General features: G+C 48.4%; 2 protein-coding genes and 1 long non-coding RNA gene across 13 annotated transcripts; 1 reads left to right on the forward strand and 2 right to left on the reverse strand.

The window, feature by feature from the left end:
- Positions 1-35,216: 35,216 nt before the first annotated feature.
- Positions 35,217-46,585, reverse strand: ANKRD16 (ankyrin repeat domain 16). Of its 3 annotated transcripts, none has more exons than XR_006204504.1 (8): positions 45,949-46,585; positions 43,789-44,009; positions 41,900-41,942; positions 38,897-39,005; positions 38,299-38,460; positions 37,180-37,258; positions 35,965-36,191; positions 35,513-35,604 (listed from the first exon to the last, which is right to left on the reverse strand). XR_006204504.1 is itself a non-coding variant. In XM_042944775.1 (8 exons), exons 1-7 carry the CDS (start codon positions 46,266-46,268, stop codon positions 36,034-36,036), a joined length of 1,092 nt encoding a protein of 363 aa, XP_042800709.1. In that variant the 5' UTR covers positions 46,269-46,585; the 3' UTR covers positions 35,517-35,604; positions 36,002-36,033. The 3 variants fall into 3 exon arrangements, 2 of the variants coding, with proteins under 2 accessions (XP_042800708.1, XP_042800709.1); XM_042944775.1 differs by having other exon boundaries at positions 35,517-35,604; positions 36,002-36,191; XM_042944774.1 differs by lacking the exon at positions 35,965-36,191 and having other exon boundaries at positions 35,217-35,604.
- A 334-nt stretch (positions 46,586-46,919) lies between these two features.
- On the forward strand, positions 46,920-96,668 carry FBH1 (F-box DNA helicase 1). 9 transcript variants are annotated; one of them, XM_042944765.1, is made up of 23 exons: positions 52,055-52,384; positions 53,188-53,277; positions 58,681-58,836; positions 60,992-61,593; positions 64,150-64,280; positions 64,386-64,521; positions 65,796-65,986; positions 68,369-68,461; positions 68,805-68,899; positions 70,644-70,812; positions 71,529-71,751; positions 72,529-72,616; positions 72,701-72,787; positions 73,488-73,624; positions 75,554-75,653; positions 75,745-75,866; positions 77,878-77,953; positions 78,541-78,738; positions 79,215-79,340; positions 80,855-80,961; positions 94,053-94,184; positions 94,679-94,873; positions 95,696-96,668. In XM_042944765.1, the coding sequence occupies exons 1-22, from the start codon at positions 52,327-52,329 to the stop codon at positions 94,847-94,849; spliced, it is 3,288 nt and encodes a 1,095-aa protein (XP_042800699.1). In that variant the 5' UTR covers positions 52,055-52,326; the 3' UTR covers positions 94,850-94,873; positions 95,696-96,668. The 9 variants fall into 9 exon arrangements, with proteins under 9 accessions (XP_042800704.1, XP_042800701.1, XP_042800705.1 ...); XM_042944764.1 differs by lacking the exon at positions 95,696-96,668 and having other exon boundaries at positions 94,679-95,018; XM_042944767.1 differs by lacking the exons at positions 52,055-52,384; positions 53,188-53,277; positions 95,696-96,668 and adding an exon at positions 46,921-47,082 and having other exon boundaries at positions 94,679-95,018.
- LOC122223830 lies at positions 87,975-92,468 on the reverse strand. The gene is made up of 2 exons (XR_006204507.1): positions 92,064-92,468; positions 87,975-89,284 (listed from the first exon to the last, which is right to left on the reverse strand). It is a non-coding gene; the product is annotated as an uncharacterized LOC122223830 (long non-coding RNA).
- Positions 96,669-106,511: the final 9,843 nt, after the last annotated feature.

Genomic DNA, 106,511 nt, shown 5'->3' on the forward strand with positions numbered 1-106,511 from the left:
CTCCAGCTTTGGGTATGGAGACAGGTGTAAGGAGAGGCTTGTGTTCTCAACCAGAGTACACCCTATAGGGGCAGTGTAGATAAGCGATTTCCCTAAAGCCTTGGATAGCCTGTGTTTTCAGCCTGGGATAAGTCTGCATACTCAGACGAAAGAGTTGGCGTTTCCTTCTAGATTTACTCCCAAGCACCGCTGGATAAGAGCTATTCAAAGAGAATCTTGGTGGACAGAACTTCCTTCATACTTAAATCATTCAGATTCCGGAAATAATGTAACAGTATTGTACAATGTTTCTTCGCCCCAGAAAAAGTTTTAAGTGTTCTACCAGACAGTGCACCTTTGGGGGGGGGGGGGGGTGCTGGACAGTTTAAATTTATGTACCTTAATTGGATTTGTATCCATTAGCGACCAAATGAATTTCTGTAAGTAGACAAAAACCAAGTGCAGAGTTGACTACTGAACCCATTATGTGCCAGTGGGTGTAACTGACTCTTGTAGCTAAGCATGTTTTAAGAAGGTCCTGCTGTTTCTCTCCAAGTATGTGCACGTGTATATGCACATGCTTATAAACAACAGAAATTTACTTCTCAGAGTTCTGTAGGCTACCAAGTAAAAGATCAAGGTGTGTCTGAGGGCCTGCTTCCTGGTTCTATTTGTCTTTTCGCTTTGTCCTCACACGGTGGGAGAAGATGGGAGGGGGAAGGGATCTCTCTGGCTGCTTTTACAACATTACCTACATTTTTTAACTGACATGAAATATTGACCCATTTTTAAAAACTAGCAATAACGAGTCCAGGCTGGTTCAATCAGTAAAGCATGTGACTCTTGATCTAGGAGTAATGAGTTTAAGCCCCGTGTTGGGCTTAGAGAATACTTTAAAAAAAAAAATCTTTGGGGCACCTGACTAGCTCAGTCACTGGAGCATGCAACTCTTGATCTCAGGGTGGTGAGTTTGGGCCCCACACTGGGCGTGGAACCTACTTAAAAAAAAAAATTATAAAAAGTAAAAAATAAAAATAACAATAAAGAGCCTTTTTCATGTATTGCTGTATTGCCATCAACCTCTGAATGTTGAAGAGGCTTTTGAGCATATCTGCTGAATTATGTTACCATGTTTTAAGTAAAGGGTAATTCATCAATATTCAGGTGAAGTTAATGAGAAACTCCAAAGCGTTGGATAAGGGATCTGAATTTTAGGCTAATGAGGCTCTTCAATCTGATCCCCTACACTGAAGTTTAGTTTGTGGAAGGACACACACACACAAAAAAACCCAAAAACAAAAACTAAAAAACAACAAAACAGACAAAAAACCAAAAACAACTGGATTAATCCCGAATTCCGTGCCCACTCTAGGATCTTCAACCTCGTCTATTCCAGTTGCCAAGGAACTTGGTAGACAACAAATACTGTTTACGGTGAAGTGGCTTGAAAGCCACTAAATGGTTCAGTGTATTCCTAAAAGAGTGAAACTTAGGTTTGGGGGAAGTGGGTGACTTGTGGAGAGCAGTGGAAAATACCATCCCTCGTAAAGGTATTTAAGTCTTTGTACAAAGCAAGAGTTCAGTGTGATTGTGATTTAGAGCCGGGTGCTTGGGAATCGTTGCTGATCTGTTTGCACTAAGCCCCCGCCCGCGCTTTACAGAGGGAGAGACTGAGTCCAAGGAAGATAGCAGAACGAACCCCAGTCCCGGACATCTTTCTGTCCTGAACCCCCTGTACCAGTTTCTCAACCAGTTTCCCTTCTGTCTGTGGTAACCATTATCTTCCTGAAATGTGAATCGGATCCTGTTCATGCTTCTGCCTACCTTTTGCGTCTAGAATAAAATGCAAACCCCTTGCTATGGCCTAAAAGGTGTTGTGCAATCTAACCTCCGTATATCTCTCCAACTTCATCTTGTGTGCTTCTTGTTCACTACACTCCAAACACACTAGTCTTTCAGTTCCTAGAATCTGGTCAAGCTTTTAACCACCCGAGGGCCTCTGCGCTCTTGTGGGTCCCATAACTACCAAGCCGCACTTCCCCTCCTACATACACGTCTCCACAGCTGGTTCTTTCTGCTTCCTTAAGTTTCTGCATGAAAATCTTCCCTGACCACCTTGTCTAAAGTAGCTTTCTCCTCAAATTTCATTCTCTAAAAGCACCCTGCTTGTTGCTTTCGTTGATTTCTATCAAATTGCTAATTACATCCTTTACTTGTTCCTTGTCTGCCTGCTAATCAGAATGTAAAGTCCATAATGATGCCATCATGCCTGACAGATGATGAGTAAATATTTGATGAATGAATGAGACACCTGGAACTTAATCCCTAGATCAACAAGGACTAAATGTGACGAAATAGTACCAGTTCCTTTTGATAACTTTTGACAAGGGCAGCTTTTCTTATTGCAGAAGATACTAAAATTAATACTTTACAGGCTCTTAAAGCTAGAGATCTATACAATATAAATCTGTTTAAAATCTGGATAGCTAATGCTGAAGATAAAACATAATAGGATATCTGGGGGAAATTTTTAATTAGATCCCCCAAATAAGTATTTCCTAGTTTATGCTGCATTCATTTGCCCACACCCACAAACTGCAATCTGCTCCCAATCTCCAGTTTAGTAGTGACTGGCTCCACCCTGGGTCCAAACCAGAATTCTAGATCTCATCCTTGCTTCTGTCTTCTTTCTCTCCTTCCACATCTATTCCGATTTTGTTTTGCTGTGTAAGGAACCACCCCAAAGCTTAGTGGCTTTAAAAAACAAACAAACAAACAAACAAAAAACTAGTGACTTAACAAGGTATTACTATCTCTTAACGGTTCCGGGGGTTGAATGGGTTCAGATGTGTGGGAATTGCTTGGGTCTATGATGCAGTTGTAAACCAGGGGGTTTACATCATCTGAAAACTCGACTAGACTGGACATCCAACATGGCGCACTCCTGTGGCTCACAGCTGATGATGGCTGTCAGCCGGGTGCTGAGCTGGGGCTGTCGACAACAGCAGCTATGTATGTGTGTCCCCTCCACTCGGTTTGCACGTCTCGAAGTATGGTAGTTGTCTTCCAAGGGTATACATCCCAAGAAACAAGAAATGGAAGGCCTGGGCCCAGGAACTGGCGCAGCATCTCTTCTACACACACTCTCACCCTCTCTCTCTCTCAAAAATAAATAAAAACTGAAACAAAACAAAAAAAGGAGCTATAAAACCCACCTGTCAGTGAGAAAACTTGCCAATGTGTGTGTACCCATCTTCAATCTGCCACAATACCCCCCATTACGTTCTGGCCATTCCGCCTCATAAAAATCCCAGTCCCTTCTCTCCAACCTCATTGCTGCTACACTGGTACAGCCCACCGTCAAGTTATCTCCTTAGATAAGTGCAAAAGCTTTCTTAATTGGACACCTGGCCTTCAGTACAGGTGTCTCAAGCTTGTTCTCTATAGTCTAACCTAAGTGAACTTCATCAAAATCTAAAGTGACTGGGGGTGGCACCTGGGTGGCTCCGTCGGTTGAGCATCTGACTTCGGCTCTCGTGCTTCACGAGTTCAAGCCCCATGTTGGGCTCTGTGCTGACAGCTCCAGAACCTGGAGCCTGCTTCGAATTCTGTGTGTGTCTCTCTCTCTGCCCCTCCTTTGCCCCTCCCCCACTCACCCTCTGTCTCTCTTTCAAAAATAAACATGAAAAATTTTTCTAAAAAATCCAAAGTGACCAAGCTGATCATGTCTTTAAAATCTTTCCAAGGCCTCCACTGCTCTTGGAATAAAAAGTCCAAACACTGGTCATTTCCAAAGATGAGCTTAAATGATCTGGCCCTCAATTACCTAACCAACCAAACCTCTCTCCACAACGCTCCTCTGCCCCTAACCGTTGCTTCCAATTCACTGCTGTATTAGTCGGCGTTCCGTCAGAAAAACAGCAACCACTCTAGGTATTTTATTTGCTTGTTTGTTTGTTTTTAAGTTTATTTATTTATTTTGAGGGAGAAAGTGTGTGAGAGGGGCAGAGAGAAAGAATCCTAAGCAGGTTCCACACCATCAGTGCGGAGCCCAAGGTGGGGGTCCAACTCACAAACCCCGAGATCGTGACCCGAGCCCAAACCAAGAGTCAGATGCCTGACCGACTGAGCCACCCAGGCACCCACACTCTAGGTATTTTAAATAGAGGCGATACAATATAGGGAATTGGTTTCAAAACGAAATGGCTGGAGAGGCAAAAAGGAGAAAGTTACCCAGAAGTTAGAAACAGCCTGAAAGTCTGGAGCAAGAGGGAAAATGGTATTACCCAGCCCTCAAGTCCACTGTGCTCTCAGGCTGACAGACCGCCATCACCGCCTCTGCCAGAGCCTCTACTGCCGCTGGAGCCCAGGAGTCCCCACCCACAGGCCGCTACTGGGGCCATGGCCGGAGGTGCTACCAACAGCATGGCTGCTCCTGCCCCCAGTCTTCCACCAGCATTTTCCCCTGGCAGAACTCACCGGAAGCCTGTTGGCAGAGGGCTCTGGGAAGTGTCATTTGCTGACTCAGCTCCTGCAATACAGAGAAAAGCAGGAATGGAGCTGAGGGCCAATAGACAGATGACTGGCTGAGCTGCTCCAAACATTTTCTGTTTCATGAACTCATCATGTTCCTTTCCATCGAGACATGCTTTTCCCTTTGTCCGAGACATTCTTCCCCTACTCTTCTACTTGAACCTGCCTGCTCTCTTCTGCTCGTAAGAATTCTCACTGCAGGGGCGCCTGGGTGGCTCAGTAGGTTGAGTGTCTGACTTTTGATTTTAGCTCAGGTCATGATTTCATGGTTCGGGGGATCGAGCCCGTGTGGGGCTCTGCAGAGCCTGCTTGGAATCTCTCTCTCCCTCTGCCTCTCCCCTGCTTGTGCTCTCTCTCTCTCTCTGTGTCTTTCTCTCTGTCTCTCTCTCTCAAAAAAAAAAAAAATAATAATAATAATAAACTTAAAAAAAAAAAAAAAGGAAGCTCTGTGTATGGAAAAGGAATGAATTCACAATGTTCCCAAGACTTGGATAAAGAACGATAAGACTTCCAGGAAGAAACTAAGTATCAGAGACCCTTTCAGTGGCTTACCTTACATCATAACTTTTACTGAATTTCTGTGTATAGAGAAACGAAATCAGTACCAAGACTGGTGATGAGCCTAACAACACAACATAATATGCAAAATAGAAATCATTAGCAAGTGTAATTCGTGGCAGCTCTCTGGAATGCAGAGGAGTTGGGTTGGTGGAACAGGGTGGGGTTTCAGGTGTAGTGGCCAAGCAGGTGAGTCAGGTGTCCCAATTTCCAAAAAACTTCCTAAGAGTAGTGCAAGCATGTTCTAGATCCCCTTTGCCCTTCAAAAAGCTTCAACTTACTGTGGCCTCTAACTGCAGAGAAGTTGTGGGAAAACAGCCTGGCTGTCAAGGAAAAACAACGACGACTGACTGAAATCGTGATTTATTTGTTCCCTCCTAGACGAGAATGCTCTGTAAGCTGCCCAAGCCTTAACGTTTCTTAAGTCACTTTAAAATCATTCACTGGAATGCTTTTTGTATTAGCTTAAATAAACTTTGGTTTCGAGTAACAAAAACCACGTCAGGGTATCTCCAGTATAGAGGGGGGATTTATCAGAAGGATGCAGGGCAAAAGTATAGTCAGTGTGGAAGGAACTGGAAGTCAGGAATCAGAAAACTGTCTCTGCACTCAGCTCCTCTCTGTACGACTTCACTATTTTCTCTCTTTGCAGGTGGACACTGTCTGCTTTCCTTGGACGTGGATGGTGGATGACGGCTGTCAGCCCCATTCAGCTGAGTTACGCCACGTCTATTCAGACGCTCACAATAGAGCAGGGCTCCTCAGCCCCATGCTCGCATTGTCGGCCAGATCATTCTTTGTGGTGGGGCCAGTTCTGTGCACTGTAGAACATTCGGCAGCATCCCTGGCCTCTCCACACTAGAGGCCAATAATACCCAACCTCTCCCTGGCCCCCGCTGTGACAATCAAAACGTCTGCAGACAATCCCAAGGTCCCTGGGACGGGGGCGCAAAAATCACCTAGGGTGAAACTGTTGGACTAGACTATCCAGGTTTTCTTAACACAATATCAAATTTCCAGAGACAGAATCCAACTGGCCCAGCTTGAGGTGTTGTGTCCAACTTGACCCAATCAACTAAAGACATAGAGTCACATGGCAGAGATGTGGCTACCAGGAGTCCACGACCATGGGGACGGTGGCCAGTTCCCAGAAAACAGGGATGAACACATGCTCTAGTAGGTGTGCCGTATGTTTCCTTAACCCTAGAAGTGAGGTGCTCTACCCTGACTTTATGGACTATATTCATTGGTGATTTAGGAGAAAATTTTCTGAGATATATTTGTAATATCTCCATCCCTTTAAAATTTTAACCCCAAATCTTCCATTATAAGGCTTTTGAAATAAAAACATCTGATTTTTTTTTGGTTCTCTTCAATTATTTATTGTGTCTCCTCTGTGCCAAGCACTGGGCTAGGCCTTGGTGAGCTAAGTAGATCGGGTCCTGTTTGCACATTTTAACTCCAGATTGATTTATGAGTTGTGATAGTATAATTCTACTTTGGCACGGCCATTTTACCCTTGGTATCTAATTACTGTTTCTAATTTTGAAGTTTTTAAATCAATTCTCTTCATTATTTTTAATTTTTTTTAATATTTGAGTTTTTTTTTAAGTTTATTTTTTTTGGGGGGAGGGGGGAGAAAGTACAAGCAGGGAAAGGGCAAAGAGAAGGGGACAGAGGATCCAAAGCGGGCTCTGCATTGACAGCGGAGAGCCCGATGTGGGGCTCGAACTCACGAACTGCGAGATCATGACCTGAGCCGAAGTTGGATGCTTAACCAACTGAGCCACCCAGGCAGGCATCCCTCAATTCTCTTCTTTATGCCAGTGTGGGGCTATCTGCCTGTCAGAATCGAGGGTTAGTCTTGGACTTCTTACCAGCAATTTGTGAACACATGCCCGTGGTTTACTAGAATAGCCACAGTTTTGACCACTGAAACTCAGTTGTCCATGGCCCCCAAAATAAATAACAAAGTATTAGGAAGAACATCTTGTCTTTTCTCAGACAGCAGAAAAACAAGTTCTTGCATTAGCTGGCAAAGAAGAATTCACTAAGCATTGAAGGTTATATAGAATGACTCTGGTCGGTTAAAAATAAGGAAATAAGGTAGATTTATAGCTTTTCTTCTCTGCCCGTCTCCCAAAACAGGGTGCTGCTTTTCCAGTGCTGCTTAACCTGTATCAGCATCTCCCAGCACCTTCTGCAACACACCGAAGACTCGAGGTGTTTTTCAAGGGAAGAATCCCAGGGTCATATAAGTTTGAGAAATGCTGACCATTATGTCCTCCTTTGGGAGTGTCACGATTAAGGTGGTAAGGTCTCTGGGAGGGTTTCACTGGCATAGCCCTCGTGGAGAGAAACCTGGCAGTATTTACTGCCTCTAACATATGCAAATCCTATGTCCCAGCTCTCTATTCCTGGGTATGCATCAAAAAGAAATTTCCTGGCATGTAAGAAGCAGCTGAAGTATTCATGAAATTCTAGTACACGGTAGCAGTGAGTTGGAGGTAACCCCCAGCAGCAATCGGAAGGATTACATCGCAATGCAGCAAAGTGGAGGAGGCTGAAAATAGTGGAGACGGGGGAATGAGATTTCTAATCTATACCACTGTCATACACTTTTACAATGTCAGACACCGTGCAGATAGACTTACGACATGAGTGGAAGCTGAGTTGCCATGGCATTCGTTAGAGGATAGGGGTGGGGTGGGGGCACAATAATAAGAGATGAAACTCGAGATAATTGAGTGCAGATTGAGCACAGGCCTTTACCTTCGTTCCCTCCCCAAGGTCTGCTAAAATGGCATTAACAGAATAAAAAAGGTATAAACCTTTGAGCTCAAAGAGGGCAGAAAAGAAGAAAGCAGATGGTCAAATCTATGACCTGACAGGCCAAAGAAAGCTGAGACGTCAGGGCCTATATAGAGAGGCAAGGCATCAAGAAGCAACTCATTCAAGCCAGGGGACTCCAGAAAAGTCCAGGAGTTAGGAGGACAGGTGCCTCCAAGTCCAGGCCGGGAAGCACAGAACTGGTTGAGAGTGCATACAAGGAGCAGTGGTTTCCTGGATCCCCTTCTACTGCCAACCCCCCTTCCCCCACCAAGAGGCAGGTGGTTGACCGTGGACAGGTTGAGTCAGAAAAGCCCTGATTCTGGCTCGCCAGGAAGAGAAGCATGCCACCTGCAAACAAATGGGATTCTGGTGTGGGGTGCTGATGGTGGGGAAGCAGGGGCTGATGGGAACTCTCCGGGCCTTCGTCTCAATTGTGCTGTGGACCTACAATTGCTCTAAAAAATAAAGTATATTACTGGGGCGCCTGGGTGGCTCAGTCGGTTAAGGGTCCAACTCTGGATTGGAGCTCGGGTCGTGATCTTGCAGTTCATGGGTTCAAGCCACAAACTGCACTGACAGAGAGAGAGGGGGACAGGGAGGATCCCAAGCAGGCTCCATGCTGTCAGCACAAAGCCCGATGCGGGGTTTGAACTCACGAACCGAGATTATGACCTGAGTCCAAATCAAGAGTCAGACGCTCAACCGACTGAGTCACCCAGGTGCCCCCAAAATAAAGTATATTTAAAAAAAAAAAAACAACCAAAAGGGGGCAACTGGCTGGACCAGTGAGCAGAACGTGTGACTTTTGATCTCAAGGTTTGGAGTTCAAGACCCATGTTGGCTATAGAAATTACTTTAAACTTTTTTTTTTGTTTTAAATGCTCTGGGATAGAATCTCATTTTAAGAAAATAAAATAGGAGTGTCGGGGTGTCTGGGTGGCTCAGTCGGTTAAACGTTTGACTTTGGTTCAGGTCGTGATCTCATGGTTTGTGAGTCTGAGCCCCACATCAGCTCTGTGCTGACAGCTCAGAGCCTGGAGCCTGCTTCGGATTCTGTGTGTGTGTGTGTGTGTGTGTGTGTGTGTGTATGTGTCTCCCTCTGACCCTCCCCTGCTTATGCTCTGTCTCTCTCTCTCAAAAATAAATAAACATTAAAAATTTAAAAAAAAAGAGAGAGAAAAGAGAGCATTTTCACTTTGAAAAACTCAGAGGAATCCAAAGGGCACCTAGCAGATAAGAACACTGAGGTGCAGGGAGTCTCCCCTCGTCCGTACCGGCTCCCTGCTCCCGGTGACCGACGTGGGCATCAGGCAGGGGCAGGTCTGGACCTGACAGCTCTGGTTCTCTAAGACCACAGGCATGTCCCTGGCTGCTTGGGTGAACGTCTGGCAACAACTGGACCTCTCGTCTTCGGTGGAAACAGAAACCTGTCTGCGTCCGTCTGCAAACCTAGGCCGTAGCCACTTTATTCTCGCCATCTCCTCGCTCACATGAGCTTTGTCATAAGGTTGTCAGTCTCGGGGCGCCTGGGTGGCTCAGTCGGTTAAGCATCCGACTCTTGGGCTCAGGTCACGATCCTGCGGTTCGCGAGATCGAGCCCCGCGTCGGGCCCTGCGCTGATGGCACGGAGCCTGCTTGGGATGCTCTCTCTCCCACTCTCTCTGTTCCTCCCCTGCTCGTGCTCTCTCTCTATTAAAAATAAGTAAATAAGATTAGGGGCATTCACTTTCGAATGTCCCCTGTCTATGAAGAGAGCTTTTCTACTATTCTTCCCCATGCACGTGAACTTGTCTGCCTGGCCCGCCCTGGTGTCCCAGCGCTATCCGCTGGCGGGCCGCTCAGGGTTCTGTTGCCTCACCGGGGATTTTGCTGACTCCGATGCCCAAAAAAATCCTCAAGGTGTAGAGTGGCAGTGCCCTGGGATGTGGGTTTGAGGGGCACGCCTGTCACCTATGAGCCTTTCTAGGAAACAGCCCAAGAATTAGCACCTTGGTCCAACAGCTTTATTTGCACACCGGGGTCACTCAGCACTTCCTCTCCCGTGGGGGGTACCTGAGTGTGCAAGGACCTTCCCTCCCGTCACGTGACGCGTGAGGCTGGCCTGCCCGGAGTCTGTGGCTGGGTCTGGTGGGCAGGAGAGGAATCCCGTGACGCAGACTCGTGACCCTAGAGCCCACAATTCTAGAGCGTTAGGAGACGGACGCTGCAGATCTCACCTTTAAACAGACAATATATAAGAAAAGCCAATATCACGTATCTGTTTTACTCGATGTTTGATTTCAACATAACACACCCGGTAAAAGAAGAAAAAGTCAAATGCTACTTAGGAGTTTACTGTGGAAAACAGCACGTGTTCCTTCCATGCAGACCTCCGATCTCACTTTCTCGTGCATCCTTACAGAAATATTACACACACACACACAAAACACACATGTAATGCAAATGGCAACACGCTCATTCCTCTCCTTTTTTCACTTAACAATGTATTTTACGGATTATTTCTTTTCTGCATGTATAGATCCACTTCACTCTTTCTTTTTTTAAATGTTTATTTTGAGAGAGAGAGTGCATGTGCATCACACAAATGGGGGAGGGGCAGCGACGGGGGGGGGGGGGGGGGGGGAGGAGGGAGTGAATCCCAAGCAGGCTCCACGCTGTCAGTGCAGAACCCAACGTAGGGCTCGATCTCATGAACCGTGAGATCATGACCTGAGCCGAAATCAAGAGTTGGATGCTTAACCGACTGAGCCACCCAGGCACCCCTTTGGCAAAGCACTGCATTCACAGCGGGACAAAGGGTTACCCCCAACGAACATGTAGTCAGTTGAATGGTGCCCCCCCAAAGCCCCATGTCCTTACTTACCCCTGGAACCTGTCAATGTGACCTTATTTGCAAAGAGGTCTTTGCGGGTATAAGCAAGTTAAGGATTTTGAGATCGGATCATCTTGGATATATATCCAACGACCAGTGTCCTTGTAAGAGAACCACTGAGGGACAACTGGGACAGACACACGGGGAGGAGCCACGTGACCATGGAGGCAGCCACCGGGGCCCCAAGCCAACGAATGCTGGAGCCCCCAGAAGCTGCAAGTGGCAGGGGAGGACCCTCCCCTAGAGCCTCTGCAGGGAGTGTGGCACCATCGACACCTGGATTTCAGACCTCTGCCCTCCAGAATAAATTTGCGGCACCTGGGCCGCTCAGTCAGTTAAGTGTCTGACTCGTGGTTTCAGCTCAGGTCATGATCTCACAGTTCGTGGGTTTGAGCCCCACATCGAGCTCTGCGCTGACGGCACGGAGTCTGCTTGGGATTCTCTCTCTCCTCTCTCTTTCTCTCTCTGCCCCTCCCCTGTGCGCTTTCTCTCTCAAAATAAATAAATAAACATTAAAAAAAAAAGAGCTGTGAGGGAATAAATTTGTAGTTTGTGGCCGTTCGTTGAGCCAGCCCTGGGAAACTAACACACAGTGCCTACCTAGGTATCAGGAATCCTACTCACTCCGGGTCCTGGTTTTCTTCATCCCTAAAAACGAGAAGGCTGGGCCACAGGATCTAAAGTTTCTTTGTGGTCCAAACAGTTTCTGGCCTCGTTAGGTTCCCTGCGTAAGGGCCCCCTCGTTCAAGGCCAGGCTGGGATCACATCAGCTCCCACAACGTGGCTTTCTTCTCCTCTGTCTTCGGAGTGTTTCTGGTCCTTGTGGTCCCCTAATGCTTTTCCATGCATGCTGGTGTGAAACAACATGACTCTTCTAGCCACAAGGAGCAATCTTCCCTCCGAAAGGTCGGGACTCTTGTAAGAAAATGCGATTCAAAGTAGCTTAGGGAAAAGGGGAAATAGGTGAATGTTATGAGTCATCGCTTAGTTCCCGTTCAAGAATGAATGACCCACCACCCAAAATGCTGGGGGTCCCACCGGCTGCAGCTTGAGGGCTGTGTCAGCTGCAGGGCCACCTTGCCCAAGGCCGTGCCCTTCCCAGGCCTGCATCCAGGGACCGGTCCTCCAGGGGCACCACGACCTGCCCTCTCTCCCGCCCCGACCGTGACTCAGAAGGACCGCTCCAGCTTTCCAGACCTCCAGGGGACTGAGGCTTCTCTTGCACCCAGTGCTGCTTCCCCACCCTGCCTTCCACAGGTGCCAGCACCAAGATACTCCCGGAGAAGCCACCAGCCCACGGAGCCCCCTCTGCGCCCCAGTCTGGGGCAGAGGACTCACTGGCTCATGTAACCAAGCCAGTAATGGAGAAGCCTCCCAGAGACCCAGGAATCTACTGGATCTGGGGTTCTACCAGAGGCTCTGGCTCCCCGCTGGCCTCGTAGGGACCCCAGGCAGAGGAACCCTCACACCAGAGAGAAGCCAGACTTCGTCACGTCTCTGCCCTCTGAGGGCAGGTGCAGGAAAAGACTCTGATCGGCCTAGTGTGTGCCAGGCCCCCAGCTCCAGACCACGGAGGAGCCAGCATTAGAAACCGCTGGCAGTGGGGCCCCTGGGTGGCTCAGTCGGGTAGGCGTCCGACTCTGGATCTTGGCTCAGGTCACGATCTCACAGTCTGTGGGATCCAGCCCTGCGCCCGGCTGCATGCTGACAGCGTGGAGCCTGCCTGGGATTCGTTCTCTCACTCTTTCTCTGCCTCTCCCTCTCTCTCTTTCTCTCAAATAAATAATTAACACTTAAAAAAAGGAAAAAGCTGGAAGTCCCCACTTAAACCATTTGCTTAGAGTGGGCAAAGCATGGGGTGCCTAGGTGGCTCAGTTGGTTAAGCGTCCGACTTCAGCTCAAGTCATGATCTCGTGGTTTGTGAGTTCGAGCCCCGCGTCGGGCTCTGTGTTGACAGCTTGGAGCCTGGAGCCTGTTTTGGAATCTGTGACTCCCCTTCTCTCTCTGTCCCCTCCCGAACTCATGCTCTGTCTGTCTCTCAAAAAATAAATAAATGTCAAAAAAAATTTTTTAGAGTGGGCAAAGCGTGCAGCCAGATAACAGCTAACATATGAAGCAAGAGAGGGCTGAGCAGGTGGCCCACTGAACGCTGGCCATGGGGTACCCTCTCCCTGCCTCTTGTCACTTTCTACCAGCTGACCCCTCCCCTCTGTGTCCAGGGGCCGGACCAGCAGCCCGACGTAGCTATGGCCGGCTGTGACTTTGGTGGCCCAAGGAACCCCCTGGCTGCCTGATAGTGTTGACCGTTTGTTTCTTGATGTGGTTTAAAGTGCCTTGAGGTGTAAGCTGTATTCCTCGCAGGGCCCGCCTCTGTACATTGGCCCCCTCGTCCTGCTTGAATTGGAAAGGAAGGGGGTGGAGTTGCCCAGCAAGGATTTTGCTAATCCCCACTTAGATACACTTTTCAACTCTTTCTAGACCTCCAGGACAGCGCTAATCCTCCAGTAGAGCAAGTTTTGAGGTTAATAAGAAAAATGTAGGGGTGCTTGGTGGCTCACTCAGTTAGGTGTCCGACTTCGGCTCGGGTCATGATCTCACGAGTAGTGAGTTCGAGCCCCACGTCGGGCTCTGTGCTGATAGCTCAGAGCCTGGACCCTGCTTCGGTCTCTCTCTCCACTCCTCCCCTGCTTGGACTCTGTCTCTCCCTCTGTCTCAAAAATAAATAAACATTAAAAAAAAGTTTTTTAAATAAGAAAAATATAACATTAAGAGAATCAAAGCAACTTAAAAAAACCCTAACCCCTAACAAAGTAGATAGAGGTGCCCAGCTCTGTCTGATGCCACTCCCGTGTCCCACAGAGGCCAGGGCAGAACCCCACAAGTTCAGCTGAAAGAGTAGACACCTTCAGGACTCAGCACGCCCCCTGCCCTCCCCGGTGCACAGCTCCCCTGCCCTCCCACTGCCCTTGTACCCTCTTGAGGACTGACTGCACCTGGATGGGCCCGGACCTGACCCAGGAAGGCAGTCAGATTCCCCCTCTGGCCAGTTTGGAGTCTCCACCCAAAGGTGCTGCGTCCCTTAGGTGCTCAGCGGGGAAGCAGTATGGAGCCAGGAAGAAATGGCTACGTTTCACCATGAAAGTGCAGAGGCGGGGGCGGGGGGGTGCGGGTTGAGGTTTCAGAGAGAGGAGGGACCTAAAGTCATTTCCTGGGCTTTTGTGCAGAAGACATCAGATAAAAGGAAGAGTCCAAATGGACCCGGTCCCCACCCACTAGTCTGCTGTCCTTCTTGTCCTTTTATTTAGCGTGGATGTGACCGGTGGCAGCGGGCCAGGCGAAACCTCTCCCAGAGCAGTCACATTCTGATAGCCATCAGGCCTTCTCACAAACAGATTACACAGGCTTCAGCTGGGTGTGCACTTTCCACAGCATCTGGAAGCCAGAGGGGACCTGCCTTCATTCTAGGAGCAGCTCTCTCTGTGTGAAGACCAGAACAGTGTAAGAATCTTCGGGTTTGGGATCTGTAAGTGGGGAAGGCTGGGCTCTGCTCTCAGGTCCCTGACACCCCTCACACCTGCCCCCCCCCCCGGGCCTGGTCCACCCTGGGCACTAAGCAATCGTGTGTGGGTGGCAGATGAATGGATGAACGAACTTCAAAGGATGAAGGATTCCCCAGGAAGACGGGGACCTCCTCCAGGTAGGTGAGTGAGGGCAACCACAGGAGACTCCCAGGAAAGGGAGTTAACTTAGGAATTATTCACACCTCAAAGGAGACTGACCATTTCTCTCAGGAGGGATTTGGGACAAGCATGTATGTGCAGGACAGGTAACTGGTAAATTGCCATAGAACATGATGTGAGGGGGCGCCTGGGGTACTCAGTCGGTTGAGCATCTGACCTCGGCTCAGGTCATGATCTCGCGGTTCATGGGTTCGAGCCCCACGTCGGGATCTGTACTGACAGCTCAGAGCCCGAACCCTGCTTCGGATTCTGTGTCTCCTTCTCTCTCTGCCCCTCCCCCGCTCATGCTCTGCCTCTCTTTCAAAAATAAATAAACATTAAAAAAAAGAAGAAGAATGTGGGATGTGGGAAGGAAACAGACTCTATTTGTCAGGATTCTCCACAGAACAGAATGAACAGGATATCTAGAGATACATAGAAGAGAAGATTTATTACAGGAAGTGGCTCACACAGTTATGGCGGCCCCATGAGAAGCCCCATGACCTGTCTTCTGCAGGTTGGAGGCCGGCAAAGGCAGGGGTGTCATTTGGTCTGGTTCTGAGGCCCAGGAAGCAGGGGCACAGATGTCCGAGAGCAGAGGAGATAGATACCCAGCTCAAGCAGGGAGCAAATTCATCCCTCTGCCTTGTTCTTCTACTCAGGCCCTCAGTGGACGGGACGATGCACTGGGGAGGGCCATTGATTAGATGTTCTTCTCGTCCAGAGCCACCTGCACATACCCCCGGGAATAATGTTGGATCAGTATCTGGGGGCCCCTAAGCCCAGTCGAGTTGATGCACATCACGCAGACTAACTGGATTTTAGATCCTCTGTTATCTAGTGTGACCGCCTTCTGGACAGACAGGGCCGCTAGAGATTTGCCTTCAGCGCAAGCGAGCAATTTGCTAAGGTCATTTCGTCAATTAGTGGGAAAGCCTATTGTTCTGGAAATATTGAGCGGCTGCAGTGGGAACGCGGTAGAGCGGTGCACACGGCAGCTGAGGCCCCTGCCTCCTGGGGTCCAGCCCAGCATGAAAGACGGGCGCTGAGCAAGCAATGGAAAATGAGATGCACATCACACAGGAGGAGGGCAGGGCGTCCGGACGCATGGCAGGGGTTGCTGGGCGCATCCGTGCTGACAGCGGCCAGACTGCTTTCCGCAAGGCCCACCCTGCAGGGACCCGGTCTCTCCATGACAGTCCCATGAGGTGGGCTTTACCATCACCCCCACGTTAGAAACAAAGAGACTGGAGGCTTGAGAGGTTAAAGCCTTACCACCGAGTACCTACCTCATCAGTAAACAGCAAAGCTGGGATTCAAACAAAGTTCTATTTGACACTCAAATCTGGGCTCTTTTGGCTTTTCTGTGGCAAATGATAGAAACCGAACTCAAACTATCTTAAACAAGGAAGAGAGGGGCGCCTGGGTGGCTCAGTGGTTAGATGTCCGATTTTGGCTCAGGTCATGATCTCATGGTTCATGGGTTTGAGCCCCGTGTCGGGCTCTGTGCTGACAGCTCAGAGCCAGGAGCCTGCTTCAGATTCTGTGTCTTCCTCTCTCTCTGTCCCTCTCCTGCCCACACTCTGTCTCTCTCTCAAAAATAAAGCATTTTTAAAAATTAAAAAAAAAAAAAAACAAAGAAGAGAATGTTTTGTGTCACATAATTTAAAAGTGTCGGCTTTCAGCATGGCTGATCCAGAGGCTGAAATAATGTCACTGGCTGGGGTCGGGGGAAGGGAGGGAGAAATCTGTCCTTTTCTCCAGATACTGGACAGGCTTCATGGCCCCCACAGTTCATGACCAGGCCAGTCACCCCAGAGGAAAGAGCTTCTTCTGTGGTAACCTGGACAGGGCTTTGGATTCCTAGCCTGCCTATCAGTAAACACATCAGGCAAAAAGGGGTGGGGTCCTCTGATTACCCAGGCCTGGCTTGTGACTGTCCTTGGGTGGGCAGTGGCCCTACCTGGGAGTCAGTTCCTACTGGAAGGAGAGTTTCTGTTGCCTGAAAAAAGGGAAGGGATGCTGATCAGGCAAACACCTGCGCCCAGCACAGCTTTGAGCCACTGTACTCTACATCGAGCTGCCTTTCCACTATGGTGGAAAAGCCCAAGTGCCCCGTCTCTGGGGCACACAGAAGAGGATAAACTGAACACTAAGGATGAGTCATGTTTGTGTCATAGGACCACCTAATGACTAGTTCATTCCGCAAATCATGTAGCGCACGCTAATAAAGTCGCTCTGGGCCAGGCACTGTTCTAGGCCCAGGGACTAGAGGTGTTTTGTTTTTGTATTTGAAGGCACAGGCCCTCCTCTTAAGGATCCCTCCGTCCAGTACAGGGGGCAAACACGTAAGGGACAGGAGTGTGTTAAGAGCAATAATAAAAACAGATGAAACTCCGGGCACTTAGCGGGCTTCATCAGCAGAGCGTGCAACTCTTGAGATTGTGAGTTCGAGCCCCACGTTGGGTATAGGGATGGCTTAAAAATAAAATCTTGAAAACAAAACAAAACAGATGAACTCATCCAGGATGTGTGAAGAATGCTTACAGCTCGATAGCAAAAAGAGTTAAACTCAGTCAAAAAATGGGCAAACAACATGAACAGACACTCCTCCGGAGATATGCAAATGGCCAACAAGCCCATGAAAAGATGCTCAACATCATTAGTCATGAGGGAATGCAAGGTAGAATCAGGAGATGCCACTTCATACCCACTAGGATGGCTATCATGTTAAAAACAAACAAACGAACAAAAACCAACCAAAACCAAGCGTTAGTGAGGATGTGGAGAAGTTGGAACACGTGTACATCACCTGTAGGAATGTAACATGGTGTGGCCACTGTGGAGAACAGCTGGACGGTTGCTCAAAAAAGCGAAACAGAATTACCCTATGACCCAGCAACTCCGCTCCTGGATATATAACCCAGCATTGCAGGCAGGGACTCAAACAGATATTTGTACAGCGATGTTTAGAGCAGCATTACCCCCCATAGCCAACTGGAAACAACCCAAATGTCCATCAATAGATGAATGGATACACGAAGTGTGGTGCGTACACACCATGAAATATGCAGCACGGAAGGAAGGAAGTTCCGATATGTGCTCTGGAACTTTACACTAAGCAAAAGACGTCATACGTCAAAGGTCACAAATTGTGTGGTGGTTTCACTTATACGAAACATCAAGAACACGTAAATCCACGGGGACAGAAAGCAGATGAGTGGCCGCCAGGGGCTGCTGGGAGAGGAGAGAGGGAGCAAGTGCTCCCGGGGGTTTTATTCTGGGACGACGAACGGGTTTGGCAACTAGAGAGACGTGGTGGCTGTACAATAACGTGAATGCACTAAATGCCATGGAATTGTTCGCTTTATTATTTTTATTTTTAATTTTTAAATATTATTTTATTTTATCTTATTATTATTATTAATTTACATCCAAATTAGTTAGCATATACTGCAACAATGATTTCAGGAGTAGATTCTTTAATGCCCCTTACCCATTTAGCCCATCCCCCCTCCCACACCCCTTCCAGTAACCCTCTGTTTATTCTCCATATTTATGAGTCTCTTTTTTTTTAACTTGTTTTATTTTTTTAAATTTACATCCAAATTAGTTAGCATATAGTGCAACAGTGATTTCAGGAGTAGATTCCTTAGTGCCCCCTACCCATTCAGCCCAGCCCCCCTCCCACGACCCCTCCAGTAACCCTCAGTTTGTTCTCCATATTTACAAGTCTCTTCTGTTTTGTCCCCCTCCCTGTTTTTATATTATTTTTGTTTCCCTTCCCTTATGTTCATCTGTTTTGTCTCTTAAAGTCCTCATAGGAGTGAAGTCATATGATTTTTGTCTTTCTCTGACTGACTTAGCATAATACCCTCCATTTCCATCCGTGTAGTTGCAAATGGCAAGATTTCATTCTTTTTGGTTGCCCAGTAATACTCCATTGAATATATATACCACATCTTCTTTATCCATTCATCCATCGATAGACATTTGGGCTCTTTCCATACTTTGGCTATTGTCAATAGCGCTGCTATAAACATTGGGGTGCATGTGTCCCTTTGAAACAGCACACCCGTATCCCTTGGATAAATGCCTAGTAGTGCAATTGCTGGGTCGTAGGGTAGTTCTATTTTTAATTTTTTGAGGAACCTCCACACTTTTTTTCCAGAGTGGCTGTACCAGCTTGCATTCCCATAATTTTTAAATATTTTTTATGTTTATTTATTTTTGAGAGACAGAAAGAGAGACAGAGCATGAGCGGGGGAGGGGCAGAGAGAGAGGGAGACACAGCTTCTGAAGCAGGCTCCAGAATCTGAGCTGTCAGCACAGAGCCCGACTCGGGGATCGAACTCACGAACCATGAGATCATGACCTGAGCTGAACTCAGATGCTTAACTGACTGAGCCACCCAGGCGCCCTGGAATTGTTCACTTTAAAATGTTAATTTTGTGATGTGAACGTCTCCTGGAAAAAAAAAAACAAAAAGCCCTGTGAAGTTGTACGTAAGCTCCGTAAAGCGTGTGCCGAGGCTGTCCGGAGGAGGAGGGGTGACCAAGGGCATGGAGGAGTCAGGACAGCCTTGCCGGGGGGACAGACTTTCTCCAGGGATCGGTTTCCTCCATAAGCACAGCTGCACACAGGGGCCCAAAGTTCCCGTCTCCTCTTACTTTACAAGGAGGCCGGTGTATCTCACTGTAAAGTTGGGTCTTCATTTCAGGATCAGACCTGGAGTCTCGGCTCTGTTTGCTACAGCTGCTCTTAGTGTTTGTTACTCTCATTCGGAGGCCGGGACAAAGGGCGATTATCAAAGGACTGCATGTTCCCTGCCTGATCAGGGCGGCCCGCACAGCGTCCCCGGAGGCCAGCAACAATGCTGTCCTTGTGGTGTGGACGGAGCGGTCACAAAGCACATTTTCCTTTGGGGGTGAATTGCTGGCCTGCAAGGCAGGGAGCTCTCTTTCCATTTCATAGAACACCTCCTTGTGGGCCCGAGAGGCTGTGGGCAACAGTGTCCCCTCAGGTCTGCGCCCGCAGAGTGGGGACACGGGCACGGGGCCACTGGTCACTCCGGGCCTCACGTTTAGGTTTACCGAGTGTCCAGGCCCCTACATGGGCCTTGTCCCAAGCTTCCCTGGAAATCCCTGGTGACTGACAGAGAATCCGACAGAACCTAATGGAATGTGCAGATCCCGGAATTACTGGCACGCATTCCCTGGAAGGTTTTGCTCCACTGCGGCCGCCTTCGTGGGACATAACGCAGCCCTGATTCAGCCACTGTCCTCAGAGCCCCTCGCCCCCCCTTTATTTCTGGGATTTCCTCCCTGGGTTTGGGGACCCCCTCTTGTGATGCCCCACCCAGACCTCTCCTTTTACGTGCACCAGACCACTCCCGGCTTCTCTAACACCATCCCACCTGCTTGGTGCTCCATTCGTTCAAAGTCCTCCCACGCAGGGGCGCCTGGGTGGCTCGGTCGGTTAAGCGTCCGACTTCGGCTCAGGTCACGATCTCATGGTCCGTGAGTTCGAGCCCCGCGTCGGGCTCTGTGCTGACGGCTCAGAGCCTGGAGCCTGTTTCAGATTCTGTCTCCCTCTCTCTCTGACCCTCCCCCGTTCATGCTCTGTCTCTCTCTGTCTCAAAAATAAATAAACGTTAACAAAAAAACCCACAAGGTCCTCCCACGCAAACTCAAGCTATTTTGAGGCTCTGTGTTGGCCGGGCGCTCGCTGGGTGTCTGTCACGTGCTGGTTCATTTAATTCTTGTAGTCACCACATCAAGCAGCTATTACTCAGTCCGTTGTACAGATAAGGAGATGGGCCCCAAGAAGACCGGGACTTGGCCAAGGTAAACAGCTAGTCAGCGGTGGGATAGGATTCAAACTCTCAATTTCAGGTTCTATAAACTAACCCCTGCCAATAGACTGGTTATTGGAGACATTATCCCTCCTAAGTGGCAGAATGTCTCAGCAGACTAAAAATAAGCAGTTTTCATGGTAGTTCTCGTATGTTTGTAGATAGGTGGTATTTGGATATATATATTTTTTGGGGGGGTGTCTTTCTATAACCCCCAAACCGCTACACCTGACTGCCTAGACTACGTTTACCAGAGCCGCTACTGAAAAGCGTCACTTAATACCAATTCAGCCGTGGCATTCACACTTGGCATCAACATTCAGGTGATTCTGAGTGAGCACAGGGGCACAGAAATTACCTCCTTCACCATCTCCTTAACTTCTACACCGGAGAACCGAATCAAGAGCAGGACTCAGCCGAGGTCATGGGCGAGCTGGAACGTTCTGTCTCCTGTGAATCTCCCAGACTCCACCCCACACCCCTGAGCTGCCCCTTTTGTGTTGTTTCCTCCACTAGACCCTGACATATTGAGCTCAGGGGCTACATGTCAGTGCTCTTTTTGTGGTGGAGAGGGGGACGAAAAGAAAGAGAGGGAAGGAGGGAGGAAGGAAGGAAGTAATAGAAGTTTCCAGGTTTACAATTCAGCACAAAAGGACGAGCCAATTGGAAGATGGGCTGGGGACTTGAATAGACATTTCTCCAAGCAGGACGTACAAATGGCCAACAAGCACGTGAGAAGACGCTCAACATCGGTAGTCGTCAGGGAAAAATGCAAACCAAAGCCATGAGAGGTCCCTTCACACCTGCTGGGGTGGCCGGAATTGCGGGCAGACCGTACCAAGGGTTGGCAAAGACGTGGGGAGATCGGAACCACACGCACCGCTGGTGGGAGTGTAAAATGGAACCCCCATTTTAGGAGACACTCTGACAGCTCCTCAAACAAACTTAGACATTTGACTTACTTGTACACAGGGCTGTCCTAAGTCCCAGAAACTCCACTCCCAAGGTGAAAACCCAGAGGTCCGTCGGCTGACGCTTGAAAAAACGAACTGTGGTCTCTGCGTACGATGGAGTGTGATTTGGCCACAAAAAGGAACGAAATTCTGACACGTGCTGCGATGGGTGAACCTTGAAAAAATCGTGACAAATGAAAGAAGCCCGAAGGCCACAGGTTATGGGGATTCCTGGTATAGGATTCCACAGGGGCTGTTGTGGGAGAGGGGACGAGGGGGCGTGGCGGCCAGAAGGTGTGGGATTTCCTTTTCAGTGATGAAGAGGTTCCCAAACTAACTGTGCTGGTGGCTGAGCATTTCCGGTTATATTCTAAATTTCTTTTTTTTTTTTTTTTAACGTTTATTCATTTTTAAGAGAGAGAGACAGAGCACAAGCAGGGGAGGAGCAGAGAGAGAGGGAGACACAGAATCGGAAGCAGGCTCCAGGCTCCGAGCTGTCAGCATAGAGCCTGACTTGGGGCTTGAACCCACAGACATCGAGATCGTGACCTGAGCTGAAGTCGGACGCTTAACCAACTGAGCCCCCCAAGTGACCCCATCCATGTATATTATAAAAGCCACTGAACTGTGCACTTTAACAGGTCAAACAGTATGGCATATGAATTATACAGAAGTTGTCTTCTCTCCCTGAAGTTTCCAGAAGGCACTGTGCCCCTGTCCACAATTCCTCTTTATTCATATTAATTGCTTCAATTTTTAACAATCCGATATAGATTCTTAAATACCTCAGGGTGCCTGGGTGGCTCAGTCCGTTAAGCATCTGACTCTTGATCTCAGCTCAGGTTATGATCTCACAGTTGTGAGTTTGAGTCTTTCATCTGGTTCTCTGCTGTCAGTGTAGAGTCTGCTTGGGATCTCTCTCTCCCTCTTTCTCCGCCCCTCCCCTGCTCTCTCTTTCTCTCTCTCAAAAATAAACATTTTTTAAAAAAAGAAGTATTTCTTAAAAAAATTTTTTTTAACGTTTATTCATTTTTGAAAGACAGAGAGAGACAGAGAACAAACAGGGGTGGGGCAGAGAGAGAGGGGGGCACAGACTCTGAAACAGGCTCCAGGCTCTGAGCTGTCAGCACAGAGTCCGACACGGGGCTCGAACTCATGAACCACAAGATCATGACCTGAGCTGAAGTCAGACGCTCAACTGACTGAGCCACCCAGGTGCCCCTGAAAGAAGTATTTCTTAAATGCCTCATAAGGTTTTAATAAATACTAAAATAGTATTTAATATCCACTTTTGAGGTTTCTAAATACACAAACCATTTAATTTCTTAACATAAGGCACACACTTTCTCACAAAAGAATAAAGTGTTTATTATCTACAAGGAACTTAACATTTCAACCTTGTTCTCATAATAACCCAGGTCCCCTGTTCTATCATTATTTTTAGTGTCAAAAGAGGAGGGATGTGTCTGTAGCATCTAAATCTGACGTTATCTTGCAGGGGGGCAGTGGCCCGGAGCATCCGCAGGGAAAAACAGTCTGCTTCCTGCCTGGCCCCGAAGACATTGAGAGCACAGTGAGGTAGAATTACCAGTTAGCTCAACATTATTCCAAACCAACATGAACCGAATCAGACCCGGGAGGGGGGTAAAGGCTTCTACCCTTGAGAAAAGCATCTGACAAAAGTGAGAGGCTTTTGGTTTGGGGGGGAAGATAGGTACGATTTGTACAAAGTTCACATTTAACTGTAGCTTATCAAGCAAGTGGCGAGTCTCAAAAATGCCATTTTGCCATGTTGCTTTCTTGTCATTCCCTTACAAAACCAGCCACCTCCATTTGCTAGGACATGACAGGACCTAGGCCTTAGCAGGAGGGGTTCTGAGAAAAGTTCTTGGTTAAATGAACAATGATCAAAACGTGTGTGCAGATGGGCACGGGCAGGGAAATCCTTGAAAAAGTGAAAGCAGTGGTAACGAGAGCAGGATCGTATCGAATCCTCCAGAACTGCCTTTCAGGATGATTGTAATGTTGTTCAAGAAAACGTGGGTTCAGATAGTCTCCTGCAATTCTACCTGCTCGGTGGAATCCTACGTAGCAGTTAAAAAGGATAAAGCATCTCTGTAAAGTACTAACGTGGAAGGATGTCCGAGATACTGTAATGAGAGAAAACAAGATGAATTCCAAAAATAAAGTGTTAACGTACAACCACATTTTCTTGTGGTATTCTCTGCCCATGTGTATTTAATTGCATACCTAAAAAAAATCTAGAAAGCTGTCCCCTAAGCCATTAACTTAGGTTGTTTCTGGGAAGAAGGCTAATAGGGAACTTTCACTTTCTGTGTTCATGTTTTCATATTATTTGCATGTATCATTTGCATGTATTTGCTTATGTTATTTACATGTATATATTTCTGTCTTAATAAACATTTCAGACCTAGTTTTAGGCATTTCTTCCTTTTTATGTTTTCCTCTACTTGATCAGATATTAATTTTGGGGTTAGCAATTTAAAAAAGTGTAAATCATCCTTTTAGCTATCCTTTGGGGTTTTTTTAAAAAAAATAATTTCATTTAAAAAAAATCTAATTTTTGGAACTTGGGTTCAAGTCGAGGCTTGCACACACCGGATTACAAACCAGTCATCTTTTTAGCTTTTTCTCTTGATGGAAAGAGCAGCTCTTCTGTCAAACGGCTCCTCCTTCCTCCCTGGGCGAAAATGTGAAATCACCCAGCTGTTTCCAATGGCGTAATGATTTCCTTCCCGTAACCTGCCTTCTCTGCCTTCTGTCTTCCCTGTTTATTGGGAGGGAAGCTGTGTATTGTCTGGCTGTATCAGGTCGTCAGGAAGAAAAGTGACCAACAGGGACAGTGGGAGAGGGGCTCGATTTGGTTAGTGGTCTTTATTGACAGTCACCACGTGGGGACACCTGGCTGGCTGTCGGTGGAGTGTGCGACTCTTGATCTTGGGGTGGTGACTTCAAGTTCCATGGTGGGCATGGAGCCTACGTAAAATGAAAATTAGAAAAAAAAAGTTATCATGGGAATAGCTCTCATATGTTTTAAAAAATTTTTTTTTAAGTTTATTGATTTATTCTGAGAGAGAGAAAAAGAGAGAGAGGACAGAGGCAGGGACAGAGAGAATGCCAAGCAGGCTCTGAACTGACAGCATGGAGCCTGATGTGGGACTCGAACTCACGAACCGGGAGATCATGACCTGAGCCGAGATCAAGAGTCCGACGCTTAACCGATGGAGCCACCCGACTGCTCTGTCAGCTCTCATATGTTTGAAAAAAAAATAGCCAACTGTAGTGAGTCTTCAGTTGTTCTAGGAATCCCTCAGTTTTGAGGCCTGGGAGTTGACTCATGAACTCCCACCGACCCGGTCTCATTCCCGTGGGTCAACCCAAAGGGCACCACTCACTTCGGGGTCCCTGCTCCTCCATCTTGGAAGACAGAGCAAACAATGCGATGGTGCTTTTCCTCTCGAATACTTCCTTTCAAATATTTGCTCTAAATACACTCTAAATCATAAACCTCATCTTACTTTGGCCAAAGGTATTTTTTGAGCCACTCTATAGAACTAGGGATTTCATTGATAACACAGCCTTGAACATATTACTTGCCAATCTGCCAGGGGGGACAATCTGTATTGTAATTTGCCCCGTGAAAATGTCCCAACTACAGCAGGGTGTCTTGTTATGTGCTGAAAATAACTTGTAAGGGAGAACTCGTTTTGAGACGTCTTGTGGCTTGACCATTTTGAAGGACGTGTGATTTGCCTACAAGGCACACCACCTCATCTCTGGCTGAGAGAAAAGGGGAAGTTATTGTGTATCCCTGAGACCCGGGAGAAAGTTTTATTTTGGCCCCTGTCTGGTTCTGGGACACTGGCGGATGCGCACGGCCACCGCAGTGAACCAGCCGTGGCTGTCGCCGCAGGTCACAGAGCCGGGATGTCTGCGGAGTTCACGTCGGTCGGTGGCTCCTCAGTTCCGAGCTGTCGCTTGGAAAAATACAGCAAAGGTAAATCACCCCGTGCAACACAGGTGCCGCCCACAGGAGACTCCCTTACGTGATCTCAGGCCCTGATGCTGGGTCACTGGGGGCCCAGCGTCCTGAGTAGGATCCTTTGATATGGCAAAATGAAAGCGAGTTCAAAACCAAAAAGCAAGGCAGGGTGGGGGGGAACTTGTGGTCGAGCCGTTTCATGGTCTGCTGTCATCAGCAACCCACTTTCGCTGGGGACGGACATGTGAACGGTCCAAGCGTGTAAGCTGTTACCACTGGGTGTGCCGTACATGCTGGAAAAAATGAGTGAGGCCTGTGGAGGGGGAATTCAGCCACACCAGGAAGTTGGGCACCGTGCTGTGGCCCGGGAGAAAAAGTCAGCGCATTTCCCAGGCTCTTCTGCCAGATTATACGCAGGCAGCATGAATGTCTGGAGCGGGTGCCTGGGGATGCAGTCCGCTCACCGGGCCCTCTGGAAACAAGTACGAAATGCAGCCTGACCCCGTCCACGTGGCAGTGTCTGGGTGGCACATGTGGGCACCAGTGAACGCTTCAGCCTGGTTACTCAGGAGGCTGGGCGCCCCTGGGGTGTGTGAGTGAGCTCAGCCAAGTGATTCGACCCGGCTGAGCCTCGACTGGACTGGATGGTTTCTTAAAGTCAAAAATCGGAGAGGTGAGAAACTTCAATACTACCGTTCTGTGCTGGGAGATCGGCGCCACGCCGCAAGCCACGGAGGTACTTCCAACAAGCTGCAGACAAAGCAGTGGCACCGGCGCTTCCTTCAGCCCCTTCTGGGTGCCAGCGTCGTGCCTGCATGGCAGAGCCGCAGGGTAGGTGCCGTGGCCTTTTCCAAACGGCAGAATTGAGGAACTGGGTGTGGGGTCTCCCGGATAGAGGAAGGCAGGGCTGGGGTGGGCTCTCTCGTGCTCCCATTCGTGCTTGGCTTGGCAGCGAGCTTGGGCACACAGGAAGAGGATGTGCCCCGGCCCCCCTCGTGTCCGGGTGGAGCCCGCTGTCTGGGTTGGCCACTGTCCATGTGGGCCACTAGCAAGCCTGCCCACGGAAGAGCCATGGACTTGTCATGCCGCCCCCTCCTGGTTGGCGAGACCACAAACGAAGGGCTCCGGGAGGTGGCACCACTGCCTGGTGGACGGACAACCGCCCAGGGGAGCCACCTGCCGTGGACATCCACGTCAGACGTCCCATAAATGAGAAATGTGAAGCCTCTGAGATTTCGAGGTTGGTTGTTTCAGCCACGGGTGGGCTATTGGGCTCCGAAATCAGCTCACTTCGATCGTTTTCTGTGTTCAGCCAACCAATCAAAGTTCAACAAAGCAAGTTAAAGGGCACGTGGCTTTTGCCAAGGCCAAGTTGGTACGTGAATTAGCATTTCATTTAGGGTTGCCAGACCTAGCAAATGAAAATACAGATGTCCAATTAAATTTGCTTTTAATGTTTTTTAATGTTCATTTATTTTTGAGAGGGGGAGACAGAGTGTGAGCAGGGGAGGGGCAGAGAGAGAGAGGGAGGCGCAGCATCCGAAGCAGGCTCCGGGCTCCGAGGTGTCGGCACAGAGCCCGACGCGGGGCTCGACCCCACGAACCGAGAAATCGTGACCTGAGTTGAAGTCGGATGCTTCACCGACTGAGCCACCCAGGCGCCCCTGGATGCCCAGTTACATTTGAATTTCAGATCCACAACAAATAACATCTCTAGTAGATGTATGTTTCGCGCGATATTTGGGACGTACTTACACTGAAAAATAGCTCGTTTATCTGAAATTCAGACTTACCTGCGTTTACCTGGCAGCCCGAATCTCGTTCTATTACGCCCTTGCTATGGACTCTGCTCAGAAAGCTTTTTCCTGGCATCTCCACAAACCAACACGAATCCCACCTTCCAGTCCTGGCCCGAACGCCACCGGTATCCATGAAGCGGCCTCCCATGGCCCGTCCCCCTGCGGCTCCTGTGCGGCCCTCGCCAAACGGGGATCGAACAAGGCTGCTCTTCTTTCAGATTTTACATCGTGAGAGCGGGGACAGATTTGTTGTCCAGAGCTCCTCACCTCTACATTCGCTCACTCAACACACCTGAGCAGAGGGCCCGTGTTAGGGCGAGCAGGAAACAGACTTGGGCGTCGGCCTTGTGGGTTTCACAGTCTTGCAGGAATATTGCAATTTATGAGAAAGAATAGTGCGAAATGCCATGAGCTGGGGGAATATGGCCGGGACCCCAACGGTCTGCCAACTTCTGTCCTGGCGCTCACGTGGCTGAGTGGTGGCCAATGGGAAGGACACATCTGTCACCTTAAACAAGGGGTGTGACCTCCCTCTGTCCTTGTCCCCTTCACAGGCTGGTGAGCTGACCTGGACCCCACTCGAGGGCCGCATGCTCAGGATGGCAGAACCACCAGAAGGGCGCACCTGGGTCCCCGACACCGTGAATCCGACGTCCCTCACCAACCTAACTCACTGCAGTTGGCTTTGCCGAGGCTCTACCCAGGCAAGAAATAAGCTTGTGTTTGTGCCGCTGTCATTGGGGCTTTGCTTAGCTTAGTTTGGAGAATTTACGTCCTAACTAGTGTGGGCAACAAAGGAGGTGTGAACAGAGCACTGCAGAAGGAGCAGTGAAAATATTTTTACTGATCATTTCCATTTGTGTGTGTGTGTGTGTGTGCGCGCGCACGCGTGAGGTCAGGGATGTGGGGGGTTGAGAAAATACAGTATCCACACAAATACGTGCAGATACCCATCTTTCTTTGCTTTTGGAGTGTTTTTCTCTACTTGCTGAGTGATTTTCATCAGCTAGGCCTGCATTAGCCGGAGGGTGGGACCCGGCGCTCTGAACCCAGGGGTTGGTGCAGCCCCCAGGCTGGAATTTGTGCTATTTTTTTTTAATGTTTAGAGAGAGAGAGAGAGAGACAGAGACAGAGAGCAGGGGAGGGGCAGAGAGAGGGAGAAAATCTCAAGCAGGCTCTGAGCTATCAGCACAAAGCCCGATGTGGGGCTCGAACTCACGAACCGTGGGATCATGATCTGAGCAGAAACCAAGAGTTGGACATTTAACCAACTGAGACACCCAGGCACTCCTGTGCCAAGGCCTTCGATGTCCATCTGAATCTTAGTCGATTGTGGATTTTCAGCAAAACGGAGGAAAATAAAGCCCATGTGTACTGCAGGCCCCACAGACGACGGCTAGAGCACTCTGGGAGCTGTCCCCAGACAGCTTCTCTCCCCACAACCCAGCTGTGTTCTCCTCCTCCAGTCACCTCAGTGAGACTGTGTGCGCGTCTGAGTCTAGTGAAAAGTTATTTTTTTTGAAAGGAGATACAGGCATTATTTCTGCAATGGTTGTTGTTTCACTTTCTTTCATTTATAAACATTTACCCCAAATTTTATTGTGACTATCTGAATTTTGCATAGAGCTACTTAATACAAAAAGGACTCTTACAAATCAACAAGACGAGGGCCGCCTGGGTGGTTCAGTCAGTTAAGCGTCCAACTTCGGCTCAGGTCATGATCTCACAGTTCGTGGGTTTGGGCCCCGCGTCAGGCTCTGTGCTGATGGCTCGGAGCCTGGAGCCTGCCTCGGATTCTGTGTCTCCCTCTCTCTCTGCCCCTCCCCAACTAGCGCTCTGCCTGTCTCTCTCAAAAAATAAAATAAAAATGTTTAAAAAATAAATAAATAAAATAATTAACAGTTGTTGCTTTAAGCTGCTGAGTTTTGAGGTCGTTTGTTACTAGTTAATACCTAACAGATAAGAAATCTAGAAGGTCAATAAGCCGAATCTAAAAGTCATCAATCTGATCCATAATTAAAGAAATGCAAACTTAGAACAACAAGGTATTAAGTGAGCAGAAATTTAGGTGTGATAACACACAGCTCTGGTGATGGTGTGTCGGAATCAGGCTCTGGTCTGTGGTGGATTTTGGGGGGTGTTTTGGCAATGCCAAGTATGGTGGGCGTGTGGCACTCCAGACCCTTCCCAACCTCCTTTGTATGTGACTTCACACTGTAGAAGCAGGGAAGTTACCAGCCATGTTTCCTGGGCTCCCAGGGCCAGATCTCTGGATGTGAGGTGGGTTCTGCCAGTTGCTGGGGCCCGGGGAGGCCGACTGTCATCATGGCGACCGTTTTCCACGGAGCCTTCTGGATAGCCAACTCGCCCTGGGGCTGGAAGGGGAGAGGGCGGCATCCGGGCCGAGAGGATGGGCCTGACCCGAAGGGCAGCACCGAGGCCCAGGCCTGCTCCGAAGTCATTCCTCGACGTTCAGCCGGAGCCTGTCTCTGAGCCACTGCAACAACTCCACACACCGCCCGTGCCCCGCACTAAGTCCCTACCTACTTACGCTGGCCAGAAGGTAAGCTGTTCTCCACACCTGCCGCTGCTAGGGGCATGCGACAGTTACACAGCCTTTGATCCACCTCCAGGAGCTGAGCCTCCGGTGGCACACGGGACCCAGAGGTATGTGCTCGCGGTGCCCCCATTTATAGTAATGATTCTCAAAAACCTCAGCAGCAGGGTCCTAAGTGTCTATAGGTGGGAACAGCTTGGACAAACTGTGGAGCATCTGAACGGCTACGGGAGAAGGAGCGGAACAGGTCTGCTGGGACTAAAGACACAACGGCCGGGGTGCACTGGAACAGTATGGAAGTTGCACAGGCTGCGTATTTACAGGACGCTGTGAATTCATCAGAATCCCTCTGTGTCTGTCTCCGGTCGGAAAGCCCCCAACTGTGGTTCACGGTGGTTATTTCAGGTCAGTGAAGGGACCGGGAAGAGGAGTTTTAGATGCATTGTTTGACTTATTGTTCGCCAGGAGGAGCGTTATTAGTCTTATCATAAAAACTCGTTAAAAGTTAACTAAGATGCAGGAGTGTTAGATTGTATACTATTTCAAGTCCGCAGATAACTAATTGAAGGTGCAGCACGGGCCAGGCGCTGGGCACGGGGCTTCTGAGGTTTGTGAGTGAGAAACCCCCCAGGGCTGGGGCTGAGCAGGCTCGACCAGAACATAGACACGCGGCCCCAACACAAGGCGGCCCATGTGATCTGTGCTAGAAAGTGCACAGCAGACACGGGGAGGAGGAATGCATTCTCACTGGGATCTGGAAGAGGTCTGATGGGCCTGAGGCTTGGAAGGGCAAATTACACCAGCTCACCTGGATTCCGCTGGCCTCTGAGGACCGCTGTTTCCTGTTACTGCGTGCCTGACGTGCGCTAAGTGCCTCACTCATGGAGACTTGGTAAAGTTTCCTCCAATGACTCCATGAAGTGGGTGTGTTAGTGCCTCATTCTGCACATGAAGGAATGAGTTTGGAGATGTTAAGAAGCTAGGCCAGGTCACGCACCGGGTCTAGGTGTGAGGGCCCTTAACCACTGTGTGCAGAGCCAGGGATGGGGGGTGGGGGTCCTTTCGCTGAGGGCAGGCAGGTTTGGGGCACACACCATGCACCAGATATTGTGCCGAATAACCCTTTGCTCCACTCACCTGGCAGAATGCACCCCCATCTGGAGGGCACTGAACTTTGCATCTGCTCCGTATCGAACCTGCGCAGCTGACCGTGGCCGGAGAGGAAGGCAGGACGGACGAGGAGCCTCAGCCAGCCTCCTGCTGCGTGTCCCTGTTCCGAGGGCTCTCACAGCGTGGGCCAGACCGGCAACATCCGCATCAGCGTCCCTCAGCTTGTCAGGGATGCAAACTCACCCCCGCCTGCCCCCAGCCCAGACCACACACCCGAACTCCAGTCTCCTGTCCAACTCACTACTGGATTCCCGCTTGGACATCGACTGGGCAGTTCACACCCAACAAGCATCCAAACCCCAAATCCTGACCTTCCTCCCCTGCCCGCCCCACCCTGCGCTTGTTGGCCCGGGAAGGGGCGATTCTGTCCTGTTTGCTCAGGCCCAAAGAGTCGACTCTCTTCCTGTTTCTCTCACATCCCTCATCTAAGCCCCAGTAAGTGCTGCTGTCCCCTTGGACACAGACCCTACACCTCCTCACCCGGCCGCCCACTATGCTGGTGCATGTCACTACATCTCACGGGAGTGACTGTGATGTCCCCTCACCAGGTTCTTGCTTCCTCCCAACATTCTGAATGGTCCTGGTGAGCGTTAGGGCCGATTTCATCACTCAGTTGCTCACACCCTCATGTGGCTTCCTCCTTCCTGCCCAGAGTAAAATGGCCCCAAAGGGCCTGGAGGCCCGGCTCCCAGCCAGCCACCCAGGCGCCCCCGATTGCTGTGTTTTCAAGTGTTCTTCAGGGGCCGCAGCGTGTCCCTCACCCTCGAGCACGCCGGGCGCTTTAGAGACCAGGCAGGAGGACGAGATTAGCACGCACCAGGAGGTGGGCAGAAATGCCTGCACTGACACATAGCTTGGTGTATTCAGGCCAGAAAAGGCACAGGAGCAGAACCTAGGTGGCTGATGACGTGACTCCTCCCCGGTGTTCTTCTCGGGAGTGCCTCATCTGCGTTATGAAGTCAAATACCTTTCTCAGGGAAGGCCAAGGGAATTAACACTCTGGAGATGCCCTAGGACAGGCCTCCATCACGCGCAATGAGCAAATCCTTCCTGCCACAGCTAAGCCCTCACTTGCACCTTGTTCCTTCTCGATGAAAACCACATCAACCTGTAACTGGGTCTTGCCGCCCTCCACACCCTCGCTGGCTCAGGAAAGCAGTTTTAAAAAGCCTATAAAAACAAGCAGAAGTTAACATTAACACGTGTCCCACCAACCTCACGCCTGCCAAGTACTCGTGTTACATGAGACTTGCATGTGGGTCACACCTGAAACTTTCTCCTTATCATCCTGTCTTCCTTCGCACACGTACCTCTGCGTCCTGGCGTCCAGGCCCCTGAAGCTTTCAGGCTTTCTACCCCCGTTTCCTGGCCCCACCAACAAGCCTTCAGCTCTCACAGCTTCAACTTTCTTCCTTCATTCGGCCTTATCTGAGTCTGACACACACTACGTCTCACCCTTTGAGAAAACCTATCCTCTTAAATTGTCTTCCTACCTTTCCTTTCTTTTCACACTACTCGGCACCTCCAAAAGAGCACAGCCAACACTCAGGCCCCACTGTCCACTGGCCCCTCCGTCCCCCAGTCCCTCCGTCCCATGGGCCCGCTGTCCCCCAGCCCCGCATCTCTCAGCCCCAAGCAGCCCTGACCTGGGATCAGACCTGAGCCTTTTTTCAGTTCTGATGCCCCTGCCTCTGCCTGCTGTCGAGTCTGATGGCTTCCTGTCTTAACAGAACAAAGATGACAATATCAGAGAATAAATATGGCCGACAACACCGCAAAGTATTAGATAGTGATTACAATAAAAGTTCACAAAGTTTTGTAGGGTGTTGGGGTATGTTTCCCGCATAAAGTTACGGGAACGCTGTGCATATGGCATCATCTCCAGTATATACTGGAGTATTAAAGCATTAAAGACTTAGAGGAAGTAAGAGTGGTTATTTCTGGGTAGTGGGATAACAGGTTATTCCTGTTTTCTCCTTTACTATTTTTTGTATTTTACAATGAGCCTTTAAAACCTGGTGGAACCCAGGGGCCTGCCCCCTGCTGGCGGTCTCCGGCAGCAGCATCTGGGCAAATCCAACCCCTGGTGGGCTCTCCCTACCTGAACTCCCCTCACAGAGGCCTGTGTTTCGGGCCTGACTTCTGTAATTTCTTTTCCGTTTTGACATCCTTTCTTATTTTGTCTTGTAAATATTTTCTTGCATATTTGTTTCAGGAATACATGTTAGGCCATAGCTATTTTCAAATGATTGCAATTCTTACAATTTGTGTCTCCTTCCAGACGCTTGTGCCCCCATCAGTCTTAGAACAGATTCTCACTGTGGGTCAGGGCGTTTACGGGACCAGCCACAGGCCCCCGTGGAAGCGGGACAGGGAAGCACAGGTGCCATCAGCAGTCAGTGCCCCTGGTCACATCCGTGAGCGCTCCAGGACAGCCCCACGGAGGGCAGGTCTGGGGGCACAGGGCGCTCAGGAGGCTGCCACGGTGGTCTGGATGAGAACGTGAGGGCCAGACGAAGGGAGTCACTCAGCAGGGCTTCCTACCCAAGAGGAGCCACGGACTTGTGGCTTCCAGCTTGAGTGGGCAGATTGCAGGGACGTCACCGTGGTGGCCGATGCAAGCATGCACGTAAGCAGGCTACTGACGAAGCCTGCTTTGTGGGACAGCCTACGGCATTCAGGCAACAGAGACCAGGACTACAGAGGGTCCCCACAGTGGGGCAGTCGGACAGAGGACAGACGAGACGCTGGGAGCACATGCAGAGTGAGGACACACACTCAGGGGCACAATGGCTGTTCAGGATCGGCCTTGGAAGAGGTGCTCCCGCCAGAGATGGAAGCAGACGTCGGAAAAACCCAGGCGTGTCTTATCAGCCGTGACGAGAAACGGGCTTCGGGAAGGCAGGACTGATTCAGACCAACGATCAAACTGACTGAAAGGATCAGTAACATGAGGGCTAAAAACACCTTGCTCGATGGGTAGTTAGGAAGACCCGGTGACCCTGCAGAGTGACAGCAAAGGGCTAGACTGCGGTGGGCAGGAAGCGTCCGTGGGGGAACCGGGTGGAGATGTCGGGATGCCGGAGGTGGAGTAAACCTTAGAGGGGCTGCATCGTGCATGACCCAAGGGACCCCGAGAGACCAACTCGGCAGGGCACTCAGCACTGGATCCAGGATGCAGTGAGCGTTCAAGAGACACAAGTGACCCTTGTGTCACTTGTTGGCCACATAATAGTACCCGCTTCATGCCAGGTGCTGTTCTGAGACCTGTAGACACAGCGCGTGAACAAGACAAAATCCCCGCCCGGAGTCTACATCTCAGTGGGGGAGACATACAGTAAACGGAGAAAACGACTCAAAATGTGTAGCATATTTGGTGGTGGTTAAGTGCTGAGGAGGAGGCAAGGGAAAGGAGGCCCGGAGTGAAGGAGGGGGGGGGGAGACAAAATTTTAGGTCTGGTGGCCTGGGGGGTGGGGGGGGATCCCTGGAAGGTCACAGAATTTTGAGACCAGAGCAAGCGAGACAGCCACAATTAGGAAGTGAGGGGCACGACTCCTTCCTGGCACGGCGTCCCCACGTCCCCACAGGTGCCGACTGTTACTGGACCATTCGCACCGTCTCTGCCACTGTCGTCACTGGCCTTCACGGCCCACGTCACAAGGCATCAAGCCGGGACACGGCCTCACGCACCATGTCAGCCGCTGGTTTGTAAGGTGGAAGCATGGCTACAGATGTGAACAGACGTGCACAGAGCCGCTGCCTCTCAGAACCTGCGTCGCATGCGTGCACAGAGAAGGCAGCCAGCACGACACACACATCCTCCCATCCCCCGCATGCAACGGGACCATCTTCACGCCCAGGGGCAGCGACACGGGGACATCTCTGAAGCTCGAATCGGCACAGATGAACACCGATGCGATTCAGGGGTCACGAGACACTTTTGCAACCGAGTGTCTCTCCCAGAACGTTTATCCGGTTGTTAGGACTAGGAATCAGCCATCATCCGGGAGGATGAAGAACCAGAAATTCCTGCTACAACAAACACGAGGACCAAGTGTTCCTCGTGACTGACACGTGGGATTTTCTAACAGACTGACTTGGGCTAATTATTCTCTGCCACTCAGAGAAAATGATCTTCAACCCAACCCCCCACCCCTCCCCCGAAAAAAAAGGAAAAAAGAAAAGAATCCAAATGCCCGAGGACTCATCCTGTCTTCAATCTGTTTCAACCGCCACAAAGTTTGTGGAGGTACAATGTAAGTGGCTGTTCTGAACGGTCACAGGCCTTGGTGGGCAGGTGTTACAGACAGGAAATGTGACCTGTGGGTTTCAAGAACTCCATTCTCAAACTGGGGTGCCAGAAAGATTTTGAAAGTATCTTAGATGCATTTTTTAAGGTGTATTTATTACCCAAAAGAAGCCAACACAGAATCTAATAAAAATAACCTCAAGATTAAAATGTCATAGCTTAACTAGCAGTGCACAGAATATAGAAACATTTTCATTATTTCCTCCCAAATGTCCGTGTAAGCAGGTTGGAAGCATCTCCTTCCTGGCTCCAAAACCAAAGTGAAACCAATGTCACGGCCAAGAAAAAGCCTATGAAAGAAGAAAGTAAACAGGCAGGGGCTCCTGGGTGGCTTAGTCAGTTCAGCGGCCAGCTCTTGATGTTGGCTCGGGTCACGGTTTGAGGGATCAAGCCCCGAGCTATCAGCGCGGAGCCCGCTCGGGATTCTCTCTCGTCCTCTATCTCTGTATCGCACGTGCTCTCTCTCTAAAGAAGTAAATAAAAGAAAAAAGTAAACAGGCCAGTTATGTTTTATGGTTCACATAAATAGCTACTTCTTACCACTGCCTTACCCCATAGCACTAACCGTAGAACACATATGTGTAAATACATATGCTATACCGTATTCACGCAATTACGTGCATTTCTAAGGGTTCCAGACCCGACTTCATCATCATCTAATTTCACTTGCAGGGCAGAAATAGCGAAATCCAGATTATGGAAGACTCGGGGCACTCCTGAGTCCAGATCTGCCCGTGTGTGGGTCACACCTAGGATGCCAGCGTCCTCAAGACCCGGGGGTAGAGAGGAGGCAGGGGAGGGAGGCAGAGGCCGCTGGCTACTGACCGACTTCACTGAACTCCCCAAGCAGGATGTGAATCACCATGCGTTTTGCTGTCCTCCTCAGAAATGCCCTCAGGACGCCGCGCTGTGGTCGAAGCACTGAAGGGTGTCCGTGCCGCACGCGAGCTGCTGAGCCAGGGCACCCGTGTCGTCCCGAGAGTCCCTCAGCCCGGACCGCAGGAGGAGCTCGACGCAAGCCGCGTGCTGGCCTGCGCAGGCCAGGTGCAGGGCTGCGTGGAGACAGAGGCCACACAAATCTGGCGTGGGACCCCTGGGGCGACGCCCACCCGGGGAGCAGCTATTCCTACAAACAACACCCCTTCGGCTACACAGAATTTCTGTATTCTGTAAATTTGTCTCTACACCTTTGTCTCTACTAGATCAAAACATTTTTCCTTTTAACCTGATTGGGTTGGAAATGGTTTTAAAAACATCAACCAATTACAAGACTTAACAGATCTGTCTACAGCAACCAAGCAATTTAACGAACGAGAAACGGGAGACTTGAAATGGCAAAGAAAAGACTTTCAAAGTTCTGTGAATTTTCCGTGTACGTAGAAATCCTGCCACAAATGAGAATGATGTGACAAAAAGAAAAACTGACACACCTTCCCTTGGAAAACTAGCACTGAAGGTTTCTGGCATCATGAGCCCCAGGATCCCGTGTTCTGCGGAGAAAAGTCTTGTGTCCCTGAACTTGGTGACTGTCCTGTGCGGCCTTGGAGGGAGGTTCTGAAGCATCACGAACGTACTGGCAAGGTAGGCCGCCAGAGCACAGGGTGTTAAGGGGAGGGTTTATTCTAACGTCCGAATCCAGAGGATTAGCTCTGAAAGCATTTTTCTGAGCCCCAACTTTAAGAAATTATAGTGGTTACAGTTTTCAAATACACTCGAAAGAGAGACAACCTAAGAAAAATCTGTACTACTGGGACAGCTGGCGTCGCCGTGGATTAGGACAGAAAGTACGTCCACGGTGCACGCACGCGCTGCTGTGGTTCAAATACCGGTGATAACGACACAGTGGCAATGAGCAGCAGGCATCACCATTGCCACGGTAACAGCAACACTCCCACAGCTTTGCCAACAGATGTTATTCGAAACAAAGCTTGCTGAGCTACTAGGGGCGTAACATGAAAACCAGTGTTTTTAATAAGAAAGTCCGTGTACCGTTTACATCCAGTTTACTATTAACTTCCAAGGCATGTGTAAGAAGCCTACCTGATCGATTTCTTGCGTCTTTACAGTTGACGTCGGCACCCAAGGCTAAGAGCACCTGGACTGTGCTCACGTGTCCTTCCTGAGTGTTGAAATACACTTGTTACCACCGTGACAAGGACACAAGTGAGGCATTCAACACTAATAATGCACGCTAGGTACTTCTTCTAAAATACTCAACTGCTAACACTGAATTCTCACCTCTAAAGGAAGATGCATGCGGCTCGGCTCTCAAGTTCAAGTATAAACCGTTAAAGATTTTGGTGACATTTGGTTATTAAAATACAGAGGATCTACTCTCTAGGCCCAAATTATCGACTAATACAGCTGGGTTTCCTTCAGTGTAAGGAGTATATATCCGGATTCATACTGAACTTGCAATTCCGGAATCTCTCCAAGCAAACGTGCTTGTTGCTGGATAAACAGGAAGAGACAGCAGCCTGTCCTGGATGGGAGTCTTATCACGGCTCATGTCACCATTTACCAAGCACTTTACAGGTTTCCTGTCCAGCCAGCCAGCCAGCCAGTCAGTACACAGTGAGGCGGAAGTCAAGGTTGCACATTACAGTGTTAGGACCCACTGGTTTGAGCCCCCAGGGCCACCCCAACCCCCCTCCCCCGCCCCACCCAATTCCTCCTGGGGGGACACCAGTAGGAGAGCGCAGTTCACAAGAAAAAAATTTATTCCTGTTGCAGCCAGAAAAATAAGTAAAACCGCTTAAGATAATACACAAAACACTCCTAACACTTAAAACGGGGCTGTAAGGAGCCACTTTTCTAGTGAAGATGTTTTGCACGTCTTAACCGTTTTCTAAGCAGAACAGCCTCACAGAAATCTGAGCTGAAATCCAGTGTACGGACAGAGCACTAGGAATTTCACAGAATGAATTTTTTTGGCTTCGAATAACATTCCTGAAAATGGAAAGGCACAGAGGCGGAAAGGCAGGAGCGAACACAAAACGCAGGCGTTACTGGGAGTAGAGGTTTTACCCAGAGGCAAATAAGGGCAGGTTTCTCTTTTAAGGGACACTTCAGGGGCAGGTCACAGGCGGTTCCTTCCCGCACAGAGATGGAACCAAAGAGACAGGGCCGCGAGCTGTCCGCCGCAGGGAAGGAACAGACCTTCGCCGCGTAGTGCAGTGCAGTGAGGTGGCCTGATGCTGCTCTCACGTCCACGTCCGTGCCGAGTTCACAGACCAAGAAGCGGATGGCTTCGTTCTGCCCAGCGAGCGCTGCCCTGTGGATGGCCTGCGCCCCCAGGGAATCCTGGGCAGACGCGCTGGCCTGGTAGATGGGGGGGTGGGAGGGGGGAGAACAAAGGTAAGAAGCAAAGAGACCCGGTCCACGGACCTTCTGACATCTGGGCAAAACTTTGGACTTTGTAGGTTGTTCTGGGCAGATGGTAACACAGCTGGTGCCAGACCCTCGCAGGCTCTCCAACCAGAAGGTGGGCACGCTCCAGCCAGAAGGGCACCCAGTGGGGGCAGTGAGACTGCCGCTCAGTGTTACATTATCTACTCCTCACAGGGACCCCCTGAAGAAATTACGTGTGTCTCCACATCACAGACGGAAACGCTAATGCTCCAGGAGGTCAAGGGGTCCCCCGGGGAGACCGTGGCGGAGCTGGGATTTGAACCAGGGATTGGAACAACCATGCGCTTGGTTGTTCCCGGAGCTAAAACTTGTAGGAAAAAGCAAAGACATAAAACCACTTCCGTACCTGATGCTTTTCCAGCAGCAGCCTGGCTACGTCGATGTGGCCACACTGAAGCGCGTCCATGAAGGGTGTGGAGCCACAGCTGTCCCTGCGGTCTGGTTGGTACTGGCCCCTGGAGTCCAAACCCACGGTAGGTGACGTGTGGTGCGGACGAGCTGGGACAATCTGGAGCGTGCTCCCCTCCCCTTTCTCCAGAGCCAGCCCACTGTCCCCTGCACCTCCGCTCCCCCTCTGACCTCCCTCCCCGTCCTACAGACCCTCATCTTTCCAGCTTCTTCTGCCAGAAGCTGGAGGTCACCCCTGATCCCTCATAACTGCTGTTACCAAAATCTCAGTTCCGTGTCCGAAACACAGCCTCCGACCCATCTTCCTCCCCTGGGCTCCTGCCCGTGAATCCATTCTCTTAGGTACCCTGGGTGTGGCCGTGCCTGCTTAAAACTCGTATGGGCCAATCACAAAGGACAAAATCTAAAACGTCACAGCCACGGGGTCAGGACATTGTGACATCCACCCCTCTCTCCAAGTTCCTTCCTTGCACCCTCCCTCCTCCCTGCGCTCACCACACCCCACCTCCTTCCCGGTCCCCCTCCTCCCACCTTCTTCTTTGTCCCACCTCCTTCCTGGTCCTCCTCGTCCCACCTTCTTCTCAGTCCTAATACCCACTTGTCCTACCTTCTTCCTACTCCTACCTGTTCTACCTTCAGCTGGGTCCTGCCTTTTTCTGTTCCTACCTACCTCACTGTCCTATCGTTTCTGTTCTCACCTTCAGCCTATCCTCTTCCTGGTTCTGCTTTCTCAGTACTACCTTCTTCCATTCCGACCTGTCCTACTTTTTCTTAATTCAGCTTCCAAGGTGACCTTCTTCCTTTCCTACCTTCTCCACAGACCTGCCTCCTCCCATCTTCCTTGTTTACGGCACTACCAGTCCCACCTTCTTCCTCGTCCTCTTCTCAGTCCTGACTCCAAACGGACTGACCTTCTTCCCTTCCTATCATCACCACGGTCCTACCTCCTACCTGAGCTTTCTCCGTTTCCACCTTCCTTATGGTCCCAGCTGTCCTACTTCCTACCTGGTCTTCTGCTACTCCTACCATCTTCACAATCCCACCTCTACCTTCCAACACAGTCTTACCTCCCTCGTCCTCCTAACATTTTCCATTCTTATCTTCTCCATGGTCACAACTGTCCTACCTTCTTCCTGGTCCTCTCTTCCTTACAGTCCCACCACCCACCTGTCCTACCAGCTTCCGTTCCTATCTTCTTTTTGGTCGTGCCTCCCACCTGACCTACCTTCTGTTCCTACCTGTCCTACCTCCCACCCATCCTGTCTTCTGTTCCTACCTTCTTCCTGGTCTTCTGTTCGTCCTGGTCCTGCTTCCCACCTGATCCACCTTCTTCCGTTCCTCCCTATCTGACCTCCCTCCTCCCCTATCTTCTTCCATTCTTACCTTCAGGGTCCTATCTGTCCTACCTTCTTGGTCCCACTTCCACCTGTTCTACCTTTGTCATGGTCCTATCTGTCCTACCCTCTCTGTGGTCATTCTCTTCTCCTCCAGTTGCCTAGCTCTTTGCCGCCTTTGCATTTGCCGATCCCCTCTGCTTGGAACACCGTTTCTCCCTTCTTCGCTAGGTGAACTCCAACCTCTCCTTCAAATTACAGTTTCGATACGACCTCACAGAGGCCTCTCCTCTCCCTTCCGTCTACCGTACGACCTTTGCTCCTGCACAGCACTGCATGAAGCCCTGTTCTCTTCCTACTATACATCATCTCCTCAGATAATCTCTCCCAGTCTCGTGAATTCAGTCAACACTTCTATGTTGATGATGCTCACGTTTATAGCTCTGCTCACACCTCTCCTGGGGGACTCAGATCTGTGCCTGTAGCTCCCCACTCCATGTCTCTGCTTGGGTGCCTCACAGGCACATGCAACTCAACGTGTCCCAAAGCGAAATTATCACCTTCCCCGCAAACCTGCTCCTCCTGCAGTATTCTGTCTCAGTAAATGGCACCAGCGCCACCGCCGGCTGCTTCAGTGAGAAACCTGTCATCCTTGACTTCTCCTTCCTCATTCCCTTGATCCAATTATTCACCCAGATCTGTTGATTCCGCTTCCTTAGTATCTCCCAATCTCTCTCTCCGCCCCTACGGTCAGCATCTTAGTACAGCCAACGATTTCTCTTAACTGTAATGGCCTCCCAACGTTCACTGCACCCACTCCTGCTTCCCTTCCTACCCGCTCTCCATTTTCCAACCAGAGGACCTTAAAAAATGCAAACTTCTTACTGCCGTCCACCCACCCCTCTGCTTACGACCCTTCAGTGGGGTCTTACACGTTTCGAATAAGATCTAGAGTCTCACACAGCCCCACCTGAGTCCAGTCTTCCTCTCCAGCCTCATCGCGCACTGTCTTCCCTTCACTCCTTAGGTATCAGCCCACCCTGAACTTCTCTCAGCTTACTAACACACATGCTTTCTCTCTGCTCCGAGCATTCCCGGGTACTGTTACCCCTGGAATGCTGCCACACCTCCCACGCTCAGCCTCCTTCAGATCATGGCTTAAATATCCCTGGGGCCAAGATTTCACACTCCCGGCCAAGTTGGGTCTCCCTGTCTTATGTTCCTGGAGGGATCTTGCAATTCCTGGCACTCATCAGACTCACAGGATGCGAACAGTGTCTTCTCTGCCTGTGTGTGAGTTCCATGAGGGGGGACCCATGCTGGCTGGCTTCTGTTGTAGCCCGTGCATCTGGCATAGTGCTTAGAGCTTAGATGCTGAACGAATGAAGACATGAATCCTTGTCGAATGAACAGATACATGGACGATTTTTCCCCCTTATGGTTGTCAGCTATTTTTGTGTCATATTCTTTGAGTTATCTTATGTTCTTTGTTCATTTCTCTTTTCGCACTGTAGTTTCTGAGCAATTTTTCTGAGCTCTACTTACAGTATCAATATTAAGCATCACAATTGGTGAATACTTTGTTCAATTTGCTGTCTTGTTCTTACCTCTGTAGAAGCACCTTTACTGCCTCTAAACAGCCATGCATTGCTGGGAGAAGAGAGTTGAGAGTCAGAGCCTTTTAGTGCATGTATAAAACTTTCTTTTCCTCTTCTTTCTGCCCTGTCCTTTTAGCTATCACTTATGGGAAGCAGTAATTAGATACACTGTTACCACACTAGAAAAATAAAAATTTAGCTGGGTAAGTGGTAAAGATGTTGCTAGTCAACATTTGATTATCTTGTCTTTATAAGCACTTTCATGGCAAATTCTCAGTCCTAAACTTTCTCCTCAATTTTGTGCTGCAAATCCTTAGGGCCGGTCAGTTTTTGTGTAGGAAAAACATATTATCGTAGACAAACATATTAATAGTGATCCACAACAAAATAACCAGGAATGTAATTCTCCTGCTAAAGACAACCAAACTTGATAATAAAGATTTCAACTATCTGTTCTCCACCACTTTTTGTGAATGGCTAGGTGCTGATTGTTTCTAGTTTCTATAGCAACTAGTCAAACAATTCAAGAGCAAAAAGAAAAGTTTTTCTACTCACTTATAAAGTGCTTCCCCCCCCCACACACACACTTTTTTTTAGTTGAGAGAGACAGAGAACATGAGTGGGCAGAGGGTGAGAAAGAATCTTAAACAACACTTAGCATGGAGCCCAAAGCATGGCTCAATCTCATGACTACGAGAACATGACCTGAGCCGAAATCAAGAGTAGGATGCTTAACCAACAGGTGCCCTTCACTTATAAAGTTTTAGAAAGAATTCCTTGGTCTCTAACTGCCCTCTGTGGCCGTAATAATTGTATGCGTATTTCCTAAACTATATCATGTCATAGGTATTCATGTTTTGAGAAACTATAGCCCTGTATTCTAATTCAATGTACTATGCAGGAGGCTGAAGATTATTTTCTAAATTTCTTTTTTTTTAAAAGTTTATTTCTTTTGTGGGAGATAGTGAGTGGGGGAGGGACAAAGAGAGGGAGACAGAGAATCCCAAGTAGGCTCCACGCTGTCAGCACAGAGCCCGAAGTGGGGCTTGAGCCCACAAACTGTGAGATCGTGACCTGAGCTGAAATCAAGAGCTAGGTGCTTAACTGAGTGAGCCACCCGGAGCCCTTATTTTCTAAATGTCCTGATCTGGACTTTTGAGGTCTTTAATATCTGTGTTATACCACAGCACTTTTTGCTTTCCACTAATTAAAAATAATCTACAAACAGGCAATTCAGATTTAAGGATAATCATTCAGTTGTGCCCCAAGTTTTTATTGACATTATCACTGGGTAAGTCAAATACACTCAGGCCCAGGTACTTAATTACAAGCACCTACATTTATTTACATGGTCAGCACTATGGTAGGTGCTGCTGACCATGTGCAGAAATACAGTCTCTTTTTATCCTGCCCGAAACAGTAACAACGTAAGAAGATGCTGAAAATAGCAACACCCAGCTGCTCTGTGCTCACTGTGCATCAAGCACTGTGCCAAGGGATTTATGTACATCACGTTCCTTGAAGTCTACAACAACCTTGTGGTACGGGCATCGTTATGGTCATGATTTTGCTGATGAGGAAACTCACTTAAAAGACTAAGTTCATTGTCCACGGTCAAAGACAGTAAGGCACAGAACCAGCTTTCTGTCTAGGAAACTGGGGAGGATTGGACAGATATACAGGAAAAGCGAATGAATGCGAGGAAGAATGTTTGTGCCACGTTCCATTAGTTTGGACAGCAAACTGTGTGCCAAGATGCCCCAAAGCTGCTCTTATTCCTGGCCCTCTAGTTTCCAAACCCCACCCCCGTGGGCGACTCTAACTAGAAGGCGTTCTGCGGCGTGAGGCCAAGTGGCTGCACATCTACGCATGCGTCCCTGCGGGGCTCCTGGCCGTACCTGCCGTGTGCAGGGGGGTTCTCCCGATCTTGCTCTCCGTCTTCCAGGCGTCTGGGCAAACAGTGAGCAAGTACTGGAGGATCACAGGGTCCCCCTCTCGGCTGGCAACGTGGACACTGTTCCAGCCGTCTTTGTTCTTGAGAAGTGGATTAGCGCCATGTTCCACAAGGTCCTGGATCACCTCGAGATTCCTCCTTGTGCAGGCCATCATCAGTGGGGTCCTAAGGCCAACGAGGACAAACCGTCAGACGGAAGGGCAGCTGAGACGTTAGAAGTGTGCGACCAGGTCTTCAGAAAATCACATGTCCTTGGCAGAGATGAAAACCTACGGGACTCGGGGGTCTGGGAAGCAGGAAAACAGCTTCGACGGGCAACTTCTCTGCCTGCTGTGAGGCCCCTAGAATAGGTGTACCTGAAGGAGGGGAATAGCGAGGAGGCAGGCCCGCTTCTGAACTAGTTTACACTATGGGACTGAACTGAGACGGAGCGAATCGAAGCCACAGTCTGTCTTGTAGTATTTGTGTAAGAGGTACCCTGCCAGACTTATCCCATTTACTTCAATCAGTAACTGTTTCTTAAATTGTGCTGAGAAGGCATCAAAAAAGAACACTGGACATAGTGCCTCCCCATGAGGAGCACACATTGGTGACACAAACCAAACAGCGTGACTATAAGAAGTTTCTGAACTGACTTGTGTCCACAGTTATGGGAATAAGCTACATGAATGTCAAGGGAGGTGGCTCTATCCTTCCTTTTCTGCCACATAAATGATTTGGATGAGCCATTTCAATTCCATGAGCTTCTGGTTTCTTCCTTGCAAAATGAGGAAGACACAACCCCTGGAAAGCAAGGGCAGATCTTACTTACCTCCTTATTCCCAGGGGTTAGAACCCACGTCTGGCACACAGCGGGGAGCTCACTATACCTGGATGACCTCCAAGGCCTCATCTAGGATCTAGCTCCTAAGATTGTTATGATATTAATTTATTACCCACACTTTGGGGGAGGATGTAGTAGTGATAGTAAGAGGGGGAAACCCAAATAAATGAAGGCTGGAACCTTCCAGAAAGACTTCACAGAGGGAAGAATCTTGAGCAAGGCATGAGGATTGGAAAAGCAGGGAAGGTACTGCAGAAAGCCAGGAAGGGGAGAATGGGCAAAAATGCCTCCCTAGGACTACACCTGCCAAATACATCGTCAAATGAACCTTGCCCTTTAATGGTTTTTTGAGGGGAGGCCGGTTCCCCACAGAATTGTTTTGAGGCACGTATGAGGTAACGTGTTTCTTGTTAAGGTCTTTAGACCTACTGCCCAGCAGCAGCAGAAATTCAGTCTTGTGCTAAGTCATGGCCAAAGTGCAGCCCTCAACACATACCCATGCAGACTCCCCCATCCCAGTGGGCAAGACGCACTTCATTTAACTATAAGGCTATCTGCCGTGGCTCATACCTCTATCAGATCAGGAATCTGTTGCAGGCAGGAACTTCATTACGTTATGAATCTTAGGCTGTTCATAACCCCTAAGGAGGCCCAGGTAGTGAGTACTGAACACAATGTCGCTCTAACAAAATGCAGCTGGTTTGGGTGATGGCACAGGTGAGAATGTGGACTGTGGAGGCGGTTAGGCAAGGCTATTCCCGTGATAAGATCACACAGAGCACCGCACACACTCCAGCGTCCTTACAACTGGTGAAATCTGAGTGAGTACACTGACTACTGCAGCAACGTCAGTTTCTTAGTTTTGATATCGTACTGCAGCTGTGTAAGATGGTACCTTTAGGGGCAGCTGGGGGGTGGGCGTGTGGGGCTTCCAGCAACCTTTGTTTGCAACCTTCTGTGCACCTTTAACTATTTCAAAGTAGCAAGTTCAAACAATGACACTGTTGTACTCAGGCAGCTAGGCGAGGCTCAAGCTATACAGGGTACAGACAATTCCCTGTTTGATCGTATTCTATACTCTTTCATGAAGAGAACGGGTTTGGAACACAAGGCTGGAGCAGTTGACCCCGCAAGAGTACGAACAGTGGTCGCAGTGGGTCATCTGTCGTGTCGGGGAAGGCTGAGAAGCTATGGGGTCGAGGTGGACAAAGTACACGGGAATCTGGGACTCTGCGGAAAAGGGGACGGGGGAGAGATCTTTCTGGAACTCCAGCCACCTACCAGTCGGCCTTCTTGAGGCAGTCCACCGCGGCTCCTCTGCCCAGCAGGTACCGCACGCAGTCCCGGTGGCCCATGGAGGCAGCCTCGTGCAGAGGCCGCTTGTAGTCCCGGTTGGCGGCCTCGATGTCCATGTCCCAGGACTCCACCAGGTAGGCCAGCACGTCCCGATGGCCGTGGCGGGCGGCGCAGTGCAGCAGGGTGTCCCCGGCGGGCCCCGGGCAGCTCGCGCGCCCGGCTCCCCGCAGCTCCTCCCGGAGGGCGCACAGCCGGCCCTCCTGAGCCAGCCGGTAGGGCCGCCGCGGGTCCCCGGGCGCCGCCATGACCGCGCGGGGCGTCCGGGGCCCCCCAGCCCTGCGCCCCGCGACCCCCACCCTACACCCACCCGGCCCCGCTGCTCCGCGTGGGCCCAGTCCTCCAGCGGGCGACTCGCCGGGCGGGCCGCTGCGGAGGAGCTCACGGGCGCGCGGCTCGTTCCCAGGCTGCAGCCCGCGCGGGCTTCTTTTGGGGGCGGCACCTCAGGTGGGCGGGAGCCTCCGAGGCCCCGCCCCGCGCCCTAGCTCACAGCGCGCCGCTGCGGGGTCCCCCCGGCCCGAGCGCCTCCCGGAGGAGGAGGCCGGTCCCGCGGCCGAGGGAGCCAGCTGGGGGCCGCCGCGGGCCCTCAGCGAGGGGGTGGGCCCCCGCGCGTCCCCACCCCCGACCCCTCCCGCACCCAACCTCAGCCAGCCCCTCGCCCCGCCGCGACCCCCCCTTTGGTCCCCGGGAGCTCGGAGGAACTCTGGGAAACTTTCCGCTCGCCTCCCGGGCCCCAGCGGAAGCACGGACGGGGCGGAGCCTGCCAGCGGTAGCCGCGCCCCCTGCTGGAGCGCGTTCCGATTGGTCGCTGGAGCAGTCCGTCAGCGCGCCCCCTCCTCCTGCCGTTCCGATTGGCCGTGCGGGCCGTCCGTCAGCCCTGGCGACGGGCTCTTCCCGGGGCTGCGGCTAGGGCGGAGCTGGCGGAGGAAGTCGGCGGCCTGCTCGGGCTGGCGCTGCCCTGGGGACGCTGGGACTGGCAGGCCGGGTGGCCCGGGCCCTGCGGCGGCGGCGGCGGCGGCGGCGGCGGCGGTGGCGGCGGGAGCCCGGGTCCGGAGCGCCATAGTGCGTGAGGCAGCGGACGTGGCAGGGAGCGCGGGCGGGGCCCGGCCGTGGGGACACTGAACCTCTGGGGGTCCTGCTTTGGGGTCCGGCCTCGCGGGGCGGGGAGCAGGGCCGCGGGGGCCTCCGGGGCCCGGGCCGAGCTCAGCGGTGGAGGAGTTCGTGCCCGCCGCCGGCCGCCGCGCTGCCGGGGCTCGGCGGGGCGTGCACGCAGTAGGGCGAGGGGCGCCCCCACACTGCGTTCTGTGGCCCGGGGAGGGGACAGCTGGTCGCCCCTCGTCGGTTGCTGAGGACCGAGTCTTGGGGGACGTGGCCTCGGTGGCTGGTAAGCCAGCATTGCCTTTTCTGCCCTAGTGTTTTGACCTTGGGCGAGTCACTTGATTGTGTCCTTCTGCCACTCTTTCGTTTGCGGTCTCCCTTCCCTTTTCTGGATATTAAGAAAATTGGGGTGAGGTGGGAAGGCCTCGAACTTGTTTTGTTGAGATCTAAGCAGGCTTTATCGGGTGATGGGAGAGATTAGGGCAGGTACTGAGTTCTTAGCCAGATCTTACTGGCTATTAGTCACTTAAACCTTCTGCTGTTTTCAGTCCAAAAGTTGCTATTTGCTAGGCCTGGAAAGAGGCTTTACATTTTTGTGTTGTGCTGTGTGGTAAAGTACTTTACGTTAATTATCTAATCTGCAAACAAGCCTGTAAGGCATCGTTACAGGTGTGGAAATTGAGGCCTGAAGAAGTCCTTTCCCCCGTGCAACTACAGGTAGTATAGTCCTCTGGAACAAAGGTAGCTCCTAGCTGGTGGTTCCTGGAGCTGTGCTCGCATAGGTTAAGGGAGATAAAAAAAAAAAAAAAAGACCTCTGGTTAGGGACCCATGAAAACAAGCCCGTTTTCCTAACGAGCATATTGAATTTGGTTCATTTACTGAGTGATATGGGTAGTCATTGGAGACAGAAGTGGGTCCAATATCAGCTTTGCCAAAGTTACATTACGTCTTGCCACTTCAACAAAAGGTAGGCATCAAATTATTTTGAAATGCATGACGTTTTAGAACATGCCCAGTATTGCTTTTACTACAGCCGTTGGTTTGGTGCAAATGGAAGTTGAACATCTAGTAACTTCCTATTTTTTGCTGCTAATGCCCTCCCCCATCCTAATTACACACGGCTTCACCTTTTCTTGCCTTATGTCTCCAGTTTCCCTGTTTTAAAAAACAAAATGGGGGGACACACACAGATGCACAATAAGAATATTTCAGACCCAGAGAATTGGTTATGTAACTAGTGCCCAGCGCAATTAATTCTGCCTCTCCTAGGTTCTTCAGCAACCTAGCTTCCGTATCCCCCTCTAGATAACTAGATGATAATGGACATGAGCATGACCACAGCCCTTGTAATTTTCTAGAGCAAAAGCTTGGTGTAGAGGGAAGGAATCTTTATAGTATGCTAACAGATGGAGCTGTGCTTGGGTCTCGCTGATTTCCCAGTTGGACTGCCCGTTCCTTTTGTGCAGGCTTTGGAATTTGTGGTCTGGTGTTTAGTGTCACATTTCTCACATAGTCAGTGCTGGCATTGTGATTTGCTACGTGGCTGTCTGCTCTCCTTATGTCGTATTTCGTGGTGCTGTAGCATTCAGCTTTGGTCATCAGTTCATGATAATTGACATCTTTTTGTGATCTGGGAGTGCATGAACGCTATTGGTATTGGTCTTAGAACTGTACGTTCAGATTTGTTGCCATCGTCTGTTCTCTGCTCATCATATCCCTCTATCCTTCCCAGGCTGATTTTATTTGAAAGCTGAATTTGGATTCTGTCTGTGCCCTTTGGGCTGTGAAATCACTTACTCCTAGAAATTTATCTGTCATCAGAGCATCTCCCGTCGTCTTAGAGCTTCAGCTGTCTCTCTCATGCCTTTTGAGGACCAGTCCTTCCTGGAGCTTAACCTGGCATTTCACAGGTAACTTTAGAACAGAACAAACAAACAACTGTTTTCAAAACAGGAAACTTTCATCTTCCCCATCAAGGAAAAGGCAAGTGAAACAAAAAACATTATCTCTCTTTTACTCCTTAACATGGTTACTGACCTGACCACTGGGTTCCAGGCAGAAATGTCAGTTACCTTTGTTGTCCTTTTTCTCTTTGATCTCTTTCAGTCTTGTCAAAAAAGAAGTGTTGAACTTCCTTCCAGTTCCCCTTCTCCCTGTTTCTGCTGCTCCCAGGCCTTTACCAACTCTTGTCTCGGTTAGGGAAGTGACTTTGTCTTATTTTACTGGCAGTCTCTGTGTCTACCCATCCTCTGGACCCAGCTTCCAGGATTACTGTTCTGGAGTGTGGATTTGACTGTACATTGACCCGGCTGGTACGCTGGATGATCCCCTGAATCTCCTACACTAAAGCCCACAATTCCTTTAGTGTTATATTTAACGCTTTGCAATCTGTGCCTCTAAATTCCTTTTCCAGCCTTGTTCCCCATCCATGAACTTCTTGTTCTAATGAAATTTGATTTCACACCACACCAATGCTGTGCTATTTCCCTGTGTTTTTTGCACATACTGTTTCTCCTGCCTTACTGAATCCTACTCCTCTTTCGAGGCTGAACACTTCATAAAGCCCTTTTCAACGTTGTTACTCTGTCCCCTTTACTACCACAGCCCTTCGTGTGTGCACTTGTGCAGCATTTATATTGCCTTATGTATGGTACCTTGTGTTTGTTTTGTGGGCTGCCTTATGGGCAGGCAAAATCTTTCCTGTGTTGTGTGCTCACTGTTTAAAATAGCATTTGACATTAGAGATACTCAGAGAGGAAGCCCTCACGGTGTTTATAATGAATCTGGGTCATGGTAGATATTTGAATACTTAAAAGTGGTCGTGGAATGAATGGACAATAGAACAAGCGTCTCAAATATATGAAAATGTATTCTGGTCTGTAAATAGCCATCATTGTCTTATTTTTCCTTTTCTTTCACCGTTCCTTTGTATCCTTGTGAGAAACCTGCATCTCTGTCCTTGTGCACTGTAACAAGTGAGTGCTGTCTCTCCGTGGGGAGCAGGTGTTTGTGGGGCGTGAGAGGATCTGAGGAAGATGAAGCCTGGGGGCCTAGGCCTTTGGGGTTTAGGGAGAAGCAGGATGTGGCGGTGGGAGGGACCTGTGTCATAGGAGCTAGACCCGGAGTGTTTTCTTTCTGTGTTTGTTTCTTGTAGTAGTGCTAATGAGGACAAACTGTTTTGAAGTTTTTCCATTTTGAGCTTACCGTATTTAGTGATATTTTCCTTTCAGCTAACATTTCCTAAATACTTGCTTGTTATTAAATCTCTGGTTATGACATTTCAGTGAGTAAAAAAAAAAAAAAAAAAAAAAAAGTGATCCAGAAATTAAACCTGAAGCTGCTTTTTTTTTTTAGAAGCTGCTTTAAACCTTTCTGATTATGGAAGGCAGACTGTGACAGTAGAAAGAACACTGCCCCTTAGGGAGTCAGAAGAACTACGTGCCGTCACCTGCAAGCCGCATTGTGACTTGAAGCAAGCCTTGTCTGAGCCCCCCGTGAAATCGTGGCCCCGTCGTAGCATTGCGTGAAGTTCCAGTGGGCATATGTGAAGGAACTTCAGCAGCTACGAAGCACTTAGAAGCTGTGAGGTGTAGGGGAGGGTTTCGGAGCCAAGGAAGAACCAAACTTTTATTGAGGGAAACAACGCAGTGGTTGTGCATTTGTTAGTTTAATCGCAGTCACTCATGGAACAATATGTGCTGGGTGCAGGGCTGAGTGAGTCCCTCCTTCCTCCCTCCTCCCCCCTCCCCCCTCCCCCTAGAATACAGACCTTTCAGTCCAGCAGGGAGGACCTGTTAACGTACAGTTGGCGATAATATAATAACGATAAAATAATGGCAAGAGTGGTACAATTTGCCTATGAGACGTAAGAAGTACGTAGTTACGTGAATAATTGTTACCAGTATCTCAGAGATGTGAGGGGGTGGTTTTATCACTGCGGGGTGCTTGCTGGCTCGAATGAACACTTTCTGCAGTGCTCAAGTTGGGGAGGTAACTCCGTTAACTGTGTTTAAATTGGGCCCTTAGTTGCAGTTTGAGCTGTGAACCCCTGTCCTCGCACCGCAGCACACCCCCGCTGCCTCCATCAGAAGCGCGAGAGGGAAAGTGCCCACCTGTCCGTCCTCACAGAGCCCCTCCGAGAAAAGCGGAGGCTCATGGGGAGCCAACACGAGGTTCGAGGTTCGGGGACGCAGTGAGTTAGTAGCAGGACTGCCCTCTGTGGCTCTTGTTCTGAGCACTCTCTCCGATCAGGTACCTTGTACTAGAGAGTTACCTAGATTTGTTTATTTTTTTAAGCGGTTATTTCGCAATCTTTTCCTCCAGAAATTGGAGGCACTTAGTATCTTCATCTTGTCCATTGAGGTCTGTAACCTGCAAGTTTTAGAGGACTTTCTGTTATCATTTCTGGTTAGTAATGTAGAAGAAGAAAGAAAGTACTTCATGTTAATTTCGATGATCCTCGACCGGTTAAAGTAGGTTTGGCTGCAGTGACAGGTCCAAACATGTAAGGACAATCAGAGTTCATTTCTCCATCTTCTAACAGTCTGAGGTGGTTCCACGTTGTGTGTGTGTGTGTAAGTATCGGAGAGTGGTAGATGGGGTGGCACTCTTTAAAGCAGTCATCCAAGGACCGAGGCTGCTGGAAATGCTTCCATTTTGAACTTGGGGCTTCTAAGGATGCCCTAGGGAGTCCAGTTCTCCATTAACTGGAAGAGGGGCACAGAATGGAGGAGTAAGCCTGAGAGGTCTTGTGGTCCTGACCTGGAAGAGGAACCCGTCCCCCCCCCCCTTTTTTTTTTTTTTAATTTTAATTAAAAAATTTTTATTTTGAGAGAGAATGAGACAGCAAGCACGAGTTGGGGCAGAGGAAGGGGTAGACAGAATCCCAAGCAGGCTCCGTGCCAGGAGCACAGAGCCCGACGCGGGGCTCGGACTCACAGACAGCGAGATCACAACCTGAGCCAAGATCAAGAGTCGGATGCTTAACCTACGGAGCCAGCCAGGAGCCCCGGCACCCATCCCATTTATTCACGTGCCATTGGCTTCAGCTCAGTCAGGGTGACATCCCAGCCGTGGTCGAGACAGAGGAGTGTTAGACGAGCTGTGTACTGAGGAAGAAGAGAAACCACTGTCTTTGCCACAAAACCAAAAGCACCCCGCTTTCTGTGACTTGTCGTGCAGCAGAGATCCTGGAGTGAAGCCGACGGATGAAAACAGGATTGAGGAACCACAGCCACGTGTTTCTCATTCATCGAGTATTGGAAGGTCTGTTACTTGCAAGGAGTTGTCCTCAGAACTTTGAGGGATAAGGTGATACAGTGGGTTCTCAGCCGTAGAGGGGCTGCTAGTCTAGGAGAGGTTGAGAATAACTAGTTCTAGGGAGGCTGGCGAGGGTCCAGCCTCTGTCAGCGGGCCTGGCACAGGACAGAATGGCATCTGTGCAGAGATTGGATGATGGGTGAAGGTCATAATTCCTCCCGGTAATCACCGCTTTGAAGTCAGACAGCAGAGAGTGGGAACCTGAGGTGCTCGCGGTCTGAGCTGTGGGTGCTCGAAAGGGGGGCCATGAGAGTGGGGGTTGGGGACACATGTCAGGCTGTACGAAAGCCATGACAGAAAAAGCAGTGTAGGAACAGGCAGAGTTCTGTGTGACAAAACGGCTTTCGTACGTTCTCAGTCTTTCCCTGTCCTGGCACGAGGGAGATGATATGTCTGTTAGTCACTGTGCCAGGGTCCCAAGAGGGGTGCAGACGCCTGCTGTGGTACGCAGGGGACCCCTATGGCACGGGCCTAACCTTGCGAGCTTGTCACAGAGCACTCTCCACCTGTGCTCCTTAGAGACTCTCCAGCAGCTTCGAACAATAAGGGGAGCATCGCGCGCTTGCCGGTCAGAGGAGGGAGGCATGCCGCGAGGTTCGGGTGATTCAGGAGGAGGAGGCAGCATTTGAGCATCTGTTTCGAAAAGTTATATTTGAACCGCTGGCTTGTTAATGAGAATGGAGAGGTGATTAGAATTTTGCTCTGGTATTTTTTTTTACCCTCTCACAAGAACCTTCCTGCTGTTACAGTGGATCCTGGGCCTTTCAGGAGACGCCCTGGTGTGGTGGACTCTCATCCTCACACGTCAGCCTCGATGGGACGTCATGAAGTGTTTTCCTGTACGTTGTCTCATTTGGGCCTCAGCCATCCTGTGCATTCAGCGTGGCAGGCTATCGTATTGCCGTTTTTAAGGATAAGGGAGTCAAGGCTTTCGGTGGTTACTGCCCCTCCCAGGCGGAGGGGGTCTTCCGATTCCGGATCTGAGAAGGTGCCACACAGCCCTTTAGTTCAAGGATTTGACTCCAGGGTAGCCGGACACGGGGCTGCTGGCTCTCAGTGCGGTGGGTCAAGGCGCATCATGTCTCCGAGATCTGAGGGCCAGAGAAAATAACAGGCTGGTTTTTCTGACTTCTCGCTGAAGTCCGACAAGTAATTTGTGATGTGTCAGTCCAGTCAGAGTGTCCGCTCTGGCTCCCAGGCAGGCAGTCACGGGCTCAGGGGACGCCATCTCAGATGGGCGATGTCCAGAAGCCAGATCTCTTGGCCTAGGCGCCCTGCTCCTACCGCCGCTCTTAACTGTAGCTTCCTCCATGATGGCTTCACGCCAGAATACACGGGAATATACCAGAACCCTCCGGAAGCAGGGCACCGTGTTCCCCTCATACCTGTTAACGTCTTTCCTCTGCTCTTGTGCCTTTGTAAGGTTTCTGCAGACATTTTATTCTCTCCACAAACATTTAAGATTCTGACGTATTTTTACAAAATAAATACCTACCTTGTCCATATTGTCTGCTTTTCCACAAGCAGTTCCTTTTGGGTATTCCTGATGTTCTCTTGTCTGTCTGGGGCAGTGCCTTTAGGAGGCCCCCCTGTGTGGTCTGCCCTTGCTGAGTTCCACATGCAGGCAGTTCTGTGGCCAATTCCTAGTGATCTTGGAGCTTGGGGTCCTGTGCCCCCCAACCTAACCGCTCCCCTGCTCTCTCCTCCTCCTTCACCCTCAGTGGCTGTTGAACAGGTGCTGTGTGCAGAGGGTACAGTAGCGGGAAAGACTTAGTTTCTTACCTGCTTGGAGCACACTTCTTGTCGGTCTGACTCCTGGGCATGTGTTTAAGGCATTACTACCTGGTTGATGGTCATTATCAGTGCCTCTGTGTTCTCATTATGGCATCGTTGTTATAGTTAGTCAGCTGGGGAAGGCTGGGATGAAGCCATTCTCAGGTACTTTTACAGAAAAAGTTCCAGGGTGAGTGGCGTCTGTATTAGTACCTCGTCTATACACACCTGCTGTCAGCTACTGTCTGGTTTAACAGTTTCCAGGGGCGCTTGGGTTTCTCAGTTGGTTAAGCGTCCGACTTTGGCTTAGGTCATGATCTTGAGGCTCACGAGTTTGAGCCCCGCGTCGGGCTCTGTGCTGACAGCTCCGAGCCTGGAGCCTGCTTTGGGTTCTGTGTCTCCCTCTCTCTCTGCCCCTCCCCCACTCATGCTCTGTCTCTCTCTCTCTCAAAAATAAGTAAACATTGAAAAAAAGTTCTTAAAAAGTTTCTGAAAGCTGAATTTAGGGGTATATTGTAGACTTGGGTGGGCATCTAAGCCCTTGATTGACCCCGGTGTTCGAACTGGTTCTGTGTCTCTTGCCTTTTGGACGTCTTCCTTTACCTGACTCGTACCGGTTAGCTGAGCACGTCTGAGCTGGCCCCAAGGCCCTGAGTCGTATGGATACGAGTGGTTTGATGTCCCTTTTATTCTTTTGTGACTTTACCTGTGACAGCTTTCCCCCTCTCTCCAGGCCACTTTGGCAGTAGACCTTCACCTTCTTTAAATAAGATACTCTCTATTAGTAACTTTTTGTTCCTATCTCCTGTTCTAATTCTAGACATTCTATTTGCCGGCTCTGAAACAATTGGGGATATTTGAATTGCTAAAAAAGCAAACTCAGTCATACATTTGGGGTGGGCAGTGTTAGTGGGCTTATTGGTTGGAATTGTGCAGCTGAACCTGGTGTACACGGAGCACCCAAATTGGGGGCCAGGATTTGTCAGTATTCTGGAAAGCGCACTGTAGCTTTACCTTCTTTCACCTTTACTGTTTTTTACCGTTTACCTTCTTTTCCTTCTTTACCTTCCTTTGCCAGTCAGACCACAGGTCCCCATTCAGGCAAAATGGTTAGGTTGTTGACTTTTGTTATATGAAGGGTTTGGAGCAGAGGTGGTAAAGTCCTGCTTACATACAAAAAGAGAATAATCAGACTTTAAGTTTATTTTTTTCAATGTAGAAAATTTCAAGTACATTTTATTTTTTTAATATAGACACAGCTCACATTCATTTTTTGCCTCTAAGCGTGAATGAGGCTATTTTTTTTAATGTTTTTATTTATTTGCTTATTTATTTTAATGTTTATTTTTGAAAGAGAGCGAGAGTGGGGGAGGGGTAGTGAGAGAGGGAGACACAGAATCCGAAGCAGGCTCCAGGCTCTGAGCTGTCAGCACAGAGCCCGATGCGGGGCTCGAACTCATGAACTGCGAGGTCATGACCTAAGCCGAAGTCAGATGCTCAACTGACTGAGTCACCCAGGCGCCCCATTTTTATTTATTTTTGAGAGACAGAGTGAGTGGGGGAGGGGGCAGAGAGAAAGAGGGAGACACAGAATCCGAAGCAGGCTCCAGGCTCTGAGCTGTCAGCACAGAGCCCAACATGGGGCTTGAACTCACGAACCATGAGATCATGATCTGAGTCAAAGTCGAACACTTAACCGACTGAGCCACCCAGGTGCCCCAAGATTAAAAAAAAAATTTATTTTTAAGTTTACATCCAAGTTAAGTAGCGTATAGTGCAACAGTGATCTCAGGAGTAGATTCCTTAATGCCTCTTACTCATTTAGCCCATCCCCTCCCCCACAACCCCTCCAGCAACCCTCTGTTCTCTGTATTTAAGAGTCTCTTATGTTTTGTTCCCCTCCCTGTTTTTGTATTGTTTTTGCTTCCCTTCCCTTCTGTTTATCTATTTTGTACCTTAAGTTCCTCATAGGAGTGAAGTTCTATATCTGTCTTCTCTGACTTATCTTGCTTAGCATAATACCCTCTAGTTCCATCCACATAGTTGCAAATGGCAAGATTTCATTCTTTTTGATTGCCGAGTAATGCTCCGTTGTATATATATATATATACCACATCTTCTTTATTCATTCATCTGTCGATGGACATTTGGACTCTTTCCATAATTTGCCTATTGTTGATAGTGCTGCTATAAACATTGGGGTGCATGTGCCCCTTCTAAACAGCACACCTGTATCCCTTGGATAAATACCTAGTAGTGCAGTTGCTGGGTCATAGGGTAGTTCTATTTTTAATTTTTTGAGGAACCTCCATACTGTTTTCCAGAGTGGCTGCACCAACTTGCGTTCCCACCAGCAGTGCAAAAGAGATCCTCTTTCTCCGCATCTTCGCCAACATCTGTTGTTGCCCGAGTTGTTAATTTTAGCCATTCTGACTGGAGTAAGGTGGTATCGCATTGTGGTTTTGATTTGTATTTCCCTGATGATGAGTGACGTTGAACATTTTTTCATGTGTCTGTTGGCCATCTGGATGTCTTCTTCGGAAAAGTGTCTATTCAGGTCTTTTGCCCATTTCTTCTTTTTTTGGGAGTTGGGTTTGATAAGGTCTTTGTAGATTTTTGGATACTAACCCTTTATCTGATATTCCATTTGCAAATATCTTCTCCCATTCCATCAGTTGCCTTTTAGTTTTGCTGATTGTATCCTTCGCGATGCAGAACCTTTTTATTTTGATGAGGTCCCAATAGTTCATTTTTGCTTTTGTTTCCCTTGCCTCTGGAGACCTGTTAGTAAGAAGTTGCTGCCGCCAAGGTCAGAGAGGTTTTTGCCTGCCTTTTCCTCTAGGATTTTGATAGCTTCCTGTCTTACATTGAGGTATTTCATCCATTTTGAGTTTATTTTTGTGTATGGTGTAAGAAAGTGGTCCAGCTTCATTTTTCTGCTTGTCGCTGTCCAGTTTTCCCAGCACCATTTGCTGAAGAGACCGTCTTTATTCCATTGGATACTCTTTCCTGCTTTGTCAAAGATTAGTTGGCCATACGTTTGTGGGTCCATTTCTGGGTTCTGTATTCTGTTGAAAACAGACCTATGTGGCTGTTTTGTGCCAGTACCATACTGTCTTGATGATTACAGCTTGAAGTCCGGGATTGTGATGTCTCCAGCTTTGGTTTTCTTTTTCAGGATTGCTTTGGCTATTCAGAGTCTTTTCTGGTTCCATACAAATGTTAGGATTGTGAAGCTCTGTGAAGAATGCTGGTGTCATTTTGATAGGGATTGCCCAAGATTTTTTTTTTTTTTTTTTTTTTTTTTTAAACTTCTGTTAAGCCTTCAAAGAATGAACTGAAATTTGGAAGGATCATTTCTGAAGAAGTTAAGGGCCAAGGGGGATTAATGATAAAAAAAACAAACAAATTGTGCTATAGTTATACTCCTCAGTGACTTGGTTTTAGACATTTTCATGCTTAAACGTTGAGTGAGCTTCTGGCATTTGACACTATGATTTACATGAGTATTTTTAGGACCTGTGAAAACCGCTTTTCTTCTTTCTTGACCATCTTCTGGAAAGGACAACTTTAATTCTGTCCTATCTATTCCTGTCTTTTCTCTCCCCTTTTTCTTTCTTTTTAAATGTAACTAATCAAAATGCTGAACAGTAGTCTAACTATTCTATCTAATGCCATAAGGAGGTAGTTAGATCTTCTATGTGTTAACAGATACAGAAGCATGAAGTCTTGGCTAAACATGAAAATAATATCCTGATGGGAAACGATTAATGTAAAGCTACTAATGTCAATACCCCTGGGACACAGTTGGTGCTGTGATGCGTTGCTAAGGGAGGGTATGAAATTTCCTCCTCTGCAGATCCTCCAGAGTGTATCCGATTCTCTTCTACTTGGGGGCTTTGCTCCTGTCTTCTACATCAACGCCAATACTGACATGCTCTGGGGGCGGAGAGGCATACATCGTGGTCCCCTCAAGGAATTTACAGTGACTGTTTCATTAGTCACTGTGTTCTGCTTCTGGGACTCAGAGAAGCTAGTATGCACAGGGGATGACAAATGAGTTTATTTTTGCAAAGGTGTAGCCAACTCTGAAATATTTATGGTTATTATGGGAACATCAATGGCCTGGCTGAAGTCAAGGAAAAGATGCCAGATCTCAATTTATCCATTAGTGGTAAATTCCTTTTGAATAAACAGTTCATGAGCAGGGCTTTCAGAAGGTATAATAAATAAAAAGAATCATTTTAGGATCTTATTTTCGGGTTCTTCCTTAAATTCTAAGGAAGAAATGCTAAGAAAACTGTAAAATGACTGAAAGTTGATGGGAATATAGGGACGAAGGAGAGGGCTGGCTGGGGTGGTCCACAGTGACTGTGGTTCTGGAAGTTAAGTATAATTTGCTGGCTAGCTTGTAGAGTTGGTGATAACTAACGAGTGTCCCATTTTTTCTGCCTGTTGGTACAAAACAGTGAGACGGTTTAAACGGAAGCATCTTACAGCCATCGACTGCCAACATTTGGCTCGGAGTCACTTGGCTGTGACCCAGCCCTTCGGTCAAAGATGGACCAACAGAGACCCGAACCACGGTCTCTATCCTAGACCCAGAACAAAAAGAGGGACTAGGGGTATGTCTTCCCAAAATACCTCCCATTTCAGAATCTGTAGCGTGTGTGGCCTTTGAGTATCTCCTGGTGTTTGTAAATATCCCTGCTGTTATTTTGTAGTCCCGTTGCAATAGTTTGACACGTTTTTCATTATTTGTGAGTTTCCGTGAAAACTCCATCCACTATATATGGTTGGTAAAAGCCCCAGGAAAACGTGGCTGAATGAATTCCGTTAGCTTGCTTAATCACAGCGTGGCAGAAGACGTGCATCAGCGTCAAACCACTGCGATTTCCTGACTTTCAGTAGTCCGTCAGTAAGTCTGCTGGGGCCATTAGTATTCTCCAGAAGGTCCCCTCACCTAGTGCTTTCATGGTAGGCTGTACCCTTTGTCCCCTTGTCCCCGGGTTGCTGCAGTAACCTGTCTCCATGCCGTTAGGTTTTATTCCAAATCAACTGGAAAATACATCATCAAGTTAATATTCTTGAGTACCATTTTCTGTCATGCCACTGCAGCGAAGTGTTCCCCTGTTATCATCCTGGACGCAGGCTCAGACTTGGCCATCACCCAATACTTATTAATTACATGCAAGTTCTACTTCTGGTAGTTTGGTTTTCTCATTACCCCTCTCTATGCCACACGAAACCCTACTTTTGTTACTAATACCTGTTAGTGTAATCCTGATTGCATTATTTCCCTTTGATGTATTTAACTTCAGAATCCAACTCAGATCTTACCTAGTCATCTTTAAATATTGTCTGATGTTGTTTATCACTTTTGGAACTGCCGTAACCAACTAATGAGGCAGTTTAAACCCAGTGGTGATCTTTTGTTTGTTTTGTGTATATTCAGTCAGCTTCTCTGTGTTGTGAGTTCTTCGCTGACAAAGACTTCATTATCATGTCTATGTTTCCGTGCAGAGTTTTAGCACTCAGCATGTGGCAGTCTCTCCAGATATTGGTGTGATTGAATCCCACAATTGGAAAATACCGGGATTTAACCCAGACCTATCGACTTTAAACTCTGGGTTTCTATCAGATTGCCCCAGAATCAGTTATACTTTTTTTTCACCTAACGTAGAAAATATTAAATTCTATAAATTCTGTTAAGGCTAAATCTAGTTTTGTTCCACTCTCTTATTTTCCAAAGTAAGAATTCTGGCTACAGCCATTTCAGGAAGGAATCCTGTATTTTGTTGTATATATTGCTGAGGGTTTAAAATACATCGGTGATGTGTGAAATCACCATTTGGACTCCCTTAAGTGCCTAAAAATCTGGGAGGTCAGGGACTGTATATTCCATGGTTCACTTTTTTTTTTTTAATGTTTATTTATTTTTTGAGAGAGAGAGACAGTGTGAGTCGGGGAGGGGCAGAGAGAGTCAGAGACACAGAATCCCAAGCAGACTCCAGGCTCTGAGTTGCCAGCACAGAGCCTGACATGGGGCTCGAACTCACAAACCATGAGATCATGACCCAAGCCGAAGTCAGATACCCAACCGACGGAGCCACCCATGCACCCCTTTCTTTCCTTTTTTTTTTTTTTTTTTTTATCTTCATGTGTCACTTTCTATTTGTCTCAGAATCACAGGTGCTGCATACATACTTCTCGAATAAATGCATGGACTAGGTTAGGTACCGCTCTGATAATATGAAAAGGATATTGACTCCCTTCTTTTTATTTTAAGATAAATTAATATGTTCGCTTCACAGGAAGAAAAAAACATAAAGGGATTTTAACTGAGTCAAAAGAGTAGGTTTTCCTGACTCCTAATAACATGAAGCCTTTTCTACTCATGCAAACTTAGATTTTCTGTTGTAAGAGCGAGCCAGGAGAAGTGAGTTTTTGTTAGTGGGTGTGTCCACGTGAGCAGCTGTTGACTTTTTGTCTGTCCATTCAGGTGTTCAGTTTGTACATACTGCGAGGTGGAATGTGGTCCTCAGACCAGCCAGAGACTGGCCTTTGTCTCTTTCTGTGTACGTGTCTGACTATATGATAGAGCCACATGGAAATATTTTTTCAATTAAGCCATGTATGTAATCACTCGACCTAAACCTATCCTCCTCTCTTCTCTGTGTTAATACACGTTAATTAAAAAGTAGCCGGTCTCGTTTGGGTCCACAGTGGGTCGGCGGTCACTGTCCATTTCTTGTTCATCCTGTTTGGGTTTCCATACAGGTCAAGGATGTCGAAGGTACGGCACTGAATTCCTCCTAGCTGGCCAGCAGCGGCGCACCAATGACATGGCCAAAAGCAATTCTGTGGGCCAGGACACCTCTAAGGACTCGGAGGGGGAAATGATCTTTGCCGCGGAGAGCAACTGTGCCCTGCCTCGAGAAGGTGATGGAGAAGCCAGACTGGGCTCGTCAGGGTCCGCGCCGCCTGCGAGGAAGCGGTCCCGGTCCTTCGAGGACGAGAGGAATCCGGCAACAGGGACCAGTCAGTGGGACGGGGCTTCTAAGAAAACACCACGGCATCATTCGCTCCTGTCATGCCCAAGACCCCGGGAAGCCAGGCAGGAAGCAGAGGACTTTGTGTCCCGGCCCTCTGCGGAGTCTGGAGAACCCAGCCAGGAAGTGGAAGACGTCGGTCCTGACCCCATTCCTGACTCTTACTATGGGCTCCTGGGGACCTTGCCTTGCCAGGAACCCCAGAGCCACATGGGCAGCCTGCCCAGTGAGGTCCTGAGGCACATCTTTGCTTTCCTCCCTGTGGAAGATCTCTACTGGAACGTGAGCTTAGTGTGCCACTTCTGGAGGGAGATCATCAGCGATCCGCTGGTACGTATAGCACGCGTGGCTCTCTGAGGTCTTCTCTGAAAACACGCGGATTAGTTCCACCTAACGTGTGCCTCCGATCTTTGTGCCGCCTCAGAAATGGTGGTTTCTGTTTGCCTGCAGAATAACATCCAGATTCCCCGGGGGGCTTTTAAGGCTTTCCTTGTTTGTCCTATGTGTTTGCAGCCTCCTTGCTCGGTTCTCAACATAGGCCTGTGTTCTCTCCCCAAGTAGCTTTCTGCATCGTGAGTGTCGACTGCATATTCCTCACCCTTTACTGGGTGGTCCAGCCGCTTCCCCACCCCCACCCCGTGGAAAGGGCCCCTCCTGTCTTTGTTCGCGTCTTACGCCTTCGAGGTCTGACGTCTTCGAGGCTTCACTCCTTGGAAAGTGAAATGGAAATCTTGTACTTTCTCTTCCTTGTGTTTCTGTAGCAGTCTCTCCCTCTGTCTGAGGCTTATCTCATCTGTATTATGTTTTAGAAAACCTTCCTCTTCCGTTTGCATTGTTGGCTCATGGATGGGAGGCTCTGGTCCTGTTTGTTTTTGCATTCTGTACCGTGCCCATGGTATTTTACACACGGTAGGTGATTCATAAATGAGTCTTGCGCGGAATCACCCCAGTGTCCCTTTTGAGGCTGATACAGCGGGCAGCCCGTGCTCTCAGAAGAGACTTCCTGCTGCTCACTTCGTCCTGCCCTTCTGCTTGGGCTTTAGGTACCCTTCTTCCGTCCCAGGTGCAGGTTCAAGGGCAAACCTGAGGGCTGGGAGTATGTTTTGCTTGGCTTATATGTCCCTTAGACTAGCCAGTGCGGATAAACCACAGAAATGAAGATGAACTCTGCCTTCAAATGTAGCGAAGTTTGGAAATTTAGGCATTTAGTGAGAGATGCACGTATCCAGACTTAGTACGTTTTCCTTCTAAGCATGCAAGATCTGGGTGGAAATTTCATGTCGCCCTTGCTTCATTCTTTGCTTGAGGTCTTGTCTCCTTTCTGAGAACTGTCTTTCTGCCCCCCCCCCCCCCCACTTGTTTTTGGTCTTTCCGCCTTTAGATGGGAACTCTGTTTTATGACCTAGTATTTCTACCCACTAAATTGAGATGTCTCCAGCGCAAACTGAAGAGTCACAGATGGGGATAAGCGAGGGCTTTGTCCATTCTGCTCGGGAAGATTTGGGGAAAGATATCCTGGCTTACGCTCACCTCATGAAATATCAGACTGGTGCTGTTTTTATCATTGCTAACAATGACATGATGTGTTTATTTCCAGTTTTCTGTAACAGCTTTCGTTTTTGTGGCTCACACTTTCTCTGGCTTTCCTATAAGGTGATGGCGGCCTGATAGAATACATTTGGAAGTCCTCCCTGCTCTTCAGTTTTTTTGGAGTGTTTGAGAAGAAAGGATATTAATTCTTCTAAAAGAATTAATGCTCAGGAGAATTCTCCAGCAAAGCCATCTGGTCCTGGGCTTTTATTTGTTGGGGGTCTTTGGTGACTGACTCAGTCACTTATTATTAGTCTATGGAGATTTTCTGTGTCTTCATGAGTCAGCCTTGCTAGGTTGTCATTTCTTCTTGATTGTCCAATTCATCGATGTGCAATTGTTCGTGCCCTTTGATGTCTGTGATGTCACTTGTAATGTCCCCTCCCTCATTTCTGATTCAGCTATTGGAATCTCTCTCTCTTTTTTTAAAGGCATTTATTTTATTTCTTAATGTTTCTTTATTTTTGAGAGAGAGAAAGAGCTCAAGCAGGGGAGGGGCAGAGAGAGGGAGACACAGAATCCGAAGTAGGCTCCAAGCTCTGAGATTGTTCTGTTCCTTTTGCAGAGTGGGGTATTGAAATCTCTATGACTATTATGTTGCTGTCTATGTTTCCTATATTTAGGAGCTCTGTTATTTGGCACATATATATTTATGATTGTTTTATCTTCCTGGTGAATTGGCCCTTTTATCTTAATGTAATCCCCTTCTTTCTCTCAGAGTAGTGTTTGACGTAGACTTTATTTTTGTCTGATACTAGTACAGCCATGGTTCTCATATTATTTGGTCTTCTCTAAAACTCAGAGGTACTAGTGTCCTGATAAGGGAAATTGAAGCATCAGCTTTCCCTGGATTCTATTATCAAGTTGGTGTTGGAACTGAAACCAGGGCCCAGTTCTCCTGGTTTCCAACCAAAACGTGCATAATGTTTCGACCCTACCTGCCCAGCTTTTGAATTGTGAGCTCTAAGTGCTTTTCTTTTTTTTTTTTTTTTTTATTTATTTTTGGGACAGAGAGAGACAGAGCATGAACGGGGGAGGGGCAGAGAGAGAGGGAGACACAGAATCGGAAACAGGCTCCAGGCTCCGAGCCATCAGCCCAGAGCCTGACGCGGGGCTCGAACTCACGGACCGCGAGATCGTGACCTGGCTGAAGTCGGACGCTTAACCGACTGCGCCACCCAGGCGCCCCTCTAAGTGCTTTTCAAGTGTTAGAAGGTTGTTTATATGTGTGTGGCTTCATCTGCTGTCTTGTAGCCATTGCCTGCGTGTTATTTTGGATTTTTTTAAACTATTCAGTTCATTCCTTGGAAGAAGCTGTATTACCGATACCTGATGAATGAAGAGCAAGCTGTGAGCAAAGTGGATGGCATCCTGTTGAACTCCGGTATAGAGAAGGAGTCGGACTTGTGTGTGCTCAACCTCATCCGGTGAGTTGCTTGTATTCTGGGAAGAAGGCCGTCTCTGAAGTCCTTTCCCATGCGTTAGCGCTGAGGGTCACCTTCCTCACCGACTCTGCTGTGAATGTCGTACAGCTATACAGCCACCACTAAGTGCTCCCCAAGCGTGGATCCCGGACGGGCGTTGTGGAGTCTGAGGGATCACCTCCTGCTCCCTGAGGCAGAGGCCTGCGTGCGTCAGCACCTCCCCGATCTCCACGCGGCTGCTGCGGTAAGTGAAGTGGCTGTGGGGAGTTGCTGGCGAACGCAGCGCCTTTTCTCACTGGAAGAAGTGTATTGGTGATTGGGTTTGGCTGAAGATCATTCTAGATTTATTTTCAGAATCTTTCTTTGATCTCTGCTTTGAAACCTCAGTCTTTTCATTGGTCCCATTATGGAAATAACAGACCACGTTGTTATAGATTCGTCATTTTGGAATGATGAAGGAATTTTAAGAGCATTTATCTGATTTCCCATCCTGGTGAAGAATCTTCAACAGAAAGTGGTCATCTGGCCTCTGAAAGCTGTGGCTAATAAGGATTTCTTTACAAGGTAGCCCATTCATTGCCAACAACTGGGTTATTTGAAAGGACGAGAGAAATTAAGGTTCTGACTACAGACACTCATGAGTCAGTGGGAAGCTAGAAATAGTCTTCAGTTTCCTGACTCAGTCCTGTGGCTCCTTATCTAGATCAGGAATTCTTAAATTTTCTCTCGGAAGCTACGTGCAACCTCAGCCTGTATTCTGCAACCAGCAGATGGGTGGAGATCCAGCCGTGCGCATTTCTGGCTTTGCTGAAGTGATTGCTGGTGATGGTGGAGTGAGATTTCTTTCTCCGGCTGGCTGGAGTGAAGAGATGTGTGGCGAGATAAGAATGAGAAAGACCCACGTCTAGGGTTGATCGTTTCCGTGTTGGTGAACATTTTCTTAGATCCTTACGGCATGCCGTGTCCATCATGATTCATTGTCAATCATTTACTTAATATTTAACTTAAAGTTTAATAATTATTAAAGAATAACACGAGGTAAGTAGTAGTAATGTTTTAGTGCCAGAGAGTTGTCAGTCTTGACTTTCTCCCCTAAAGATTGCCGTCTCCTTTTGTGTCTCTGCTCCGTGGTGCCTCCCAAGCGGGTACCCATGTCATGTGTGCTTGCTTGGACCCTGTTGAGTCTCTGTGGACCTGAGAGCTTGTACTGGCTGGGCCAGGAATGGTGGGGAGGTGAGAGCGTCCTCTCTATGCAAGTATGCAAGGTCCTACGTTAGGTCCTCTAGTAATGTTTACTAACTGGAGAAAACTAAGAACTCAGATCCAAAAGTGGTGAGAAGAAAGGAGTCTAGGGTGAAAGAAAAGGTTCCCATGGTTCCCCAAATGCCGTGTGGGAAGCCTGCACTCAGTTCGGGCCATTCGAGATGGCAGCCAAACCCCAGGCTCGGCTTTCCTCACTGGTTGTGTGCCGTGGTTTTAGTAATTGTGTTCTGGGTCTTTTCTCCCCTCCCCTCGCAGGGTGTCAACGTGTGGGCTCTGGTGGCGGCCATCGTGCTCCTCTCTAGCAGTGTGAATGACATCCAGCAGCTGCTCTTCTGCCTCAGGCGGCCCGGCTCCACCGTGACCATGCCAGACATCACGGAGACCCTGTACTGTATCGCCGTGCTTCTCTATGCCATGAGGGAGAAGGGGATCAACATCAGCAACCGGTAAACGATGGGAGGCAGAGCTGAGGCCGGGGCGCGGGGAGAGGTCCCATGCTCGCTGCGGGTTCCAGCCCAAGAGCACGCCTTCCCGCTCCCGCTTCTGTAGCCGTGAAGGGAGGGGAGTGTGGGAGTCCCGCGTGGCGAGGCAGGGAAGGGTGCTCTGCGATGGGAAGCGCTGTTCGAGTGGGACATGGCACTGAGGCAAGTGGACGGTCAGGGCTCCAGAAGCCTCAGGTGAAAGTTCCCTCACTAAAAGAATTCTTCGTTCATGAGTGGCCAGATTTTCCTAGGAAAGCATTAGGATTTGGTTCCTCCGTTTGTCTATTGGGGCAGGACGTAAGAATCGTGGCCGAGTCTTGCCTGCCTGATCACCTCTAGTGCGTGGGTTGTTGATCCCGAGCGACCGTCCTGCTTTTGCTTGCCGGCAGGTGCACACAGGCCAGGTTGGAGAGACGCAGCAAACTTTAAGCACCTGCTGCATGTCAGCTAGTTTTTCAGGCCTCCGGGATGCCACTGGGAATGAGTCAGCCAATATCATTGCCTCCGTGGACTGTGTGTTCTAGGGAGGGGAGCCAGATACCGTAAGTAGATGCGTTCAACAGGGACATTTTAGTGAGCGGGAAGTGGTACAAAGAAAAAGACCTGGGGGGGGGGGGGCGGGCAAAGGAGGCGGGGAACACTGCGTTACGTGGGGTGAGGAAAAGCTTCTCTGAGGAAGTAACGTTTGAATGGAAACCTGAAGGCCAAGGTGGGGCTGGGCCATTTGAATTAAGATTTGAGGGGAGAATGTTTTAGCAGAAGGAGTAGATCATTTCAGGGCCCAAAGACGGGAACGAAGTTAGTGTCTACAAGGAACAGACGCAGTCTAGTGTGGACGGCTGTAATAAGGACACCAGTACATGGTTATGTGAGGCCGACAGTGGCCAGATGAGGGAAGCTGATGTGGGCCATGGTGAGAAGTCAGGATGAAACCCAAGCTGTGAAGGGCAGTGGTCAGAGGGCCCTGATCACCGACCCAGAGACAGGCGGTGTGATGATGCACCTGTCCCGGGAAAGCGGAAGGTGCAGAGAGGATTTCCTTCCTCTGGAGTCCATGGGCGTGGCTGGCGGTGCCCTGTGAGCTGTGGCCCCGTCGGATGGAGCATTCATTCTCCAGAAATGTCGGAGTATACGCTGTGTTTCTGAGTTAAGTTTCATCATTGAACATAATTTACGTTGTATCCCACACCAAGGGACAAGGAGTTTAATAATTTTTTTTTTTAATTTAACGTTTATTCATTTTTGAGAGAGAGTGTGAATGGGGGAAGGGCAGAGAAAGAGGGAGACGCAGAATCCGAAGCAGGATCCAGGCTCTGAGCTGCCAGCACAGAGCCCGGCACAGGGCTCAAAACTCACGAACCGTGAGATCATGACCTGAGCTGAAGTCAGACGCCTAACTGAATGAGCCACCCAGGCGCCTCAAGGAGTTTAATGATTAATTTGGGTGAGACAAATACACAAATGGTGAATCATGTTCTCAAGTGCAAATTCGAACCTGCTAATTACCTCCATGCTCACAAGGACAGAGATAAGGGATGGAGGGTGTGATGTGTTGAATTTTGTTGTGTTTCTGTATTTCGTCCTGCTTTACCTGGGAGATAATAATACTGGAGACTGACGTGTCATGTTATTAAAGGGGTTTGTTGCTTGGAGATCACTTCTCACTCTGGGTGCAGGGAGTGGTGCACTAAATGTGGGCAGCTGGTGATGGAGGGAGAGAAGTCTGGGGTCGGTGTGAACATAGACTTTGGAGTGGCCTCTAGCAGGTGCCCTGTGTCATCTTTGGCCCCTTGTGGTGACTTGGAGGCCGTTTTGTTTTCAGTCGTTGGTAATCATATCTTGTTATCTGTGTAGCACCCTTCCTTTGGGCCCTTAAAAGATAGAATGTTCTCCATGCTTCTCTACCAGTGATCACCTTACAAGAAGCAGAGACAAGAGCAAAGGAGTCTCAGAAAGATAAGATGATGTTAAATTGATTCTGAACAAGAATCTCACTGCTGGGAGTAGAATTTACATTTGTTTTCAGCTGGTTCTTACTGCTTTTGTGTTGAGTTGTCTCTTAGGGTCATAGCTAGTGACTTGTTCCCCAAAGAACATGTCCTGGTCTCTCTCCTTTGCCATTACACACTGGAGCCAGGCATCTTTCCCGAACTGTGCTTTCCGAGTGTTTTGGTCAGTTCTAGGTATATTTAAAGTGTTTTATTTTTAGTTTTTATTTTTATTTCCATAAAATGGTGGTAGGTATTTCTTTTGAGAAATGGTAAGGAATCTAAATACATCTGTGGAAAACAAGATATAGATTGTGACTTAATTTGAAAATCTCTAAATCTGCTTTTTCCCTATTAGGATTCACTACAACATTTTCTATTGCCTGTATCTTCAGGAGAATTCCTGTACTCAGGCCGCAGAAGTTAAAGAGGAACCATCGGTTTGGCCAGGGTATGTGTATAGGGGTGTGTGTGTGTGTGTGTGTGTGTGTTATCTTCTAGTCTCGATTCTTTCTTAAGGAGGAGAGGTGTTTTGTCTTAACAGCTTCCTTGAGGTATATTTTACATTACATAAAACTCACCCGTTTTAATTGTACAATTCAGTGACTTTCAGTAAATTTACTGAGTGTGCAACCAACATCATAAGCTAGCTTTGGAGCATTTTTATCACCCCAAGGGGAAGGCCTTTTGTTTGGTTAATTTTGTTTCTCCGATTTGCCGGTTTGCTTTGTGACGGTCCGTCACCTGGTCTTTTAAATTCCTTTCTATTTTTCTAATTTCTGTAATGATTATAGCAAGAAAACAACCATCCAGCTCACACAGGAACAACAGCTGATTCTGAACCACAAGATGGAACCCCTCCAGGTGGTAAAGATTATGGCATTTGCAGGTAAGGGAGCTCGCCAGTCGTGGACTACAGTCAGGTTCATGCCTCTTATCCCCACACCCCCTTCCCTGTTACCTGCCAGAATTTCTTCCCTTGTTCTCTTATCCAACTCCCACAATTAAATACTTTTAGAAGCAGCTGTTAGGGAATGCTTGCCTTTTTTTTTTTTTTTTTTTTTTTTTTTTTTAAATCCAGGGAGCATCCACACTGGAGTTCTAGGTTGGACAAATAGTTCATAGGAATTAGTTTGTGGGATAGATACCACCAGGATTGACCCAGCTCGTCATTTGTCATTGTATATGCTCGGTCACTGATGGCTCATGGAGTGGCAGGTCCTGTGTCAGTAGCTCCCTGATTTCTGTAGGGTAAAGTCTAAGAGCTTCCCTGACCATTTGATTCTAACCTACATTCCTAAATACGCTGTCTGTCATTTTCTTGCCTCAGTCAATTAATTGTACTTACAGTCTCCTAAAGTACTTGGTTATTCTTTTGTCTGAACCTTCGCCCATATTGTTTTCTCTACCTGAGATTCCTTCCTGCTGCTTTTCTGCCTAAATATCCTACTGTAAACAACAGCACCCATTCATCAAATGCCTGGCACTGTGCTGAATCCTAACAATGTTCCATAAGGCTGGTTAGTTATCTGTGTTTTATAGATAAGGATTTGAAGCTCAGAAAAATTAAAATGACTTGCCCCAGGTTAAATAAATAAGTGGAGGAGGTAGAATTCAAAGCTGGATCTGTTTCTTCCTCAGAACATGCTTTTTCCCCTCCCCTTCGCTCCCCCCCCACCCCCTTCTTTGCTGTGTTTGACTCTGTCATTTTCGTTTCTTCCTGATGGAGCCTTCTGTAGCCATTTGAGTCCTACGTGATCTCTGAACTCTTACAGCAACTGATCATGTGTATTAACTGTTTGGTACCTGATTATATAAGAAGTATAGCCAACACAGACATTTTATAGATACTTCCACACTGTGTCATTAATCTTCACAGTAGCCCTGTTAGGTAGGGAAAGAGTTACTCTTTTTTTCTTTTATAGGTGAGATTTTTTTGTTTCCAAATTCATATTCTTTTTTGGTCTACTGAGTTGTCACACTTTCATTTTGTTCTAATTGTTTCGACTGTGTTAGTATTGTATTCCCAACAAGATTATAATACAGGAACCTTGCTTTATGTTTTGTTTTTTTTTTTTTAACATACTCCCAGTGTTTAGCATACAGCTGATCATGCAGTAGGTGCTCATAGGTACTTGTGAAGTGAATGGTGACTGAATAACTGAGTGAACGGTGGAGAGGCAGGCCACACCAGAGAGCTCAGAACGGGCCAGAAGCATCCTTGAATCTCTCTTGCGTGCTCTTGCTGTTGACGCATTACTGATGCCTACGCCAGCAATAGCTACTCTTCCTGAACTTCTCGGCTGGGATTATCTTTGATGGTTATCTTTATCCTGCCAGACCCTACATAGTCAGTGTTGCCCACACATGGCTGAGGAGCAGAGTGACGGTCAGTGAGGTCAGGTGCTCGGCTAGAACCTGCCAGAGCCATGATCCCAGCCCAGGTCAGTCTGGCTTAGAATCCACTCCTCTTTGCACTGCACCCTTTTTAGTTTTTACCAGTATTGAGAAACTTGTCACTGTCTGGTGTCAGGCAAGAGGCAAGGTAAGCATGGATAAGACTTGATTAGGACATCCTTCGGAACAGTTTTTCCTGGTCAGAGGGTCACCTCCTTTCCTCTTGGCTTCCCCAGGCACCGGGAAGACCTCTACCCTGGTCAAGTATGCTGAGAAGTGGTCTGAGAGCAGGTTTCTGTATGTGACATTCAACAAGAGCATCGCAAAGCAGGCCGAGCTAGTCTTCCCCAGCAATGTCATCTGCAAAACCTTTCATTCCATGGCCTATGGACACGTCGGGCGGAAGTGAGCATGGCGTCGCCACCGTCATTGTTGTGTCTAATTCCTGTTTTTCCCATTGTGATCATCATGGTTACATATGAACTTGTATACAACGGCACTAAGAAAATTTAATGCTTTTCTCTCCATTCAAAGGCAGGGAATACAAAGATATTTAGTGATTTCTACTTTTACCCTGTAAAAATATATTGTTTGCAAAGACTAGTGTCTTACTGAGGTGAGCATCCTCCTTCTTCTGGAGCTGAGGCACAGAAAGTCAAAATGACTTGTCTGAAGTGCAGACTTTCACCATCCTGACTGACATGTTTCCCTTGGCTGAGGAGGGGGGACATCTCAGCTGAAGTGCACTCCGCCCAGGCCTCCTGGGGGCCTCTGAACTAGCATACCATCAGACGTGAAGGCTTCAGGGAGCTTCGAGTGTCCCCCCAGACCTCTTGGAGTCTGGTCCACACCATGGAGTAATAGTGTCTGCCTTGAGCCACTCCCTCTTTCTGGTTATTGTGTGAGAATTTTTGAAAGCCTGGTGAAGCCATTTCAAATCCTACATGGACCTTGTTAAACTTCTCTAACTTTTTTTTTTTTCTTTTACCCCTCATGTATATGTGACACTCCAGGTGGCCAGGTGGTGTCACTGTAGAGAAGGGGGTTGGGGTAGTGGAGAGACACTAAATCCCATGTTACCAGTAAAGTCAAATACTGTTTATCTGGGGTATGCATTCCAGGTACCAATTAAAGAAGAAATTGAATCTCTTCAAGTTGACCCCTTTCATGGTCAATTCTGTCCTTGCTGAAGGGAAAGGTGGATTCATAAGGGCCAAGCTCGTGTGTAAGACTTTAGAAAACTTCTTTGCCTCGGCTGACGAAGAGCTGACGATTGATCACGTGCCTATCTGGTGTAAGAACAGCCAAGGACAGAGAGTCATGGTTGAACAGAGTGAAAAGCTGGTGAGTATCTAACTGTTTTTCAGATTACGGGTCTAGGACAAATGAGCAGAGCTGACATGATCCAGTGTTCTGCTTATCTTCCGTTTCTTTGAACCTGCTGGCAGGGAGTCCAGGTGGAGGGTCAGACTGCAGGCCTGCCTCGATAGCCATGAGGTGTGCGGTGTCTTCTGTGAAGCGCACTCACAGACTTATCTTCACACTGGTCCTCTTTATTTGCCAGATGAGGTTTATACCCACCCAGACACAGGGACACGGGAGCCCGGACCAGGTCTTTGTCACGGTTCTGCTGTGGCGGCAGATCCCTCTGCTGTAGTGGCATCCTCCCAGGGTTTATGAGAGCTTGTAGTGAGTGGGTCTGCTGAATGTAGAATCTACAGATCGGGAATCACTTTTCTCGTTTTTATTGTCTTTTTAATTATTAGCCATTCTTTGTATGGTTTAGTGGTCAGTCATAAATCTAGAGAGTTAGTCCAGCTTTTTCTGGTTCATCAGATCTTGTGCTCTTTATCCCCACCCCCCCCCCCCAACCCCACAGATCTTGTGCTCTTTGAGCGATGTTCTGTCACTGGGCTTGGTATGGCCCCAGCTTCTTACTCATCTCTGCACTTGACGTTGTCCAAAGGCTATCGTGGAGCCAGAGGGAGGTTAGGTGACTGCCGCTCACCGTGCTGTGATGGTGCCTTTGCTCTGACCTCTGTATATGGGAATGAAAGTGATTTCAGGAGGTGTCTTTTCGAGGGTCTTAAACCGTGACTTGCCATATCACTTGCTTTCTAGAACGGTGTCCTTGAAGCAAGCCGACTCTGGGACAACATGCGGAAGCTGGGGGAATGCAAAGAAGAGGCGTACCAAATGACTCACGATGGTATGCCAGTTCCCAGATCTCCACATCTGTTAAATGTGACTGTTCCACTTACGGGTTCTGACTCCTGCTACTCCCTTCTTTTAGGCTATTTGAAACTCTGGCAGCTGAGCAAGCCTCTGCTTGCCTCTTTTGACGCCATCTTTGTGGATGAGGCCCAGGACTGTACCCCAGGTGATAAACTATTCAGGACATCAGTAGTCTCAAACACATAGAAACAACATCACGATTATGTAAGAGGACATGTGAAATAAGTTGATGATTCTCATTTGTCATAAAGAAGAGGAGCAGATGATAATTTAGTCATGCGGAAATCCCTCATTATTTGACTCTGGGTTCCAGCACTTGTCCTTCCCCCCACTGAGAGCAAATTTATTTTCCTGTAAATGTTTTGCTTTGGTTATTCTTAAAACGTTGACTAAGCCTAGGTCATCAGGCGATCAGGTCCTAGACTCCTGCTGAGTGGGCACAGCCAGTCAGCTCAGAGTGGAAAGTTTGCGTTGTGTGGTTTTCAAGTGGCTGATAGAAAACAGTGTGACTTTGTAGGTCCTTTCTGAGCTTTGGGTTATAATCAGAGAGAAGGCAATTTGTCTCATTTTTTTTATTTGCCAATGTGGTTTCTTAGACTCCATCACTTATCCGGGACTAAAAATAATCTGCATTCCTAGGATTAGAAACGGTTTCTCTTGTCCACGATACAGTTGTTTCTTTGCATTGCCTGCGTATCCCGCAGGGAAAGACAACCCTGTTGTCCAGAGTGCCCTGGCTTAGTTTCATAAAGCATTTTCATCTTTTTCTGTGGTAAATATGGTTTCTTTTTGCTCTGTGAGTTGGCATCCTTCAGTTCTCTTACCGTGCCTCTTATTGGTTGCAGCTATCATGAACATAGTTCTGTCTCAGCCATGTGGGAAAATCTTTGTAGGGGACCCACATCAACAGATCTATACCTTCCGCGGTGCGGTCAATGCTCTGTTTACAGTCCCTCACACGCACGTCTTCTATCTCACACAGGTAAGCGCTCTCTCTGCTTCCGAGTCCCCGGAACCATATAAGCGAGCATGACGCTTCCCCAGCCTCGTTTTCCGCTGGTTACCGTGCGCCAGGCACCGCGCAGGGTTTCCCGTCGGGCGCAGGGCGTGTAGCAAATCCTCGCTTCTCCGCCGTGGTGCCGTGTGCTGCTCAGGGGGCCTGCGGAGTCCCAACTGTTTGCATAAGTTACGCGCCTCTGTCACCGTGTTCTCACTCGCACTGCCGGCGCCTTCCCGTGAATCGAGGGGGTGGCACCAAATGGTGCTGGCAGTCTTCGTATTCTTCCCTGTGACGCCCTTGGGGTAAAGCAAACAAGCGGTTCACTCGAGAGTGCCCCGGTGACGCAGCAGACGTCACTGACTGCTGGCCCTTGGGTACGTCCCCAGCATTCTGCGTGACGAAGCGCAGAGGGCGAGTAAGGTGCGTCTGCACGCCCGAGCGTGCCTGCCGGCCGCGTCTGACGCACGGTGCCGCCCTGACGCACGGGCGCTGTTGTGAGCGGGTTGTGAGCTCAGCGGCCTGCTGTCGTGTGCGGCGCCGCTGGGACTCGAGAGAGCGGCTGACAGACTTGGGTGTTTGGCGTTTTCTCAAAAATGAACGGAGGGAGCTGTGACTTCAAGGAAAACAGCTGACAAATGTTTGTTGCCAAAGAGAAAACCCCTGCTTTCAAGTGAAAGGAAAATTTTGGAAAACGCCTGTCTGCCACCACCAGCCTGACAACTGGTGGCGTCCTTGGTTGTCTGAAAAAGCCCGAATGATCCTCCCTTTTCCAGTACCTGTCTAGATTTCTTCTGGAAAGAAGATTTTTATCTTCTCCCCCCACTTAGTTATTCAGTCGTTTACATCAATATGGATTCACGGGTATTTTATTTTTAGATTTTGGGGCACGGCTCACGCCGAATGGTTCTGCAGCAGCCAAGTATTATTTGTTCAGAGTCTCGTGTTTTCCTTCGACAGCATTCTGGACGTTCACCGAAGCACGTAGTAGTGTGTTTAAGTCATAAATGCCTGGAAGAGGGCAATACATACATAAATACAGGAGTTTGGAGACAAGTGGTGTCTTTCTAGTTGCAGTGATCAAGGAAGCGTTGGGTATGGGGCCAGGTTTTGAAGGGTGGAGAATTGTTCTGCCGTGTGCGGAGGCAGGGAGGTGCAGGGAATGCTTGAGAAGGGAAGCTACTACTGATGGCCGGCCGCGTGGGGCCGTGGTTTTAAATTAATGTTAGGGAGTCTCCGAGGCAAGGGGAGAAGCCCCCCCACCCTCCCTCCATCTTTTGTGTAGTTTACACGTTTTCATTAGATTTGATTTGGAAGGAAGGGTAGATTTGCTTAAAAGTTTTCCACTGGTCTTGGGGAATAAAAGGAATCAAGGCTGTGACGGATGTTGAAAGTGCACGCATCACCTTTTCCTTCACGTGCTGCTCTTCCGTGTCTGTGGCCAGGGTGTGGCCCGATGAAAGTGTGCGGGGCAAGAGTCATGTGTCAGAGGCATAGAGACTCGCTTGGCAGCAGGAGGGAGAGACCCAGGGGGTGAAGCAGGAAGCTCGGGTTGCTGAGCTGAGTGGAGCTGGTAGCCGTGGTGGGAAAAATAGTACAGAGCCCATGGTGGGAGAATTTCCTAGGTGTGGATTTGGGGGTAAGGAATAAAGAAAAATAGGTAGCCTGAAGGTTCGAGATGGAAAAATGCAATTCTGAAAGCTTGAAGTCAAGTCAGCGATGGTTGGGTTGTTAAGATTCTTCCATCCAGTCCTAGTGGGCTTACCGTGGGGAATCGGCCCATCCCCTTTCCAGGTCGGGTGTCGGGGGTGACCGGTTGGGTTTGGCAAGGCCGGGACTTGGTGGTGATAGAAACATGCTAACGTACTTCAGGGAGGGGTTGTTGACTCCTTTTGTTTTGTCGTTTTCCCGCAGAGTTTTAGATTTGGTGTAGAAATAGCTTATGTGGGAGCTACTATCTTGGATGTCTGCAAGCGAGTAAGGAAAAAGACTTTGGTCGGAGGAAACCATCAGAGTAAGGCTTCGGTTACTCTCTGTTTATTTGCTACAAAAATTAGTTTTCCTGTTTATTTGGATTTGCCACAGTTTGTACTCTCTCCCAAAAGGTGGCATTAGAGGTGACACAAAGGGGCAGGTGGCCCTGTTGTCCCGGACCAATGCCAATGTGTTTGATGAGGCCGTGCGGGTGACCGAAGGAGAAGTGCCTGCCAGGATACATTTGATTGGGGTAAGAGTAAATTTCTATTGACTGCTTCATGCTCAGAAACAGACATAGCCGATGAAAACCGTCAACTTAATTAGGATTATTATGCAAGTTTGGGGCACTGCCTGCACCGGGACCAAAGTCTTTGCCCCTGGCTGTTCTGATTATGTGAGCCGGACGTTCCTATAAACACTCAGTGATGACTGAGGACCTTTCCTTCCACTTCTTGAAAAATTAAGGCCCTTCTCATCTTGGCTGTGCAAATGAGGCCGCCAGCTGGCTACCTGCGAGTGTGTGTGTTTTGTTCATTAGCCTGAGAACGAGTGAGCTGCCAACACAGCTGGGGAGCGCTGGCGGGCTCCAGTGTAGACAGTGTGAACACCTGGGTTCTAGCTCTGGTTCTGTCACTAACTTTGCGTGGCTTCTGGCAAGTCACAATTTCTGTGTGCCTCGTTCTCTCCATCTCTGAGACAAAAACAATGCCTTTCCTTTACCTGTTTCATGGGGAAGTTAGGATTAAGTGACACGTGTGCGACATTTTTAACTCTTGGAGGCAAAGTTAGCTGACTAAAAGACATTCGCTCCTTTTATGAAAAAGTGTTTTTGAGGGCCTACTATGTGTAGGTCCTCACTAAATAGAGTCAGTGAATCGTAATCAAAAGATGTTCAGTTTTCTTTTTTATTGATAAAGATTATATAGCCAAGTTACAGAAGTTTTAGAAGTTAAAGGGGGAAAAAATCACCCTTAATCTCAGTGTTTCAGATACTACTTCTCAGTTTGCTACATATGTCTTTGTCTTTATAGACATGCATTTCTACATATTGCAATTATAGTGTACATAAAAACGTGCATTTTTTTTACTCCGCACGTAAGCTCCTTTTCTATCATGTTGCTACGGGAGTGACTACAGTATCTCATCTAGTGGTTATAGTGTAATTCACACATTTTAGTTATTGTAAGAAAATAGCACTTCTGGAGTATTGCCCATGCTGGGCATGGTAGACCGTAAGCGGCTCTCGTCCCTCTGTCGCGCCCCCAAGCTGTCTGAAGCGTGTGTCAGCACCTTTGACCACATCTGCCTTCCAACTATAACACGTACTGTCTTATTTTGGTCTCTGTTTTATGTTAATGGCTTATGTGTCCCTTCCCAAAATGATGGCACATCCTTGGAGTGTGGCGCCTTGGTTGTGGCTCTCTTCTCTGCTGGGGTACCCCGGCAGTGCTGAGCTTGTGCTGCTAGGTAGAATGGGGTACACTACAATATGATCAGCCCCTCTCCTGCAGGAGCTAACCTTTTACAACATGCAACAGGTTGGGCCTGCAGACATTCTCTAGTGTAGCTCTTTCCTCCAAAGAGAGGGGATAAATATTCATACTCCACACTTTGTATTCAGGCGTTATTGTATCTTTCATTACAGCCATGTTCCTGTCCCTAGAAGATAGATAATTTATTTTTTTATTTTTAATTTTTTTTAATGTATGTTTGAGAGAAAGAGAGAGAGTGAGCGAGCACGCATGAGCAGGGAAGGGGCAGAGAGAGAGGGAGACACAGAATCCAAAGCAGGCTCCAGGCTCTGAGTTGTCAGAGCCCAACGTGGAGCTTGAACTCACAAACCAGGAGATCATGACCTGAGCTAAAGTCGGATGCTTAACTGACTGAGCCACCGAGGCACCCCTGGAAGGTAGACGATTTAAATTGCCCCTTTTTGACAAGAAAGCAACGTGCAGCAGGTTCTTGCCCCCTCTTTTTTTTTTAAACATCGGAAGAGTTAGAGGTGGCAGCCGGAACTTAGCATTTGATAATCCTGAGTGTTCAGGCTGCGTGACAACCCATTGCTTCTGTGCTTGATGAAGGTTCCCGCGTTCTGTCTGTGTGCTTTGGGGTGCAACTTGGGATCCGTTCCCAAGAAAACCTCTCACCCCCAAATCCCATCTCTATGTTTGCTTTACTTTGTTTTGTTAAAACAATGACAGTAACAAACTCGCATGGAGAACAACAAAAAAACCAAAAATCCCACCACAAAACTTTTTCAGGGGATTAAATCATTTGGATTGGACAGAATCATTGATATTTGGATCCTTCTTCAGCCAGAGGAAGAACGGAAGAAACGTGAGTACCCTCCTGGCAGTGGTGTAGTGGACCAAAGTGCTCTAGTGACAAGGGATGGGAGAAGGCTGGGCGTGTTCTGAGTCAGCACTCTTGTTTTCCCTGGAGAAGGATGGAGCAGGCGTGGCTCTGTTCCCACCCAGAGCCGGATGCCTGAGGCCTCCTGTTGCCAGAGGTGCAGAGAGCTCTTTCCAGACCCTTCTCTCAGGAGTCTGAATTTCTGCCTAATGTTGGTCCCCCAGGCCGTCTTCCCTCACCATCTTTCTGTGTGCCTGGCACCTTTACCCGCCGAGACCTCTGCATGGGCCCCCACGATCCTTTCTAACACTCTGGAGCGCATTTCTTTCCCGTCCTGCGCTTTTTCACATCCCTGTGAGGTAGGTAAGGACGCCAAGGGTAGGGCTCTTGAGCCTCGGTTTGGAGACAGAGAGGCTAGAGCACAGGTCCTTTTTGACTTGCCCCGGGTCACACAGCAGGTTAGTGATGCAGTCGGGACTAGAACCCGGATCTCGCAGCTTCGAGACGTTTGCTTACGATGCCGCAGTCTAGTGCGGCCCCGTCGTGTTAACCCGAGTGCGTGTTCTCCTCAGAGAACCTCGTTATTAAAGACAAGTTTATTAGAAGATGGGTGCACAAGGAGGGCTTCAGTGGCTTCAAGAGGTATGTGACCGCGGCTGAGGATAAGGAGCTGGAGGCCAAGATTGCAGTCGTTGAGAAGTATAACATCAGGATTCCAGAACTGGTGGAGAGGATAGAGAAGTGTCACATAGAAGACCTGGACTTCGCAGGTAAGGAGGGCACGGCCTCTTCTCGTCCTGGCGGGACGAGGGTCGGGCGCTCGACTTCCTGCATGCAATCCCGTGTGGCCACGAGGGTGTTGTGCTCCCGGCCCCTCCTGGGAGGAAGGGAGCAGAGGGGCTGTTCGCTGGGGGCCCTGTGTGTGAGCCCGGGCTGGCCGCCCAGCGTTCCCGTGGGCCTCTGGCCCTTCGCCGGCAGACCGGGGGTGCGCAGGTCCCCGTGGGCCCGGGGGTGTGATTCCGATGGACTGGCTCGCCTTTAGTGAATTTGCTACATCCCCTCATTTTATTTCTCTCTCTTTTTTTTTTTTCCCCCGACTGTTGTTTCCTCTTTCCCTGCCAAGCAACATACGGGTGAGGGAACGTTGGTTTTAGGAGTAAAGCAGCGAGAGCACGCTTTTCCTTTCCTGTCTCGGTCCTTCCCCTGTCAGGCCCCCATCTAATCGTACGCTCTCTGTTTGTTCCAGAGTACATTTTGGGCACTGTACACAAAGCCAAAGGCTTGGAGTTTGACACTGTGCACGTTTTGGACGATTTTGTGAAAGTGCCTTGCGCCAGGCACAACCTTGCACAGCTGCCCCACTTCAGAGTCGGTGAGGAGCCTGTGCTTGGGGGGGGGTGGGAGGGGGGGCTGGGCACCTCCTCTGGATGGCCTGCTTTCTGTTGTCTGGTATGGGCTCTGGGCAGGATCCTTCTAGAAGAAAAACACCTCCATTTCTGTGGTTTTTTATTGTTGTACTGTGTTTTTCGAAACGCCTATCTTTGGCCCACCCCCCAGGGCTGCTGGCGGGATGGCTGTGCCCACGGCCGGCCTGTTCTGCCCATACCAGCTCTCAGCTCTGGGATTTTCACCACCGCACACCCGACGCCCAGCCTCATTTAAGCTTTAACATACACAGGTGACCTGCTCACCCAAGTGTTGTTTTTTAAAATTAAATCCCCTTTTTCTTAAAGAGGCCAGGAAATCCTAAAAGGTGAAAAAGTAAGCAATTTGTGTTGTCTTTTTATATAAATTTATACTCAAGGCTATTTGTTATGCTTTGAGCATCAGTGCAGTTATTATGGTTTTGAATCGTAGAATTAAACCATGTGAAGTTTTTCTGCAAACAAACGCTTCATTAACTGTGAACTCTGAATCTGGGGCATAGGGTACATCGGTGGGGTGCAAATAGAAATACTAGAAACTCCTTATCTCCCATGAATATATTCGTTAGGTTATAGAAAGACGTGGTGTTGAAGATAAATTAGAGCAGAGGGAGGCAAGGAAGGGCCCTTGAGAGATAAGAGTGGCTCGATACTGGGGAAGAAGAGTTTACTTAATATGCTACTGTTTGGTTTTTTTTTTTTTTCCCCTTGCTGGTCATTGAACCCGTATGTGTGTTTTTGGTTTTTCTATAACAGCTTTATCGAGTTGTAATTCACATACTATACAGTCTACCCATTTAAGGCACACAGTGTAACAGCCTAACACGTACTGACACCTCAGCCGCTCGGTACCGAGCTCCCAGCATCGTGTTGGCTGTTGTGAATGTGAGGGGAGTGGCTTCAGGCAGGCGGGAAAGCCTCGTAATGTGTGATTCTTCCCTGCTCGTCGGGTGCCAGCCCAAGACGTTTCCAGCTTGGACTGAGTAAGAGAGGGGGACGGTGTCAGGAAAAGGAAAGAATGTGGGCTTTGGAGATAAGTAGCATTGGGTTCGGCTCCTGGGCACTTGCTTATTAGCCTTGGCCTGTGTGTCAAAGTGACTCGAACTCTGTGAGCCTCAGTTTCCCCCATCAGTGCCACCTGGCTGTCATGAAGGGAACTGGGAGAGTGGATGAAAACATGCACCGGGCACAGCACGGGTGATGAGTAACTAGTGAGCAGGATCCTGGGATGTACCAGCAGCCGCACAAATTAAAACTTGGCGTTTCGTGCCACAAGTCTTTTAGGTCTTTGTTTGTTTTTGGAGGTGGTATTTGTAGGAAAATTTTGTGTATACGGCCAGCCGGTCTTGAGTGGTTTTTCTTAGTGGGGGAGCATGGAGGGGTGGTAAACATTTAGATGAAGACGTACATTGTCGTAAGCAGGCTTTTGAGTTGATCCACTTCTTCCCTTTACTTTCTTCAGAGTCGTTTTCTGAGGATGAATGGAATTTACTGTATGTCGCGGTAACTCGTGCCAAGAAGCGTCTCATCATGACCAAGTCCTTGGAGAACATCTTGACTTTAGCTGGGGTAAGAGGAACCAGTAGCATAAGTTAACTTCGCGACATTCACAGTTTATGCGTTTGAACGAGGGGTCAGCCTGTGGCCTGTGAAGGCCTTTGGTTCAGGCTCCTGAGCGGGAAGAGAAGGGCTCCTCTCGCTCCAGCGCACAGGGGCTCGTGGCTCTTGGGAAAACACCAGCAAGAGTGTTTTCTGTGTCTGCACTTCCTTCCTCCCCTTCCCTGGCCGGCTTGGAAGGAATATGTCCTCAGCAGGGGAGCATGAATATTCAGGCACCTCCCCCCTCCCAGGGAGGGGTGGGGCTGAGATGCCAGAAAAGGTCGGTGCTCAGTCTTCACCCCTTACAGACCAACCTGCTCCCCACCTTCTTGATTTCTGACTCTTTGCTGCCTTTCACAGGTCGGAACATAAACCATTTCATCTTTTCAACCCTGTTGGAAACTACACCAGAAATTTGAGCTCTAAGTCACTGCTTTGAGTAGTAGTCCATCTTTCCCTGAACCAAAGATACTTAATTTTTACGCTTAAGTTTCAGGTGTCAGCTTATAAATACTCTTTCCTTCTTCGCGCTCTCCAGAACAGAAAGGATTTTATAGAGCAGGATGAGTTAGTCCAAGCGCCGTATTTCATGCTCTCTCAGGGTGGTGAGAATATTTGGAGCTGTAGAATCTAAGCATTGCCACCAACGGCTTTGAACCTCGGGGCGGGCAGAGGTGTGGAGGGGTAGTCAGTTTTCAGTAAATGGCGGTCAAAGTCCTTGCGTTGTTAAGTGGTGGAAACACAGAACCCTGATGTTCAGAGATGCCCATTTCGAGGCACCGGGGGTGGGGTGGTGGGCGAGGGGATCGCTGCCCTCCCAGAGCCCGATTTCTAGGTGAAGAGACAGATGGTAAACAAGACAACACGTAGGATTTCTCTTCACATACTTGAGGAAGATGGTCTGAGCCTTCCAGCTTGAAACTTTGCAGATCCATACTCTGACCCATGACGACAGCTAAAGCTTCTTGCATAAGACTGATCACTTTGCATTTTCATAGTACTTTTGTCTTTCAAGCCTCCTTGTCCTTTTTCCTTGGAGCCCCTCGGGCCCATTTGGCCCTAAGAATGCATCTGGAATTTGAAGTCAGCTGCGTGTTCCCCACGTGGCGTTGCCTCACCCGGGTCTCACCGTGTGTGACCCGCTCACGTGTCGGAGCTCAGAGCAAGAGCCCTTTTTTTGATGGCATCCTGATTGGTTTCTAGAGATGACCTGGAGCAGACCTTTGCACACTTTTTCTGTGAAGGGCCAGACAGTAAATAGTTCAGGCTTTGAGGCCATAGGATCTCTGTTTAATCTGCTCCACTCTGCTGTCAGAGCACAAGAGCAGCCACAGGCAGTTCAGTAGTGAATGATGTGGCCGTGTCCCAATAAAACTTTATTTACAGCAGGCACTGGGCTGGATTTGGCCCCATGGTTGACAGATAAGTGTGGCTTTTCTTGATGTCTCAACCAGTACCCGGGGAGGAAGTAGAAACGCATTGGATGCTGAACAACACTGGGGTTAAGGGCACTGAGCACCCCCCCCACCCCTCCCATACCCCACACCATTGAAAATCTGTGTATAGCTTTAGACTCCCCCAAAACTTTTTTTTTTAGTGTTTATTTATTTTTGAGAGAGAGAGAGAGAGAGACAGAGCATGAGTTGGGGGGTGGGGTGCAGAGAGAGAGCGAGACACAGAATCTGAAGCAGGCTCCAAGCTCTGAGCTGTCAGCACAGAGCCCAATGTGGGGCTTGAACTCCCAAACCGTGAGGTCATGACCTGAACTGAAGTTGGACACTTAATCGACTGAGCCACCCAGGCGCCCCCCCAATACATGATTTTCTTAAGATAAAGTAAGTTAAATGAAAATTGTAAGGAAGGGAAAATAACATTTACAGCACAATACTATATAAAATGCATGTATAAGTAGACCCATGCATTTCAGAGTTGCTCAGGGGTTAACTGTAATAATTTTTATGTACAAATAATCTCTACCTGTTACATGAGTTTTTGTGTAAATTTTGATCGTAAGTATTTTTTTTAGAACCTATGGTGTAGTTTTCTCCTAGAAATAGCTGCACTGGTGGTTGGATTTAGAACAAAAGCAAATTGTCACATTGGTAACTTTTAGTGGAAGTGTTATAGAGCGGTGATATTTCACATGTATTAAATGGGATTTTTTTTAACTTATGAAAATTCTGAGATATTCAAAAGTCAAGAAAATAATAAATTGAGTTACCATATTCAAATCATACATATACATATTTGGAGTATGCACCTCTAAAATTACCATATACAAATCATATGTATCTGTATTTAGAGTATGTCTCTAAAAATGGATTTTTTTTCATAATTACAGTGCTATTGGCATAACCTGTAAAATTTATAGCAATTCCATGTGGCCTCTGCCACCCAGTCCATAATCATACTTTTGTGATTGTCTCAAAAATGCCTTTTTTGAGTTGGTTTGTTCAAATCAGAGTCCACATTAAGCTTTGGTTGTGAGGTCTCTTAAGTTTCATAATTCAGAACAATCTAAGACCCCTCCTTTCTTTAATGCTTCTGTCTCTGAGCCACTTGTCCTACAGAATGTTCCACATGCTAGATTTGCTTTCTTGTGGGCTCGTGTGGATCTCGGTTCATAACAGTATTTATTGGTTATTTACGCCATTCTACTGTATATAAAAGTTGTAAAACGACACTAGTATTATTAACAGAATATTGAGTGGAATTTAAGATTTTCTAAGAGCTCTCTTTCTCCAAATCCCGCTAAAGATGTGCTGTTACCATGTTCTGAGGGCACTTGAAGGAAGTCCATTTTCCCCTGTGGTCAGATCCAGCAATTTGGTTACAATTAGGTAACCTCTGTTTGCTTACTGTCTCTACAAGGATTGCTTTGGTTCTTTTTGATTTGTTTTTTTTTTTTTTGAATACGTGAAACACTTACGTCTCCGAAGGCAAACTTTGTAAAAAGTGTAAAAGTCTCATTCTGTCTTTGTCCCGTCAGAATCTCTCCTTCCATCATTATAGCTATGATTTATTATTATTACTTTTAAAATTTGTTTTAAAGTTTATCCTGAGAGAGACCGAGCACGAGCAGGGGAGGGGCAGGGAGAGAGGGGGAGAGAGAGAATCCCAAGCAGCCTCTACACAGTCAGCGTAGAGCCCAGCTTGGACCTTGAACCCAAGAGCCAGACACTCAACCAACCAAGCCACTCAGGCACCCCATCGCTGTTTTTTAAAATTCATTTTTGATTCATCCTGTGGTGTTTCTTTTTGCAAGTATCGGCAAATATGTATAAATGTTTCTATTCTCTTTTTTTCTTGAAAGGTAACATCCTCTATCTAATGTTCTGAACTTTGCTTTGTCACTGAGAAATGTGCGCGGAGATCACTCATTCTTATTAGTTCATGAAACTCTCTCCCAACCCTTGAGACAGCTGAGTAGTAGTCCCTGGGTCAGTGTGTCATGACTGATACGGTCCCTGACTAATGGCTACCGAGTTCCTTCCAGTCTTTTGCTTTGAATATTAATACCACGAGGCATAATCCTAGGCACAAGTCATTTTCTGTTTTACCAGTGCGTCTTGGGGAATACGTTCTAGAATCTCAGTTTCTATGTAAAGGGTAAACGGACGTGAGATTTTTGTAGAGCCTGCCAAATTCTTCACAGTGGCTGTAGCCCTTACAGTCCACCAGTTACGAACAAGAGTCAGAAGGCTTTTTAAAGCTAACTGGAAGCTTATCTGTTGGTTATGGCATACATTTTATGGAGAACGTGAGTTTTCCCCCATGAGGAGAAGGATACGGAGTCTAGAGAAATACTTCCGTCTTTACTGAGCCTGGGCTGGAAGACATCTGTTGCTCGCAGAACTGCTCTGAGGAAACGCCCGAAATACGGCCCGTCTGTGTGAACAGATATTGGAGTTGGAGGGCCCTTGCGTGAGAGGAAATGCTTCTGCTTTTTGTCACAACTTAGGACTTTGTTTGGGGACATCCTCTCTGGAAGTGGCTACATCCCCCCTCTGCTCAGAGAGGAAGGCTGTGGGGAAGCAGGGCGATAGTTATAGACTAAGAGAGCACGTGAACAGTAGAGTCCTGCCTGCGGAGGCTTTAGAACAGAAGTGAGCCGCTGTTTCCTGCTACCTGGGCTGGGAGGCCATTGTGGTCCTTCGAACCCTCCTTTTCCTCTGCCCCCCCTTGGAAAATCTAGCTGATCAGCAGAAGCCTTTTTTGTTGCTTTGTTTCTTTAACTCTTGAGGAAGTGAAGGGAGTCATCGCCTCATTGAATGAGGCGTCGTGCAGCTGGGCCGGCCGCTCAGGGACCACTGTCGGCCCCCCGGCCCCGCGATGCTTACTCCAAGCCGCACAGGCACGTGCTCAGAACGGTGCGTGGCACGGAGTTGGTGCTCAGTGCTCGTCCGCTGGGCGGAAGCAGCGTCCTTCCTGCTGTGAGGCCGGGCCTGAGTCCACGGCCCCAGGTCAGACCGCCTCCGTGCACATCCCAGCTCTCCCGCCCGGGCACTAGGTGGGCGCGTCACGCACGCTCTGTGCTTCTGTTTCCTAATCTGTAAACCTGGCCCCGCAGCAATCACGGCGCCTCGGAGGAGAGGTTAGAGGAGCGCCACGCGGCCCGACGGGGGCTGTATTGGAGGGGGGACACGGGGGCCCTCAGAGACGCGGAGCTCCAGGGGGAGGCGTCGAGGGGAGAGCCAGCGTTAGAGGAGAGGCACGGTGGTCGGGGCAGGGACGCACTCGCTCCGTCAGCGGTACTCGGCGTGCTTTTTACACGACTGAAGTGCTGCCGTCGTCATGTGCTTGTCGTGTAGCTCTGTATCGCCACTTCCTAGGAGGGACCTCTGACTGCTGCCGGAAGACCACCGGCCCTGGGCCCCACATCTGCTGTGGTCAACTCTCTGATCTTCTGCGTAAGTGACCTCATTTCTCAACTCCCATGCCTCACCTGTGCAGTGAGGACGGTGACAGGACCGCCCTTGGGAAATCCTTGGCGAGGGATATATGTTCGGCCCTTTGTAAGCCGAGGACCTGACTGCCGGCCAGGGGCCAGTGCATCTAGAACCCAAACAGCCTGGCATCGCTTAAGGGAGGGATGTGTAGGCAGTGGTGTCCCGTGCCTTTGGGTTCCTGAAGGCCGGGGGTTCAGAGGAAGCCGTGGGGTTGGATTTTGCTTTTCCTCCTTGGGATAGTTCTCAACAGCTGGCCGTAGTCCTGTTGTCGGCCCTTGACACGGTTTGGTGTAAGCCCTTGGCAGCTCCTCCGGTGGCCGTGCTTCCCAGCAGCCCCTGGTCTTCATGCCTGTGGCAGCCTTGGAGACCCAAGATGTCACTGAAGAGGGGAGTCAGCTTTTTGTTTTTTAAAGTAGGCTCCGTTCCCAGCGTGGGGCTTGAACACAGAGCCCTGAGGTCGAGAGTTGGATGCTTTACTGACTGAACCAGACAGGTGCCCCAGGTGGTTTGATTCACTTGTTCACTTTGATGACAGACTAGATGTATGGAGCTCCTGTTAATGTGCAGAGGGGTAGGGGTAACAAAGTGAGTAATGCGCTCCACGGTCTCGTGGAATTTATGGTCTCAGAGGGAAGCTTTTAGGCAGTTTTAGATCCACCAGCGAGATCTGGGGAGTTGAGGAGTCGGCCTCATGTACGTGTGCCATGGAATCCCGGTTCGGGCCAGATGGACACTTGTCTCTATCCCGCTATAGCACTGTGCCTCTCGGTGCGCCCGTGACTGTTTTCAAACTAATCATCTATATGGAAAGATTTCTTTGTCTTGTTTGGGATTTTAAAAGTTGGTTTTATTTTTTTAGCTTTTAGCAATTGCTGGACCTTGAAATGACTCTTTTGCCCAGTGGGGTCCCTTTGCATCTTAAAGATCCTATTTATGTTTTTGTGTGTGTTTGTTTTGAGGAGGGCGCTTGTTGGGATGACCACTGTTGTATGTAAGTGATGAATCATGGGAATCTACTCCTGAAGCCAAGAGCACACTACGTACACTGTATGTTAACTAACTTGACAATAAATTGTATTAAAAAAAGTGATCCTATTTATGGATTGGAAATGGAATTTCTCCCTAAGGGGTATGCTCAGTGCCCAATAGGACTTAATCCTGTTAGAACTTGATAAACTGATTCTAAAATTCATATGGAAGAGTGATAGCCCCAAAATAGCCAACTTAGGAAGAACTGGTGTGGGGACTTGTGGATGGATATTCTAAGTATAAAAATTTAAGCAGTCTGGTGTTGGTGCCAGAAGAGAGAGATCAGTGGGAGTCCCCAGAAAGTCATGTGGATGTGTGGGAACATCATATGTAATAGCTAGGGATTACAGGTGCACCTGGGTGACTGCATCGGTTGAATGTCCCAACTCTTGATTTCCGTATCAGGTCATGATCTCATTGTTCGTGGAGTTGAGCCCCATCCCTGGCTCTGTGCAGACAGCACGGGCCTGCTTGGGTTCTCTCTCTCTCTCAAAAATAAGTAAACTTAAAAAAAAATGGTAAGGGGCCATTTGGTGGCTCAGTTGGTTAAGCATCTGACTTTGGCTCAAGTTGTGATCTCGTGGTCCGTGAGTTCAAGCCCTTGAAGCCTGCTTTGGATTCATGTCTCTCTCTCTCTCTCTGTCTCTCTCTCTCTCTCTCTCTCTCTCTGCCCCTTCCCTGCTTACTCTTTGTCTCTCTCTCTCAAAAATAAGTAAACATTAAAAAAAACTTAAAAAAACAAACAGGGATTGCAGATGGATAGGGAAAGAATGTTCTAGTCAGCCAGCAGTGTTGGGGCAGTTGGCTTTCCATATGGAAAGAGTCAAGTTAAATTCTTTATGTCCTCATAATAAATTCCAACGGATTAAAGACCTAAATGTAAGAAGGAAAAAATATACTTCTATCTGTCTGATTAAAAAAAAAAAAAGAAAAATTTTAGAAATGTTAGAAAAATATCTTAGGTGAGGAGGGTTTTCTTAATAAGCTTGACATAGAAATAGGAAGTCAAAAAATAGCTATTTATGATTACATCAAAAGGTAAAACTTCAGTGTGATAAAATAATAGCCAACATTTCACGAACCTTTAAAAAACATCCTTTGAGGTGCTCATTCTGCCATTTTCCAGATACGGAAATGGAGGCACAGAGTGGTTAAGTAGTTTGCTCAGAGACACACAGGTAGCGAGTGGAGGGGCTGGGCTGTAAGCCTGGGCAGTGTGATCCCGGCCGGTGCCCTTCACTGTGCGAGCCGCTGCTTCACATAAAAGACTGCCACAGGATGGTGGGGGGGGGCGGGGGGACGCTTTTGTCCGTTTGGCGATGCCGAGTGAGCTGCTGTTCTAAGAGCCTGGCTGGGAGCCACTTGGGTCTCTGGCCTCCTGGAGCTTATGCAACAGCAGGACGTAGGGCTGACAGAGGTCATGAACAACTACAGGTTTGTCAGAAACTGGCAGCCGAGTAGTCATATAGGCACAAGATATAAACGAGAAGTTCACAGAAAGGGAACCCCGGTGGCCGTGAACAGATTTAAAAAAAAAAGCAATCTCTGCCATGGTCCAGGAAACACAAACAAAAATAATCAGACTGGTAAGGGAGAAAACGTTTGACCTTTCAAGGTATTGGCTAGAATGATGGGATGTGGGCGCTCCCAGTGCCCCCTGCCGCTCAGCAGTGTCTTGAGAGAGCACGTGCTGGGGACCTCCCGTCTCCTCCCAATAGATAATAGATGCTAGACATGGACCAAACCCAAGTTCGTCTGCCGGATGTGGGGAGAGGGTTTTTTCCAGAGGCAGCCATACGGGGTGATGGGAGAGCAAGCCTCAGGCCACCTGCTGGAAGGAGGTGAGAGGGAAGGAAGTCCCAGAATTGAAAGGCAAATGAGAAAAGGGTGGGGGTGGGGTTAGAGGTCACTGCTGTCTTAGTAGTCCCGTTAACCCTTCTGTTCTGGGTTTCAATCCCCACTGTCTTTTGATCATTCTTCGCTCTTGAGGGAATTGGGAAGATGACCCGTCTTCTTACTTCCTGCTGAAATGGGGCAAAGATCCCGGTTAGAGGAATGGAAACCTGCTCTTGTGTAGGCGTATTCTTTAGTTCCATGTTGAAACCCAACATCCTGCATTAGCAAGAGTTTTGTTCCTTGATTATTCGTTCTTGTACCATATTTGGTCTTATTTCATCTGAGCCTCATGGGAGCCTTGTAGCTGGGTAGCTTCAGACCAGTCCTCCTGAGGTAGGTTCGGGTCTGTCAGAGGCCGGCTGCTGTTGCAAGTGGGTTTCTTTCGGATGTTGTCCTTGCTGACAGCGGGTAGGTGGGGCCTGTGGATTCGGTAAGAGAGTGATGAGTCCCGTAGTTTCGCAATTTAAGACTACTTTGCTTGTAAAATAAGTCCACATTTGAGAAACTTGGCCTAATTGTTTACGTATCTTTTTTTAAATCTGCTTTGCTGGAACTTTTCATAAGGAATTTCAGATTGAACTTTCAACAGCCTTTTGAGGCTCAAAAGACAAGCCCAATACTTGCCATCAGACTTTGCCTGGAACACCTACAGATTTGGGTGAATTCCTCTCTTTGAGGTCTCCAAAATATCTTGAGCTTCCTGCACCTGCCAGGAACCCTGTAAGCAAGCTATCAGACTGAGTTTTCTAAGGGGTTTCAGTGGCTCCATGAAGTCACCCTTAATTCCTTAAAGCTGTCTGGGCATATCTGAGTCTATGCACGTGTCCCTTAAATGTGACATTCCGGTCAAAGCTTTAGTAATATAACCAGTGTTTCTAATTGCGTTCTGTCATAAGGAGACCAGTTTTTTACTGAACTCATGTAAGTAAATACATTGCCATGAAAATAAGAATAGTCACTGAGGAAAAAAAAATAGTCACTGAGAGTTTCTGAACACTGGAGGGATCAGGTTGGGAGAAAAATATAAATGTTTCATATTTGTTTACAAAGGAATATTTTACCAAATTTGTGTAAGTCACAGCCTTCAATCTGGAAGAGCAAACAGAGAACCAGCAATGTTGCAAACAAGAATCTGTCTGGATGCAGTTTTCCTGTTAGTTCAAAGTCTCCGTCAGAAACAAAGGACTCTCAGCTGTAGGAAGGCTGCCCTCAGCCCTCAGCCGCCAGCAGGGATTGCCCTGACTGAAGACAGCCGCCTTGCCAAGGGCATGCCCTCTACCCCAGTGGTCACAACCAAGGACCTTAGTTTAGGATATTCTGAAGGGTAATCCAAGTTCTAGAACTCCTCAGAGAATCAGCTATGAGGTTTGTTATTGTACCACTGCTCAACTTCTGTGTGATCTTGCACTCTTAGGCTCTCTTCTCTTTCCCGGGTGTTGATCACTCCCTAGTAGACTTTTTTTAAGATTTTAAATGTTTATATATTTATTTTGAGAGACAGAGTGAGTGCAGGCAAGGAGGGGCAGAGAGAGAGAAGAGAGCAAATCCCAAGCAGCTCTACGCTGTTAGCACAGAGCCCAGTGGGCAGGGCTCGAACCCAGGAACCGTGAGATCATGACCTGAGCCGAAAGCAAGAGTCAGACGCTTACCCGACTGAGCGTCCCCAGACTTTTTACATACTAGTTCTCCACAGTCTTAGTCCTGACCATGTACAAAGTTCCTTTCCAGATTCCTTTCTCACGGACCTTCTGCAGCTTTACAGAATTGTTTCCCCTATTATTTCCAGTAAACCAGCAACTTTAAATTAGCTTTAATTCCGAATAATTCCCCAAAGATCATGTGAACTTTGGGACATCTGGGTGGCTCAGTCGGTTAAGTGACCGACTTCGGCTCAGGTTATGATCTCACAGTTTGTGATATCGAGCTCCACGTCAGGCTCTGTGCTGACAGCTTGGAGCCTGGAGCCTGCTTCGGACTCTGTGTCTCCCTCTCTGTCTCTGCCCCTCTCATGCTCTGTCTCTGTGTCAGAAATAAACATTATAAAAAAAAAATTTTTTTTTAAAAACACTTGGGTTAGTTTCTGTCTCTCTGAGTTTTAGGATGCCTCATTTTTACAAATGCCTTTAAACAAACTAAGTAGAGCTCTTTTACAAATTAATTTTAGCAATACCATGCAGAGGTAGAGAAAGTAGCTCACATTTACAACATTACATGGACACGCATATAAATACACGAACAAGATGCAAACATCTTAAAGGCCCAACTTCCAGATATCTCCCTTTTACAAACCTAATTGCAAGATGGTATTATATCATTTATGGATTTGTTAATTGGTCGTTTTTCTCCAGAGTCTAATGAATATTGTGGCCAAGCAGTGTTGCAAAAAATGCCCAGTTTTGGAGAAGGCAGCCCAAAGGGCTGCGGGTGGGGGAATCAAATGGTTACGTCCCATTTTCCAAGTAGAACATAGCAGGTCTCATTCAAAGATACCAAAGCTATAGCAACACACAAATGAAATGAAGCCCAGAATGGCTTGGTGAGTGTTGGTTCTTCCTCCCAGAAGTCAGGGCTTCATGAATGGAACAAAATCGCTTCCTAGTTTCTGGTTCTTCCTGAAAGTCTGAGTTCCACTGACTGAACCAAATTGCTTCCTCACCTGCCTTTTTTCTTAAGAAAGGGAGGCCGAGAGAACCCAGCCTCCCTATTCAGAGACAGCTGAAGGGGAGGAAGAAATCTAAGAGCCAGACCAAATGGGAGGAAGAAATGAGCTCATGTGCCATCTGATACGAAGTACTCGCCAAGAGATGTCTGTCGAAATCGAACCCCTAAACTGTTGCCTTGCCATGAGATCTAAATTAAGCACGGGAGGTTGGCTGCACCCAGTCAGGATGGGGCCCCGGGGAGGGACCCTTGGGCAGAGAGCCCAGGCAGCTGCCTGGACCCATCTCTGGCCTCCGCTACTGGCTGGGGGCCAACGAACCACCAGCAAAGAGTTCCCAGCTGGCTCGCCAGATCTGAAGCCGAACCCAAGTTCATCTGCCCAGTGTGCAGCAGAGACTGGGACATGAAGCCAGCCGCAAGGAAGGGATGTATTCGAGGGGCAAACCTCAAACCCGCCTGCCGGAAGGAGGAGAGTCTAGGACTACAAGGGCAGGTGAAAATGAAAAGGCCTGGGTAAAAAGTCACAGCTGCGCTTACCAGGCCCGTTAACCCACTGGCTGCTGGTTCAGACATAAACTCTGTGCTGTTTGTACGATGCTGGGAAGCCCTCCCCCTTTGTCTCCTGGGAGTTCTCCGCACAACGATGTGACATCACCACAGATGGAATGCAGAAGCAGTTGTCTTCCATTAAGCCAGACGTTAAAGAGATTTGCAAATGCGTAAAACAATGCTACTCTCCTAAGCTTTTTTCTTCTTTTCTGAAAATACAGTTGTTTTTCATAAAAACATGTTACCAGGAGATAGGTTTGTTATTTTTAGGAAGAATAAGCATTATAAAGTTTCTTAGTCTAAATTTACAACGTTGTGAATCTTAAGGGATATAACTCACATCAACAAATCTTTGGAGCCCTTAATGTTTACTAGTGTCATGGGGTCCCAAGACCAAAGTGAGAGCCACTGTTGGGAGCCGTGCTTTCCAGAGTGCAGCTGGCAGTCCGTTCATGATTTAGGAGACTAACTTTGTGGGCTATGATAAGCTTTTAAAAAAGGGTGAGGTGGAATAAAATCCAGAAGAGAAAGACTACATTGCACATGAGGTTGAATACAGTTTCGTGGAACTATTATTTCAGTCTTTTATGTACGCGTGTATGTGTGTACAGAAGTGTAATGCTAAGTGGGTTTCTTGGTGTGGATCGTGGGGAGAGTGCTTGTAAAAAGAAACTTGCACGTATGGGTGGGAAGGCACGTCCAAGTGTATTCATTCCTGCATCTCAGGCAATAATTTGAAAAAAACCTGAGTATCCATACAGACAGAATGGCTACATAAGATGTGGAAGAACGATTTGATTAAATCCTGTGTGGCACTTGAAAGAAATGGATTAGGAGAGAAGCAAACTCAAAGTATTAAATACCTTTAAGATAACATGTAATGTTCTTGGACGCATATATAAACTCAAAGCCATTTTAGAATGGATCGAAAAGGATGCACGGCCCATTCACGAAGCTGGTTGTCTCTGGGGAGTGGACTAGAGATGACAGGCAAAGGGGATTTCAGCAAAATCTATCGTTTTATTTTGAAAGGCTTTCCTGGTTTGGTTGCCCCTCAGTTACTGGTGGGAACATGAGTGTTTGTTATCTTCTTTTCTGTAGCAGGCAGACAGATCCTGCAAGAGAGAAAACCAAGTAAATCAAAATCCTGGATATAGATTTTGCAAAAATTCGATCAGTAGCCCATTGTAATCCAGAAAATACGGGATCCTAATTACTTGGGCACCAGATACTTGTGGTCTCGCTAGTATGCCACAACTGTGTTAAATTCCTCCGGGGACACAGCAGACCAGACATTGGTCCCTGTTCTTGGGGCATTTCGTGTAGGAGGGGATTCGTGCTTGATTTGGGTGTTGGCAGTGTGCCAGGCTCTGACCACTTAGTATATGTTAGTATTCCTCCTTCATGACAGCCGAGTGACGCAGGTGCTCTGTTACCTGCATTTTATACGGGGAGAAACTGAGGCTTACAGAGCTTCAGTATTCGCTCACTAGCACGCCCAAAAGCTTGGGAAGATGGAATGTCCCAAGTCGATGTGGGCACATCTTTTAAGGTCCTCTGTTTCAGCTTACCTGGGTTGAAAAGCGAATATACAAATAATGTTTAATGATTCCGGGACAGGTCAGCAGGACGTAAAATCCAGAAACAGTCCTGCAGTGTCATTATAGCCAAGAGTTTTACATGTTTGCCCATTAAACTTTTTTTTTTTTTTTTTTTTTTTTTTAGCCTGGTCATTTTAACAAGAATCTGAACTTGTTTCAGTGCTTCAGCTGAACTGCATCAGTGCTCTGCCTTGGAGACAGCCTTGCAGGCGGGGGAAAGGCAGAAAAACTGAGGGAAATCGGGGCGGGCAGTGCATGTCTCATGCAAGGACTCGGGTGTGTCTAAAGAGTGTTTCCAGTTGTGTAGCTATTGGAGTTTGCAGGTAGAGTCGGGGAGAGGCATTGCCCTTACTCCGTCTCACTCTTTCTTTCTCAGGAGTACTTCTTGCAAGCAGAACTGACAAGTAACGTTTTGAAGACCGGGGTGGTTCGCTGCTGTGTGGGGCAGTGCAACAACGCCATCCCCGTGGACACTGTGCTCACCATGAAGAAGCTCCCCATCACCTACGTATGTGCTCTTGGCAGCAGGTTTAGCCTTCCATAGAATCTCATTCGGTCATTTGCAGCTTATTACACGAGAGCTGTGTGCCGATCTGGGTCGAGATGAAAGAAGAGTCTGTATAATCCTTGTTAGGCGCTTTTCATAAGGCACAGGCGATGTCGGGTCTATGGCTGTGGCAGAGGTGGAATAATCGGGAGTCAGGCTGTGTGGCAGAGTCCGGGAGCTTGGGTTGTGGCCACTTAGAGGACAGCTGTTTGCCTGGAGGGCCCGGTTCAGCTTTCCTCGGCCCTTCATCCCTTGCCTTGATCGTTTCTGGTTTCTGCTCTGCGGGAATCGAGAGAGTGGAGTCTAGTCTAGATAGTCATGCTCCGGGATAGGTTGTTACCTCAGAGGCTTGCACGGGTCTGGAAACATCAGAATGATAATGCACAGTTTCTTGGTGGAAAGCCCCTGTCCTTCGATCGGCCGCCTCACCTCTTTTTTTACCCCTCTCTCTGCAGAGCAACAGGAAGGAGAACAAGGGCGGCTACCTCTGCCACTCGTGTGCAGAGCAGCGCATTGGGCCGCTGGCCTTCTTGACGGCCTCCCCCGAGCAGGTGCACTCCATGGAACGCACCATCGAGAACATAGTGCTGCCCAGACACGAAGCCCTGCTCTTCCTCGTCTTCTGAAAGCCACGGGGAGCTTTCTCCACGGTACAGAATGCCTTGTGTGGATTCCAGTTACTTGAAGAAAGCCAGTGTGGGGTGGGGTTCTCACTCACCTGAGACTCTGAATTCGCTCACAGAGCATTTTTTGAGGAATACAAAGCCAACGAGAGTTGGACCTGCCATTTCTCCATTCCTTGTAGGTAGCCCGTTTCCACCGCCCCTCCTCTGTGCGCATCAGGCTGGGGACGTGGGGGTGTTCTTTTGATAAAAAAAAAAAACAAAACATTTTATGTATTTAAACTTTTATTACAAGATTTCAATTAAACAGGCATTGTAGCACTGGCATACCACTGTGTGACACTTGGCCTCAGCCCTGTTGTTTTTGAACTTTCTCCAACTTACTCTTTTCCACACCTCTGTCACTGCTCCCATGAGACACCAAGCAGAGTATGACACTTAACTTCCAGGGTGGTAACTGACAGGTCAAGAAAGAGATTTTTGTGCCGTGGGGACTCACATATGTGTGAGACGAGGTGTGTGCCTTTGTCATTGCACGGGGTTCACGGTTTAAATGGGAAGCAACACAGTGCACAGAAAGGCAAGCAGAAAGTGACAGTAGCCAGGCTCGTGTTTCCCACAGGTAGAGCTGAGGATCAGGAAAACTCAAGAGAGAAGTGGAATGTTGTCTGGCCACTGGGGGGTGGCGGGGGGAGGGGGTCCAGGGAGAGGGGGGACCTCGGTGCCCGGTTCGCTGCCTGGGGCTACTGGGTGGATGTTGTAAGAAAGCTGTGCGTACGGAAACCAGTGACAAAACTCACATCGTCTAGACGTACATGGATCTGGTGTTTTTACGTTTTTGCCACACAGCACGTCAGGGATGCAGATGGCAGGTAGGGGAGCTGGCGCAGCGTGACCCAGAGAGCTCGCTGCTCCTGGTCTCAGCCCACCAAGCGGCGTCCTGGAGCGGGCCTCGTAGCTTCACTTGTCGCGGCCTCCCCTTAGCCTCTTCCGTCAGCCTGGTGGCGCTTAGAGTGCGGGCCGGTGAGTAGAGCAAGCGTGCTGTCGGATTGGGCCCGGGGTGCTCTGGAAGGGCGGACACCAAGCTAATGTTTGCGTACTGAGGGGCGTTCTCAGAGCGGGACCTGAACACACAAGGGGGAGACTTCCGTGGCAGGGGGACGGGGCCGTTTCATCCCCTCGGCCAGGGTTCCCGGCCTAGCTGTAATGAATGTCTCATGGATGACTTGGAATAAAAGAGCCAGTGAAAGGAATTTGGATTGGTCACAATTTTCACTGTCCTTCGGAGGAGGGATAGCGGGGAGGGGGGTAGCAAGCAAAGGTGCATGAACGTGTTTTCTGGTAATGAAGTTGTGCCAGCCAGAGAGAAAGCGGCTTATCTGCTGGAGCTGTAATTGACTCACTGAACCTTCCTCGAGCACCTGCTGTGTGGCAGGTGCCATGCTGGTGGGTGTACAGCCTCACAGTGCGGTCCCTGACTCCCAGAGACTGCGACGCGAAGTGTGATCTCAGTCTGGGGTGGACCGGCCTTGGAGGGAGGGCCGCACAGGTCCTCGAGGACTGGCCCGGCATCCTTACCAGAGCTGAGGTTGGATGGCTGCCCAGCTAATGGGACAGATAGTCAGCTTTTAAAGAATGGAAGAATTTTCTAGGCAGAAGGAACAGCAGGAAGGACACAAAGGAAGTGTGTGGTAATGGCACTGCCAGAGCAAAAGGTCAGTACTAGCATTTTGGGACTGGTTTTGAAAAGTAACAAAAGCTAGGAATATTAATACTGGTATTTAATTTTTCAAGCGTTAAAAATTGACACTAAATATCCGGTGTGTTTCAAATAGGCATTTTTTACGTGCCCAGTAAAGATACAAAAGTGTTAAATATCCATTGTCATTTTTCTTAAAATTGTTTTTAATGTTTCTTTTTTATTTTTGAGAGGAAATGAGAGCGTGCGTGTGAGTGGGGGAGGGCCAGAGAGAGGGAGACACAGAATCCAAAGCAGGCTCCAGGCTCCAAGCTGTCAGCACAGAGCCTGATGTGGGCTCGAACCCATGAACCGTGAGATCATGACCTGAGATGAAGTTGGATGGTTAACTGACTGAGCCGCCCAGGTGCCCCAAAAGTAGAGTCTTTAAAATAAGAGGCTTTCATGATTTTATTTAGTTGTGAATGGTTTTTTGTGCAAGATTTTCTGTATATTTTTTTTTTTTAAACCACATTAACTGGGAAAAAATAAGGAACATAGTTATAAGCTAGTTCCAGATATTTTACTTTGGTTAATTAATTTTTATTGATTTCTCTTATTTGATAACTTAGAGGAGACCTTTGTGAATTCTTTTAAGAATCTTCAATCTATTGATAGCTCATCTCAAAGAAAGCATTTCTGATTTGCCTTCATCTTTGATTTGATCATGTATGTAGAGAACCTGATGCAGTTACCCATATGAAAACGAATGCTGTTACATTTAGAAGGTATTTGAAATAAGTGTTAAAACACCACAGTGTATCATAGACCCATGCATTGGTTTGTCCTTTCATGTGATTATACTTAAGGCCTATATCAGATTTTAGATTTCTTCTTTTTATTAAAAAAAAAAGTTTTTTTAATATTTATTTTTGAGAGGGAGAGCACAATCAGGGGAGGGCAGAGAGAGAGGGAGACAGAATCAGAAACGGGGGCCAGGCTCTGAGCTGTCAGCACGGAGCCCATTGTGGGGCTCGAACCCACAAACTGCGGGATGACGACCTGAGCCGAAGTTGGACACTTAACTGACTGAGCCACCCAGGCACCCCTCAGATTTTAGATATCTAAAAAAGGTAATGAGATGATTGGTATTAGGACACTCTAAAATATTCATTGATAGGTATTGTAAAATATCACAGAATAGCAGTAGCTGAGAGTGCGGTCACTGATGGTGTGAAGCTGAAGGAGATGCTTGAGTAAATCAGAGGCATCTGTGTGGCCAGTAGAGTATGTGCACGGTGGTAGCTGGCTAGCGGGGGCCGGGTGGGGGGTGAGGGCCAGATGGCCAAGGGCCTTGAACAGCAGGCCAGGGAGTCTGAGTGGTATTTGGAAAAATTAGGAGGAATCACTGAAAATTTTAAGACTGCAGATTGTTTTTCTAGGAAGGATGTCCCAGTTGTAGCTTGGAGGATGTTTTACACAGGTCAGCTAAATTAAGATGTTATCATTTAGCACAGGGCTGTGCTCGACTACGGGACTCAAGGGGACAGGTGAGGAGTGCTGGTGACTAGATTAGCGGTTCTCAAAGTGTAGTCCCCAGATGAACAGCATCAGCATCACCTGGGAACTTGTTGGAAATGACACATTCTTGGTCTGGATCAGAAACTGTCACATTGAGGCTCAGCAGTTGGTATTTAACAAGCCCACAAGCGATGCTGTTCCATGCAGAATTTTGAGAACTCTTATTCTAGATATTAAGGTAAAACCAATAGGACCCTGAGAATGTTTAGATGGGGATGGACTGTGACAGGATCTCAGGGGGATTTCCTGTTGCTTGGCTTGCCAGCCACAGGACCTCAGGGGGACTTCCGGTCGTCTGGTTCGCCAGCCACAGGATCTCAGGGGGACTTCCGGTCGTCTGGCTCGTCAGCCACAGGATCTCAGGGGGACTTCCGGTCGTCTGGCTCGTCAGCGACAGGATCTCAGGGGGACTTCCGGTCGTCTGGCTCGTCAGCCACAGGATCTCGGGGGACTTGCGGTCGTCTGGCTCGTCAGCCACAGGATCTCGGGGGACTTGCGGTCGTCTGGCTCGTCAGCCACAGGATCTCAGGGCGACTTCCGGTCGTCTGGCTCGTCAGCCACAGGATCTCAGGGCGACTTCCGGTCGTCTGGCTCGTCAGCCACAGGATCTCAGGGCGACTTCCGGTCGTCTGGCTCGTCAGCCACAGGATCTCAGGGCGACTTCCGGTCGTCTGGCTCGTCAGCCACAGGATCTCAGGGGGACTTGCGGTCGTCTGGCTCGTCAGCCACAGGATCTCGGGGGACTTGCGGTCGTCTGGCTCGTCAGCCACAGAATCTCAGGGCGACTTCCGGTCGTCTGGCTTTTTGCAGGGTAGATGAGAGCACCCTCCATTATGACAGAACATGGGAGGTGTAATAGGTTTGTGAACACAGTGATGACTTCAGTTTTGGACATGTTGAATTTGGGGTACTTGTGAGAAATACAAGTAGAATTGTCCAGGAAGTTGGTGGGGAAATGGGTCTATACTTCAGCAGATGGCCTTGGGCTGGAGCTAGAGATTTTAGGGTTGTTATTGTGTAAGTGGTGGTTAAGGTGGTGCAGTTTAAGGGTCTTGTGTTTACTCCAGCAGAATATCGAGAAGAGCAGGGGTTTGAGAAGCCCGAGGAACACCAGGCTTGGGGTAAAGAAAGGAAGAGGATTTTTGGAGAGAATGATAACTGATGCCAGAAGAGAGAATTTAAGGGAGGAAAGGAAGGAGCTTAGACAAAAGTGGTCATCAGCATCTGAGTCAAGTGAAGGCGGAGGGTTGTTTGACTGACACTCTGAAGTCAGGGGTGGCATAGCATGGTCAGTTGCAGTGAGACCAGAAGCTGGTGGGCAGCAGGGTGTGGGTGGGGGGCTCCAGGGAACTTGGTGGACTAAACATGTCTTCTGAAACCATACAGAAATGGCATAAACCTGCAAGGGCAAAGAAAACAAAAAGGTGATAATAGGCACAAAATTTTGCAAGTTGGAAAGCAGATAAGTGAGTGGTAACTGACTCCACTCATCTGAGTAAACTGAGTCCTTGGCCCAAGAACTCTCAAAAGATGTGGGAATTGATGGCAGTGGGTTCTTCTGGAAGGAGGGTGTAAAGGTGGAACAAAACCCAGGAAGGTTGGTAGAAAGCTTATTTAAAAACCATTTCAATCTTCAGATTTTTTGTTCTAGTCTGTGTTACTGGGCAGCTTTTCATCCTCAGCCGTAGCAGAAGACCAGAGGTTCAATCTCTGCAGAGGATCATGTCACATAGGAGACTAGGCATGGCTGCGGGCAGGGCCATAGTAAAAACAAGGCTGTTGTCTTAGTGAGCCCAGGCTGCTATAACAGAATGCCAGAGACTGGGTGGCTCATGAACAACAGGTGTGTATTCTTCACAGCTCTGGAGGCTGAAAGTCCAGGATCAGGGGTCCGCAGATTCGGTGTCTGGTGAGACAGACACCTTGCCGGGCCCTGCTCACATGGTGGGAGGCTTAAGGGAGCCCTCTGGGGTCTCTTTTATGACACTGATGCCATTCATGAGGGCTCCACCATCGTGACCTAATGACCTCCCAAAGGACCCACCTCCTAATACCATCCCCTTGGGGGTTAGAATTTCAACACGTGAATGTTGTACACACACAGAAATACGAACATGGTGGCACACATACTATAGGTGGGAGATTGCCCGTTCCTTGGTTGGACTGTGTAACCAGCTTTAGCGGAAACACTGACAGTGGCATGAGGGGTTCCTAAGGAAATTGGCCAACCAGATTACCCACTGCCAAGAGCTAAGTCTTCAAACCCCATCCAAGTGCTCAGATTTTCAAGCACATTTTTAGTGCTCCGCTCTTAAATAGTGGCAATAAACCAAGGATTGCCAGGCATCTGAAAAGAATCTCCAAGATGAAGGTTGGACATCAAAACAGTCAACCAACTTGGAGGGAACAGTCTATGCAGGGAGAAGAAAACATCTGTATTTCTTAAACATATTCAGAGAATAAGAGAAGACCGTATATCTGGGAAATAACAGGATCGATATATATATACACACATACACATGACTATTCAGAGACAAAAGTATGAAAGAAATAGAAAAAAAACAATAGAATTGTTGGAAGGATTGGGGCACGTGGGTGGCTCAGTTGGTTAAGCATCCGACCTCGGCTCAGGTCATGATCTCACAGTCTGTTAGTTCGATCCCCTCATCGGGCTCTCTGCTGTCAGTTCAGAGCCTGGAGCCTGCTTCGGATTCTGTGTCTCCCTCGCTCTCTGCCCCTCCCCCACTCACTCTCTCTTGTCTTTCAAAATATGAATAAACGTTAAAAAATTTTTTTTAAAAAATTGTTGGAAGGATAGATTGAGAAAATAATTTGGAAAGTAGAGCAAAAACAAAGATTGAGAAAAAAAGGAAATAAGTAGTTAGAACCAATATAAGAAGTTAAGCATCTGTAAAAGTTTCAGGAAGAGAAAGACAGAGGCTGGGAAATTGTTTTTAAAAATCATGAAAATTACCCACAACCGAATATATGAGTTCCCAGATTCAAATGCTCAGCAAAATGGATTAAAATAGACCTACAGTGAGGCTATCATGGTGAAATTTTAGAAACACCAGAGACAAAGATCGTAGAAGCTCCCGGAAAGAAGTCATCTACAAATCAAAACGTCTTCAGATTCCACAGCAACAGCACCATGGAGCTGTACCTTCAAAACTGGGGGGGAAAGGATTTCTGACTTAGAATTCTACACCTAACCAGAGAATAAAGGCATTTTCACACAAAAGTTTTACCGACCAAGAAGCTGCCGGAGGATTGAGTTACAATGAAGTCAAGAGCAAACCAAGGAGGAGGAGGACGTTCCTCTAAGAAACAAGAATGTGGAAGACGTGGAGGGCATACCAAGTCTTCCTCAACATCTTGGGAGGATATTTACATAGCAGGGAGAGTGTTCAGGCTGGAGGTAGTGATAAACACCCAGAAAACAAAGGAAATGGAGAGGGGAAACAAGGAAATTGTGAATTCTTTAATAAATTAAAGCAACAGGCTGTGGTGAGAAAAAGCAGTGATTGTGAACTCACTCAGCGGCACATAGCTGTGCTTTCATAGGCTTGCTAATGTCAGTGTGTGTGATGGAGGCCGGGAAACGTGTGGACGTGTGACTGGCAGGAACGTGTTCAATCTTCAGCTTCCATAGTAAGATGTCGGCTACAGTGCCTGAAATTGAAAAATGGAAGTAGAAGTCAGTAAGAGCTTAGAGATACAGACAGGTGTACCACACCAATCAGCTAAAAGATTTTCTTTAAGGTTTTTGTTTTGTTTTGTTTTGTTTTTGAGAGAAAGAGAGTGTGAGCAGGGGAGGAGCAGAGAGAGAGGGAGCGAGGGAATCCCAAGCAGGCTCCATGCTGTCAGCACAGAGCCCGACGTGGGGTTCGAACCCATGAATTGTGAGATCGTGATCTGAGCTGAAATCAAGACTCGGATGCTTAACTGACTGTTGTCACCCAGGTGCCCCCAGCTAAAAGATTTTTAAACCATTTCCTTTTGGGAGGGGGAGATAGAGAGGTGGGGTGCTTTTCCAGTAAAGTATCTTATATCCCTGTTGGCTTAAATCCTGCCTTTACGGCAGACCTTTAGAATATGGGTGGGCAGTGAAAAAATGGGACACGGTCCATGTAGATGGTCTCAAGTGAGGCTGGGAAGAGGTAAGACAGTGGATGGGGGATGATGGGGCTTCAGGGAGGGGAGTTGGTTTTTAAAGTGTAAGAAATGTGAACACGTGTCGTGCTGAGTGGAACTAGCAGAGGGGCTGATGGAGGGTATGGGCGAGGGGCGTTGGTTGATGGTTAGGGTGAGGGCTGGGATGTGAGACGTAAAGGAAGCACGTATAAATGGTTAAGGAGGAAGTTTAGTTAGCTGTCACTAACTAGTTTGAGGCTGGTGTAGAGGACACGCATAGAAGCGGATAGCACAGGCTCCGGACACTGTCCCCAGACAGATGAAGACCCCACACGTACCCCTTTCTGAGGTCTCTTTCATGAAAGACCTAGGCCTTGGGCTGTGAGGGGTTCAGAGCATTTGGACGGGGACTCCCTCCCTGGGCTACATGGTTACAGAATCTCCAAGAGAGCCCAGCCAGGCCGTCCCTCGTGCTCCTCACCACCAGTCATTTTATATGGTTTCCGTTCCTAGTGGTTTGGACAAAAAGGTAGAATCGACGGAGAGAGAGGAGTTTCAGCCTTAGATGCCTTTGCTTGCTTCTTCCATTTGCTGTTGTAGCAATGTCGCCAAAATATCCAAAATGCAGCTCTGGGTTTCTTCCCCTGCACCAACCGGGTCCTCCCCTCAGCCTTCCCCACGTCAGCACAGGCACCATCACCCAGATCCTTTTGACCTTACCCCTAATGGATCTTGAGTCCATTTCTCTCCATCATCCCATCTCTTCGGCCCGTGCTCTCGTCTCTCCGGGCCCAGTGGCCACATCCAGCAGTGGCTCCATGCCTTTGCCCTGGCTCATCTCTTCTACTCTCCATGTGGAAGGACACAGCGTCTTAAAATGAAGGCTAAATTGTGTCCCTGCTTCTTTTAAGCCCCTGCTTAAAACCTTCCAGGGTCTTCTTGCTGCAGCTAGAATGTCAGTCTCACTTGAGTTCCAGGCAGAAAAGACCTCTTGGCAAAGCCATATTTTCTGGCCCACACTCGCCCAAAGCTCATCTATCATGGGCCTTACCAATGGCCCCAGAAGGAGCCAACACGATATCAACATCTTGGTTTTATTTTCCTTTTTTAATCATGTGATTCAATGGTTGTGGATCTTTTTAAGTGATCATTTCCCCAATGGTACATTTTCCTAATCTGGACCCGTGGTAAAACAGTAACATTTTAATCTGTTGTTTCACAGCTACTTAACAGGGACACCAGCTTTCTAGCCTGAAGTCGTGGGGACCTTTCTCCCTACCCTCTGTTCTACCTCCTCTGCTCAGCCAGTTCCCCATGTTAGGGTCTGTTAGAATATCCCCACTTTCTATTACTGAATTCAGTACCGGATTTTGTATCACTTTTTGGGCCGTAACCCAAAACAAAGACTCTAAAAGGCATTGAACAAAAAATGTTATTTTACCCAGGGTCTTTTGCCTCTGTCATTCTTTGTGTCCGCTTTGCCCCAGCTGACTTCTCTGCTGTTTGCAGAAGTTTGGGGCACTGTGTCCAGATGCAGCAGTGACAGAAGAAAGCCTGTGTCTTCTGTCTCTCTCAGGAGTGGAGAAACCTTTCCCAGAAGCTTCCCTAGCTGACCTCACACCTCACTGGTCAGAACTGGGTCACCTACCCGTTCCTAAACCAATCACTAAGGAGGGGGATGGCTTTACGTAATCAGCAGTTGCTTTCCTGGAGTTTGAGACGTCATCTTCCTCCGATGTGCGTGGCTGTGTGGACAAGACTAAAGACCTATGTGTTTGAGGAGGAAGGAGAGGGGGAGAGGGGTAGGCAGCCCAGCACCTGGCTGTACAGTATATAAATACATCTCAGTTACAAAACACCTCCTACGTGGTAGACACACTTAGGACCTCATGTGCCTTATTCCACGAGGTCTCCACAACTAAGCGGGAGGAACAGTGGCAGAACAGACTCTGGAGTGGCGGGCCCAGGCTGTGGCGCTCGGCGGCATGTAGGTGAGAGCTTGGCTCAAACTCAAGTGCCGCATCCAAACCCATGGTATTTCCGCTACCGCCATGGGAACGGTTGGAACAGCCACTCTTCAAAAAAAACAAAAAAACAACTATGTTTCTTAACAGCCAAGTGCATAGAAGGCTTTCAGATGTTCTCAGCCATGGAATTCTCCAAATTTGACTCCTAGTTAAAGAGTATAGCAGCTGTAATTAGATGGGACTCAGGGTGGCAACTAGAACGTTTTCTTTTTTTTCTTTTAATTTTTTTTTTAAGTTTATTTATTTTTGACAGAGACAGAGTGCGAGCATGAGCTGGGGAGGTGCAGAGAGAGAGAGGGAGACACAGAATCCGAAGCGGGCTCCAGGCTCCAAGCTGTCAGCACAGAGCCTGACGCGGGACTCGAACTCACGAACCGTGAGATCGTGACCTGGGCTGAAGTCGGATGCTTAACTGACTGAGCCACCCAGGCGCCCCTAACTAGAATGTTTTCGAAGCTTCCCCTCCCCCCAGTAGCACCCAAGGTGCTTCTGGAAACTAAGGCTTCTCGAAACATGCTGAGACATCAGCAGCCACTTGCAGCCAGGCGGCCCTCGACCACTAGGAATTAGAGCAGCTTGTGTGCCCTCCAGGTCACCTTTCCTCAAAGGGGATTTTGAAGATTACACACTCATTTTGTACTTCATGCTTTTGGCTCTCTGCCCAGAGAATTGAAAAAACACCCCTGGAAAGGTAACCATCTGAGTTCGCGGTGATGGTGTCTACCAGAAAGGGGCTGTTGGGTAGAGCCAGTGATGTGGAGGAAGACCCCAGTGTTCTGATCGCATTCTCGTCCATCCTTCATCATAAGTCCCATTACATCTAAAATGCTTCTCAAACATCCAGCCCTGTTAGTAATTTCTTCCTTCCCTGAACTTCTGTAACATTACTGCGTTCATGACTCACATGGCATATATAGCGACTGAACTTGTGGTGTGGGGTTTTTGTTATTTTTTAATGTTTATTTGTGAGGGGGGCCCCTGGGAGAGGGAATGCACACGCTAGCGGGGGAGGGGCAGAGAGAGAGGGAGACAGAATCTGAAGCAGGCTTCAGGCTCTGAGCTGACAGCTCAGAACGTGGGGCTCGAACCCATGAACCTCGAGATCATGACCTGAGCCGAAATCAAGAATCCGACACTTAACTGACTGAGCCACCCAGGCACACCTGTTTTGCTTTGTTTTGATAGATCTTTCTTTTTGGCCAGGCTGTAGGCACGTCAAGGATAAGTACCAGGTTTTCAATTTCAGCATCTCTAGTGTCTAGAGAAAGAGGGGAGAGACACATGCCCTTTACAGAGCACTTTCGAATGTCTCTTTTGATCCTCGCCTACACGAGAAGGACAATACATGTGTTATCTCCACTTCAAAGATGGAATGTCAGTCTGTGTAATGTAAGGGATTCTTCCAAGGTGACGAGGCCAGCAAATGGTAGGAGGACAGCTTGGCCTCAGGTTTTCTAAGTCCTGTGCTCCTTCTACTGCACAAAGGTAGTATTAAGCAAATGCCACATTTATAGGGCACGTAATGTCATAGGAGCTCAGAGGTAGATGATCTTGTACGTTTGGGTAGTTCATGAAGGCCTCCTGGAGAAGGTAGAAATCGAGCTGCTTCTTGAACAGTAGGTTGGACAAATGACTGAGTGTGGCAAAAGACTGACAGATGAGTTGAGACTGTGAGCAATGTGCCCAGCCCACGAGGACACAGTGGGACAGTTCCCGGGAAGCACTGGGAAGTGAAGCGAGGGAGGCAGCACGGAGCGGGGTTCTGGAAGGCCTATGTGGGAGCCGAGTCTCCACTCTTGCAGACCAGGAGTGGGGGGTGGGTCTCTAGGAGAATAAGCATCCTCCTGCAAGAGGACTCCTCAGCCAGGGAAGTAGGAGCACCATTACCGGACAGAACCGGGGGCTGCTTCTGAGGACAGATGGGGTAAGTGGAGAGTGGGGATACCGGAACCCTCTGAATTTTCCCCCGTATCTTCATTCCAGTGTTACCCAATCAGTGCTCTGCCTTTCAGCTGAGAAACCTGGCAGGGCTGTAAACTCAGCTACTGTTACTCAACAGCATGAGGATTCAGAATCTTAAGTTGGGTCTCCAGCCCTCTTGGCCTTGATCTCTGAAGGATGACACTCAGCCTGGTTCTAGAAGCCTCTAGGTTGCAGTCTGTGGCTTGAATTGAGACTTTGAGGATTTGAGCTTGTTACTCTCTTTTCTAAATCATTCACTGCCACTGATAGTGGCCACCCATCG

The sequence above is a fragment of the Panthera leo genome, chromosome B4, assembly GCF_018350215.1.
Source record: "Panthera leo isolate Ple1 chromosome B4, P.leo_Ple1_pat1.1, whole genome shotgun sequence".
Taxonomy (NCBI): domain Eukaryota; kingdom Metazoa; phylum Chordata; class Mammalia; order Carnivora; family Felidae; genus Panthera; species Panthera leo.

Excerpts from the sequence above, each read along its gene's own strand:
- FBH1 (XM_042944765.1), top strand. The coding sequence starts at position 52,327 with ATGAAAACAGGATTGAGGAACCACAGCCACGTGTTTCTCATTCATCGA. Across the intron at positions 52,385-53,187 it reads CATTCATCGAGTATTGGAAG|TGGATCCTGGGCCTTTCAGG; the intron begins GTCTGTTACTTG and ends CTGCTGTTACAG. Across the intron at positions 71,752-72,528 it reads TTGAACAGAGTGAAAAGCTG|AACGGTGTCCTTGAAGCAAG; the intron begins GTGAGTATCTAA and ends CTTGCTTTCTAG.
- ANKRD16 (XM_042944774.1), bottom strand. The coding sequence starts at position 46,268 with ATGGCGGCGCCCGGGGACCCGCGGCGGCCCTACCGGCTGGCTCAGGAG. Across the intron at positions 41,943-43,788 it reads AACCCCCCTGCACACGGCAG|CAATGCATGGCTGTTTAGAG; the intron begins GTACGGCCAGGA and ends CTCTTCTCCCAG. Across the intron at positions 39,006-41,899 it reads GTAAAGGTGCTTCTACAGAG|GGGCCAGTACCAACCAGACC; the intron begins GTAAGAACAAGA and ends TTTGGACTCCAG.